At 43.2% G+C, this 135,942-nt stretch overlaps 20 protein-coding genes across 29 annotated transcripts in view; all 20 read left to right on the forward strand.

Annotated features, from left to right (window-relative positions):
- The first annotated feature begins 4,624 nt into the window (after window positions 1-4,624).
- Window positions 4,625-7,895, forward strand: LOC118230072 (apolipoprotein A-IV-like). Its single transcript, XM_035422811.1, has 4 exons — window positions 4,625-4,726; window positions 4,818-4,873; window positions 5,291-5,441; window positions 6,964-7,895. Exons 2-4 carry the CDS (start codon window positions 4,834-4,836, stop codon window positions 7,538-7,540), a joined length of 768 nt encoding a protein of 255 aa, XP_035278702.1. The 5' UTR covers window positions 4,625-4,726; window positions 4,818-4,833; the 3' UTR covers window positions 7,541-7,895.
- Window positions 7,896-9,170: 1,275 nt separating this feature from the next.
- Window positions 9,171-11,046, forward strand: LOC118230020 (apolipoprotein A-IV-like). Its single transcript, XM_035422698.1, has 4 exons — window positions 9,171-9,472; window positions 9,581-9,636; window positions 9,831-9,981; window positions 10,075-11,046. Exons 2-4 carry the CDS (start codon window positions 9,591-9,593, stop codon window positions 10,661-10,663), a joined length of 786 nt encoding a protein of 261 aa, XP_035278589.1. The 5' UTR covers window positions 9,171-9,472; window positions 9,581-9,590; the 3' UTR covers window positions 10,664-11,046.
- A 1,694-nt stretch (window positions 11,047-12,740) lies between these two features.
- LOC118230031 (apolipoprotein A-IV-like) lies at window positions 12,741-14,308 on the forward strand. The gene is made up of 3 exons (XM_035422727.1): window positions 12,741-12,796; window positions 12,991-13,141; window positions 13,235-14,308. Exons 1-3 carry the CDS (start codon window positions 12,751-12,753, stop codon window positions 13,821-13,823), a joined length of 786 nt encoding a protein of 261 aa, XP_035278618.1. The 5' UTR covers window positions 12,741-12,750; the 3' UTR covers window positions 13,824-14,308.
- A 2,021-nt stretch (window positions 14,309-16,329) lies between these two features.
- LOC118230045 (apolipoprotein A-IV-like) lies at window positions 16,330-17,983 on the forward strand. 2 transcript variants are annotated; one of them, XM_035422750.1, is made up of 4 exons: window positions 16,330-16,411; window positions 16,520-16,575; window positions 16,782-16,932; window positions 17,034-17,983. In XM_035422750.1, exons 2-4 carry the CDS (start codon window positions 16,536-16,538, stop codon window positions 17,620-17,622), a joined length of 780 nt encoding a protein of 259 aa, XP_035278641.1. In that variant the 5' UTR covers window positions 16,330-16,411; window positions 16,520-16,535; the 3' UTR covers window positions 17,623-17,983. The 2 variants fall into 2 exon arrangements, with proteins under 2 accessions (XP_035278641.1, XP_035278651.1); XM_035422760.1 differs by having other exon boundaries at window positions 16,402-16,411; window positions 16,528-16,575.
- A 9,568-nt stretch (window positions 17,984-27,551) lies between these two features.
- On the forward strand, window positions 27,552-55,304 carry LOC118229970 (apolipoprotein A-IV-like). 5 transcript variants are annotated; one of them, XM_035422603.1, is made up of 4 exons: window positions 27,552-27,655; window positions 27,764-27,819; window positions 28,026-28,176; window positions 28,278-29,229. In XM_035422603.1, exons 2-4 carry the CDS (start codon window positions 27,780-27,782, stop codon window positions 28,864-28,866), a joined length of 780 nt encoding a protein of 259 aa, XP_035278494.1. In that variant the 5' UTR covers window positions 27,552-27,655; window positions 27,764-27,779; the 3' UTR covers window positions 28,867-29,229. The 5 variants fall into 5 exon arrangements, with proteins under 5 accessions (XP_035278494.1, XP_035278485.1, XP_035278510.1 ...); XM_035422594.1 differs by having other exon boundaries at window positions 27,587-27,655; window positions 27,772-27,819; XM_035422619.1 differs by lacking the exons at window positions 27,764-27,819; window positions 28,026-28,176; window positions 28,278-29,229 and adding exons at window positions 31,480-31,535; window positions 31,745-31,895; window positions 31,997-32,945 and having other exon boundaries at window positions 27,618-27,655.
- LOC118230066 (apolipoprotein A-IV-like) lies at window positions 37,489-39,131 on the forward strand. The gene is made up of 4 exons (XM_035422799.1): window positions 37,489-37,587; window positions 37,704-37,751; window positions 37,946-38,096; window positions 38,190-39,131. The coding sequence occupies exons 2-4, from the start codon at window positions 37,712-37,714 to the stop codon at window positions 38,770-38,772; spliced, it is 774 nt and encodes a 257-aa protein (XP_035278690.1). The 5' UTR covers window positions 37,489-37,587; window positions 37,704-37,711; the 3' UTR covers window positions 38,773-39,131.
- LOC118230052 (apolipoprotein A-IV-like) lies at window positions 43,918-45,582 on the forward strand. Its single transcript, XM_035422773.1, has 4 exons — window positions 43,918-44,003; window positions 44,112-44,167; window positions 44,374-44,524; window positions 44,626-45,582. The coding sequence occupies exons 2-4, from the start codon at window positions 44,128-44,130 to the stop codon at window positions 45,212-45,214; spliced, it is 780 nt and encodes a 259-aa protein (XP_035278664.1). The 5' UTR covers window positions 43,918-44,003; window positions 44,112-44,127; the 3' UTR covers window positions 45,215-45,582.
- On the forward strand, window positions 49,933-51,748 carry LOC118230028 (apolipoprotein A-IV-like). The gene is made up of 4 exons (XM_035422712.1): window positions 49,933-50,202; window positions 50,311-50,366; window positions 50,561-50,711; window positions 50,805-51,748. Exons 2-4 carry the CDS (start codon window positions 50,327-50,329, stop codon window positions 51,397-51,399), a joined length of 786 nt encoding a protein of 261 aa, XP_035278603.1. The 5' UTR covers window positions 49,933-50,202; window positions 50,311-50,326; the 3' UTR covers window positions 51,400-51,748.
- Window positions 55,305-60,436: 5,132 nt separating the features above from the next.
- Window positions 60,437-72,349, forward strand: LOC118230082 (apolipoprotein A-IV-like). Of its 2 annotated transcripts, XM_035422823.1 has the most exons (4): window positions 70,702-70,799; window positions 70,908-70,963; window positions 71,170-71,320; window positions 71,422-72,349. In XM_035422823.1, the coding sequence occupies exons 2-4, from the start codon at window positions 70,924-70,926 to the stop codon at window positions 71,996-71,998; spliced, it is 768 nt and encodes a 255-aa protein (XP_035278714.1). In that variant the 5' UTR covers window positions 70,702-70,799; window positions 70,908-70,923; the 3' UTR covers window positions 71,999-72,349. The 2 variants fall into 2 exon arrangements, with proteins under 2 accessions (XP_035278724.1, XP_035278714.1); XM_035422833.1 differs by lacking the exons at window positions 70,702-70,799; window positions 70,908-70,963 and adding an exon at window positions 60,437-60,484.
- On the forward strand, window positions 60,554-61,893 carry LOC118230015 (apolipoprotein A-IV-like). Its single transcript, XM_035422685.1, has 2 exons — window positions 60,554-60,829; window positions 60,922-61,893. Exons 1-2 carry the CDS (start codon window positions 60,615-60,617, stop codon window positions 61,508-61,510), a joined length of 804 nt encoding a protein of 267 aa, XP_035278576.1. The 5' UTR covers window positions 60,554-60,614; the 3' UTR covers window positions 61,511-61,893.
- A 371-nt stretch (window positions 72,350-72,720) lies between the features above and the next one.
- Window positions 72,721-79,945, forward strand: LOC118230004 (apolipoprotein A-I-like). 3 transcript variants are annotated; one of them, XM_035422673.1, is made up of 5 exons: window positions 72,721-73,399; window positions 76,629-78,399; window positions 78,508-78,563; window positions 78,758-78,908; window positions 79,002-79,945. In XM_035422673.1, the coding sequence occupies exons 3-5, from the start codon at window positions 78,524-78,526 to the stop codon at window positions 79,594-79,596; spliced, it is 786 nt and encodes a 261-aa protein (XP_035278564.1). In that variant the 5' UTR covers window positions 72,721-73,399; window positions 76,629-78,399; window positions 78,508-78,523; the 3' UTR covers window positions 79,597-79,945. The 3 variants fall into 3 exon arrangements, with proteins under 3 accessions (XP_035278564.1, XP_035278554.1, XP_035278544.1); XM_035422663.1 differs by having other exon boundaries at window positions 76,629-78,563; XM_035422653.1 differs by having other exon boundaries at window positions 76,629-78,908.
- LOC118229956 (syncytin-1-like) lies at window positions 73,395-76,558 on the forward strand. Its single transcript, XM_035422569.1, has 2 exons — window positions 73,395-74,023; window positions 74,360-76,558. The coding sequence occupies exon 2, from the start codon at window positions 74,683-74,685 to the stop codon at window positions 75,811-75,813; it is 1,131 nt and encodes a 376-aa protein (XP_035278460.1). The 5' UTR covers window positions 73,395-74,023; window positions 74,360-74,682; the 3' UTR covers window positions 75,814-76,558.
- A 2,967-nt stretch (window positions 79,946-82,912) lies between the features above and the next one.
- On the forward strand, window positions 82,913-84,316 carry LOC118230117 (apolipoprotein A-I-like). The gene is made up of 4 exons (XM_035422912.1): window positions 82,913-83,011; window positions 83,122-83,177; window positions 83,388-83,538; window positions 83,640-84,316. Exons 2-4 carry the CDS (start codon window positions 83,138-83,140, stop codon window positions 84,022-84,024), a joined length of 576 nt encoding a protein of 191 aa, XP_035278803.1. The 5' UTR covers window positions 82,913-83,011; window positions 83,122-83,137; the 3' UTR covers window positions 84,025-84,316.
- Window positions 84,317-86,072: 1,756 nt separating this feature from the next.
- On the forward strand, window positions 86,073-87,867 carry LOC118230059 (apolipoprotein A-IV-like). The gene is made up of 4 exons (XM_035422786.1): window positions 86,073-86,089; window positions 86,201-86,256; window positions 86,724-86,874; window positions 87,024-87,867. Exons 2-4 carry the CDS (start codon window positions 86,217-86,219, stop codon window positions 87,607-87,609), a joined length of 777 nt encoding a protein of 258 aa, XP_035278677.1. The 5' UTR covers window positions 86,073-86,089; window positions 86,201-86,216; the 3' UTR covers window positions 87,610-87,867.
- A 3,660-nt stretch (window positions 87,868-91,527) lies between these two features.
- On the forward strand, window positions 91,528-94,243 carry LOC118230092 (apolipoprotein A-IV-like). Its single transcript, XM_035422844.1, has 4 exons — window positions 91,528-91,663; window positions 92,085-92,140; window positions 92,444-92,588; window positions 93,407-94,243. Exons 2-4 carry the CDS (start codon window positions 92,101-92,103, stop codon window positions 93,981-93,983), a joined length of 762 nt encoding a protein of 253 aa, XP_035278735.1. The 5' UTR covers window positions 91,528-91,663; window positions 92,085-92,100; the 3' UTR covers window positions 93,984-94,243.
- Window positions 94,244-103,285: 9,042 nt separating this feature from the next.
- Window positions 103,286-107,324, forward strand: apoeb (apolipoprotein Eb). Its single transcript, XM_035422639.1, has 5 exons — window positions 103,286-103,382; window positions 104,156-104,219; window positions 104,477-104,627; window positions 105,158-105,445; window positions 105,875-107,324. The coding sequence occupies exons 2-5, from the start codon at window positions 104,177-104,179 to the stop codon at window positions 106,206-106,208; spliced, it is 816 nt and encodes a 271-aa protein (XP_035278530.1). The 5' UTR covers window positions 103,286-103,382; window positions 104,156-104,176; the 3' UTR covers window positions 106,209-107,324.
- A 7,876-nt stretch (window positions 107,325-115,200) lies between these two features.
- Window positions 115,201-118,004, forward strand: apoc1 (apolipoprotein C-I). The gene is made up of 4 exons (XM_035422924.1): window positions 115,201-115,330; window positions 116,225-116,293; window positions 116,414-116,558; window positions 117,808-118,004. Exons 2-4 carry the CDS (start codon window positions 116,239-116,241, stop codon window positions 117,869-117,871), a joined length of 264 nt encoding a protein of 87 aa, XP_035278815.1. The 5' UTR covers window positions 115,201-115,330; window positions 116,225-116,238; the 3' UTR covers window positions 117,872-118,004.
- A 2,544-nt stretch (window positions 118,005-120,548) lies between these two features.
- apoc4 (apolipoprotein C-IV) lies at window positions 120,549-123,013 on the forward strand. Its single transcript, XM_035422990.1, has 4 exons — window positions 120,549-120,681; window positions 121,114-121,161; window positions 121,716-121,779; window positions 122,331-123,013. Exons 2-4 carry the CDS (start codon window positions 121,119-121,121, stop codon window positions 122,515-122,517), a joined length of 294 nt encoding a protein of 97 aa, XP_035278881.1. The 5' UTR covers window positions 120,549-120,681; window positions 121,114-121,118; the 3' UTR covers window positions 122,518-123,013.
- Window positions 123,014-126,321: 3,308 nt separating this feature from the next.
- On the forward strand, window positions 126,322-128,831 carry apoa2 (apolipoprotein A-II). The gene is made up of 4 exons (XM_035422982.1): window positions 126,322-126,468; window positions 126,847-126,891; window positions 127,510-127,732; window positions 128,261-128,831. The coding sequence occupies exons 2-4, from the start codon at window positions 126,849-126,851 to the stop codon at window positions 128,421-128,423; spliced, it is 429 nt and encodes a 142-aa protein (XP_035278873.1). The 5' UTR covers window positions 126,322-126,468; window positions 126,847-126,848; the 3' UTR covers window positions 128,424-128,831.
- A 3,410-nt stretch (window positions 128,832-132,241) lies between these two features.
- The window catches only part of apoc2 (apolipoprotein C-II), a 3,815-nt gene continuing 114 nt past the window's right edge, over window positions 132,242-135,942 (forward strand). The window contains exons 1-4 of one of the 2 annotated variants that reach the window (XM_035422957.1): window positions 132,242-132,368; window positions 134,417-134,480; window positions 134,980-135,295; window positions 135,935-135,942. The exon at window positions 135,935-135,942 is cut by the window's right edge and continues 114 nt beyond it. In XM_035422957.1, coding sequence (XP_035278848.1) covers window positions 134,432-134,480; window positions 134,980-135,295; window positions 135,935-135,942 — 373 coding nt within the window. In that variant the 5' untranslated portion in view covers window positions 132,242-132,368; window positions 134,417-134,431. Of the gene's footprint in view, window positions 132,369-133,520; window positions 133,579-134,416; window positions 134,481-134,979; window positions 135,296-135,934 lie in introns of those variants that run through there. The other variant, XM_035422949.1, reaches the window with a different exon arrangement.

Raw genomic sequence — 135,942 nt, forward strand, 5'->3', positions numbered from 1 at the left:
TTCATATCAGGGGTATCCCAGGTTAAGTTCTGAAGGTTTCAAGGGCTATTTGTTCAATCTGTATGATTCTGCTTGTGAATTAATACAATCAAACACTATTCTGCACTGATACTGAGTGTGTGTGTCTGTATGAGTCGTTGGTATTGTGTGTGTGTGTGTGTGTGTGTGTGTGTGATTGCATATGTGTTGGTGTCTAAGTGCTTGTCTATGTGGGTGCCTGTATGAGTGTTTATGTGTGTGCGCTGTTCGAGTGGTTGTATGTATGCGTGTGTGTGCGTATGTGTGTGTGCCTGTGTGAGTGGTTGTCTCTGTGTGATTGTGTGTCTGTGTGCACATGTGCATGCTTGTTTGTGTGTGTACGCATGCCTGCGTGAGTAGTTGTCTGTGTGTGTGCCTATTTGAGTGGTTGTTTGTTTGTGTATGTATGCTTCTGTGTCCCTGTTTGAATGGTTGTGTGTGTGTCTGTTTGAGTGGTTGTTTGTGTGTGTGCACGTGCTGGTTGTTTGTGTGTGTGTGTGTGTGTGTGTGTGTATTTGTGCCTGTTTGAGTGGTTGTGTGTGTCCCTGTTTGAGTAGTTTGTGTGTCTGTGTGAGTGGTTGTTTATGTGTGTGTGTGTATTTGTGCCTGTTTGAGTGGTTGGGTGTGTGCCTGTTTGAGTGGTTTATGTGTCTGTGTGAGTGGTTGTTTATGTATGTGTGTGTGTGTGTGCCCATGCTGTTGTGAGTGGTTGTCTGTATGTGTGTTTGTGTGTCCCTGTTTGAGTGGTTGTGTGAGTCCCTGTTTGAGTGGTTTGTGTGTCTGTGTGAGTGGTTGTTTATGTATGTGTGTGTGCGTGTGCACATGCTGGTGTGAGTGGTTGTTTATGTATGTGTGTGTGTGTGTGCACATGCTGGTGTGAGTGGTTGTGTGTAAGTGTGTTTGTGTGTCCCTGTTTGAGTGGTTGTGTGTGCCTGTGTGAGTGGTTGTTTGTGTATGTGTGTGTGTGTGTGTCCCTGTTTGAGTGGTTGTGTGTGCCTGTATGAGTGGTTGTTTGTGTATATGTGTGTGTGTATGTGCACATGCTGGTGTGAGTGCTTGTGTGTATGTGTGTTTGTGTGTCCCTGTTGGAGTGGTTGTGTGTGCCTGTGTGAGTGGTTGTTTGTGTATGTGTGTGTGTGTGTGTGCACATGCTGGTGTGAGTGGTTGTGTGTATGTGTGTTTGTGTGTCCCTGTTTGAGTGGTTTGTGTGTCTGTGTGAGTGGTTGTTTATGTATGTGTGTGTGCGTGTGCACATGCTGGTGTGAGTGGTTGTTTATGTATGTGTGTGTGTGTGTGCACATGCTGGTGTGAGTGGTTGTGTGTAAGTGTGTTTGTGTGTCCCTGTTTGAGTGGTTGTGTGTGCCTGTGTGAGTGGTTGTTTGTGTATGTGTGTGTGTGTGTGTCCCTGTTTGAGTGGTTGTGTGTGCCTGTATGAGTGGTTGTTTGTGTATATGTGTGTGTGTATGTGCACATGCTGGTGTGAGTGCTTGTGTGTATGTGTGTTTGTGTGTCCCTGTTGGAGTGGTTGTGTGTGCCTGTGTGAGTGGTTGTCTGTGTATGTGTGTGTGTGTGTGTGCACATGCTGGTGTGAGTGGTTGTGTGTATGTGTGTTTGTGTGCCCCTGTTGGAGTGGTTGTGTGTGCCTGTGTGAGTGGTTGTTTGTGTATGTGTGTGTGTGCACATGCTGGTGTGAGTGGTTGTGTGTATGTGTGTTTGTGTGCGCCTGTTGGAGTGGTTGTGTGTGTCTGTGTGAGTGGCTGTTTGTGTGTGCGTAAAACAGTAACAGGATTCGTTGCCAGTGATGTGTTGTCAGCGAACTCTGCCCCTCCACGCTGGCCAGGTGTGTATAGGAGGGTGGGGGGGGGGGGGGGGGGGGGCGGTGATGAAGCCGATGGTGACGTGTCACAGTGCAGCCGGCCTTGACTGAGTAATCGGGCGCTCGTAAACGCTGAGGGAGAGACGGTCAGGGCCCACGTGATCACCTGACCATAGGCAAGCCTGCTAGGCTACGGTCAGGGCCCGGGTGATCACCTGACCATAGGCAAGCCTGCTAGGCTACGGTCAGGGCCCGGGTGATCACCTGACCATAGCCAAGCCTGCTAGGCTCCACCGAGGGGGACAGGACAAGGCAGGACAGTCAGATACTACTGCACCACCGGTGTGACATAGACAGACGCACACCTGTCAAATGCGCTGCGAGGGAGGGGTCTGCCCCCCCAACTCGACCCAACGTGTTTGGCGCGGCCACTGCACCCGGCGCCAAAAACAAGACAGGCTGCTCTCCTGACCTGACACAGCATGGGTGGGAAAGGCTGGTCCGCGATGCTTTTTGCCCCATCTGACCTTGCTTGCTCTTTGAACGAGAGCCTGAACACAGATGAATTTGAGTCAGAACGGTGAAACTTTGAGCACCTCCGGGCGTAACACGCTGGAAAAAGATTCCCACCTCAGAAATACACTTAAACCATAGTAACTACACGAGGATCATCAGTGTGCCTAGACTTACGATCGGAAGGGAATTCTTCAGCTTTCAAAGGGGCACTAGTCCAACTGTGAAATGAACACGGATAAAGCAGAGTGTTCTTTAAATGTCATGAACGCAGGCTCTTCTTAGTTTCGCATGTTGCTCACGAGCAATTTACTGTGCAGTGAACCTAGACACAAAGACAATGTGACATCATAAAGGCCTGACAAATTCTCCAATCTGTACTGAACTCTGAACCCACAACCGAGAGACCAAACTAATGACTAATAATTAACCAGCTAATCATTTTCCGCAGATTGAATAGACTTATACAAGCTATCTAGATTCTCGAGTGAGATAATTTAATATTCAGATAAGACAACAAGGCAGCAAACAAACAGCATTCTTATCTTATCCATTCCGATCTTAATAATAAAAAAGGTGTCCATAGAATTGATCACCATTTTCTAAACCATTACAGTGATTTTCCTAAGGCAACACAGAAAATTAAATCTGTTTATTCTGCCATACCAGCTAGTAGGCATGTCACTCAGTTTTAAAAACTATTATCATTTTCAAAATGGCATCAAGTAGAATATTGATCACCATCAGCTGCTTATTGAAGCCTGTAGCAGGAAAAGAACTGGAATCTTTTCACCATTCCCACTCCAGAATAGAAGGGGAAGCAAAAATGAACAATCCTAAAACACACCCAAAGCAAATCTGCTGGGCTTTTAAAAAGAGGCTCAGATAAAACCAGAGACGAGTGTTTGGGCATGTACAACAAACTATACTACTTTGTTTGTTCAATCTAAATTCAAAAAGACATCTAGTACACTTTTACATTCCCTGTTTTGGGCATTTCAACTGCTGTTTGCTGAATTAAAAACTGTTTAAGTCTGAACTGAACTGTTTTCTTTACCCTGTATTGTTAAGGTGAGAGTTGGCAGTGTCATAAAATGAAAAAATAACTGGGCAAAGTACTTAATCAGAATTGCGCCAGTATTCATCTAGCTGTACAATTGATGTCTGTAACTTGTTTGTCTACTGTCTTGTGTAACACTTTAACTTTGTGTTTTATGTCAGGTCCCCCATGCAAAAGAGATTTCAATCTCAATGGGGTTTTCCTGGTTAAATCAAATTAAATAAAAATAAAAACAAATGTATTAATCTGCTAAATGTCAGTAATGTAATGTAATGTAATATAATGACTGCAAAACCATTGCTTGAAAATGATATTTTGTTCTCCCCATGCAGACACTAGAAGTGACTTCAGAGAGGGACTATCGACCTCTAAATCACTAGCCAGGGTTAGATGGGGGCGTCAGGTTGGTGTATAGAGGACTTTACGGCAATCGACTGGGTGTGGGCTTGGGAAAATGAAAAACATCCCCCTGGAGGTTTGTTTTTTGCACCTCATCCACTTAAAATATATCAATTATACACAGACTGACAGGCCCAGCTGGTCTCTCGGGCAGGACTGCATACGGACGTCGCATTTAGTGGAAAGAGCAAAAGCTCATGAATGAATGCGTGAAATTGTGAATGATCTGTGATGTCACATGACACGACCCGTGCTGTGTCCGACCAGGGACCTTGACCTTGGCAAAAGACGAATCCCAAGACACAGGATAGTGTCTGGCCAATACCCCGCCTCTGATGGGCCAGAACCGAGGAATTTGTGCTTGTCTGATAGGAGAGGAGGTCATGCCCTCATATAACCCTGTTACTGTGAAATTTCATCAGCAGATGAAACTCTTTTGGATGCGCTGTCTAAATGGCCTGGTTTGTGTTTGCTATCGTGGTCCCCTCTGGTCAGCTATGTGTATCGTCGAGATCTAACTGGCCCAGGAAGTAGCTATATTCAGGTCCAGTCCAGGCCAGAATTTGTGTGTTACCAGGATTTGACTGGTCTAGTATTTGTGTACATTCAGAACCCATTAGGCCCAGTACATGAATGTGCTTTAAAGTCCAGTTCACCCAGAATCTTGGTACCTCCCAGGGTCCAGTTGGCCCAGTATGTACACGTTGTCAGGGTCCAGTTGGCCCCATTACGTGCCTGTCGTCAGGGTACAGGCCATTTGAGGGTGTGAGGTGCCAAAGGAGTGACAGGAAGTGGTAAAGTGGAGGTGACAGCAGGGCAGGTGCAGTTGGACTTTGTGTTACCAGATTCCCTATAAATACAGCCCAGAGGGAGCAGCTGTCACAGTCAAAGGCAGACTCGCACATCACTCACACAAGCAGGTATGGAGAGAGGCTGCTGATTTCTGAATTTACCTAAGTAAAATAGAAAGGCTCCATCTGGTTACTAATCACTTGTTTTCTTTTTTTTTAGGATTTCAAGTCCAGCAATGAAGCTGTTTATTCTATTTTCACTTGTGGCATTTACCGGTGAGTGAATTCTGTTGTAACTGCTTCATCATCTGCCTGGTGAATCATTGCCGGCTGTTGTGTCTTGTGTAGAAGTACTCTAGTCATATCCTCATCCCAGTGTAAATTATGACTTATGATGTGAAGGGCAAAATAATTTGTAAATTCAAAATAGCTGAAAGAAGGAGTAACATTCCCAGAGCAATTGCAAAAAAAAATTACCTAGTAGTGTAAATAATGACATAATAAGAAAATAAGATGTTGCAAAGCTAGTTTTGAACCCAGTCTCAGAGGGTAAATACCCACAAGCAGCTGTTTTTAGCCCTTTCTACTCAATCACTGGTGCCTCACTGGCAACAACTGTTTTTAAATGCGCAATAAGTAGTGACCTTCATATCTGTGTGGCCATTGTAATTAACCAACGACACACCCCACCAGGTTGCCATGCCAACATTCTATGGGCAGACCAGCCCAAGCCACAGCTGGAGCAGTTAAAAGATGCATTCTGGGACTACGTTGCCAAGGCGACACAAACTGCTGAAGACACGTTGCAGACCATCAGACAGTCTCAGCTGGGCCAGGAGGTTAAGTAAGTTGTGAAGTTTAAAAAAATATGAACCCATAATAAATGTGTTCCCCAAAAATATTTATTTGACCATCAGCTGTTTTCTAGATAGATCAATACCAAATCTCTGAAAGCAATATTCTCCAGCCTTCTACAGTTACTTCAACACCCACAATGCACTGCTCTACAATTTGGTTTGTTGGGTGTTCCCTGGGGTGGCAGATTATCAAGTTTATAAAAAATGTCAAAATGTTGTTGTGTGGAGGGCTGTACCAAAAACAAGGACAAGAACCCAGATATGAAATTTTCTGTGATTCGTTAAAAAAGAACTAGCCAATGAGGAGAAAAAAGTGGATTCAGGCCACTTGACGTGGGGGGAAAGTAGAAAACCGTGGAATCCCGATTAAAGACACGTCTATATTTGTGGTAACATTAATCATTTTGTCACCAGTAAATTCTGATTACTTTCATTAGTTTCAAGAGGCTGTATCTGAAACGGGAATTTTCATGTTTGTTTAATTTGTTTGTTTAGGGTGCGATGTGACATATAACTGCATAGCTAGCCTTGTTAAATATCACAGCACATCCAGAAGAAACGATGATTACTTATTTTGATGACTTAGGCCTAGCTGCTTTTAACTAAGGTGATTATGATAGCTGATTTTAATCAGACCTGGGTCAAATATGTATTTGTTTTGGAATCAAATACTTTTCTGTGCTCTGTTGATCTTGCCTGGTGTAATTGAGCCTGCCAATATGACCAGAAGCCGGGGTTTACACTTTTTGAGAGTATTTCATTGGTTCCAATGCACCAGGCTCTTTACACCAGATCAGTAAAGGGTAGAAAAGTATTTGAATTCAAAACAAATACAAATTTGACTTAGGTCTGTTTTTAACTGACGCTAACTCTGCTGCTGTTAACTAACGTTATTATGCTTTTACTAATGTTTGTTAATAGCAGCTACCATAATAGCTTAGCTACCGTGTTAGTTAAAAACAGCTAAGCAGTTAAGTTACCATAAGTTGGCTAGCAAGCTAATGTTTCTTTTTGATGTGATGTGGTAATGTTGCTAGCTATGCAGTCACATGCCACATCGCATCCTAAAAAATAATGGATCAAACAAACATACAAATTACCGTTTCTGACACAGCCTCTTACAGCGAATGAAAGCTTATAAGTACTCACCCGTAACAAAATGGCTAATTTACTGCAAATATAGATATGGTTTGATTCAGGCTCCCAGAGTCGTCAACCTTTCCCCTTCTAATGGTATGAATACACCGTTTTCTCCTCATTTCCACAGGGGGACATAAAACTTAAACTATAGGATAGACTTTGAAGTTCTGAACCAGATTTTCTGAGCATATTATGGTCAAATAACAAGGGGAAAACATTTTAAGTATTTTGATGCGGTTCTCCTTTAAGCAGGACTTGTAATGTGAAAGGATTTTATCATGTAGTGTTAACATCTTGGCTGTACCACTGTGGTGTTCACCTCTTCCAGTTAATTATGTTTACACCTTTACTCTGTCTTCCTGTCTGCAGTGCCAAGATCACAGAGAGCACAGATCTGGCCAGCCAATACGCAGTCTCTCTGCACAGTCAAGTGACTCCTCTGGCCCAGGACCTTCTGAACAAAATCACCCAGGAGGCCGAGCTGCTGAAGGAGCGTCTGGGACAGGACGTGAGCACGGTGAGGGCCCAGCTGGAGCCCTACGCAGAGGAGCTGAGGGCCAACATCGAGCAGCAGGTGGAGAAGCTGCGGCAGGAGGTGGCCCCCTACACAGAGTCCCTGGACACTGAAGCCCTGAAGGCCACCCTGCTCCAGAAGAGCGAGGAGCTGAAGCAGACCCTGGAGCAGAGAGTGCAGGAGCTGCAGGCCCAGCTGGGCCCCTACACTGAGGAGCTGAAGGAGAAAGTGGAGCAGCGTCTGCAGGAGTTCCAGCAGAGTGTGGCTCCCCTGGCTGAGAGCCTCCAGACCCAGCTGGCCCAGAAAGCCAAGGTGCTTCAGCAGAGTCTGGCGCCCTACGCTGAAGACCTGAGAGAGAAGCTGGACCCCTACGCCCAGGACCTCAAGTCCCAGCTCACCGCTCTCTGGGAGTCCTTTGCCAAAAGTGCCTAAGTGTTGGAGGAACCACTGCCTGCTCCCCTGATCGTTTCTGACTGAGTCTCTCTGGGACTCCAATAACACACCCCATGATCATCTCTGCTTGACCCTCTCTTGCAATGCCTGTCAGTACATGAGTGGATTTTAAACTTTTGCTGCACTATTAACGACACTGAAGACCCACAGCAGTAATGATGTGTACAGCTGTCATTCTTTTGTTCAGCAAGAGAATACTCTGATACGGAAACAAAACTGCACTTTACTTGACCCCTGAGATATGTATATATTTCGTTTTGTCGTGTGCTGTAAAAAATTGATAGATGTTTTCAGTGTTCTAATTTATTAAAATAAAGACCAAAAAACAAATCCATTCCTGCAACTATTTTTATATATTTACATGGAAAACTTTCTTGTTCCAAAACAAAAATGATATGATTCCAAGACTAGTAGGGCATTAGTTGAAAATAAGCTTATTTTACTGTATTTCAAAAATTCTGAATTGATTATGAAGTTTGAAGTTACATGAGATTTACATGTCCAATATAACATGCAAGGGTGAAGTTAATAATACTAAATAAGTTGCTACAAACATATTCTCAGTAGCTTCATCCACCAATAAAAACAGTAAAAAATGAAATAACTGAAAAAAATAAAAACTATCTGGACAGCAGTGCAATTTAAAGAGGGTCACACAAAGTCATCGACAAATAAACATGGATTTTGAGTAAATGGTAAGGGTTGCCACTTGAACACAATATGAATCGCACTCCATTTTTCCAATATTTGCTAGTGGGGGTGGAGGTTGATTATCTTGGTGTGCAAGCACATGTCAGGATAGTGAAACACTCATATTTTGTCAGATTCTTGCCAGGAGGCTGCAGACAACTAGAAGCACTAAGCAAACGGGGTTTGGGTCACAGTTAGTGACATCACATCCTGTTAGTCAGTCGATAGAGCTGCCAGATCTCTGTGATTCATAGAATCTGAGGTATTTGTTGTCTGCAGATGAAGAATAGCTCAGTTTTATACCTCTTTGATGTATGTAACCTCTTCCATAAATTAATCTTATACCATCGGGGGTCAATTTGTTACATTTTGCAAGAAACGCATTCACTACAGTCTGAAGGTGTGGATGTGGCCAAAGAAGCTTTATGTTGTGAGGTGATTATATCAAACCTAAACTAGCCAAGTTACACAGGTAAGATTATAGCCACCAATTACATCAGGAGGAGATCAGGTCTGAAGCCTGTGAAAGAATTAGTAAGTAGATCCTAAAGAGGTACTTGTACCCCACATAAATGAATGTAAAATTGTGAATGTAAAAACTTATCTGTTTGTGATATTTCAAAGACAATGGCAAAGAACCTGGATTAATCAGGATTTCCCAATGATGTCCACAAATGCTTTTTACTCAGATAAAGGGAAAAATCCATTACCTTAGATAAACCTTACATTATGTCCTTGTGAGGGTTTTGAGGAATCCACTGCCCACTTCATTAGCCACTAACCTACGTGCATTTGCAATAAAACTTTATACAGTTTCAGTTTTTTAAAAATGCTAATAAATAATAATAATAAAAACACCAAAAGCCGATAATCCTATTTACCAAAACAACAACTAGTGGCTTTGAATCAGGAATGAATTGTTTGATTCATTTAGTATTCCACAGTAAGGATGACAGTGGCAAATTGAATGAAACTGAGTAACAGCACTGATTGGCTTTGCTTGCATTCTTGCTGACAAAGTCTGCAGAAGTGCGTGTGAGGTACAGTATGAGTCCATGTGCTGCAAAGGTCCAAGGATGTCTGCTGCATTAAATCCACAAAAGGTAACATCAAGGCAGTAGTTTTTGGACTTTGTGTTCCACATCCCTGCCCACGGTTCTCTATATAGTGGTCGGGCACAGCAGAACGGAATCAGACTCACTGCAGAAGGCTCACACACAGGTAAGATGGAAACTGCTCTTATTTGTCAAGTGTTTTAAACTAACTATGCTGTTGTAAATGAGATATAGCTTGTCATTAGGTAATAATTCATTTTCTGGTGTTCTGTAGGATCACAGATATGGTCATGAAGTTGTTTGTGGCGCTTGCTCTTGTGGCTTTTACTGGTGAGTGAATTTTACTATTTTGCTTATGGTAAGTAACTTTACTGAGAACACTTTTTGAAATGAACACTATCTTCTGTGAAAGTCCCAGAAGCTGATAAGAAATCAAAAACACTTCTATAGCAAAGTTGTAATGAAATTGACAATCAATGCTGTATTACAAAAGAAAACAAAATTGTTTTGTCACATGCCAACAGGCTGCCAAGCCAATGTTCTGAGGTCAGACGAACCCAAGCCACAACTGGATCTGGTGAAAGATGCATTCTGGGACTACTTTGTCAAGGCAACAAAAATAGTTCTAGATACTCTGAAAACCATTGGAAACTCTGCGTCTGGACAGCAAGTGAAGTAAGTAGCACATTTGTAGAGTGTTGTGACTGTAGAAGACTTATCTGTCACTGACAAACTCTCATGATCTGAATCTCTTTTTGTCTCCTACAGTGAAAAGATCACAGAAAGTGTGGAAGTGGCAAGCCAATACAGAGCCATAGTGCAGGATCAAGTTGTCGTCTTTAGCCAGGAGTTACATAAAAAGCTTTCTGAACATGTGGAACAGCTGTCAGAGAGCCTGCAGCCGGATATAAATGAAGTGAGGGTCCAGCTGGAGCCCTTAGCAGAGAAGCTGAGTGCCAACATTCAGCAGCAGATGCAGAAGGTGAGGCAGGTGCTGGACCCCTACACAGAGCCCCTGGACACTAGGAACCTGAAGCGTGCCCTGCAACGCATGCATGGGAAGCTGATACGCACCCTATTTATGAGTGTGGATCAGCTGCTGTCCCACCTGCACTCCCAGCTGGGCCCCTCCACTAAGGAGCTGAAGAAGAAAGTGGAGGAGCGCGTGCGGGAGATTGATCGCAGTGTGAGTCCCCTGATCAATCTTTTCCTAAGAGAGGTGATGGGCAATGCCCGGATTCTTGAGAAGGCCCTGGCACCCTACATAGTGGACCTGAAGGTGAGGCTGGACCTTTTTGCACAGGACCTCAAATCCCAGCTCACTGCTCTCTGGGAGTCTTCTGCCAAAAGTGCCTAAGTGCAGGAGGGACGAATCCCTGCTCCCCTTATCGATTCTAACTGCCTGAGTCTCTCTGGGACTCCAGTAACGCACCCCATGATCATCTCTGCTTTACACTCTCTTGCAATGAATGTCAGTTCATGAGTTGCTCCATTTTTTAAAAAATTACTTTTGCTGCATTATTAACCACATTGAAGACCCACAGCAGTTATGATGTGTACAGCTGTCATTCTTTTGTTCAGCAAGAGCTAAGAGAATACTCTGATACGGAAACAAAACTGCACTTTACTTGTCTCCTGAGATATGTATATATTTTGTTTTGTTATGTACTGTAAAAATTGATAGATGCTATGTTTTCAGTGTTCAAATTTATTGAAATAAAGACAAGAAAACAAATCCAATACTACAACTATTTGTTATTTATTTACAAGGAATACTTTCTTGTTCCAAAACAAAACTGATATGATTCAAAGACTAGTAGGTTATTAATTGAAAATAAGCTTATTTTACAGTATTTCAAAATTTTTGAATTGATTATGAATTGTGAAGTTAATTTTACATGTCCAATATAACATGTAAGGGATAATTTGAAAATATTAACTAATTCGCTACAAACACATTCTCGGTAGGTTCATCCACCAATAAAAACAGTAAAAAATGAAATAACTGAAAAAAAATAAAAACTATCTGGACAGCAGTGCAATGTAAAGGGAATCACACAAAGTCATCGACAAATAAATATGGATTTTGAGTAAATGGCAAGGGTTGGCACTTGAACACAATATGAATCGCACTCCATTTTTCCAATATTTGCCAGTGGGGCTGGAGGTTGATTATCTTGGTGTGCAAGCACATGTCAGGATAGTGAAACACTCATATTTTGTCAGATTCTTGCCAGGAGGCTGCAGACAACTAGAAGCACTAAGCAAATGGGGTTTGGGTCAGAGTTAGTGACATCACATCCTGTTAGTCAGTCGATAGAGCTGCCAGATCTCTGTGATTCATAGAATCTGAGGTATTTGTTGTCTGCAGATGAAGAATAGCTCAGTTTTATACCTCTCTGATGTATGTAACCTCTTCCATAAATTAATCTTATACCATCGGGGGTCAATTTGTTACATTTTGCAAGAAACGCATTCACTACAGTCTGAGGGTGTGGATGTGGCCAAAGTAGCTTTATGTTGTGAGGTGATTATATCAAACCTAAACTAGCCAAGTTACACAGGTAAGATTATAGCCACCAATTACATCAGGAGGCGATCAGGTCTGAAGCCTGTGAAATAATTAGTAAGTAGATCCTAAAGAGGTACTTGTACCCCACATAAATGAATGTAAAATTGTGAATGTGAATTGTGAATGTAAAAACTTATCTGTTTGTGATATTTCAAAGACAATGGCAAAGAACCTGGATTAATCAGGATTTCCCAATGACGTCCACAAATGCTTTTTACTCAGATAAAGGGAAAAATCCATTACCTTAGATAAACCTTAGATTGTGTCCTTGTGAGGGTTTTGAGGAATCCACTGCCCACTTCATTAGCCACTAACCTACGTGCATTTGCAATAAAACTTTATACAGTTTCAGTTTTCAAAAAATGCTAATAAATAATAATAATAAAAACACCAAAAGCAGATAATCCTATTTACCAAAACAACAACTAGTGGCTTTGAATCAGGAATGAATTGTTTGATTCATTTAGTATTCCACAGTAAGGATGACAGTGGCAGATTGAATGAAACTGAGTAACAGCACTGATTGGCCTTGCTTGCATTCTTGCTGACAAAGTCTACAGAAGTGCGTGTGAGGTACAGTATGAGTCCATGTGCTGCAAAGGTCCAAGGATGTCTGCTGCATTAAATCCACAAAAGTTAAGATCAAGGCAGTAGTTTTTGGACTTTGTGTTCCACATTGTTGCCCACGGTTCTCTATATAGAGGTCGGGCACAGCAGGACAGAGTCAGACTCAGTGCAGAAAGCTCACACACAGGTAAGATGGAAACTGCTCTTATTTGTCAAGTGTTTTAAACTAACTATGCTGTTGTAAATGAGATATAGTTTGTCATGAGGTATTAATTAATCTTCTGGTGTTCTTTAGGTTCACAGATATGGCCATGAAGTTGTTTGTGGCGCTTGCTCTTGTGGCTTTTACTGGTGAGTGAATTTTACTATTTTGCTTATGGTAAGTAACTTTACTGAGAACACTTTTTGAAATGAACACTATCTTCTGTGAAAGTCCCAGAAGCTGATAAGAAATCAAAAACACTTCTATAGCAAAGTTGTAATGAAATTGACAATCAATGCTGTATTACAAAAGAAAACAAAATTGTTTTGTCACATGCCAACAGGCTGCCAAGCCAATGTTCTGAGGTCAGACGAACCCAAGCCACAACTGGATCTGGTGAAAGATGCATTCTGGGACTACTTTGTCAAGGCAACAAAAATAGTTCTAGATACTCTGAAAACCATTGGAAACTCTGCGTCTGGACAGCAAGTGAAGTAAGTAGCACATTTGTAGAGTGTTGTGACTGTAGAAGACTTATCTGTCACTGACAAACTCTCATGATCTGAATCTCTTTTTGTCTCCTACAGTGAAAAGATCACAGAAAGTGTGGAAGTGGCAAGCCAATACAGAGCCATAGTGCAGGATCAAGTTGTCGTCTTTAGCCAGGAGTTACATAAAAAGCTTTCTGAACATGTGGAACAGCTGTCAGAGAGCCTGCAGCCGGATATAAATGAAGTGAGGGTCCAGCTGGAGCCCTTAGCAGAGAAGCTGAGTGCCAACATTCAGCAGCAGATGCAGAAGGTGAGGCAGGTGCTGGACCCCTACACAGAGCCCCTGGACACTAGGAACCTGAAGCGTGCCCTGCAACGCATGCATGGGAAGCTGATACGCACCCTATTTATGAGTGTGGATCAGCTGCTGTCCCACCTGCACTCCCAGCTGAGCCCCTCCACTAAGGAGCTGAAGGGGAAAGTGGAGGAGAGCGTGCAGGAGTACAAGAAATTTGTGTTGCCCCTGAAAGAAATCCTCAACGATGAAATCTTTAACAAAGTCCTGATGTATGACCGGACCCTGTACCCCTACGTTAAAGGCCTAAGGGCGAAGCTCGATCCCTACATCCAGGGCCTCGAATCCCAGCTCACCGCTCTCTGGGAGTCTTCTGCCAAAAGTGCCTAAGTGCAGGAGGAACCACTCCCTGCTCCCCTTATTGATTCTAACTGCCTGAATCTCTCTGAGACTCCAATAACACATGATCATCTTTTCTTGATGCTCTCTTCCAGTTCCTGTCAGCTATTGAGTGGCTCTTTCTTACTTTTCATGTACTATTAACAACATTGAAGAGCCACAGCAATTGTGATGTCATTCCTTTGTTCAGGAAGAGATAAGAGGATACTCTGATATTGAAGCAAAATGTTTTACTTTTTTCATGACTGATTAGATATGTATAAATTACTTTTTGACATGTTCTGTAAAAAATGATAGATTCTGTGTTCTCAGGTTTCTAACTTTCTGAAATAAAGGCACGAAAATGAATCATTACTGCAAATCTTTTAAAAATGTATTCATAAGGAGTACTTTATTGTTTCAAAACAAAACTGATATGATTCCACTGCTATTAAGGCATTGGTTGAAAATAAACTTATTTTACATTATTACAAAAATTGATTGGGATTATGAATGGCAAAGTTGATTTTATATGTCCAATATAATATGCAAGGGCTAAGTTAATCATACTAACTATTCAGCTGCAAAGGCATCCTCAGTAGCTTCATCAACCATTAACAACTTTAAAAAATGAAATAATTTAAAAATATTTATGTATAGCTGGCAAAGTGTGTAATAAAATGAGGATAACACAAACTCACAAAGAAACATAGATTATGGATAAACAGCTAGGGTTCCAACTTATACACAATAAGGGAAGCAGCGTGTTTTTCTCCATGTTTACAGGTAGGGCTGGAGGTGGAATATCTTGGTGTGCCACCAGGTGTAAGGATAGTGAAACACTCACATGTAGTCGGATCCTCTTTGAGAGAATGCAGAACTTACAAAGGGATGACACAGTTTTAAGGAGCAGGGCTTGTAATGAGAGTTACAGGTTCAATGCCGGAATAGGAGTAGACTTCAAGCATGTACTTAACCATTTGTTTCAGTAAATATAAAACTGTAAAAATGGATAAGCTGCAACATGCACGCCCCGTCCGACTATATGAATAAGGGCTTCTAGCAAACATACACCAAAAATCTAAACCTATCCTACGCTCAGCCCCTTGTACCTCTTCACCTCTTATATTCCAGGCTCCATGTCCATTTGAAGCAGAGAGATGAGATTCATACCTTTGCACCTTTTATTCTGAGCATTTGCATGTATTTGAAATTACTTTTAAATATATCTTAAAAAAACATTTTAAATACTGGATTTTGTATTTGAAAATCCAGTATTTAAAATGTTTTTTTAAGATATATTTAAAAGTAATTTCAAATACATGCAAATGCTCAGAATAAAAGGTGCAAAGGTATGAATCTCATCTCTCTGCTTCCAGTGGTCCAACATGCACAACTGCACCAAGCTGTTGAAAGATTTGAAAAGCTTTGTATATGCGAGAACCTATCAGTTCTGAAAGTTGAGCATTTTGAATAATTAGAGGACAGTATTTTGATAAGAACACGCCAGGTGACTGCTGACGGCCTCAGTTTAATTGCACCAATTTCCATTGTTAATTGGTAGTGAATATGCACAGCTGAATTCTATTTTATCAGTGTCCAAACATACAAAATGTAAAAGATGGAACTGTATGGCTGTCAAACGCTCTGACAATAGAAAAAAAGAGGAAATACTGTTAAAGGCCACTAAAGGTTTGCATGGGTACAATTAAACTGGCAAGTAGCTTATCAAAAGTCTGCGTTCACCATCCCCCCCCCCCCCCCCCCCATGTGAAGACATGTTAGGGCATTTAGGCTAATGTCTGAGAGGCAGCGCATGGGTTGTTTAAAATTGGCAACATAGGTTACCCTTGCCTATAATCCAAATTCAATCCCTTGCCCCTAGTAGTTCCCCTGGTGTGCCCTCTGTATTATAGCTCACTGACATCACATTGAGGGCCACTCACAAAGATTGCACAAATAACTCTGGGATACCCCCTTTCAGCATGAAGCCTGTATTTTTAATAGGCTCTAAATTCTATTTGAAAAAGTACTTGGTTTCCAAGGAAAATATTTATTTAAAAGAATGTATTTTTTAAATACTATTTGTGAAAGTATTGGTTTTACATTTAAAGAATTTAAATGAATCAAATACAAAGTATTTAATGAGAAAATGTATTCTAAAATACTTCAAATATGTATTTACGTACATGTTCAAACACAAATACATATTTGTATTTGACCCAAGGCTGTAATAAACAAAAGCAGTAAAGCACATCATCCAAAACAACAACAAGTGGCTTGAAACAAAAATCAATTGTTTGGATTTATTTAGTATTCCACAGTAATGATGACAGTAGCAGATTGAATGAAACTAAGTAACAGCACTGATTGGCTTTGCTTGCATTCTTGCTGACAAAGCCTACAGAAGTGCGTGGGAGGTACAGTATGAGTCCATGTGCTGCAAAGGTCCAAGGATGTCTGCTGCATTAAATCCACAAAAGGAAACTCAAGGCAGCAATTTTTGGACTTTGTGTTCCACATCGCTGCCCACGGTTCTCTATATAGAGGTCAGGCACAGCAGGATGGAATCAGACTCATTGCAGAAGGCTCACACACAGGTAAGATGGAAACTGCTCTTATTTGTCAAGTGTTTTAAACGAAATATGCTGTTGTAAATGAGATATAGTTTGTTATGAGGTATAAATTAATCTTCTGGTGTTCTTTAGGTTCACAGATATAGCCATGAAGTTGTTTGTGGTGCTTGCTCTTGTGTCTTTCACTGGTGAGTGAATTTTGTTCTTTTGCTCACAGTATGTAGCTTTACTGAAAACACCTGAACTTACCATTTTGAAATGAACACTACATAAAGTGACAGTGCCAGAAGTTGACCCGAAATAAAAAACACTTTTATAGCAAAGATTGTGGTGAAATGAACAATCGATGCTGTGTTAGGACGTAAAACAAAATTGCTTTGCTACATGCCGACAGGCTGTCAAGCCAATGTTCTGAGGCCAGACGAACCCACGCCACAACTGGGGCAGGTGAAAGATGCATTCTGGGACTACTTTGTCAAGGCATCACAAAAGGCCCAAGGTGCTCTTAAAACCATCGGAGAGTCTGAGTTGGCACAGCAAGTGAAGTAAGTAGCACATTTGTAGAGCATGGTGACTAGAGTAGACTTACCTGTCACTGACCAATACTGGCGATCTGAACACCACTCTCTCTGTCTGTCTCCTACAGTGCCAAGATCAAAGAGAGTGTGGAAGTGGTCCAACAATACAGAGCAACTGTGCAGGAACAGGTGATCGTCATTAGTGACGAGTTACATAAAAAGCTTTCTGAACATGTGGAACAGCTGTCAGAGAGCCTGCAGCCGGATATAAATGAAGTGAGGGTCCAGCTGGAGCCCCTAGCAGAGAAGCTGAGTGCCAACATTCAGCAGCAGATGCAGAAGGTGAGGCAGGTGCTGGACCCCTACACAGAGTCCCTGGACATAAGAGCCTCAGAGCGTGCCCTGCGACGGATGCATCGGAAGCTATTCATGAGTGTGGAGCAGCTGCTGTCCCAGCTGCTGGAGCACCTGCAGGACCAGCTGGGTCCCTCCACTGAGGAGCTGCAGGGGAAAGTGGAGGAGAGCGTGCGGGAGTACAGGGAATTTGTGTTGCCCCTGGAAGATATCCTTGGAAATGAGATCATTAACAAACTCTTTATATTCTTCCGGACCGTGTACCCCTATGTTAATGGCCTGAAGGCGAAGCTCGATCCCTACATCCAGGGCCTCGAATCCCAGCTCAACGCTCTCTGGGAGTCTTCTGCCAATAGTGCCTAAGTGCAGGAGGAACCACTCCCTGCTCCCCTTATCGATTCTAACTGCCTGAATCTCTCTGAGACTCCAATAATGCATGATGACCTTTTCTTGATGCTCTCTTCCAGTACCTGTCAGCTATTGAGTGGCTCTTTCTTACTTTTCATGTACTATTAACAGCATTGAAGAGCCACAGCAATTGTGATGTCATTCCTTTGTTCAGGAAGAGATAAGAGGATACTCTGATATTGAAGCAAAATGTTTTACTTTTTTCATGACTGATTAGATATGTATATATTACTTTTTGACATGTTCTGTAAAAAATGATAGATTCTGTGTTCTCAGATATCTAACTTTCTGAAATAAAGGCAAGAAATTGAATCATTCCTGCAACTATATTTTTAAAATGTATTCATAAGGAATACTTTCTCGTTTCAAAACAAAACTGATATGATTCCAATGCTATTAAGGCATTCGTTTAAAATAAGCTTATTTTACATTATTACAAAAATTGATTGGGATTATGAATGGCAAAGTTGATTTTATATGTCCAATATAATATGCAAGGGCTAAGTTAATCATACTAACTATTCAGCTGCAAAGGCATCCTCAGTAGCTTCATCAACCATTAACAACTTTAAAAAATGAAATAAATTAAAATTATTTATGAATAGCTGGCAGTGTGTAATGTAAAGAGGATAACATAAACTCACAAAGAAACATAGATCATGGATAAACGGCTAGGGTTCCCACTTATACACAATAAGGGAAGCAGCTTGTTTTTCTCCATGTTTACAGGTAGGGCTGGAGGTGGAATATCTTGGTGTGCCACCAGGTGTCAAGATAGTGAAACACTCACATGTAGTCAGATCCTCTTTGAGAGAATGCAGAACTTACAAAGGGATGACACAGTTTTAAGGAGCAGGGCTTGTAAAGAGGGTTGCAGGTTCAATGCCGGAGTAGGAGTAGACTTCAAGCATGTACTTAACCATTTGTTTCAGTAAATATAAAACTGTAAAAATGGATAAGCTGCAACATGCACGCCCCGTCCGACTATATGAATAAGGGCTTCTGGCAAACATACACCAAAAATCTAAACCTATCCTATGCTCAGCCCCTTGTACCTCTTCACCTCTTATATTCCAGGCTCCATGTCCATTTGAAGCAGAAAGATGGGATTCATACCTTTGCACCTGTTATTCTGAGCTTTTGCATGTATTTGAAATTACTTTCAAATATGTCTTAAATACTGGATTTTCAAATACAAAGTTTTGATTTAATGGAATTATTTGAAAATACTCTCACAACATAAGGCCAGTGGTCCAACATGCACAATTGCACCAAGCTGTTGAAAGATTTGAAAAGCATTGGATATGCGAGAACCTATCAGTTCTGAAAGTTGAGCATTTTGAATAATTAGAGGACAAAAAACACAGGGTCAAGCCCATCAGATCCAGCTGACTTGTTTGGATCTAACGTAATGAGTTCATCCAGGACTTCCGAAACCATAACAGGTTGAAGGGAGAAGCTGTTAACGCTGGATGATGAAATAGGAGTATGAGTTGAGGCAGTGTTAGGAGCAGCTGCATCAAAGACATGAGATGACTTCACAAAGTGGTGGTTGAAGAGCGTGGCCATGCGTGGTTTATCATTAAAAACAATTTCACCAAATTTCATAGAGGTGGGTAGATGAGGAGAAGCAAGTTTGTTTTCCATGGACTTGACTGTTTTCCAGAACTTCCTGGCGTCAGATCCGCAAGCTGAGAATTTCTCTTTGAAATGATTGATTTTAGCTTTCCTGATCGCCTGTGTGGTTTTGTTTCTGCATTGTCTGAAGGCCAGCCAGTCGGCAGGAGACTGAGAAGACCTAGCTCTCCGCCATAAGGCATTTTTTAGTTGGATCAGAGCAGCCAAGTCGTGAGTAAACCAGGGGCTGTAACGATTGTTGGTCCGGAATCTTTTCAGTGGGGCGTGTTTATCAATGATAAGGCTAAAGGTATTCTTGAAATAAGACCAGGCATTATCCACAGAGGGGATAAGTTTGATTCTATCCCAGTTCACAGCTGCAACATCATGTAGGAAGGCCTGATTGTCAAAGTTTTTCAGTGAGCGCTTGGTCGTAATCACTGGCGGGCGTTTGACAGAGAGGCCAGAGTGAACGCATGCAATGGCACAGTGATCACTCAAGTCTTGACTGAAGATTACAGTTTGATAGTTTGATGGAGTGTTAGTGAGAATAATATCGATCAGTGTGGCAGATGAGGGTGATTTCAAATTGTGTCTGGTTGGCTCACTTGAAAGAAGTTTAAAGTATCAAATTGCTGTATGACTAAATCTGGGGGGTTGATCATATCCCAGTTTAGATCACCCAGAAGGACAAACCCATAGGAAATAGGAGGGGTCAGAAGTTCACCAAGAGCTGTTAGTGTACATGCTGGAGCAGAGGGTGGTCTATAGCAAGCAGCAGGGTTAGGGTTAGGGTTAGGGTTAGGGTTAGGGTTAGGGTTAGGGTTAGGGTTAGGGTTAGGGTTAGGGTTAGGGTTAGGGTTAGGGTTAGGGTTAGGGTTAGGGTTAGGGTTAGGGTTAGGGTTAGGGTTAGGGTTAGGGTTAGGGTTAGGGTTAGGGTTAGGGTTAGGGTTAGGGTTAGGGTTAGGGTTAGGGTTAGGGTTAGGGTTAGGGTTAGGGTTAGGGTTAGGGTTAGGGTTAGGGTTAGGGTTAGGGTTAGGGTTAGGGTTAGGGTTAGGGTTAGGGTTAGGGTTAGGGTTAGGGTTAGGGTTAGGGTTAGGGTTAGGGTTAGGGTTAGGGTTAGGGTTAGGGTTAGGGTTAGGGTTAGGGTTAGGGTTAGGGTTAGGGTTAGGGTTAGGGTTAGGGTTAGGGTTAGGGTTAGGGTTAGGGTTAGGGTTAGGGTTAGGGTTAGGGTTAGGGTTAGGGTTAGGGTTAGGGTTAGGGTTAGGGTTAGGGTTAGGGTTAGGGTTAGGGTTAGGGTTAGGGTTAGGGTTAGGGTTAGGGTTAGGGTTAGGGTTAGGGTTAGGGTTAGGGTTAGGGTTAGGGTTAGGGTTAGGGTTAGGGTTAGGGTTAGGGTTAGGGTTAGGGTTAGGGTTAGGGTTAGGGTTAGGGTTAGGGTTAGGGTTAGGGTTAGGGTTAGGGTTAGGGTTAGGGTTAGGGTTAGGGTTAGGGTTAGGGTTAGGGTTAGGGTTAGGGTTAGGGTTAGGGTTAGGGTTAGGGTTAGGGTTAGGGTTAGGGTTAGGGTTAGGGTTAGGGTTAGGGTTAGGGTTAGGGTTAGGGTTAGGGTTAGGGTTAGGGTTAGGGTTAGGGTTAGGGTTAGGGTTAGGGTTAGGGTTAGGGTTAGGGTTAGGGTTAGGGTTAGGGTTAGGGTTAGGGTTAGGGTTAGGGTTAGGGTTAGGGTTAGGGTTAGGGTTAGGGTTAGGGTTAGGGTTAGGGTTAGGGTTAGGGTTAGGGTTAGGGTTAGGGTTAGGGTTAGGGTTAGGGTTAGGGTTAGGGTTAGGGTTAGGGTTAGGGTTAGGGTTAGGGTTAGGGTTAGGGTTAGGGTTAGGGTTAGGGTTAGGGTTAGGGTTAGGGTTAGGGTTAGGGTTAGGGTTAGGGTTAGGGTTAGGGTTAGGGTTAGGGTTAGGGTTAGGGTTAGGGTTAGGGTTAGGGTTAGGGTTAGGGTTAGGGTTAGGGTTAGGGTTAGGGTTAGGGTTAGGGTTAGGGTTAGGGTTAGGGTTAGGGTTAGGGTTAGGGTTAGGGTTAGGGTTAGGGTTAGGGTTAGGGTTAGGGTTAGGGTTAGGGTTAGGGTTAGGGTTAGGGTTAGGGTTAGGGTTAGGGTTAGGGTTAGGGTTAGGGTTAGGGTTAGGGTTAGGGTTAGGGTTAGGGTTAGGGTTAGGGTTAGGGTTAGGGTTAGGGTTAGGGTTAGGGTTAGGGTTAGGGTTAGGGTTAGGGTTAGGGTTAGGGTGTGCCCTGCGACGGATGCATCGGAAGCTATTCATGAGTGTGGAGCAGCTGCTGTCCCAGCTGCTGGAGCACCTGCAGGACCAGCTGGGCCCCTCCACTGAGGAGCTGCAGGGGAAAGTGGAGGAGAGCATGCAGAGGGTACAGGGAATTTGTGTTGCCCCTGGAAGAAATCCTCAAAAATGAAATCGTTAACAAACTCTTGATATTCTTCCGGACCGTGTACCCCTACGTTAATGGCCTGAAGGCGAAGCTCGATCCCTACATCCAGGGCCTCGAATCCCAGCTCACTGCTCTCTGGGAGTCTTCTGCCAATAGTGCCTAAGTGCAGGAGGAACCACTCCCTGCTCCCCTTATCAATCCTAACTGCCTGAATCTCTCTGAGACTCCAATAATGCATGATCATCTTTTCTTGATGCTCTCTTCCAGTACCTGTCAGCTATTGAGTGGCTCTTTCTTACTTTTCATGTACTATTAACAACATTGAAGAACCACAGCAATTGTGATGTCATTCCTTTGTTCAGGAAGAGATAAGAGGATACTCTGATATTGAAGCAAAATGTTTTACTTTTTTCATGACTGATTAGATATGTATATATTACTTTTTGACATGTTCTGTAAAAAATGATAGATTCTGTGTTCTCAGATATCTAACTTTCTGAAATAAAGGCAAGAAAATGAATCATTCCTGCAACTATATTTTTAAAATTTATTCATAAGGAATACTTTCTTGTTTCAAAACAAAACTGAGATGATTCCAATGCTATTAAGGCATTAGTTTAAAATAAGCTTATTTTACATTATTACAAAAATTGATTGGGATTATGAATGGCAAAGTTGATTTTATATGTCCAATATAATATGCAAGGGCTAAGTTAATCACACTAACTATTCTGCTACAAAAACATCCTCAGTAGCTTCATCAACCATTAACATCTTTTAAAAAATGAAATAATTTAAAAATATTTATGAATACCTGGCAAAGTGTTTAATGTAAAGAGGATAACACAAACTCAAAAAAAGAAACATAGATTATGGATAAACGGCTAGGGTTCCCACTTATACACAATAAGGGAAGCAGCTTGTTTTTCTCCATGTTTACAGGTAGGGCTGGAGGTGGAATATCTTGGTGTGCCACCAGGTGTCAAGATAGTGAAACACTCACATGTAGTCAGATCCTCTTTGAGAGAATGCAGAACTTACAAAGGGATGACACAGTTTTAAGGAGCAGGGCTTGTAAAGAGGGTTGCAGGTTCAATGCCGGAGTAGGAGTAGACTTCAAGCATGTACTCAACCATTTGTTTCAGTAAATATAAAACTGTAAAAATGGATAAGCTGCAACATGCACGCCCCGTCCGACTATATGAATAAGGGCTTCTGGCAAACATACACCAAAAATCTAAACCTATCCTATGCTCAGCCCCTTGTACCTCTTCACCTCTTATATTCCAGGCTCCATGTCCATTTGAAGCAGAAAGATGGGATTCATACCTTTGCACCTGTTATTCTGAGCTTTTGCATGTATTTGAAATTACTTTCAAATATGTCTTAAATACTGGATTTTCAAATACAAAGTTTTGATTTAATGGAATTATTTGAAAATACTCTCACAACATAAGGCCAGTGGTCCAACATGCACAATTGCACCAAGCTGTTGAAAGATTTGAAAAGCATTGGATATGCGAGAACCTATCAGTTCTGAAAGTTGAGCATTTTGAATAATTAGAGGACAATATTTTGATAAGAACGCGCCAGGTGACTGCTGACGACCTCAGTTTAATTGCACCGATTTCCATTGTTAATTGGTAGTGAATATACACGGCTGAATTCTATTTTATCAGTGTCCAAACATACAAAATGTAAAAGATGGAACTGTAGATATGACTGTCAAACGCTCTGACAATAAAAAAAAAGAGGAAATACTGTTAAAGGCCACTAAAAGATTGCGTGGATCGTTTGCAGCGGCAAAACAAAAGGAATTACGGCCAAAGACAGTACGCACTTTTAGAATAATGAGCATTATGAAATCACCGGATCTTAAGCGGTAATTGCTGTCGGAAATGTGCAGGAGGTTTGAGAGGTAGCAGGGTGTCTTTCCCAGGAGTGTTTTATAAACTAATTGCAGCCAATGTTATAGCCGCCTGGTATGAAGGGAGGGCCAATCCACCAGTTTGTAGAGATTACAGTGGTGAGTGGTGAAGGGTGCGCATGTGGCAAAACGGATTGCTGAGTGGTGGAGTGTGTCGAGCTTACTAAGGCTGCCCTTTGATGCCATTTTATAGATTATATCACCGTAGTCAAACAGAGGAAGGATGGTCATTTTCACGAGAGTGTATTTGGCGGAGTGCGTGAAAGAAGCCTTGTTTCGATACAGAAAACCAAGTCTAGCTTTGACTTTAGCCAGAAGGTTATTGATGTGAGTGTTAAATGAGAGAGATGAGTCCAACCAGAGGCCAAGGTATTTATAGGAGCTGACAAACTCCAGTTCCAAGCCATCAGCACTGAAAATCTTGGGGGGGCTGGAGATGTCGAGATTTTTCCGGTCAAACAGCATACATTTGGTCTTTTTGGAGTTGAGGAGCAGGTGGAGGTTGTGGAAAGACTGCTGGATAGAGGTGAGGCTTTGTTGAATAGTGGACACAGCAGCATGGAGTGAGGGGCCAGCTGAATATATGATAGTATCATCAGCATACAGATGTATCCGGAAGCTACCAATGGCCTTGGCTACCTCATTAATGTAGATGGAGAACAAGGGTGGGCCTAAGATGGAGCCTTGAGGCACACCTTTAGTGATGGAAAGTGGTTCCGACGTGATGTTTTCGGTCTTCACCATCTGGACACGATCAGCAAGGTAGCTGGCAACCAGTTGCAGCATCTGCTGGACAGGCCAATGCTACTAAGTCTTTGCAGGAGGATATTATGGTGGACTGAGTCAAAAGCCTTGGCTAGGTCAATAAAATCAGCTACACAGACTTGCTTGTTGTCCATGGCAGTAACGATGTCGTCAAGGACCTTCAGGGTAGCGGTGATACATCCGTGGCCTGTCCTAAACCCTGACTGCAGGTCAGACAGAATGTGATTAGAGTCAATGAAGTGAATTAGTAGTTTATGAACCAGTTTCTCTATGACTTTGGCCAGGCAGGGCAAGATGGAAATTGGCCTGTAGCAGTTCGGGTCAGAGCCAGAGCCTCCTTTGAAGAGGGGGAGAATCATGGCAGATTTCCAGTCGAGGGGGAATACAGACAGTTGAAATGACAGGTTAAACAGGCTTGTAATGGGGGCAGCAATAATATGAGCGGCCGCTTTTAAAAACACAGGGTCAAGCCCATCAGATCCAGCTGACTTGTTTGGATCTAACTTAATGAGTTCCTCCAGGACCTTCGAAACCATAACAGGTTGAAGGGAGAAGCTGTTAACCCTGGATGATGAAGTAGGAGTATGAGTTGAGGCAGTGTTAGGAGCAGCTGCATCAAAGACATGAGATGACTTCACAAAATGGTGGTTGAAGAGCGTGGCCATGCGTGGTTTATCATTAAAAACAATTTCACCAAATTTCATAGAGGTGGGTAGATGAGGAGAAGCAAGTTTGTTTTCCATGGACTTGACTGTTTTCCAGAACTTCCTGGCGTCAGATCCGCAAGCTGAGAATTTCTCTTTGAAATGATTGATTTTAGCTTTCCTGATCGCCTGTGTGGTTTTGTTTCTGCATTGTCTGAAGGCCAGCCAGTCGGCAGGAGACTGAGAAGACCTAGCTCTCCGCCATAAGGCATTTTTTAGTTGGATCAGAGCAGCCAAGTCGTGAGTAAACCAGGGGCTGTAACGATTGTTGGTCCGGAAGCTTTTCAGTGGGGCGTGTTTATCAATGATAAGGCTAAAGGTATTCTTGAAATAAGACCAGGCATTATCCACAGAGGGGATAAGTTTGATTCTATCCCAGTTCACAGCTGCAACATCATGTAGGAAGGCCTGATTGTCAAAGTTTTTCAGTGAGCGCTTGGTCGTAATCACTGGCGGGCGTTTGACAGAGAGGCCAGAGCGAACGCATGCAATGGCACAGTGGTCACTCAAGTCTTGACTGAAGACTCCAGTTTGATAGTTCGATGGAGTGTTCGTGAGAATAACATCGATCAGTGTGGCAGATGAGGGTGATTTCAAATTGTGTCTGGTTGGCTCACTTGAAAGAGGTTTAAAGTATCAAATTGCTGTATGACTAAATCTGGGGGGTTGATCATATCCCAGTTTAGATCACCCAGAAGGACAAACCCATAGGAAATAGGAGGGGCCAGAAGTTCACCAAGAGCTGTTAGTGTACATGCTGGAGCAGAGGGTGGTCTATAGCAAACAGCAACAGAGAGAGTGAAATTTGTTGACAGTTTAAATTTCAACAGTAACAGTTCAAATTGCTTGGGGACTGACTTACAGCGTTACAGAACATAGCAAATGGTCTTTTATAAAGATAGCCACACCACCTCCCTTAGTGGATCTATCCTGACGAAAGACATTGTAGCCCGGTATTTGAATTTCAAGATTAGAGACACTTTTCTTAAGCCACGATTCCGAGACAGCCAGAACATCAGGGTTAGCAGTATGCACCCAAGATTTTAAATAATCAAGTTTTGGCAACAAACTACGGATATTGACATGTAAAAAGCCCAAAGATTTGTGTTCACAAAAATCATTAAATGACAGAGTAGAGGCAGTGGGGCCTTGAATAGCAGGCCCTGGGTTTGGGTGAACATTGCCAGAGACAAACAACATGAGAATGATTAACCCACGTCTGAAAACAGTGCCAAAACATCGCATTTGTTTATCTTTCACTGAGGGTTTGGTCAAAATTAATGAGGAGTCATGGAACTGATGCAATAACATGTAAGAGTACAAATGAATAAGATTCAATACACACCGAGTAGGAAGTCCAAAAGTCTTTGTAATCCAGAAGGAAGAAACGTCCCGGGATGATAAACCGAAGTCCAAAGTACCACCACCATTGGAAATGATGGCAGACTCTTGCGTGTACCTGCTGAAAAAGCAGGTTGTTTGAGCCGATGTGTGCCAAAAAATAAAAAAGATTGTAAGCCGAAAAGGCAAAGAAGGTTTTAGTGGATAAAACATGTCCAATCCAATAACAGAGGCCCAGGCTGTGGCTAGCAGAGGAGGCCCAGGCTGAAGCTAGCAAAGGAGGTCAGGCTGTAGCTGATAGAAGAGGCTCAGGCTGGAGCTGGTAGAGGAGGCCCAGGCTGTAGCTGGTAGAAGAGGCCCAGGCTGTAGCTGGTAGGGGAGGCCAGGCTGTAGCTGGTAGAGGAGGCGCAAGCTGTAGCTGGTAGAAGAGGCCCAGGCTGTAGATGGTAGAAGAGGCCCAGGCTGTAGCTGGTAGAGGAGACCCAGGGTGTAGCTGGTAGGGGAGACCCAGTCTGTAGCTAGCAGAGGAGGCCCAGGCTGTAGCTGGTAGAAGAAGCCCAAGCTGCAGCTAGCAGAGAAGACCCAGGCTGTAGCTAGCAGAGGAGGCCAAACTGTAGCTGGTGGAAGGCCCAGGCTGTAGCTGGTAAAAGAGGGCCAGGCTATAGCTGGTAGAAGAGACCTAACAGCAGTAAAATTATCTCCCTTTTGGGCAGTTCTAAGAAGCCAAAATAGCCAAAAGAGAAGCCAAAAAAGAGTCAGGGATGTACCTCTTGATTAGATGTAATTATCAGTATAAAACACAGATAAAACGCAGATAAAACAAAAATAAAGTTAAGAGCTCACATGCAGGCACGCAAACAAAGGACTGGGCTGGCGGCCATCTTGGTTTAGTCAGGTAGTAAAGTGTGTAGTTAGTCAGATAGAGCCTTATGTTAGTAAAGTGTGTAGTGAAGTGAATGAAACTGAGTAAAAGCGCTGATTGGCTTTGCTTGCATTCTTGCTGACAAAGTCTACAGAAGTGTGTGTGAGGTACAGTATGAGTCCATGTGCTGCAAAGGTCCAAGGATGTCTGCTGCATTAAATCCACAAAAGTTAACGTCAAGGCAGCAGTTTTTGGACTTTGTGTTCCACATTGCTGCCCACGGTTCTCTATATAGAGGTCAGGCACAGCAGGATGGAATCAGACTCATTGCAGAAGGCTCACACACAGGTAAGATGGAAACTGCTCTTATTTGTCAAGTGTTTTAAACTAACTATGCTGTTGTAAATGAGATATAGTTTGTTATGAGGTATTCATTAATCTTCTGGTGTTCTTTAGGTTCACAGATATAGCCATGAAGTTGTTTGTGGTGCTTGCTCTTGTGTCTTTCACTGGTGAGTGAATTTTGTTCTTTTGCTCACAGTATGTAGCTTTACTGAAAACACCTTAACTTACCATTTTGAAATGAACACTATATAAAGTTAAAGTGCCAGAAGTTGACCGGAAATAAAAAACACTTTTATAGCAAAGATTGTGGTGAAATGAACAATCGATGCTGTGTTAGGACGTAAAACAAAATTGCTTTGCTACATGCCGACAGGCTGTCAAGCCAATGTTCTGAGGTCAGACGAACCCACGCCACAACTGGAGCAGGTGAAAGATGCATTCTGGGACTACTTTGTCAAGGCATCACAAAAGACCCAAGGTGCTTTGAAAACCATCGGAGAGTCTGAGTTGGCACAGCAAATGAAGTAAGTAGCACATTTGTAGAGCATGGTGACTAGAGTAGACTTACCTGTCACTGACCAATACTGGCGATCTGAACGCCACTCACTCTGTCTGTCTCCTACAGTGCCAAGATCAAAGAGAGTGTGGAAGTGGTCCAACAATACAGAGCAATTGTGCAGGAACAGGTGATCGTCATTAGTGACGAGTTACATAAAAAGCTTTCTGAACATGTGGAACAGCTGTCAGAGAGCCTGCAGCCGGATATAAATGAAGTGAGGGTCCAGCTGGAGCCCCTAGCAGAGAAGCTGAGTGCCAACATTCAGCAGCAGATGCAGAAGGTGAGGCAGGTGCTGGACCCCTACACAGAGTCCCTGGACATAAGAGCCCTACAGCGTGCCCTGCGACGGATGCATTGGAAGCTGATGGACACCCTATTTCTGAGTGTGGAGCAGCTGCTGTCCCACCTGCAGGACCAGCTGGGCCCCTCCACTGAGGAGCTGCAGGGGAAAGTGGAGGAGAGCGTGGGGGAGTACGAGAAATTTGTATTGCCCCTGGAAAAAATCCTCGAAAAAGAAATCTTTAACAAACTCTCGATGTTCTTCCGGACCGTGTACCCCTATGTTGAGGGCCTGAAGGAGAAGCTTGATCCCTACATCCAGGGCCTCGAATCCCAGCTCACCGCTCTCTGGGAGTCTTCTGCCAATAGTGCCTAAGTGCAGGAGGAACCACTCCCTGCTCCCCTTATCAATCCTAACTGCCTGAATCTCTCTGGGACTCCAATAACGCATGATCATCTTTTCTTGATGCTCTCTTCCAGTACCTGTCAGCTATTGAGTGGCTCTTTCTTACTTTTCATGTACTATTAACAACATTGAAGACCCACAGCAGTTATGATGTCATTCTTTTGTTCAGGAAGAGCTAAGAGGATACTCTGATACTGAAGCAAAATGTTTTACTTTTTTCATGACTGCTTAGATATGTATATATTACTTTTTGACATGTTCTGTAAAAATCGATAGATTCTGTGTTCTCAGGTTTCTAACTTTCTGAAATAAAGGCACGAATATGAATCATTACTGCAAATCTTTTTAAAATTTATTCATAAGGAGTATTTTATTGTTTCAAAACAAAACTGATATGATTCCAATGCTATTAAGGCATTGGTTGAAAATAAACTTATTTTACATTATTACAAAAATTGATTAGGATTATGAATGGCAAAGTTGATTTTATATGTCCAATATAATATGCAAGGGCTAAGTTAATCATACTAACTATTCAGCTGCAAAGGCATCCTCAGTAGCTTCATCAACCATTAACAACTTTAAAAAATGAAATCATTTAAAAATATTTATGTATAGCTGGCAAAGTGTGTAATAAAATGAGGATAACACAAACTCACAAAGAAACATAGATTATGGATAAACAGCTAGGGTTCCAACTTATACACAATAAGGGAAGCAGCTCGTTTTTTTCATGTTTGCAGTTGGGGCTGGAGGTGGAATATCTTGATGCGCCACGAGGTGTCAAGTTAGTGAAACACTCACATGTAGTCGGATCCTCTTTGAGAGAATGCAGAACTTACAAAGGGATAACACAGTTTTAAGGCGCAGGGCTTGTAATGAGGGTTGCAGGTTCAATGCCGGAGTAGGAGTAGACTTCAAGCATTTACTCAACCATTTGTTTCAGTAAATATAAAACTGTAAAAACGGATAAGCTGCAACATGCACGACCCGTCCGACTATATGAATAAGGGCTTCTGGCAAGCATACACCAAAAATCTAAACCTATCCTATGCTAAACTTCCAGTACCTCTTCACCTCTTTTGTTCCAGGCTCTATGTCCATTTGAAGCAGAGAGATGGGATTCATACCTTTGCACCTTTCAAATATGTCTTAAAAAACATTTTAAATACTGGATTTTCAAATACAAAGTGTTTGATTTAATGGAATTATTTGAAAATACTCTCACAACAAAAGGCCAGTTGTACAACATGCACAACTGCACCAAGCTGTTGAAAGACTTGAAAATCACTGGACATGCAAGAACCTATCAGTTCTGAAAGTTGAGCATTTTTAATAATTAGAGGACAGTATTTTGATAAGAACACGTCAGGTGACTGCTGACGGCCTCAGTTCAATTGCACCGATTTCCATTATTAACTGGTAGTGAATATGCACAGCTGAAATCTATTTTATCAGTGTCCAAACATACAAAATGTAAAAGATGGAACTGTAGATATGGCTGTTAAATGCTCTGACAACAGAACAAAAGAGGAAATACTCTTAAAGGCCACTAAAAGATTGCATGGGTAAAAATAAACTGCCAAGTAACTTATCAAGAAGTCTGCGTTCGTCATCCCCCCACCCCGCCCCCCTGCCCCCATGTGAAGACATGTTAGGGCATTTAGGCTAATGTCTCATAGAGGCAGCGCATGTGTTGTTTAAAATTGCCAACGTAGGTTACCCTTGCCCATAATCCAAATTCAATCCCTTGCCCCTAGTAGTTCCCCTGGCGTGCCCTCTGTATTATAGCTTACTGACATCACATTGAGGGTCACTCACAAAGATTGCACAAAGAACTCTGGGATACCCCCTTCAGCATGAAGCCTGTATTTTTAATAGGCTCTGAATACGATCTGAAAAAGAACTTGGTTTCCAAGGACAATATTTATTTAAAGGAATGGATTTTTTAAATACTATTTGTGAAAGTATTGGTTTTACATTTAAAGAATTTAAATGAATCAAATACAAAGTATTTAATGAGGAAATGTATTCGAAAATACTTCAAATATGTATTTACATACATTTTCAACTACAAATACATATTTGTATTTGACCCAGGGCTGTAATAAACAAAAGCAGTAAAGCACATCACCCAAAACAACACAAAGTGGCTTGAAACAGAAATCAATTGTTTGGATTTATTTAGTATTCCACAGTAAGAATGACAGTGGCAGATTGAATGAAACTGAGTAAAAGCGCTGATCGGTTTTGCTTGCATTCTTGCTGACAAAGTCTACAGAAGTGCGTGTGAGGTACAGTATGAGTCCATGTGCTGCAAAGGTCCAAGGATGTCTGCTGCATTAAATCCACAAAAGTTAACGTCAAGGCAGCAGTTTTTGGACTTTGTGTTCCACATTGCTGCCCACGGTTCTCTATATAGAGGTCAGGCACAGCAGGATGGAATCAGACTCAGTGCAGAAGGCTCACACACAGGTAAGATGGAAACTGCTCTTATTTGTCAAGTGTTTTAAACTAACTATGCTGTTGTAAATGAGATATAGTTTGTCATGAGGTATTCATTAATCTTCTGGTGTTCTTTAGGTTCACAGATATAGCCATGAAGTTGTTTGTGGTGCTTGCTCTTGTAGCTTTTACTGGTGAGTGAATTTTGTTCTTTTGCTCACAGTATGTAGCTTTACTGAAAACACCTGAACTTACGATTTTGAAATGAACACTATATAAAGTGAAAGTGCCAGAAGTTGACCCGAAAATAAAAAAACACTTTTATAGCAATGATTGTGGTGAAAATGAACAATCGATGCTGTGTTAGGACGTAAAACAAAAATGCTTTGCTACATGCCGACAGGCTGTCAAGCCAATGTTCTGAGGTCAGACAAACCCACGCCACAACTGGAGCTGGTGAAAGATGCATTCTGGGACTACTTTGTCAAGGCATCACAAAAGGCCCAAGGTGCTCTTAAAACCATCAGAGAGTCTGAGTTGGCACAGCAAGTGAAGTAAGTAGCACATTTGTAGAGCATGGTGACAAGAGTAGACTTACCTGTCACTGACCAATGCTGGCGATCTGAACGCCACTCACTCTGTCTGTCTCCTACAGTGCCAAGATCAAAGAGAGTGTGGAAGTGGCCCAACAATACAGAAAAATTGTGCAGGAACAGGTGATCGGCATTAATGACGAGTTACATAAAAAGCTTTCTGAACATGTGGAACAGCTGTCAGAGAGCATGCAGCCGGATATAAATGAAGTGAGGGTCCAGCTGGAGCCCCTAGCAGAGTTGCTGAGGGCCAACATTCAGCAGCAGATGCAGAAGGTGAGGCAGGTGCTGGACCCCTACACAGAGTCCCTGGACATAAGAGCCCTAGAGCGTGCCCTGCGACGGATGCATTGGACGCTATCTATGAGTGCGGAGCAGCTGCTGTCCCAGCTGCTGGAGCACCTGCACTCCCAGCTGGGCCCCTCCACTGAGGAGCTGAAGGGGAAAGTGGAGGAGAGCATGCAGGAGTACAGGGAATTTGTGTTGCCCCTGGAAGAAATCCTCAAAAATGAAATCTTTAACAAACTCTCGATGTTCTTCTGGACCGTGTACCCCTACGCTGATAGCCTGACGACGAAGCTCGATCCCTACATCCAGGGCCTCGAATCCCAGCTCACCGCTCTATGGGAGTCTTCTGCCAAAAGTGCCTAAGTGCAGGAGGAACCACTCCCTGCTCCCCTTATTGATTCTAACTGCCTGAATCTCTCTGGGACTCCAATAACGCATGATCATCTTTTCTTGATGCTCTCTTCCAGTACCTGTCAGCTATTGAGTGGCTCTTTCTTATTTTTCCTGTACTATTAACATTGAAGACCCACAGCAATTATGATGTCATTCTTTTGCTCAGGAAGCGCTAAGAGAATACTCTGATACTGAAGCAAAGCATTTCACTTTTTCATGACTGCTTAGATATGTTTTATTTTTCACATGTTCTGTAAAAATTGATGGATGCTGTGTTCACAGATTTCTAACTTTCTGAAATAAAGGCAAGAAAATGAATTATTCCTGCAACTATTTGTTTTAAATTTATTTATAAGGAATACTTGTTTCAAAACAAAACTGATATGATTCCAATGCTATTAAGGCATTAGTTGAAATTAAGCTTATTTTACATTATTACAAAAATTGATTGGGATTATGAATGGCAAAGTTGATTTTATATGTCCAATATAATATGCAAGGGCTAAGTTAATCACACTAACTATTCTGCTACAAAAACATCCTCAGTAGCTTCATCAACCATTAACATCTTTAAAAAAATGAAATAATTTAAAAATATTTATGAATACCTGGCAAAGTGTGTAATGTAAAGAGGATAACACAAACTCAAAAAAAGAAACATAGATTATGGATAAACGGCTAGGGTTCCCACTTATACACAATAAGGGAAGCAGCTTGTTTTTTTTTTATGTTTGCAGATGGGGCTGGTGGTTGAATATCTTGGTGCACCACCAGGTGTCAGGATAGTGAAACACTCATATGTAGTCTGATCCTGCTTGAGAGAATGCAGATCTTGCAACAGGATGACACAGTGTTAACTGTATTTCCACTTTTTGGCTGGACTGCAACACCGGGGCCAGCCCTACAAACGCGAATGTCTGTGATTTTTTCACTGAGTGATGAAGTTATGAAGTTATACCATTGGTCGGCCAAGTTATGAAGTTACACCATTGGTCGGCCGAGTTATGAAGTTACACCATTTGTCAGGATTCTGCTTTTTTCTGTTTTGGTTTTTCTTTATCTGGGCCGCCTGATGGTGGCACTTCAGCTTTTGTTTCAGTTTGCTCCCTCATTAGTTTTCCCTGTGTTAATTGTATTACTGTTTTCTATTATTCAATCATTGTTTCTGTTTGTGTCTCATTATCACTTCCCTGTCTATGATTGTGAATTGTGCTCAACTGTGTCTGATTAGTTTCCCTGTCTATTTAAGTTTTTTGCTTCCCTGATACGGGTGCTGGTTCCTTGTGATTCTGCCTGTGTGATTCTGCCTGTATTTTTTCCCGTTTATTCTGCCCGTGCGTACCTGCCTGTTTGTTTTCGGCCTTCCTGTGTTCTGCCCTGCCTGAGTTCTGTTCTGCGTTTTTGGGATTAATGGATTCTCTTCTGTTTTCTATTTTTGCTTTGCTTTTTGAGTTGCCCTGCGAGGCCTTTTTATTCCCTGCTTTTTGTTACCTTTTGTGATTAAAGTCTTTGCTTGGATTCATCTTTTGAAATTCTTTGAGTTTTTTCTCAATCTGCATTTGGGTCCTGGTCCCCGTTACCTGACAGAAGGAACCAGCCAGTACTGGACCCAACAGAGATTTTTTTTTCTTTCTTCCTTTGGTTTTTGGTTTTTTGTGTTCGACATGTCACCGGTCTGGCGCAAGCCGGTGATCGCTGGGAGGCCCTTCAGGTCCAGTCCTGCCGAAGGACGGGCCCCCCTGTCCGGTCAGGAGGCAGCGCTAAGACTGGTGGACATATGCCAGGGGTCGCGCAAATTGTTGGATTACACGACCGAGTTTAGCGCTGTGGCCGCACAGACTGACTTGCCCCAGTCCGTCGTGTGCCAGCTATTTCAGGACGGCATGAAGGACTCCCTCCACGGCGGGCTGATTAATTCAGGGCCTGCCGAGTCATCTGACTTTCATGCCCTCATTATTACGCCTCTCCACTGGGAGGAGTATCTCCGGGGGGCCGCAGATATGCCCCCACTGGCCGAAAAATACTCTCTGCCCAGTGCCCAGGAGCCGTCACTGCCCAGTGCCCCGCAGGATCCGCGTGCCCAGTCCCGAGTCCAGCAGGAGCCGCCTGCCCAGTCCCGAGTCCAGCAGGAGCCGCCTGCCCAGTCCCGACTCCAGCAGGAGCCGCCTGCCAAGTCCCGAGTCCAGCAGGAGCCTCCTGCCCAGTCCCGAGTCCAGCAGGAGCCTCCTGCCCAGTCCCGAGTCCAGCAGGAGCCTCCTGCCCAGTCCCGAGTCCAGCAGGAGCTACCTGCTCCGCCTAGCGTCCAGGAAGGGCCGTCTGCTCCGCCCACTGTCCCGCAGGGGCCGCCTGCCCTGCTCAGACTCCAGCAGGGGCCACCTGTCCTGTCCAGTGCCATCGATGCCCCGGCCCAGGGCCCAGAGACCTCACACATCCAGCAGCCCTGCAGCTTTTCTGCAGGCAAGCCTTGGAGGGCGTTCCCCCTTGGGGATGGGGCCAGTCTGTTCACCTGCCCCCTTGTCTGTTTGTCTGCCTGTCTGCCTGCGTGTTTGTCAGCCAGTGTGTTGGCCTGTCTGTCCACCCCCCCCAGGCCGTCGGCCCGTCCGCCAGTCTGTTTACCCGCCTGTCTACCTGTCTGTCTGCATGTCAGTCTACTTGTTTATAGTCCTGTCTGCCCGTCTGTCAGTTTGTATGTCAGTCGTTAAATTTGCCGCTCTCCTTCCCTGACTCTCTGTCCTTGGAAGTGTCAGTCAGACTTGCTGTGTGTCTCCCCGCCTGTTTGTCTCTCTGTCTGCCCTTTTGTTAGGGTTCCCTGTCTCAGTTCAGTTCAGTTCAGTTCAGTTTAGTTTTCTTAGTCATATGTTGGTTAACACAGGGTCAACGGTACAATGAAATGTGTTGGACAAGAAAACAGGTCGGCTCACCAATAAGAGCACTAGTTATAATATAGAATATAAGATAAAATTTAAAAAGATTTAAAAAGATGGAGTGAGGTATAGATAAAATATAACCCTATATACATAATATAACACTATAAACCTAAATGAAAATGAGGATTTATGTATAAAAGTAAAGAGACAAGTGTATACAATATTACAATATTATTGCACATTGGATATGTAGCAGTCCTGGTTTAATACCAGCAGTCATGATTGATAGTCCTGGCTCAATAACAGCAGAGCAGGTAAGCAAATATGCGATGTGGAATACTTAGATATGTGAGTTGCAAAGCCTGATGGCCTGGCAATAAAAACCAAGTCTGGTGGTACGTGCAGCCATGCTCCTGTATCGTCTGCCAGACGGTAACGAGGAGAACAGTCTGCATGCTGGGTGGCTGTGATCCTTGATGATGCTGTGTGCCTTCCGCAGGCAACGCTGGTGGAAGATATCCTGAATGGCCGGGAGTCTGTTGCCAATGATGTGCTGTGCCGCTTCCACCACTCTCTGTAGTGATTTGCGGCTGTGGGCAGAGCAGTTCCCGTACCAGACCGTGATGCAGCCCATCAGAAAGCTCTCGATGGTGCACCTGTAGACGTTTGTGAGGATGCTGGCGTTCATGCCAAACTTCCTCAGTCTCCTCAGGAAATAGAGCCGCTGACAAGCTTTCTTGACCGTGGTGTCTGTGTGTAGTGACCAGGAGAGGTTCTTGGTGATGTGCACACGAGGAACTTAAGGCTGCTGACCCTTTCAACCTCAGCATCACCAATGTGGATGAGGTGGTGTCCACCCCCCTGCTGTCTTCTGTGGTCTACAATCATCACTTTAGTTTTACTGACGTTGAGAAAGAGTTCGTTGTCCTGGCACCAGCTGGTTCGTGTCTTCACCTCCTCTCTGTAGGCTGTCTCATCGTTGTCCGTGATGAGGCCCAGGATGGTCGTGTCATCTGTGTCAGTCCATTTTAGTGTCATCTGAGTCCAGTCCCGTGTCATCTGAGTCCAGTCCAGTGTCGTCTGCAAGTCCAGTACCGTGTCATCTGTGAGTTCAGTCCCATGTCATCTGTGAGTTCAGTCCCGTGTCATCTGTGAGTTCAGTCCAGTGTCATCTGTGAGTCCAGTACCGTGTCATCTGAGTCCAGTCCCGTGTTGTCTGTGAGTCCAGTCCAGTGTCGTCTGTATGTCCAGTTCCGTGTCATCTGTGAGTCAGTTCCAGTGTCTGCCTGAGTTCTGGCAAGTAGCTTATGAGGAATTTTGCGTTTGCCACCCCCCCATGCAAAAACATGTACGGGCATTTAGGTTAATGTCTGTTAGAGGCAGCGCATGGGTTGATTGAAATTGCCAACTTAGGCTCCCCATGCGCATAATCCAAACTAAATCCCTTGCCCCTAGTAGTTCCCCTGGAGTGCTCTCTGTATTATAGCTCACTGACATCACATTGAGGGCCACTCGCAAAGATGAATGAAGAACTCAGGGATACCCCCTTCAGCATGAAGCCTGTATAAATAATAGTTATTTAAAGGAATGTATTTTTTAGAGAAAGTTTTTGGTTTTCCATTAAAATAATTTACACAAATGAAATACAATGTATTTCGTACGGAAATGTATTTGAAAATACTTCAAATATGTATTTACATACATTTTCAAATACAAATACATACTTGTATTTGACCAAGGGCTGTAATAAACAAAGGCAATAAAGCACATCATCCAAAACCACACCAAGTGGCCTTGCAACAGGAATGAATTCATTGATTAATTTAGCATTCCATAGTAATGATGACAGTAGCAGATTGAATGAAACTGAGTAACAGCACTGATTGGCTTTGGTTCCTGACAAGTCTGCAGAAGTGCGTGTGAGGTACAGTATGAGTCCATGTGCTGCAAAGGTCCAAGGATGTCTGCTGCATTAAATCCACAAAAGGTGACATCAAGGCAGTAGTTTTTGGACTTTGTGTTCCACATCCCTGCCCACGGTTCTATATATAGTGGTCGGGCACAGCAGAACGGAATCAGACACACTGAAGAAGGCTCACACACAGGTAAGATGGAAACTGCTCTTATTTGTCAAGTGTTTTAAACTAACTATGCTGTTGTAAATGAGATGTAGTTTGTCATGAGGTATTAATTAATATTCTGGTGTTCTTTGGGTTCACAGATATAGCCATGAAGTTGTTTGTGGTGCTTGCTCTTGTGGCTTTTACTGGTGAGTGAATTTTACTACTTTGCTTATGGTAAGTAACTTTAATGAGAACGCTTTTTGAAATGAACACTATCTTCTGTGAAAGTCCCAGAAGCTGATAAGAAATCAAAAACACTTCTATAGCAAAGTTGTAATGAAATTGACAATCAATGCTGTATTACAAAAGCAAACAAAATTGTTTTGTCACATGCCAATAGGCTGCCAAGCCAATGTTCTGAGGTCAGACGAACCCAAGCCACAACTGGATCTGGTGAAAGATGCATTCTGGGACTACTTTGTCAAGGCAACAAAAATAGTTCTAGATACTCTGAAAACCATTGGAAACTCTGCGTCTGGACAGCAAGTGAAGTAAGTAGCACATTTGTAGAGTGTTGTGACTGTAGAAGACTTATCTGTCACTGACAAACTCTCATGATCTGAATCTCTTTTTGTCTCCTACAGTGAAAAGATCAAAGAAAGTGTGGAAGTGGCAAGCCAATACAGAGCCATAGTGCAGGATCAAGTTGTCGTCTTTAGTCAGGAGTTACATAAAAAGCTTTCTGAACATGTGGAACAGCTGTCAGAGAGCCTGCAGCCGGATATAAATGAAGTGAGGGTCCAGCTGGAGCCCTTAGCAGAGAAGCTGAGTACCAACATTCAGCAGCAGATGCAGAAGGTGAGGCAGGTGCTGGACCCCTACACAGAGTCCCTGGACACTAGGGAACTGAAGCGTGCCCTGCAACGCATGCATGGGAAGCTGATAAGCTCCCTATTTATGGATCAGCTGCTGTCCCACCTGCACTCCCAGCTGGGCCCCTCCACTAAGGAGCTGAAGAAGAAAGTGGAGGAGCGCATGCGGGAGATTGATCGCAGTGTGAGTCCCCTGATCAGTCTTTTCCTAAGAGAGGTGATGGGCAATGCCGGGATGCTTGAGAAGGCCCTGGCACCCTACATAGTAGACCTGAAGGTGAGGCTGAACATTTTTGCCCAGGACCTCAAATCCCAGCTAACTGCTCTATGGGAGTCTTCTGCCAAAAGTGCCTAAGTGCAGGAGGAACCACTCCCTGCTCCCCTTATCGATTCTAACTGCCTGAGTCTCTCTGGGACTTCAATAAGGCACCACGATCATCTTTGCTTGATGCTCATTTCCAATACCAGTCAGTATATGAGCGCTCTTTCTTAGTTTTGCAGTACTGTTAACAACATTGAACATCCAGAGCAGTTGCGATGTGTACTTGTATCTGTAATTGGCTATCTTAGCTCAAACAAATTAAACAAGCAGTATTACAATGCAATGCGACCCAGTGTTTCCTAAATTATTCCAAGTAACTTGGCCCTGTGTTTTTTCATTTTACCATTTTAAGAGAATGTTCACTTCAAGAAAATAAATGTACCTGCCATCCCCTTTGTGACTTTTCCTAAACATATGTACTGAACATTATGATGTATTTTGAATATCAATATTTCATAAGTAAATTAAATTATAAACACTTACTTAGATGGCAATGCACATTGAAATTGACCATACTTTATCTTGCCTGTATGCTTTTGATGATTTGGATTGCTGTGTGTATAACATTGTTGCTGCAGCCCCGCAGAACAAGCCCCAGGCTGGGCCAAGCCTGCAATAGCAGTCCGAGGTTTCAGTGACTTGCTTGTAGTCATGTAGCCTGTCTGAGTCATTGAGTAGAGTTTGGTACCAAAAACTCAATAGCAGACACTGGTTCTCATACAACCAGTAGGCTAACGTTACCTACCGGACCGAATCGTAATGCACCTTTTGGTGCTTAATTTCAATGCCATCTGTGCTAACATTATACACTCACTCCAGTGACTCGTTTGCAAGCTAGCTAACATTAAACTCTGTCAAAATGCTGAAAGTGAAACGGTCTAAAGAGTGGTTGCATTTTACCCAGAAATATTCACCAAACAATGGGATGTGCCTGCAATAAAGACTGTCTTTAATATCATTTTCTCATTTTTTTGGCTGGACCGCAACAGCGGGGCCAGCCCTACAAACGCGAATGTCTGTGATTGATTCACTGAGTGATGAAGTTACACCATTGGTCGGCCGAGTTATGAAGTTACACCATTGGTCGGCCGAGTTATGAAGTTACACCGTTGGTCGGCCGAGTTATGAAGTTACGCCATTGGTCGGCCGAGTTATGAAGTTACGCCATTGGTCGGCCGAGTTATGAAGTTACGCCGTTGGTCGGCCGAGTTATGAAGTTACACCATTGGTCGGCCGAGTTATGAAGTTACACCATTTGTCAGGCTTCTGCTTTTTTCTGTTTTGGTTTTTCTTTATCTGGGCCGCTTGATGGTGGCACTTCAGCTTTTATTTCAGTTTGCTCCCTCATTAGTTTTCCCTGTGTTAATTGTATTACTGTTTTCTATTATTTAATCATTGTTTCTGTTTGCGTCTCATTATCCCTTCCCTGTCTATAATTGTGAATTGTGCTCAACTGTGTCTGTGATTAGTTTCCCTGTCTATTTAAGTTCTTTGCTTCCCTGATACGGGTGCTGGTTCCTTGTGATTCTGCCTGTATTTTTTCCCGTTTATTCTGCCCGTGCGTACCTGCCTGTTTGTCCGCCTGCCTGTTTTCGGCCTTCCTGTGTTCTGCCCTGCCCAAGTTCTGTTCTGCGTTTTTGGGATTAATGGATTCTCTTCTGTTTTCTATTTTTGCTTTGCTTTTTGAGTTGCCCTGCGAGGCCTTTTTATTCCCTGCTTTTTGTTACCTTTTGTGATTAAAGTCTTTGCTTGGATTCACCTTTTGAAATTCTTTGAGTTTTTTCTCAATCTGCATTTGGGTCCTGGTCCCCGTTACCTGACAGAAGGAACCAGCCAGTACTGGACCCAACAGAGATTTTTTTTTCTTTCTTCCTTTGGTTTTTGGTTTTTTGTGTTCGACATGCCACCGGTCTGGCGCAAGCCGGTGGTCGCTGGGAGGCCCTTCAGGTCCAGTCCTGCCGAAGGACGGGCCCCCCTGTCCGGTCAGGAGGCAGCGCTAAGACTGGTGGACATATGCCAGGGGTTGCGCAAATTGTTGGATTACACGACCGAGTTTAGCGCTGTGGCCGCACAGACTGACTTGCCCCAGTCCGTCGTGTGCCAGCTATTTCAGGACGGCATGAAGGACTCCCTCCACGGCGGGCTGATTAATTCAGGGCCTGCCGAGTCATCTGACTTTCATGCCCTCATTATTACGCCTCTTCACTGGGAGGAGTATCTCCGGGGGGCCGCAGATATGCCCCCACTGGCCAAAAAATACTCTTTGCCCAGTGCGCCGGAGCCCTCTCTGCCCAGTGCCCAGGAGCCGTCACTGCCCAGTGCCCCGCAGGAGCCGCCTGCCCAGTCCCGAGTCCAGCAGGAGCCTCCTGCCCAGTCCCGAGTCCAGCAGGAGCCTCCTGCCCAGTCCCGAGTCCAGCAGGAGCCGCCTGCCAAGTCCCGGGTCCAGCAGGAGCCGCCTGCCCAGTCCCGAGTCCAGCAGGAGCCGCCTGCCAAGTCCCGGGTCCAGCAGGAGCCGCCTGCCCAGTCCCGAGTCCAGAAAGACCCGCCTGCCAAGTACCGGGTCCAGCAGGAGCCGCCTGCTCCGCCCAGCGTCCAGGAGGGGCCGTCTGCCCTGCCCAGACTCCAGCAGGGGCCACCTGTCCTGCCCAGTGTTCTCGCGCCCCCTAGTGTGATCGCTCCCCCTAATGCTTCCGAGCCATCGCTGCCCCGGCCCAGGGCCCAGAGACCTCGCACGTCCAGCAGCCCTGGAGCTTTTCCGCAGGCAAGCCTTGGAGGGTGTTCCCCCTTGGGGATGGGGCCAGTCCGTTCTCCCAACTGTGCATCTGTCTGTTCACCTGCCCCCTTGTCTGTTTGTCTGCCTGTCTGCCTGCGTGTTTGTCAGCTAGTGTGTTGGCCTGTCTGTCCACCCCCCCAGGCCGTCGGCCCGTCGGCCAGTCTGTTTACGCGCCTGTCTACCTGTTTGTCTGCATGTCAGTCTACTTGTTTACTGTCCTGTCTGCCCGTCTGTCAGTTTGTATGTCAGTCGTTAAATTCGCCCCTCTCCTTCCCTGACTGTCTGTCCTTGGGAGTGTCAATCAAACTTGCTCTGTGTCTCCACACCTGTTTGTCTCTCTGTCTGCCCTTTTGTTAGGGTTCCCTGTCTCAGTTCAGTTCAGTTCAGTTAAGTTTTCTTAGTCATATGTTGGTTAACACAGGGTCAACGGTACAATGAAATGTGTTGGACAAGAAAACAGTTCTGCTCAGCAATAAGAGCACTAGTTATAATATAGAATATAAGATAAAATTGAAAAAGATTTAAAAAGATGGAGTGAGGTATAGATAAAATATAACACTATATACATAATATAATACTATAAACCTAAATGAAAATGAGGATTTATGTATAAAAGTAAAGTGACGAGTGTATACAATATTACAATATTACTGCACATTGGATATGTAGCAGTCCTGGTTTAATAGCAGCAGTCATGATTGACAGTCCTGGCTCAACAACAGCAGAGCAGGTAAGCAAATATGCGATGTGGAATACTTAGATATGTGAGTTGCAAAGCCTGATGGCCTGGTGATAAAAACTGTCCTTAAGTCTGGTGGTACGTGCAGCCATGCTCCTGTATCGTCTGCCAGACGGTAACGAGGAGAACGGTCTGTATGCTGGGTGGCTGTGATCCTTGATGATGCTGTGTGCTTTCTGCAGGCACCGCTGGTGGAAGATATCCTGAATGGCCGGGAGTCTGTTGCCAGTGATGTGCTGTGCCGTCTCCACCACTCTCTGTAGTGATTTGCGGCTGTGGGCAGAGCAGTTCCCGTACCAGACCGTGATGCAGCCCATCAGAAAGCTCTCGATGGTGCACCTGTAGAAGTTTGTGAGGATGCTGGCGTTCATGCCAAACCTCCTCAGCCTCCTCAGGAAATAGAGCCGCTGACAAGCTTTCTTGACCGTGGTGTCTGTGTGTAGTGACCAGGAGAGGTTCTTGGGGATGTGCACACCGAGGAACTTAAAGCTGCTGACCCTTTCAACCTCAGCATCACCAATGTGGATGAGGAGGTGTCCACCCCCCTGCTGTCTTCTGTAGTCTACAATCATCTCTTTAGTTTTACTGACGTTGAGAGAGAGTTTGTTGTCCTGGTACCAGCTGGTTCGTGTCTTCACCTCCTCTCTGTACGCTGTCCCATCGTTGTCCGTGATGAGGCCCAGGATGGTCGTGTCATCTGTGTCAGTCCATTTTAGTGTCGTCTGAGTCCAGTCCCGTGTCGTCTGTGAGTCCAGTTCTGTGTCGTCTGTGAGTCCAGTTCCGTGTCGTCTGTGAGTCCAGTTCCGTGTCATCTGTGAGTCCAGTACCGTGTCGTCTGTGAGTCCAGTTCCGTGTCATCTGTGAGTCCATTCCAGTGTCCGTCTGAGTTCTTGCAAGTAGCTTATCAAACATTTTGCGTTTGCCATCCCCCCATGCAAAGACATGTACGGGCATTTAGGTTAATGTCTGTTAGAGGCAGCGCATGGGTTGATTAAAATTGCCAACATAGGCTACCCATGCGCATAATCCAAACTAAATCCCTTGCCCCTAATAGTTCCCCTGGAGTGCCCTCTGTATTATAGCTCACTGAAATCACATTGAGGGCCACTCACAAAGATTGCATGAAGAACTCAGGGATACCCCTTCCAGCATGAAGCCTGTATAGGCTGTAAATACTATTTGAAAAGATATTTGGTTTCCCAAAAAAAAAAGTTATTTAAAGGAATGTATTTTTTAAATACTAATTCAGAAAGAATTTGGTTTTCCATTAAAATAATTTACACAAATGAAATATAATGTATTTTGTATGGAAATGTACTTGAAAATACTTCAAATATATATTTACATACATTTTCAAATACAAATACATACTTGTATTTGACCAAGGGCTGTAATAAACAAAGGCAGTAAAGCACATCATCCAAAACAACACCAAGTGGCTTTGAAACAGGAATGAATTGATTGATTAATTTAGCATTCCATAGTAATGATGACAGTGGCAGATTGAATGAAACTGAGTAACAGCACTGATTGGCTTTGGTTTCTGACAAGTCTGCAGAAGTGCGTGTGAGGTACAGTATGAGTCCATGTGCTGCAAAGGTCCAAGGATGTCTGCTGCATTAAATCCACAAAAGGTAACATCAAGGCAGTAGTGTTTGGACTTTGTGTTCCACATCGCTGCCCACGGTTCTCTATATAGTGGTCGGGCACAGCAGGACAGAGTCAGACTCAGTGCAGAAGGCTCACACACAGGTAAGATGGAAACTGGTCTCATTCGTCAAGTGTTTTAAACTAACTATGCTGTTGTAAATGAGATATAGTTTGTCATGAGGTATTAATTAATCTTCTGGTGTTCTTTAGGTTCACAGATATAGCCATGAAGTTGTTTGTGGTGCTTGCTCTTGTTGCTTTCACTGGTGAGTGAATTTTGTTCTTTTGCTCAAAGTATGTAGCTTTACTGAAAACCCCTTAACTTACCATTTTGAAATGAACACTATATAAAGTGAAAGTGCCAGAAGTTGACCCGAAATAAAAAACACTTTTATAGCAAAGATTGTAGTGAAATGAACAATCGATGCCGTATTAGGACGTAAAACAAAATTGCTTTGCTACATGCCGACAGGCTGTCAAGCCAATGTTCTGAGGTCAGACGAACCCACGCCACAACTGGAGCAGGTGAAAGATGCATTCTGGGACTACTTTGTCAAGGCATCACAAAAGGCCCAAGGTGCTCTGAAAACCATCAGAGAGTCTGAGTTGGCACAGCAAGTGAAGTAAGTAGCACATTTGTAGAGCATGGTGACTAGAGTAGACTTACCTGTCACTGACCAATGCTGGCGATCTGAACGCCACTCACTCTGTCTGTCTCCTACAGTGCCAAGATCAAAGAGAGTGTGGAAGTGGCCCTACAATACAGAGCAATTGTGCAGGAACAGGTGATCGTCATTAGTGACGAGTTACATAAAAAGCTTTCTGAACATGTGGAACAGCTGTCAGAGAGCATGCAGCCAGATATAAATGAAGTGAGGGTCCAGCTGGAGCCCTTAGCAGAGAAGCTGAGTGCCAACATTCAGCAGCAGATGCAGAAGGTGAGGCAGGTGCTGGACCCCTACACAGAGTCCCTGGACAGAAGAGCCCTAGAGCGTGCCCTGCGACGGATGCATCGGAAGCTATTTATGAGTGTGGAGCAGCTGTTGTCCCAGCTGCTGGAGCACCTGCAGGACCAGCTGGGCCCCTCCACTGAGGAGCTGCAGGGGAAAGTGGAGGAGAGCATGCGGGAGTACAGGGAATTTGTGTTGCCCCTGGAAAAAATCCTCAAAAATGAATTCTTTAACAAACTCTCAATGTTCTTCTGGACCCTGTACCCCTACGTTAATGGCCTGATGGTGAAGCTCAATCCCTACATCCAGGGCCTCGAATCCCAGCTCACTGCTCTCTGGGAGTCTTCTGCCAATAGTGCCTAAGTGCAGGAGGAACCACTCCCTGCTCCCCTTATCGATCCTAACTGCCTGAATCTCTCTGGGACTCCAATAACACATGATCATCTTTTCTTGATGCTCTCTTCCAGTACCTGTCAGCTATTGAGTGGCTCTTTCTTACTTTTCATGTACTATTAACAACATTGAAGAGCCACAGCAATTATGACGTCATTCTTTTGTTCAGGAAGCGCTAAGAGAATACTCTGATACTGAAGCAAAGCATTTCACTTTTTTCATCACTGCTTAGATATGTATATATTACTTTTTGACATGTTCTGTAAAAATCGATAGATTCTGTGTTCTCAGATTTCTAACTTTCTGAAATAAAGGCAAGAAAATGAATCATTACTGCACTTTTTTTTTAAATTTATTCATAAGGAGTACTTTCTTGTTTCAAAACAAAACTGATATGATTCCAATGCTATTAAGGCATTGGTTGAAAATGAACTTATTTTACATTATTACAAAAATTGATTAGGATTATGAATGGCAAAGTTGATTTTATATGTCCAATATAATATGCAAGGACTAAGTTAATCATACTAACTATTCTGCTGCAAAGACATCCTCAGTAGCTTCATCAACCATTAACAACTTTAAAAAATGAAATAAATTAAAATTATTTATGAATAGCTGGCAAAGTGTATAATGTAAAGCGGATTACACAAACTCACAAATAAACATAGATTATGGGTACAAGGCTAGGGTTCCCACTTATACAAATTAAGGGAAGCAGTGTGTTTTTTTTCATGTTTGCAGATGGGGCTGGAGGTTGAATATCTTGGTGCACCACCAGGTGTCAGGATAGTGAAACACTCATGTAGTCCAATCCTGTTTGAGAGAATGCAGAACTTGCAACAGGATGACACAGTTTTAACTATTTCCTCTTTTTGGCTGGACCGCAACACCGGCGCCAGCCCTACAAACGCGAATGTCTGTGATTGATTCACTGAGTGATGAAGTTACACCATTGGTCGGCCGAGTTATGAAGTTACACCATTGGTCTGCCGAGGTATGAAGGTACGCCATTGGTCGGCCGAGTTGTGAAGTTACGCCATTGGTCGGCCGAGTTGTGTTAATTGTATTACTGTGTTAATTGTATTACTGTTTTCTATTATTCAATCATTGTTTCTGTTTGCGTCTCATTATCCCTTCCCTGTCTATAATTGTGAATTGTGCTCAACTGTGTCTGATTAGTTTCCCTGTCTATTTAAGTTCTTTGCTTCCCTGATACGGGTGCTGGTTCCTTGTGATTCTGCCTGTGTGATTCTGCCTGTATTTTTTCCCGTTTATTCTGCCCGTGCGTACCTGCCTGTTTGTCCGCCTGCCTGTTTTCGGCCTTCCTGTGTTCTGCCCTGCCCAAGTTCTGTTCTGCGTTTTTGGGATTATTGGATTCTCTTCTGTTTTCTATTTTTGCTTTGCTTTCTGAGTTGCCCTGCGAGGCCTTTTTATTCCCTGCTTTTTGTTACCTTTTGTGATTAAAGTCTTTGCTTGGATTCACCTTTTGAAATTCTTTGAGTTTTTTCTCAATCTGCATTTGGGTCCTGTTCCCCGTTACCTGACAGAAGGAACCAGCCAGTACTGGACCCAACAGAGATTTTTTTTTCTTTCTTCCTTTGGTTTTTGGTTTTTTGTGTTCGACATGCCACCGGTCTGGCGCAAGCCGGTGATCGCTGGGAGGCCCTTCAGGTCCAGTCCTGCCGAAGGACGGGCCCCCCTGTCCGGTCAGGAGGCAGCGCTAAGACTGGTGGACATATGCCAGGGGTTGCGCAAATTGTTGGATTACACGACCGAGTTTAGCGCTGTGGCCGCACAGACTGACTTGCCCCAGTCCGTCGTGTGCCAGCTATTTCAGGACGGCATGAAGGACTCCCTCCACGGCGGGCTGATTAATTCAGGGCCTGCCGAGTCATCTGACTTCCATGCCCTCATTATTACGCCTCTCCACTGGGAGGAGTATCTCCGGGGGGCCGCAGATATGCCCCCACTGGCCAAAAAATACTCTTTGCCCAGTGCGCCGGAGCCCTCTCTGCCCAGTGCCCAGGAGCCGTCACTGCCCAGTGCCCCGCAGGAGCCGCCTGCCCAGTCCCGAGTCCAGCAGGAGCCTCCTGCCAAGTCCCGAGTCCAGCAGGAGCCTCCTGCCAAGTCCCGAGTCCAGCAGGAGCCTCCTGCCCAGTCCCGAGGCCAGCAGGAGCCTCCTGCCCAGTCCCGAGTCCAGCAGGAGCCTCCTGCCCAGTCCCGAGTCCAGCAGGAGCTACCTGCTCCGCCTAGCGTCCAGGAGAAGCCGCCTGCTCCGCCCAGCGTCCAGGAAGGGCCGTCTGCTCCGCCCGCTGTCCCGCAGGGGCCGCCTGCCCTGCCCAGACTCCAGCAGGGGCCACCTGTCCTGTCCAGTGCCATCGATGCCCCGGCCCAGGGCCCAGAGACCTCACACATCCAGCAGCCCTGCAGCTTTTCTGCAGGCAAGCCTTGGAGGGCGTTCCCCCTTGGGGATGGGGCCAGTCTGTTCACCTGCCCCCTTGTCTGTTTGTCTGCCTGTCTGCCTGCGTGTTTGTCAGCCAGTGTGTTGGCCTGTCTGTCCACCCCCCCCAGGCCGTCGGCCCGTCCGCCAGTCTGTTTACCCGCCTGTCTACCTGTCTGTCTGCATGTCAGTCTACTTGTTTATAGTCCTGTCTGCCCGTCTGTCAGTTTGTATGTCAGTCGTTAAATTTGCCGCTCTCCTTCCCTGACTCTCTGTCCTTGGAAGTGTCAGTCAGACTTGCTGTGTGTCTCCCCGCCTGTTTTTCTCTCTGTCTGCCCTTTTGTTAGGGTTCCCTGTCTCAGTTCAGTTCAGTTCAGTTCAGTTTAGTTTTCTTAGTCATATGTTGGTTAACACAGGGTCAACGGTACAATGAAATGTGTTGGACAAGAAAACAGGTCGGCTCAGCAATAAGAGCACTAGTTATAATATAGAATATAAGATAAAATTTAAAAAGATTTAAAAAGATGGAGTGAGGTATAGATAAAATATAACCCTATATACATAATATAACACTATAAACCTAAATGAAAATGAGGATTTATGTATAAAAGTAAAGAGACAAGTGTATACAATATTACAATATTATTGCACATTGGATATGTAGCAGTCCTGGTTTAATACCAGCAGTCATGATTGATAGTCCTGGCTGAATAACAGCAGAGCAGGTAAGCAAATATGCAATGTGGAATACTTAGATATGTGAGTTGCAAAGCCTGATGGCCTGGCAATAAAAACCAAGTCTGGTGGTACGTGCAGCCATGCTCCTGTATCGTCTGCCAGACGGTAACGAGGAGAACAGTCTGCATGCTGGGTGGCTGCGATCCTTGATGATGCTGTGTGCCTTCCGCAGGCAACGCTGGTGGAAGATATCCTGAATGGCCGGGAGTCTGTTGCCAATGATGTGCTGTGCCGCTTCCCCCACTCTCTGTAGTGATTTGCGGCTGTGGGCAGAGCAGTTCCCGTACCAGACCGTGATGCAGCCCATCAGAAAGCTCTCGATGGTGCACCTGTAGATGTTTGTGAGGATGCTGGCGTTCATGCCAAACTTCCTCAGTCTCCTCAGGAAATAGAGCCGCTGACAAGCTTTCTTGACCGTGGTGTCTGTGTGTAGTGACCAGGAGAGGTTCTTGGTGATGTGCACACGAGGAACTTAAGGCTGCTGACCCTTTCAACCTCAGCATCACCAATGTGGATGAGGTGGTGTCCACCCCTCTGCTGTCTTCTGTGGTCTACAATCATCTCTTTAGTTTTACTGACGTTGAGAAAGAGTTCGTTGTCCTGGCACCAGCTGGTTCGTGTCTTCACCTCCTCTCTGTAGGCTGTCTCATCGTTGTCCGTGATGAGGCCCAGGATGGTCGTGTCATCTGTGTCAGTCCATTTTAGTGTCATCTGAGTCCAGTCCCGTGTCATCTGAGTCCAGTCCAGTGTCGTCTGCAAGTCCAGTACCGTGTCATCTGTGAGTTCAGTCCCATGTCATCTGTGAGTTCAGTCCCGTGTCATCTGTGAGTTCAGTCCAGTGTCGTCTGTGAGTCCAGTACCGTGTCATCTGAGTCCAGTCCCGTGTTGTCTGTGAGTCCAGTCCAGTGTCATCTGTATGTCCAGTTCCGTGTCATCTGTGAGTCAGTTCCAGTGTCTGCCTGAGTTCTGGCAAGTAGCTTATGAGGAATTTTGCGTTTGCCATCCCCCCATGCAAAAACATGTACGGCATTTAGGTTAATGTCTGTTAGAGGCAGCGCATGGGTTGATTGAAATTGCCAACGTAGGCTACCCATGCGCATAATCCAAACTAAATCCCTTGCCCCTAGTAGTTCTCCTGGAGTGCTCTCTGTATTATAGCTCACTGACATCACATTGAGGGCCACTCGCAAAGATGAATGAAGAACTCAGGGATACCCCCTTCAGCATGAAGCCTGTATAAATAATAGTTATTTAAAGGAATGTATTTTTTAGAGAAAGTTTTTGGTTTTCCATTAAAATAATTTACACAAATGAAATACAATGTATTTCGTACGGAAATGTATTTGAAAATACTTCAAATATGTATTTACATACATTTTCAAATACAAATACATACTTGTATTTGACCAAGGGCTGTAATAAACAAAGGCAATAAAGCACATCATCCAAAACCACACCAAGTGGCTTTGAAACAGGAATGAATTCATTGATTAATTTAGCATTCCATAATAATCATGACAGTGGCAGATTGAATTAAACTGAGTAACAGCACTGATTGGCTTTGGTTTCGGACAAGTCTGCAGAAGTGCGTGTGAGGTACAGTATGAGTTCATGTGCTGCAAAGGTCCAAGGATGTCTGCTGCATTAAATCCACAAAAGGTAACATCAAGGCAGCAGTTTTTGGACTTTGTGTTCCACATCCCTGCCCACGGTTCTCTATATAGTGGTCGGGCACAGCAGGACGGAATCAGACTCAGTGCAGAAGGCTCACACACAGGTAAGATGGAAACAGGTCTCATTCGTCAAGTGTTTTAAACTAAATATGCTGTTGTAAATGAAATGTAGTTTGTCATGAGGTATTAATTAATATTCTGGTGTTCTTTAGGTTCACAGATATAGCCATGAAGTTGTTTGTGGTGCTTGCTCTTGTTGCTTTTACTGGTAAGTGAATTTTACTATTTTGCTTATGGTAAGTAACTTTACTGAGAACACTTTTTGGAATGAACACTATCTTCTGTGAAAGTCACAGAAGCTGATAAGAAATCAAAAACACTTCTATGGCAAAGTTGTAATGAAATTGACAATCAATGCTGTATTACAAAAGCAAACAAAATTGTTTTGTCACATGCCAACAGACTGCCAAGCCAATGTTCTGAGGTCAGACGAACCCAAGCCACAACTGGATCTGGTGAAAGATGCATTCTGGGACTACTTTGTCAAGGCAACAAAAATAGTTCTAGATACTCTGAAAACCATTGGAAACTCTGCGTTTGGACAGCAAGTGAAGTAAGTAGCACATTTGTAGAGTGTTGTGACTGTAGAAGACTTATCTGTCACTGACAAACTCTCATGATCTGAATCTCCTTTTGTCTCCTACAGTGAAAAGATCACAGAAAGTGTGGAAGTGGCCAGCCAATACAGAGCCATAGTGCAGGATCAAGTTGTCGTCTTTAGCCATGAGTTACATAAAAAGCTTTCTGAACATGTGGAACAGCTGTCAGAGAGCCTGCAGCCGGATATAAATGAAGTGACGGCCCAGCTGGAGCCCTTAACTGAGAAGCTGAGGGCCAACATTCAGCAGCAGATGCAGAAGGTGAGGCAGGTGCTGGACCCCTACACAGAGTCCCTGGACACAAGAGCCCTAGAGCGTGCCCTGCGACGGATGCATCAGAAGCTGATACGCACCCTATTTATGAGTGTGGATCAGCTGCTGTCCCACCTGCATGACCAGCTGCGCCCCTCCACTAAGGAGCAGAAGAGGAAAGTGGAGGAGAGTGTGGGAGAGTTCATGGAATTTGTGTGGCCCCTGGACCTGGAAAAAAGACTCATAAACGAGATCTTTGACAAACTCGGGATGGTTGACCGGACCCTGTACCCCTACGCTGATAGCCTGAAGACAAAGCTCAATCCCTACATCCAGGGCCTCAAATCCCAGCTCACCGCTCTCTGGGAGTCTTCTGCCAATAGTGCCTAAGTGCAGGAGGAACCACTCCCTGCTCCCCTTATCGATTCGAACTGCCTGAATCTCTCTGAGACTCCAATAACGCATGATCATCTTTTCTTGACACTCTCTTCCAGTACCTGTCAGCTATTGAGTGGCTCTTTCTTACTTTTGCTGTACAATTAACAAATTAAAGACCCACAGCAGTTATGATGTGTAGAGTTGTCATTCTTTTGTTCAGGAAGAGCTAGGAGAATACTCTAATACTGAAGCAAAACGTTTTACTTTTTTCATGACTGCTTAGATATGTTTTTTTTACATGTTCTGTAAAAATTGATGGATGCTTTCTAACTTTCTGAAATAAAGGCAAGAAAACGAATCATTCCTGCAACTATTTTTTAAAATTTATTTATAAGGAATACTTTCTTGTTTCAAAAAAAACTGACATGACTCCAATGCTATTAAGGTATTACTTGAAATTAAGCTTATTTTACATTATTACAAAATTGATTATGATTATGAATGGCAAAGTTGATTTTATATGTCCAATATAATATGCAAGGCCTAAGTTAATCATACTAACTATTCAGCTGCAAAGACATCCTCAGTAGCTTCATCAACCATTAACAACTTTAAAAAATGAAATAATTTAAAAATATTTATGAATAGCTGGCAAAGTGTGTAATGTAAAGAGGATAACACAAACTCACAAAGAAACATAGATTAGGGGTAAACGGCTAGGGTTCTCACTTATACACAATAAGGGAAGCAGCAAGTTTTTTCCGTGTTTGCAGTTGGGGCTGGAGGTGGAATATCTTGGTGCGCCACCAGGTGTCAGGAAAGTGAAACACTCACATGTAGTCGGATCCTCTTTGAGAGAATGCAGAACTTACAAAGGGATGACACAGTTTTAAGGCGCAGGGCTTGTAAAGAGGGTTGCAGGTTCAATGCCGGAGTAGGAGTAGACTTCAAGCATTCACTCAACCATTTGTTTCAGTAAATATAAAACTGTAAAAACGGATAAGCTGCAACATGCACGACCCGTCCGACTATAGGTATAAGGGCTTCTGGCAAGCATACACCAAAAATCTAAACCTATCCTATGCTAAACTTCCAGTACCTCTTCACCTCTTTTGTTCCAGGCTCTATGTCCATTTGAAGCAGAGAGATGGGATTCATACCTTTGCACCTTTCAAATATGTCTTAAAAAACATTTTAAATACTGGATTTTCAAATACAAAGTGTTTGATTTAATGGAATTATTTGAAAATACTCTCACAACAAAAGGCCAGTTGTACAACATGCACAACTGCACCAAGCTGTTGAAAGACTTGAAAATCACTGGACATGCAAGAACCTATCAGTTCTGATGGTTGAGCATTTTTAATAATTAGAGAACAATATTTTGATAAGAACACGCCAGGTGACTGCTGACGGCCTCAGTTCAATTGCACCGATTTCCATTATTAACTGGTAGTGAATATGCACAGCTGAATTCTATTTTATCAGTGTCCAAACATACAAAATGTAAAAGATGGAACTGTAGATATGGCTGTCAAACGCTCTGACAATAGAAAAAAAGAAGAAATACGGTTAAAGGCCACTAAAAGATTGCATGGGTACAATTAAACTGGCAAGTAGCTTATTGAAAAGCCTGCGTGCGCCATTCCCCCCCCCCCCCCCCCCCCCCCCCCATGCGAAGACATGTTAGGGCATTTAGGTTAATGTCTGATAGAGGCAGCGCATGGGTTGTTTAAAATTGCCAACATAGGTTACCCTTGCCCATAATCCAAATTCATTCCCTTGCCCCTAGCAGTTCCCCTGGTGTGCCCTCTGTATTATAGCTCACTGACATCACATTGAGGGCCACTCACAAAGATTGCACAAAGAACTCTGGGATACCCCCTTTCAGCATGAAGCCTGTATTTGTAATATTATTACAAAAATTGTAATAGGCTCTAAATACTATTTGAAAAAGTACTTGGTTTCCAAGGAAAATATTTATTTCAAGGAATGTATTTTTTAAATACTATTTGTGAAAGGTTTTGGTTTTACATTTAAAGAATTTAAATGAATCAAATACAAAGTATTTAATGAGAAAATGTATTTGAAAATACTTCAAATATGTATTTACATACATGTTCAAATACAAATACATATTTGTATTTGACCCAGGGCTGTAATAAACAAAAGCAGTAAAGCACATCATCCAAAACAACACAAAGTGGCTTGAAACAGAAATCAATTGTTTGGAATTATTTAGTATTCCACAGTAATGATGACAGTGGCAGATTGAATGAAACTAAGTAACAGCACTGATTGGCTTTGCTTGCATTCTTGCTGACAAAGTCTACAGAAGTGCGTGTGAGGTACAGTATAAGTCCATGTGCTGCAAAGGTCCAAGGATGTCTGCTGCATTAAATCCACAAAAGGTAACATCAAGGCAGTAGTTTTAGGACTTTGTGTTCCACATTGTTGCCCACGGTTCTCTATATAGTGGTCAGGCACAGCAGGACGGAATCAGACTCACTGCAGAAGGCTCACACACAGGTAAGATGGAAACTGCTCTTATTTGTCAAGTGTTTTAAACTAACTATGCTGTTGTAAATGAGATGTAGTTTGTCATGAGGTATTAATTAATATTCTGGTGTTCTTTAGGTTCACAGATATAGCCATGAGGTTGTTTGTGGTGCTTGCTCTTGTTGCTTTTACTGGTGAGTGAATTTTACTATTTTGCTTATGGTAAGTAACTTTACTGAGAACACTTTTTGAAATGAACACTATCTTCTGTGAAAGTCCCAGAAGCTGATAAGAAATCAAAAACACTTCTATAGCAAAGTTGTAATGAAATTGACAATCAATGCTGTATTACAAAAGCAAACAAAATTGTTTTGTCACATGCCAACAGGCTGCCAAGCCAATGTTCTGAGGTCAGACGAACCCAAGCCACAACTGGATCTGGTGAAAGATGCATTCTGGGACTACTTTGTCAAGGCAACAAAAATAGTTCTAGATACTCTGAAAACCATTGGAAACTCTGCGTCTGGACAGCAAGTGAAGTAAGTAGCACATTTGTAGAGTGTTGTGACTGTAGAAGACTTATCTGTCACTGACAAACTCTCATGATCTGAATCTCTTTTTGTCTCCTACAGTGAAAAGATCAAAGAAAGTGTGGAAGTGGCAAGCCAATACAGAGCCATAGTGCAGGATCAAGTTGTCGTCTTTAGTCAGGAGTTACATAAAAAGCTTTCTGAACATGTGGAACAGCTGTCAGAGAGCCTGCAGCCGGATATAAATGAAGTGAGGGTCCAGCTGGAGCCCTTAGCAAAGAAGCTGAGTGCCAACATTCAGCAGCAGATGCAGAAGGTGAGGCAGGTGCTGGACCCCTACACAGAGTCCCTGGACACTAGGGAACTGAAGCGTGCCCTGCAACGCATGCATGGGAAGCTGATAAGCTCCCTATTTATGGATCAGCTGCTGTCCCACCTGCACTCCCAGCTGGGCCCCTCCACTAAGGAGCTGAAGAAGAAAGTGGAGGAGCGCATGCGGGAGATTGATCGCAGTGTGAGTCCCCTGATCAGTCTTTTCCTAAGAGAGGTGATGGGCAATGCCGGGATGCTTGAGAAGGCCCTGGCACCCTACATAGTAGACCTGAAGGTGAGGCTGAACATTTTTGCCCAGGACCTCAAATCCCAGCTAACTGCTCTATGGGAGTCTTCTGCCAAAAGTGCCTAAGTGCAGGAGGAACCACTCCCTGCTCCCCTTATCGATTCTAACTGCCTGAGTCTCTCTGGGACTTCAATAAGGCACCACGATCATCTTTGCTTGATGCTCATTTCCAATACCAGTCAGTATATGAGCGCTCTTTCTTAGTTTTGCAGTACTGTTAACAACATTGAACATCCAGAGCAGTTGCGATGTGTACTTGTATCTGTAATTGGCTATCTTAGCTCAAACAAATTAAACAAGCAGTATTACAATGGAATGCGACCCAGTGTTTCCTAAATTATTTCAAGTAACTTGGCCCTGTGTTTTTTCATTTTACCATTTTAAGAGAATGTTCACTTCAAGAAAATAAATGTACCTGCCATCCCCTTTGTGACTTTTCCTAAACATATGTACTGAACATTATGATGTATTTTGAATATCAATATTTCATAAGTAAATTAAATTATAAACACTTACTTAGATGGCAATGCACATTGAAATTGACCATACTTTATCTTGCCTGTATGCTTTTGATGATTTGGATTGCTGTGTGTATAACATTGTTGCTGCAGCCCCGCAGAACAAGCCCCAGGCTGGGCCAAGCCTGCAATAGCAGTCCGAGGTTTTAGTGACTTGCTTGTAGTCATGTAGCCTGTCTGAGTCATTGAGTAGAGTTTGGTACCAAAAACCCAATAGCAGACACTGGTTCTCATACAACCAGTAGGCTAACGTTACCTCCCGGACCGAATCGTAATGCATCTTTTGGTGCTTAATTTCAATGCCATCTGTGCTAACATTATACACTCACTCCAGTGACTCGTTTGCAAGCTAGCTAACATTAAACTCTGTCAAAATGCTGAAAGTGAAACGGTCTAAAGAGTGGTTGCATTTTACCCAGAAATATTCACCAAACAATGGGATGTGCCTGCAATAAAGATTGTCTTTAATATCATTTTCTCATTTTTTTGGCTGGACCGCAACAGCGGGGCCAGCCCTACAAACGCGAATGTCTGTGATTGATTCACTGAGTGATGAAGTTACACCATTGGTCGGCCGAGTTATGAAGTTACACCATTGGTCGGCCGAGTTATGAAGTTACGCCGTTGGTCGGCCGAGTTATGAAGTTACGCCATTGGTCGGCCGAGTTATGAAGTTACACCATTGGTCGGCCGAGTTATGAAGTTACGCCATTGGTCGGCCGAGTTATGAAGTTACATCATTGGTCGGCCGAGTTATGAAGTTACGCCGTTGGTCAGCCGAGTTATGAAGTTACACCATTTGTCAGGCTTCTGCTTTTTTCTGTTTTGGTTTTTCTTTATCTGGGCCGCTTGATGGTGGCACTTCAGCTTTTATTTCAGTTTGCTCCCTCATTAGTTTTCCCTGTGTTAATTGTATTACTGTTTTCTATTATTCAATCATTGTTTCTGTTTGCGTCTCATTATCCCTTCCCTGTCTATAATTGTGAATTGTGCTCAACTGTGTCTGATTAGTTTCCCTGTCTATTTAAGTTCTTTGGTTCCCTGATACGGGTGCTGGTTCCTTGTGATTCTGCCTGTGTGATTCTGCCTGTATTTTTTCCCGTTTATTCTGCCCGTGCGTACCTGCCTGTTTGTCCGCCTGCCTGTTTTCGGCCTTCCTGTGTTCTGCCCTGCCCAAGTTCTGTTCTGCGTTTTTGGGATTATTGGATTCTCTTCTGTTTTCTATTTTTGCTTTGCTTTCTGAGTTGCCCTGCGAGGCCTTTTTGTTCCCTGCTTTTTGTTACCTTTTGTGATTAAAGTCTTTGCTTGGATTCACCTTTTGAAATTCTTTGAGTTTTTTCTCAATCTGCATTTGGGTCCTGGTCCCCGTTACCTGACAGAAGGAACCAGCCAGTACTGGACCCAACAGAGATTTTTTTTTCTTTCTTCCTTTGGTTTTTGGTTTTTTGTGTTCGACATGCCACCGGTCTGGCGCAAGCCGGTGATCGCTGGGAGGCCCTTCAGGTCCAGTCCTGCCGAAGGACGGGCCCCCCTGTCCGGTCAGGAGGCAGCGCTAAGACTGGTGGACATATGCCAGGGGTTGCGCAAATTGTTGGATTACACGACCGAGTTTAGCGCTGTGGCCGCACAGACTGACTTGCCCCAGTCCGTCGTGTGCCAGCTATTTCAGGACGGCATGAAGGACTCCCTCCACGGCGGGCTGATTAATTCAGGGCCTGCCGAGTCATCTGACTTCCATGCCCTCATTATTACGCCTCTCCACTGGGAGGAGTATCTCCGGGGGGCCGCAGATATGCCCCCACTGGCCAAAAAATACTCTTTGTCCAGTGCGCCGGAGCCCTCTCTGCCCAGTGCCCAGGAGCCGTCACTGCCCAGTGCCCCGCAGGAGCCGCCTGCCCAGTCCCGAGTCCAGCAGGAGCCTCCTGCCCAGTCCCGAGTCCAGCAGGAGCCTCCTGCCAAGTCCCGAGTCCAGCAGGAGCCTCCTGCCCAGTCCCGAGTCCAGCAGGAGCCTCCTGCCCAGTCCCGAGTCCAGCAGGAGCCTCCTGCCCAGTCCCGAGTCCAGCAGGAGCTACCTGCTCCGCCTAGCGTCCAGGAGAAGCCGCCTGCTCCGCCCAGCGTCCAGGAAGGGCCGTCTGCTCCGCCCGCTGTCCCGCAGGGGCCGCCTGCCCTGCCCAGACTCCAGCAGGGGCCACCTGTCCTGTCCAGTGCCATCGATGCCCCGGCCCAGGGCCCAGAGACCTAACACATCCAGCAGCCCTGCAGCTTTTCTGCAGGCAAGCCTTGGAGGGCGTTCCCCCTTGGGGATGGGGCCAGTCTGTTCACCTGCCCCCTTGTCTGTTTGTCTGCCTGTCTGCCTGCGTGTTTGTCAGCCAGTGTGTTGGCCTGTCTGTCCACCCCCCCCAGGCCGTCGGCCCGTCCGCCAGTCTGTTTACCCGCCTGTCTACCTGTCTGTCTGCATGTCAGTCTACTTGTTTATAGTCCTGTCTGCCCGTCTGTCAGTTTGTATGTCAGTCGTTAAATTTGCCGCTCTCCTTCCCTGACTCTCTGTCCTTGGAAGTGTCAGTCAGACTTGCTGTGTGTCTCCCCGCCTGTTTGTCTCTCTGTCTGCCCTTTTGTTAGGGTTCCCTGTCTCAGTTCAGTTCAGTTCAGTTCAGTTTAGTTTTCTTAGTCATATGTTGGTTAACACAGGGTCAACGGTACAATGAAATGTGTTGGACAAGAAAACAGGTCGGCTCAGCAATAAGAGCACTAGTTATAATATAGAATATAAGATAAAATTTAAAAAGATTTAAAAAGATGGAGTGAGGTATAGATAAAATATAACCCTATATACATAATATAACACTATAAACCTAAATGAAAATGAGGATTTATGTATAAAAGTAAAGAGACAAGTGTATACAATATTACAATATTATTGCACATTGGATATGTAGCAGTCCTGGTTTAATACCAGCAGTCATGATTGATAGTCCTGGCTGAATAACAGCAGAGCAGGTAAGCAAATATGCAATGTGGAATACTTAGATATGTGAGTTGCAAAGCCTGATGGCCTGGCAATAAAAACCAAGTCTGGTGGTACGTGCAGCCATGCTCCTGTATCGTCTGCCAGACGGTAACGAGGAGAACAGTCTGCATGCTGGGTGGCTGCGATCCTTGATGATGCTGTGTGCCTTCCGCAGGCAACGCTGGTGGAAGATATCCTGAATGGCCGGGAGTCTGTTGCCAATGATGTGCTGTGCCGCTTCCACCACTCTCTGTAGTGATTTGCGGCTGTGGGCAGAGCAGTTCCCGTACCAGACCGTGATGCAGCCCATCAGAAAGCTCTCGATGGTGCACCTGTAGACGTTTGTGAGGATGCTGGCGTTCATGCCAAACTTCCTCAGTCTCCTCAGGAAATAGAGCCGCTGACAAGCTTTCTTGACCGTGGTGTCTGTGTGTAGTGACCAGGAGAGGTTCTTGGTGATGTGCACACGAGGAACTTAAGGCTGCTGACCCTTTCAACCTCAGCATCACCAATGTGGATGAGGTGGTGTCCACCCCCCTGCTGTCTTCTGTGGTCTACAATCATCACTTTAGTTTTACTGACGTTGAGAAAGAGTTCGTTGTCCTGGCACCAGCTGGTTCGTGTCTTCACCTCCTCTCTGTAGGCTGTCTCATCGTTGTCCGTGATGAGGCCCAGGATGGTCGTGTCATCTGTGTCAGTCCATTTTAGTGTCATCTGAGTCCAGTCCCGTGTCGTCTGCAAGTCCAGTACCGTGTCATCTGTGAGTTCAGTCCCATGTCATCTGTGAGTTCAGTCCCGTGTCATCTGTGAGTTCAGTCCAGTGTCGTCTGTGAGTCCAGTACCGTGTCATCTGAGTCCAGTCCCGTGTTGTCTGTGAGTCCAGTCCAGTGTCGTCTGTATGTCCAGTTCCGTGTCATCTGTGAGTCAGTTCCAGTGTCTGCCTGAGTTCTGGCAAGTAGCTTATGAGGATTTTTGCGTTTGCCATCCCCCCATGCAAAAACATGTACGGGCATTTAGGTTAATGTCTGTTAGAGGCAGCGCATGGGTTGATTGAAATTGCCAACGTAGGCTACCCATGCGCATAATCCAAACTAAATCCCTTGCCCCTAGTAGTTCCCCTGGAGTGCTCTCTGTATTATAGCTCACTGACATCACATTGAGGGCCACTCGCAAAGATGAATGAAGAACTCAGGGATACCCCCTTCAGCATGAAGCCTGTATAAATAATAGTTATTTAAAGGAATGTATTTTTTAGAGAAAGTTTTTGGTTTTCCATTAAAATAATTTACATAAATGAAATACAATGTATTTCGTACGGAAATGTATTTGAAAATACTTCAAATATGTATTTATATACATTTTCAAATACAAATACATACTTGTATTTGACCAAGGGCTGTAATAAACAAAGGCAATAAAGCACATCATCCAAAACCACACCAAGTGGCTTTGAAACAGGAATGAATTCATTGATTAATTTAGCATTCCATAGTAATGATGACAGTGGCAGATTGAATGAAACTGAGTAACAGCACTGATTGGCTTTGGTTTCTGACAAGTCTGCAGAAGTGCGTGTGAGGTACAGTATGAGTCCATGTGCTGCAAAGGTCCAAGGATGTCTGCTGCATTAAATCCACAAAAGGTAACATCAAGGCAGTAGTGTTTGGACTTTGTGTTCCACATCCCTGCCCACGGTTCTCTATATAGTGGTCGGGCACAGCAGAACGGAATCAGACACACTGAAGAAGGCTCACACACAGGTAAGATGGAAACTGCTCTTATTTGTCAAGTGTTTTAAACTAACTATGCTGTTGTAAATGAGATGTAGTTTGTCATGAGGTATTAATTAATATTCTGGTGTTCTTTGGGTTCACAGATATAGCCATGAAGTTGTTTGTGGTGCTTGCTCTTGTGGCTTTTACTGGTGAGTGAATTTTACTACTTTGCTTATGGTAAGTAACTTTAATGAGAACGCTTTTTGAAATGGACACTATCTTCTGTGAAAGTCACAGAAGCTGATAAGAAATCAAAAACACTTCTATGGCAAAGTTGTAATGAAATTGACAATCAATGCTGTATTACAAAAGCAAACAAAATTGTTTTGTCACATGCCAACAGACTGCCAAGCCAATGTTCTGAGGTCAGACGAACCCAAGCCACAACTGGATCTGGTGAAAGATGCATTCTGGGACTACTTTGTCAAGGCAACAAAAATAGTTCTAGATACTCTGAAAACCATTGGAAACTCTGCGTTTGGACAGCAAGTGAAGTAAGTAGCACATTTGTAGAGTGTTGTGACTGTAGAAAACAGTCTGTCACTGACAAACTCTCATGATCTGAATCTCTTTTTGTCTCCTACAGTGAAAAGATCACAGAAGGTGCGGAAGTAGCCAGCCAATACAGTGCCATAGTGCAGGATCAAGTTGTCGTCTTTAGCCATGAGTTACATAAAAAGCTTTCTGAACATGTGGAACAGCTGTCAGAGAGCCTGCAGCCGGATATAAATGAAGTGAGGGTCCAGCTGGAGCCCTTAGCAGAGAAGCTGAGTGCCAACATTCAGCAGCAGATGCAGAAGGTGAGGCATGTGCTGGACCCCTACACAGAGCCCCTGGACACTAGGGACCTGGAGCGTGCCCTGAAACGGATGCATGTGAAGCTGATACGCACCCTATTTATGAGTGTGGATCAGCTGCTGTCCCACCTGCACTCCCAGCTGGGCCCCTCCACTAAGGAGCTGAAGAAGAAAGTGGAGGAGCGCGTGCGGGAGATTGAACGCAGTGTGAGTCCCCTGATCAATCTTTTCCTAAGAGAGGTGATGGGCAATGCCCGGATGCTTGAGAAGGCCCTGGCACCCTACATAGTAGACCTGAAAGTGAGGCTGGACCTTTTTGCCCAGGACCTCAAATCCCAGCTCACTGCTCTCTGGGAGTCTTCTGCCAAAAGTGCCTAAGTGCAGGAGGAACCACTCCCTGCTCCCCTTATCGATTCTAACTGCCTGAGTCTCTCTGGGAATTCAATAAGGCACCATGATCATCTTTGCTTGATGCTCATTTCCAATACCAGTCAGTATATGAGCACTCTTTCTTAGTTTTGCAGTACTATTAACAACACTGAACATCCAGAGCAGTTGCGATGTGTACTTGTATGTGTAATTGGCTATCTTAGCTCAAACAAATTAAACAAGCAATATTACAATGCAATGCTCCCCAGTGTTTCCTAAATTATTTCAAGTAACTTGGCCCTGTGTTTTTTCATTTTACCATTTTAAGAGAATGTTCACTTCAAGAAAATCAATGTACCTGCCATCCCCTTAGTGACTTTTCCTAAACATATGTACTGAACATTATGATGTATTTTGAATATCAATATTTCATAAGTAAATTAAATTATAACATTACATTACATTACAGGCATTTGGCAGACGCTCTTATCCAGAGCGACGTACAACAAAGTGTATAACCATAACCAGGAACAAGTATGACGAAACCCCTAGAGAGAAGTACCGGTCCAAGTACAGGGAACAACCGCATAGTTCAACCTGGACCCTGGTGGTTAAACTGATTAACACTAACAACGAGAACGGCAACAACGCAATCTATGGAAAAATAAATACACATAAAAATTACAAGTAGTCGTTAAGACTGGCGCATCAACTAAGTCACCTATTAAACAGCTGCCTAGTTACAACCCTAAGTTTAGTCATTTACAGGGGGGAAGGGATGGGGAGAGGTGCAGCCTGAAGAGGTGGGTCTTCAGTCGTCGTTTGAAATGGGTCACAGTCTCAGCTGTTCTGACCTCCACAGGGAGGTCATTCCACCATCGTGGGGCCAGAACAGAGAGGAGACGTGTTCTGGAAGTGCAGGTGCGAAGAGGGGGAGGTGCTAGGCGTCCTGAGGTAGCAGAACGGAGGGATCTGGCTGGCATGTAGGGTTTGAATATCTTGTGAAGGTATGCTGGGGCTGATCCCTTGACTGCCTGGTATGCTAGAACCAATGTTTTGATGCGAGCTATAACAGGCAGCCAGTGGAGGGTAGTGAGCAGGGGAGTTACGTGGGAGTGTCTGGGGAGGTTGAAGACCAGACGAGCCGCAGCATTCTGAATGAGCTGCAGGGGTCTGGTGGCAGATGCCGGTAGTCCAGCCAGAAGAGAGTTGCAGTAGTCCAGGCGGGATAGAACCATTGCTTGGACCAGGAGCTGGGTTGAGTAGGTGGTGAGAAAGGGGCGGATTCTGCGGATATTGTATAGTGTATAAACACTTACTTAGATGCCAATGCACATTGAAATTGACCATACTTTATCTTGCCTGTATGCTTTTGATGATTTGGATTGCTGTGTGTATAACATTGTTTCTGCAGCCCTGCAGAACAAGCCCCAGGCTGGGCCAAGCCTGCAATAGCAGTCCGAGGTTGTAGTGACTTGCTTGTAGTCATGTAGCCTGTCATTGAGTCATTGAGTAGAGTTTGGTACCAAAATCCCAATAGCAGACACTAGTTCTCATACAACCAGTAGGCTAACGTTACCTCCCGGACCGAATCGTAATGCACCTTTTGGTGCTTAATTTCAATGCCATCTGTGCTAACATTATACACTCACTCCAGTGACTCATTTGCAAGCTAGCTAACATTAAACTCTGTCAAAATGCTGAAAGTGAAACGGTCTAAAGAGTGGTTGCATTTTACCCAGAAATATTCACCAAACAATGGGATGTGCCTGCAATAAAGACTGTATTTAATATCATTTTCTCATTTTTTTGGCTGGACCGCAACAGCGGGGCCAGCCCTACAAACGCGAATGTCTGTGATTGACTGACTGACTGACTGAGTGATAAAGTTACACCGCGCATGTCTGTGACGTTGGCCGGTTTGGTCCAGCCGTATACTTTAACCTGGTCTTGTTAAAAAGGTAGACTACTGTTTCAGGTTTGTAAAGTGTTGTTTTGCAGGAGTGTCATCAGAATGTGAACAATATCCATCCTTAGACATGAAATGATAGTATGTGGAGTTTGCGTGTGAAATGACAGAGAATGAGTTTCAGAAATATTAATTAGTTTCCCTCAAAGATGATACAGCTGTAAAAGCAATAGTTTAGTTATTCGTCAGCAAGCAAGCTAGCTTCCACTCAAACAAAAGATGGTTTAAAGACCTGTGCACTTCCTTAGAAGTCCATTTTGCTTGTGTATCCGATGGTTGTATAAGCTGATGTAGCTAAATGTCCAAAGGGGAGCCGTATTGTTTGCGGTGCTGGAGCATTTACAAAGATGTAATCGGCAGCAAAAATAATAACAAAATATATATTAAAAAAAAGAATAACAAAAAATCCCCTAAATTCGGGGCTTGATTGTGTGGATGCGTGAAGTTGTTTGTGAATTTTGTCTGCTTAAACGGGATCAGAAAGTATAGACGCTAATGTTCTTAAGGGCTGAGAGTCTTTGGTCATTGTAGTTATTTTTGTAGGAAATTCGGAAAAGTGCCAAACTCACTGCTGTATAGGTATGGGGAATGCCACACCAAGCACTAATGTGGCAGGGTGGCATACCTGCCAAGTTTTCTATTTAGCAAATGAAATGCATGATCAATTGGATTCAGATCAAGTGAATGACTTGGCCAGTTATCCGGGTTTTTTTTTTTTTGCTTTTGAAGAACTCATTTGCTGCTTCAGCAGATGTTTGCAATCATTGTCTTGCTGTAAGATGAAGTGCCGTCCGATGAATTTAGAGGCATTTGCTTGAACCTGAGCAGATAAGGTGCTTCTGTATACTTCAGAGTTTATTGTGCTGCAGCTATGAGCAGTTATATCATCAAGGAAGACACGTGAGTCAGTACATATGACAGCCGTACATGCCAAAACCATAACACCCTCACCACTATGTTTCACAGACCTTGGGCAGTTAATTGTGGCATCCACATTTTGCTGTTTCCATCACTCAAGTGAATCTTGGTCTCATCCGTCCATGAGACCTTTTTCCAGAATTCTGCAGGCTTTTTAGGTACTTCTTAGCAAACTGTAACTTGACCATTCTGTTTGTGCAACAAACTAGTGTTTGCATCTTGCAGTGCTCCTCCCTGGTTCTGTTAGTGAAGTCTCCGGCAGGCAGTAGTCACTGAAACATCCACACCTGCCTCCTGAAGAGCACTTCTGATCTGCTGAAAAAGTGTTTGTAGGTTTTTCTTAAATATGGTGGGAATATTTCTGTCATCAACTGTAGAGGTCTTCCTTAGCCTACCAGGCCCTTTGCAATTATGGAGCTCACCAGTGCACTCTTTCTTCTTAATAATGTTCCCAACGTTTGATTTTGATAAGCCTAATTGTCATGGTTCCTTATTCCGTTTGCTGTGCGGCGTCGTGGGTTGTGCTAATCGACGCCGTTTCACGCTAATCGGCTACTCAGTATCCCTGTTGAGGAAACTGAGTGCTGTTTCAGGTAACTGAGTGTGGTAATCTTCAGGACCGCCTGAGGGTGCTCCGTGATGGCTTTTGATTACGACCGATTGTTTGCACCTGACTGAGAGAGCTTATATATGCTCACGTGAGATCTGTTCTTTGCTTTAGTGTCTACTTACGTACACAAAAACCGGTACAGAGAAAAGCTCTCTTAGAGAAACTGTGGTAAGAAAAAGGTATAGGATTTTAAAATTTAGCTTTTGTTTTGACTAGTAGTAAGACCCCTGTCCCACTAGTCACCTAGCTTTAATTCTTTATTTTCCTTAAATGCCTTTTGCCTTCCCCATTGGAGCACCGACTACAAGCCAAGCCATATGTTCCAACATCAGTGCCCAACCACAATAATGCTCTGGTGGCTGCATGTAAACAAATCCATTTTGCAGCCATGTTCCAAAGTATTGTGGAAAGCCTTCCCAGTGGGGTAAAAAACATCTCATAAAAAACACGTTTTCAACGTACAAAAATGCCAAGTTACTAAAAAGTCTTGATATCAAAATGACGCCAAGTTACGATACTACAAACCATATAGGCTATCTTGCCTCACCGAAATGACATAAGATGTATCTCAAAGCAATGCTACCCAATATTTCCTCAGTTCTTTCAAGTCACTTGGCCCTGTGTGTATAAGCATGCACTACATGGACAGGCCAAACATGTGTGGATGGCTCTCTCACAGTCAAGATTGATTGAATAGGTGTGTGTATGTCCAATTTGTATTGGTATGTAGGCCTATGTATTTCGCTGCCCAGGCTTTCTGTTGCGTGAATGGTAGTATGTTTCTTGGTACAAGTGTGTTCGTGAATGTGAATATAAGATGCTGCCAGGGAAATGTCCCCATGCGGATAAAGAAGTTCTCTATGTATGTATGTACAATATGTGTTTTACATGCAGTATTTATTGTACGTAGCAAATATACAATTAACTTGCACATGTACTCAAATTCAGTTCAGAAGCAAGTATAAACATGTTTTCTGGAGAAATGTGCTTCCTGTCGTTGCTCAGCAGCAGTTTTGTACATTAATTAATTTATACATTAATTTCAATGTTCAATGTGTTCCATGAGGCAATTCGAAATATTTGTCTCTTTGATCTGACAGAAAGTTTGCATGACATAGTGAAATGGTAAGATTACAAAACACAGGGCCAAGTGACTTGAAAGAACTGAGGAAATATTGGGTAGCATTGCTTTGAGATACATCTTATGTCATTTCGGTGAGGCAAGATAGCCTATATGGTTTGTAGTATCGTAACTTGGCGTCATTTTGATATCAAGACTTTTTAGTAACTTGGCATTTTTGTACGTTGAAAACGTGTTTTTTATGAGATATCAGTTCTTTTTGCAAAGCGTTTTATTATGAGAGTGAGAAATGCGACCCTGTAAAAACGGGTGTGGATTATGGCTATCGTTGTGTGAATTTGTACAGTCTGATGAGCGTGTACCGTTCAGCAGTTTCGGTTTGCTATATATGTAAAACAGTGGCTGTGAGAAAGGATGCAGTGGCGTAAGCGTAAACGCATCAGGAACGCAGATGGAATATGGTATGTACTCACGGATTTGACGTCCATCCAACGAGCCTTGACTGACAAAATAATCAACACGCCCGTAGAATTATAACTCCCTAGGTCGCAACTTGTGTAGCCTTCTGTCCTGCTCCGTTGTCTGTTATTTCGTGGAGATGCAGTTTTAGTGTTTGTAAGGTTTATCCTTCTGTCCTGCTCCATTGTCTGTTATTTCGTGGAGATGCACTTTTAGTGTTTGTAAGGTTTATAAGGCATTTTGATAGGCTTATCTGCAGGTAGGAATCCTCTTCGCTGTTTTGCTAAACTAGAACCGGAAAACATGATAGTGCAGAATAGGAGCAGACGCATATGTCCCAGCAGGTTTTGCATATGAGAAAATGACAACAGTGTGAGAGAAATTAGGATGAAATTACGAAATTCCGTAGTTGAAACAATATGTTTTTAGCAGAGTGGGCATGTAGGTGAAGGTTGACATGATCACGGAGTATAGTGCGAAGTAAATGGAGTGACCATGAGCGAGCTTATATTCCTTATCGAATGGTATATATAACAGTCGCTGTGTAGCATTAACCGTTAAAGTAGAGGTTTAAGTAACATGTGAAATCCGTTGCACTGCTGTGTTTTTTTCATGTTCAGTGCTAGTAGTTATAACTATGAGTGAATCATGATTTTAAATGTAAATGTTTTAATGGGGAGTAGCAGAACATACACGTAATTGTTTGTATGTGGCTAGATAGAGAACAGGGCAAGGTAACATGAATGTAGAAACGTGACGTTTGCTGATAAGAAGGTTTTGTACGGTAGCCAAGTGAAGAAATGTAGTTAGTAGAAATGGCACAGCGGTGAACTGGTGTAACTTTGTAATAAAAGGAATACATTTGCCGTCATGAAATGCATATGGGTGGCCATGAGTGAGTTTTGGTAAAGCAAATATAATATAAGCGTAAGAGAACGTTAGTGTAAAAGAGGAAAGTATCTGCCTGAGGACGAGGCGGGATTCAATCGTTCAACCGGAGGTTTACCAGTCTGCCACCTTGTTAGGGGCAGCACCATGACATATGCAATGCGTGAAATATAATTAGCAAACCTGTCCGTGGTTTTAAAGAAGAACACAGGCGAGTAAGAGCAGAAGAGCTCCGGTTGAATCCATATGGCTTTGCAATATTGTAGCCGGTGAACAATTGAACGTGCAGACGGTACGTCATAATACTGTGGTGCAAAAGCAATAATTGAGAAGTAGTAGACAATTTTTAGTGAAGGTAAAAGCAGGTTAAAGGAGTAACATGGTGGTTGAACGTGACACTTCTCAGTTGTCTTTAGGCAAGAACAAAACAAATGTGCATAATTATTTTTTATTATTCAGTCATTTCAATGTACTTTAAAACGTGTTTTTCTAAGCCTAAATTTCCCACTATAAAAGTTCACCCGAACCGTCTGGGCGTGGTAATGAGAACTGTCAGTTATGTTAACTGTCAGTCAGCTATGATTGACAGACCGTGGCCCGTTACCATAGCTACCCCCATGATACGTGCTGTTTTTGGGAGACTTTTCACAAGCTAGCTAGCTTAGTAGTATATGAAGTACCGATATATAGCTATGGTAAAGACGTTGACTTATATCCAATTAAAATTTTTGCTATCTAGCTAGCCAAGTTAAGATGAAAGCACAACTATGACGTCCTCATAAAAGCAAACTAGCTAGCTAACGCTATCGATAACATTGCGTTATGAAAGCAAACTACGTAGCTAGCTAACGTTAGCTAGCTAGCTAAATGAATATAACCAGAAATAATCCAATAGTCCTTAAAAGTCACTCTAATTTAAGTGAACCTAACGTTAGTCAAATATGTGCATTGTCTTGCCTGTAAGCCAGCCGCGCAAACTATGGGTCCGGAGTTATCCATGGGTTTACGGGGCGTGGAAAAGGGGAGTGGTGTGGGAGTACTGTGTTCGTGACGGACCAAGTTGACAACTTTGTCAACCGTTTGAAAATAGGATGGAAAATTTGAAATGCATATTTTTCCAAAAATGCAGAGCGGACATATTTAATACTGTACTCATAGTGTTTCTTCAATGCCTCGTGTGCAAGTAGCACATAAAAACGAGAAAGTGTGAAAATCACCATCGTACTCCTTTAATGAAAGGCACTCTTAGGTGGGTTTGAACCTTTGACCTTGTGTTCTCAAGACTGTAACCTTACCCACTACGCCACAGGCGGACTAGCTGTTTGTACTGTCAATGTTTCAGAGTAAGAAGGTATGGATATTTTGCGTGTGTATGCGAGTTTTCCATTGGGTCGTGTAGGTGAAGATTTGGCGGGTGTCGGTAAAATGTCCAATGGGGAGACATGTTATTAGTGGGATAGGCGGCAGGAAAAATAAGAATGAGAAGAAGAAGTAGAAGAAGAAGTAGAAGAAGAAGAAGGAGAAAACGCGAAATCCCCTTAGTTTGGGGCTTTATTGTGTGGACATGTGAAGTTGTTTATGAAATCTGTCTGTTGAAATGGGGTCAGAATGTACAGAATTTAATGTTTTTAAGGGCTGAGTGTCTGTGGCTGTTGTGGTTATTTCTGTGGGGAACCCTGAAAAGTGCCAAACTCTCGGTGCTGTATAGGTATGGGGGCATGCCCCCGCCAAGGCGTAACTTGGCGGGATGGCATACCTGCCATCCCAATATAGGTCTTTAATCCTGTATTCCACTACGGGTTTCAGGACACTATTCCATGGCTTACCAGTCAGAAATTGATTGCAAATGAGTCAAACAGTTCTCTTTTTTTGGACCAAACAATTTGATGACATGGGCAAAAAAATGTATACAATTAATTTATGAAATTCAGCTTAATGCTGTGGTCTACTCTACACCAGTGCTTGGCATATACTAAAAACCTACACACAGTCTGGTCCTCCCCCCATTATTGGTGTAACAGGCCTGCTATACCAATGAAGCTTACAGGTACAGACTGATTTTAAAATATATATATGTATTATAATTCATGTTTGATGATTAGTCATTCTCCCATAAATTGATTTTTTGTCTTTCCTTACCAAATGCATTCTAAAAAAAAACATATGCAGGGGGTCATTAAAAGTAGTTCAGTTTAGCAAGAAATGTATTTGTTTCACTATAGTCAGAAGGTGAGGATGTGATTAAAGTAGTTTTTTGTTTTAAGGTGTTGTATTACATTAAACCTCAATTAGCCATGTGACACATATTACAGTACAGCCCTTAATCAAATCAAGGAGTTGGGGTCTGATGTCTGTACCATATTAAATAAGTTGTCTTGTGCCCCACATGAAATAATATAAAACTGCTGTATCTTATGAGTAAGTGCTATTTCCGCAGAGTTAGCAGAAATGTTTGGCCCAGGAGATGGATTCATCAGGATTTCCCAATAGATTTCACAAATGTTTTTCACGCAGATAAAGGGCAAAATCCATTACCTTAGATAAACCTTAGATTATGTCCTTGTCCTGGTCGTGAGGAATCCACTGCACTTTCATTAATCACTGATCAACTTCGATTTGCAACAAAACTGAATAGGGTATCAGTTTAAAAACAATAATAATAAAAAATAAAATAATAATAAACCAGACCTGGTTCAAAAACATAGTTAAAGTATTTTAATTTTTAAATACTTTTTTAGAAATGATTTGAAATATAGCGTTTGCAAATACTGAGTATTTAAATTACAAAATGTATTTGAAAACACATTTGGATATATTTGAAATTACTTTCAAATATGACTTTAAAAAAACATTTTAAATACTGGATTTTCAAATACAAATTGTTTGATTTAATGGAATTATTTGAAAATACTTTCACAACATAAGGCCAGTGGTCCAACATGCACAATTGCACCAAGCTGTTGAAAGATTTGAAAAGCATTGGATATGCGAGAAGCTATCAGTTCTGAAAGTTGAGCATTTTGAATAATTAGAGGACAGTATTTTGATAAGAACACGCCAGGTGACTGCTGACGGCCTCAGTTTAATTTTATCAGTGTCCAAACATACTAAATGTAAAAGATGGAACTGTAGATATGGCTGTCAAACGCTCTGAAAGAAGAAATACTGTTAAAGGCCACTAAAAGATTGCATGGGTACAATTAAACTGGCAAGTAGCTTATCAAAAAGTCTGAGTTCGCCATCCCCCACCCCCCTCTCCCATGCAAAGAGCAGTTTTTGGACTTTGTGTTCCACATTGCTGCCCACGGTTCTCTATATAGAGGTCAGGCACAGCAGGATGGAATCAGACTCAGAGCAGAAGGCTCACACACAGGTAAGATGGAAACTGCTCTTATTTGTCAAGTGTTTTAAACTAACTATGCTGTTGTAAATGAGATGTAGTTTGTCATGAGGTATTCATTAATATTCTGGTGTTCTTTAGGTTCACAGATATAGCCATGAGGTTGTTTGTGGTGCTTGCTCTTGTTGCTTTTACTGGTGAGTGAATTTTACTATTTTGCTCACAGTATGTAGCTTTACTGAAAACACCTTAACTTACCATTTTGAAATGAACACTATATAATGTGACAGTGCCAGAAGTTGACCCGAAATAAAAAACACTTTTATAGCAAAGATTGTAGTGAAATGAACAATCGATGCTGCGTTAGGACGTAAAACAAAATTGCTTTGCTACATGCCGACAGGCTGTCAAGCCAATGTTCTGAGGTCAGACGAACCCACGCCACAACTGGAGCAGGTGAAAGATGCATTCTGGGAGTACTTTGTCAAGGCATCACAAACGGCCCAAGGTGCTCTTAAAACCATCAGAGAGTCTGAGTTGGCACAGCAAGTGAAGTAAGTAGCACAATTGTAGAGCATGGTGACTAGAGTAGACTTACCTGTCACTGACCAATGCTGGCGATCTGAACACCACTCTCTCTGTCTGTCTCCTACAGTGCCAAGATCAAAGAGAGTGTGGAAGTGGTCCAACAATACAGAGAAATTGTGCAGGAACAGGTGATCGTCATTAGTGACAAGTTACATAAAAAAGTTTCTGAACATGTGGAACAGCTGTCAGAGAGCCTGCAGCCGGCTATAAACGAAGTGAGGGTCCAGCTGGAGCCCCTAGCAGAGTTGCTGAGGGCCAACATTCAGCAGCAGATGCAGAAGGTGAGGCAGGTGCTGGACCCCTACACAGAGTCCCTGGACACTGACGCCCTGAGGAACACGTTGGGTAACATAATTTGGAAACTGTTGCGAACCGTAGAATCGAGTCTGACTGAGCTGCAATCCCAGCTGGGACCCTCCACGGAGGAGCTGAAGGGGAAAGTGGAGGAGAGCATGCAGGAGTTCTGGGAAGTTGTGCGGCTCCTGGATAGAAGCCTCCAAAAAGAGATCTTCAACAAAATCTGGATGCTTGACCGGACCCTGTACCCCTACGCTGATGGTCTGAAGGCAAAGCTCGATCCCTACATCCAGGGCCTCGAATCCCAGCTCACCGCTCTATGGGAGTCTTCTGCCAATAGTGCCTAAGTGCAGGAGGAACCACTCCCTGCTCCCCTTATTGATTCTAACTGCCTGAATCTCTCTGAGACTCCAATAACACATGATCATCTTTTCTTGATGCTCTCTTCCAGTTCCTGTCAGCTATTGAGTGGCTCTTTCTTGCTTTTCCTGTAATATTAACATTGAAGACCCACAGCAGTTATGACGTCATTCTTTTGTTCAGGAAGCGGTAAGAGAATACTCTGATACTGAAGCGAAGCATTTCACTTTTTTCATGACTGCTTAGATATGTTTTTTTTTCACATGTTCTGTAAAAATTGATGGATGCTGTGTTCACAGATTTCTAACTTTCTGAAATAAAGGCAAGAAAATGAATTATTCCTGCAACTATTTGTTTTAAATTTATTTATAAGGAATACTTGTTTCAAAACAAAACTGATATGATTCCAATGCTATTAAGGCATTAGTTGAAATTAAGCTTATTTTACATTATTACAAAAACCGATTATGATTATGAATGGCAAAGTTGATTTCATATGTCCAATATAATATGCAAGGGCTAAGTTAATCATACTAACTATTCAGCTACAACGACATCCTCAGTAGCTTCATCAACCATTAACAACTTTAAAAAATGAAATAATTAAAAAATATTTATGAATAGCTGGCAAAGTGTGTAATGTAAAGAGGATAACACAAACTCACAAATAAACATAGATTATGGATAAACGGCTAGGGTTCCCACTTATACAAATTAAGGGAAGCGGCTTGTTTTTTTTTCATGTTTGCAGATGGGGCTGGAGGTTGAATATCTTGGTGCGCCACCAGGTGTCAGGATAGTGAAACACTCATATGTAGTCTGATCCTGTTTGAGAGAATGCAGAACTTGCAACAGGATGACACAGTTTTAACTGTATTTCCTCTTTTTGGCTGGACCGCAACACCGGGGCCAGCCCTACAAACGCGAATGTCTGTGATTGATTCACTGAGTGATGAAGTTACACCATTGGTCTGCCGAGTTATGAAGTTACGCCATTGGTCGGCCGAGTAATGAAGTTACACCATTTGTCAGGATTCTGCTTTTTTTCTGTTTCAGTCATTCTTTTTCTGGGCTGCCTGATGGTGGCACTTCGGCTTGTATTTCAGTTTGCTCCCTCATTAGTTTTCCCTGTGTTAATTGTATTACTGTTTTCTATTATTCAATCATTGTTTCTGTTTGCGTCTCATTATCCCTTAGGGTTCCCTGTCTCAGTCCATTTCAGTTCAGTTCAGTTCAGTTTAGTTTTCTTAGTCATATGTAGGTTAACACAGGGTCAACGGTACAATGAAATGTGTTGGACAAGAAAACAGGTCAGCTCACCAATAAAGCACTAGTCATAATATAGAATATAAGATAAAATTAAAAAAGATTTTAAAAGATGGAGTGAGGTGTTAGGATACAGAAAGTTTGTGCTGTAGGAGACAGACAGATTTGTGTATTCCAAAACCTCACGTGCATGTGAGAGTCCACCATTGTTTTACAAAGACAACCAATAAGACACAGTGGTAGAAATTGCAGCCTATAGGGCAACTCTGTATAACAAACAACCAATCAGAGTTCATGCTGTATTCTGCGCACAAATTTGAATATATGTAAATGTAACTGCCTCTAAACTACCAAACAAACTAGCAGTTGTAAAAGTGAAAGCGCACACTAAAGGACAAGATGCAATCAGCTTGGGTAACCACTGGGCAGATGAAGCTGCCAAAGCAGCAGCTTTAAATGACTCCCTGCCTACTTACAAAATTGCAGCTATTGACATGTCGGGTCCAACTAACATTGACATAGCTAAACTACAGGATGCCTGTACAAGAGCTGAAAAATGGACGTGGATTGAAAATGCATGCACTCTTAATGATGACAACATTTGGCACACACAGGACGGGAAAGTTGTTGCCCCTCAGAGCATCCTTTCATTGCTTTGTGAAGTATACCATGGCATTGCACACAATGGAGAAAGAACAATGCGGCACAACATGTCACTTCATTGGTGGTCTCCCAAAATGACCAAGGTAATGAAAGATTTCGTTAGGCGTTGCATCATTTGTGCAAAAAGCAATCAAGGTCCAAAAATAAAAGTAATGATGAAACACCAGCCACGGCCTACTGGACCCTTTCAGCAAATCCAGATGGATTTCATTGGCCCTCTTCCAAAGAGCCATGGAAAAGAACACTGTCTCGTTCTCATAGACCACTTCACACGCTGGGTAGAAGTTTACCCTGTAGCCTGTGCAAATGCCGCAACCACGGCAAAAATAATCGCATCTGAATTCTGCCCACGCTGGGGCCTTCCCTGCTACATAGACTCAGACCAAGGGACCCACTTCACCGGTAAAGTAATGAAACAGACTCTGAAAGATAAACAAAAGGAGGGGGGGCAAGAATCGCAGACATATGAACCTGGACAATGGGTTATGATAAGAGCCCCTCATCCTAGATCTTTCCAACCTCGATGGCAAGGACCACACCAGGTCTTACTAACCTCTGAGACTGCTCTTCGAGTTACAGGCATCCCGGTCTGGATCCACCAATCCCGGACCAAACCATGCCCATCACCCGAAGACCTCAAAAAGCCTGAAGAACTCCCTGCCACGGACGACTGCAGCCTTCACGAATCAGGTGCAAACGTTCCAATTTTTTCACATACTCAACCAAATTGAGCATTCAAGTTATGCTCCCATCCAACATGCTGAATTCATTTGTAATTATAATCACAGTTTTGAGCCATGGTGGAGTAAGTGCTGTGGACAATAACATTTACATGCAATTAGTTCACATGACAGCCAAACATGCAAATAAGACTGGCTGCTATGTCTGTGGATTAATACCACATTCTGTCGCACTTGGTGTTCCAATGATGTCCGTACCTATCGCCTCCAAGTATAACACTGCAGATAGCGATAGCAAAAGTGAACTTGTTACCAGACCTAAACATATATGTGATCCTGAACCCATTAACATTGCTCTGTCTCTTGGCCCATATCTGTGGTGCCTCAAACAAAATGGCTCTATTTATGTTGGAGAGACCCTGGACTGCAATACGGTTATTAACTACCATGATAAACCTGTACAAAACCACACAGCTATGGGAGTCTATTGGGTTTGTGGGAACAATGCCTATTCTGAGTTGCCTAATTCATGGTCTGGTATCTGCGCCTTAGGACATTTGGTCCCGGCCATGAGAATTACATCTATTCTACCGGACCGAGTCAGATATGAAAGATCAACTGACGTCTTTGGAACTCACCATCAGTCTGTTTGGAACAGAGCACTTGGTGCTCTCATTCCTACTTATGGGGTTATGTCCACTCTAGATCAAATTGGCGACCTCTCCAAAGAGGTAGAGCTTTTGGCCAATAGCACGGCATTAGGTCTAGGCAAAATTTCAGAGGAATTGACAGCTGTCAGAGTGATGGCTCTACAGAACAGAGCTGCATTAGATTATATCCTCTCAGCTCAGGGTGGGACATGTAAAATAATTGGCATCGAATGCTGTTCCTATATTCCCGATAATCAGGATGACCTGAAACGTGTGATCTCAAAAATCAATAATGTTTCCCGGTCCGCACATGAAATATCACCTACAACACCTGGTTTTCTTGAATGGTTATCGAGCTATTTGGGTGACCTTGGCAAAATTGTAGTTGAATACATTTTTCTGATTATACTGGGATTAACTGTACTGGCATTGATAATTAAAGGTGTGAAATTAATTTTCGTACAGTTAATCTGTGGTAAAACTAATGAGCAAACCACACAAGTTGTTCACTATACAAAGACTCCGACAGCATACATAATATAGAACCAAGTTGTAATAACTTGGGAGTACTTGATAATGCCCTCACATGGTATTCTGTTTTCTTCCTCATATGCCGGAGAGGACACTCCCATGACACCACACCGGCGCCGAGGACACCACCCCTCCAAGACCATGTTGCTGCAAACCAGGAGTAAATTGCAAGAAATCCCACCAAGCCTTGAATCGAGCCTTCCCTACCAAACCAATGTCACTATCCATCCAGCCAGCAACAGAAGGACTTTTTTCTTTACAAGTTATGTTCTTGGAGTACATCTCGTTCGCCCGTAAGGGGGACGTGAGGGAATTTTGCCTGAAGTTTTCCTAACACAGGTTTTTGACAGGTTTTCGCCCTCACCCTGAACAATGACTAAATAAATGTAACTGTAAAATTGACTTAACCATGAGATTCATGTTGTGTCAAAAGGAGGGACTGTTAGGATACAGAAAGTTTGTGCTGTAGGAGACAGACAGATTTGTGTATTCCAAAACCTCACGTGCATGTGAGAGTCCGCCATTGTTTTACAAAGACAACCAATAAGACACAGTGGTAGAAATTGCAGCCTATAGGGCAACTCTGTATAACAAACAACCAATCAGAGTTCATGCTGTATTCTGCGCACAAATTTGAATATATGTAAATGTAACTGTATAAACTCCACAAACTCTAACAGTTGAATTGAACATTTTTGTGTGAATCCCTGTTGCTGGCTTTCTGTATAATAAATGCTTCCTGATTTTTAAACACTAACTTCGGATCTGCTTCTACCTGGAACGACGGTCACTATTGTTCTTGGCAACATTTCTGGTTACCAACAGAGGTATAGATAAAATATAACACTATATACATAATATAACACTATGAACTTAGATGAAAATGAGGATTTATGTATAAAAGTAAACTGACGAGTGTATACAATATTACAATATTATTGCACATTGGATATGTAGCAGTCCTGGTTATGTAGCAGTCCAGTCCAAATATGCGATGTGGAATACTTAGATATGTGAGTTGCAAAGCCTGATGGCCTGGCAATAAAAACCAAGTCTGGGTGTATGTGTGGCCATGCTCCTGTATCGTCTGCCAGACGGTAACGAGGAGAACGGTCTTCATGCTTAGTGGCTGTGATCCTTGATGATACTGTGTGCTTTCCACAGGCACCGCTGGTGGAAGATATCCTGAATGGCCGGGAGTCTGTTGCCAATGATGTGCTGTGCCGCCTCCACCACTCTCTGTAGTGATTTGCGGCTGTGGGCAGAGCAGTTCCCGTACCAGACCGTAATGTAGCCCATCAGAAAGCTCTCGATGGTGCACCTGTAGAAGTTTGTGAGGATGCTGGCGTTCATGCCAAACTTCCTCAGTCTCCTCAGGAAATAGAGCCGCTGACGAGCTTTCTTGACCGTGGTGTCTGTGTGTAGTGACCAGGAGAGGTTCTTGGTGATGTGCACACCGAGGAACTTAAAGCTGCTGACCCTTTCAACCTCAGCATCACCAATGTGGATGAGGAGGTGTCCACCCCCCTGCTGTCTTCTGTGGTCTACAATCATCTCTTTAGTTTTACTGACGTTGAGAAAGAGTTTGTTGTCCTGGCACCAGCTGGTTCGTGTCTTCACCTCCTCTCTGTAGGCTGTCTCATCGTTGTCCGTGATGAGGCCCAGGATGGTCGTGTCAACTGTGTCAGTCCATTTTAGTGTCATCTGAGTCCAGTCCCGTGTTGTCTGTGAGTCCAGTTCCGTGTCGTCTGTATGTCCAGTTCCGTGTCATCTGTGAGGCAGTTCCAGTGTCTGTCTGAGTTCTGGCAAGTAGCTTATGAGGAATTTTGCGTTTGCCATCCCCCCATGCAAAGACATGTACGGGCATTTAGGTTAATGTCTGTTAGAGGCAGCGCATGGGTTGATTGAAATTGCCAACGTAGGCTACCCATGCGCATAATCCAAACTAAATCCCTTGCCCCTAGTAGTTCCCCTGGAGTGCCCTCTGATTATAGCTCACTGACATCACATTGAGGGCCACTCGCAAAGATGAATGAAGAACTCAGGGATACCCCCTTCAGCATGAAGCCTGTATAGGCTCTAAATACTATTTGAGAAAGTATTTGGTTTTCCATTAAAATAATTTACACAAATGAAATACAATGTATTTCATATGGAAATGTATTTGAAAATACTTCAAATATGTATTTACATACATTTTCAAATACAAATACATACTTGCATTTGACCAAGGGCTGTAATAAACAAAGGCAGTAAAGCACATCATCCAAAACCACACCAAGTGGCTTTGAAACAGGAATGAATTCATTGATTAATTTAGCATTCCATAATAATCATGACAGTGGCAGATTGAATGAAACTGAGTAACAGCACTGATTGGCTTTGGTTTCGGACAAGTCTGCAGAAGTGCGTGTGAGGTACAGTATGAGTCCATGTGCTGCAAAGGTCCAAGGATGTCTGCTGCATTAAATCCACAAAAGGTAACATCAAGGCAGTAGTGTTTGGACTTTGTGTTCCACATCCCTGCCCACGGTTCTCTATATAGTGGTCGGGCACAGCAGGACAGAATCAGACTCACTGCAGAAGGCTCACACACAGGTAAGATGGAAACTGCTCTTATTTATCAAGTGTTTTAAACTAACTATGCTGTTGTAAATGAGATGTAGTTTGTCATGAGGTATTAATTAATATTCTGGTGTTCTTTAGGTTCACAGATATAGCCATGAAGTTGTTTGTGGTGCTTGCTCTTGTTGCTTTTACTGGTGAGTGAATTTTACTATTTTGCTTATGGTAAGTAACTTTACTGAGAACACTTTTTGGAATGAACACTATCTTCTGTGAAAGTCCCAAAAGCTGATAAGAAATCAAAAACACTTCTATAGCAAAGATGTAATGAAATTGACTATCAATGCTGTATTACAAAAGCAAACAAAATTGTTTTGTCACATGCCAACAGACTGCCAAGCCAATGTTCTGAGGTCAGAGGAACCCAAGCCACAACTGGATCTGGTGAAAGATGCATTCTGGGACTACTTTGTCAAAGCAACAAAAATAGTTCTAGATACTCTGAAAACCATTGGAAACTCTGCGTTTGGACAGCAAATGAAGTAAGTAGCACATTTGTAGAGTGTTGTGACTGTAGAAGACTTACCTGTCACTGACAAACTCTCATGATCTGAATCTCCTTTTGTCTCCTACAGTGAAAAGATCACAGAAAGTGTGGAAGTGGCCAGCCAATACAGAGCCATAGTGCAGGATCAAGTTGTCGTCTTTAGCCATGAGTTACATAAAAAGCTTTCTGAACATGTGGAACAGCTGTCAGAGAGCCTGCAGCCGGATATAAATGAAGTGAGGGTCCAGCTGGAACCCTTAACTGAGAAGCTGAGGGCCAACATTCAGCAGCAGATGCAGAAGGTGAGGCAGGTGCTGGACCCCTACACAGAGTCCCTGGACACAAGAGCCCTAGAGCGTGCCCTGCGACGGATGCATCAGAAGCTGATACGCACCCTATTTATGAGTGTGGATCAGCTGCTGTCCCACCTGCATGACCAGCTGCGCCCCTCCACTAAGGAGCAGAAGAGGAAAGTGGAGGAGAGTGTGGGGGAGTTCATGGAATTTGTGTGGCCCCTGGACCTGCAAAAAAGACTCATAAACGAGATCTTTGACAAACTCGGGATGGTTGATCGGACCCTGTACCGCTACGCTGATAGCCTGAAGACAAAGCTCAATCCCTACATCCAGGGCCTCGAATCCCAGCTCACCGCTCTCTGGGAGTCTTCTGCCAAAAGTGCCTAAGTGCAGGAGGAACCACTCCCTGCTCCCCTTATCGATTCTAACTGCCTGAATCTCTCTGAGACTCCAATAACGCATGATCATCTTTTCTTGACACTCTCTTCCAGTACCTGTCAGCTATTGAGTGGCTCTTTCTTACTTTTGCTGTACAATTAACAAATTAAAGACCCACAGCAGTTATGATGTGTAGAGTTGTCATTCTTTTGTTCAGGAAGAGCTAGGAGAATACTCTAATACTGAAGCAAAACGTTTTACTTTTTTCATGACTGCTTAGATATGTTTTTTTTACATGTTCTGTAAAAATTGATGGATGCTTTCTAACTTTCTGAAATAAAGGCAAGAAAACGAATCATTCCTGCAACTATTTTTTAAAATTTATTTATAAGGAATACTTTCTTGTTTCAAAAAAAACTGACATGATTCCAATGCTATTAAGGTATTACTTGAAATTAAGCTTATTTTACATTATTACAAAATTGATTATGATTATGAATGGCAAAGTTGATTTTATATGTCCAATATAATATGCAAGGCCTAAGTAAATCATACTAACTATTCAGCTGCAAAGACATCCTCAGTAGCTTCATCAACCATTAACAACTTTAAAAAATGAAATAATTTAAAAATATTTATGAATAGCTGGCAAAGTGTGTAATGTAAAGAGGATAACACAAACTCACAAAGAAACATAGATTATGGGTAAACAGCTAGGGTTCTCACTTATACACAATAAGGGAAGCAGCATGTTTTTTCCGTGTTTGCAGTTGGGGCTGGAGGTGGAATATCTTGGTGCGCCACCAGGTGTCAGGAAAGTGAAACACTCACATGTAGTCGGATCCTCTTTGAGAGAATGCAGAACGTACAAAGGGATGACACAGTTTTAAGGCGCAGGGCTTGTAAAGAGGGTTGCAGGTTCAATGCCGGAGTAGGAGTAGACTTAAAGCATTCACTCAACCATTTGTTTCAGTAAATATAAAACTGTAAAAACGGATAAGCTGCAACATGCACGCCCCGTCCGACTATATGAATAAGGGCTTCTGGCAAACATACACCAAAAATCTAAACCTATCCCATGCTCAGTCCCTTGTACATCTTCACCTCTTATGTTCCAGGCTCCATGTCCATTTGAAGCAAAGAGATGGGATTCATGCCTTTGCGCCTGTTATTCTGTGCTGTGAGATGCACGCACTGCAGTGTGTCTCATGTGGTAGCATCACTGGTGTGATCTAGAACAGTCAGATATTCCATGGCATGTGCAGCAGTTCCCTGTGGAAATTCTTCTTTCAGAGTACAGTGGTTAATCTGCTAACTGTTATGTTTAATCTGCTACACTGTCATTGCACTGTCCTCGTAAGACCCAGAAATGAATTTTGATCCCATGTAGAGGACATCTTGGGTTTTAATCTCATTGTTTCTGAAAAAATATATGGTCTTAAATCCATGTATTCTACGACAGGTCTCAGGACTCTATTTCACTTACCAATCGAGTTTCATTGCAGTTGTTCTTTTTCTTTTTTTTTTTAGCACTGCCAAATTTATTGATATTGTCAAATAAATTACTACAATTCATTTTAAAAATTCAGTTAAGGCTGTGGTCTACTTAACACCAGTGCTTGGCATATACTAAAAACCTGCAAACACTCTGACCCACCAGCTCCCCATCACTGGTGTAATAGGCCTGATATCAATGGAGGGAACAGGTACAGACTGCTTATATAAAAACGTTCCACCCCCTGCCCTTTGCTATCTTTCCCAAGCCCCGCCTGCCCTCCAAACACATGCGTGCACTCTGCCTGTCTTCTGAGTACTGCAGAGAAGACAAGGGCATGAAAAAGTATAGGGAGTATGAAGCACATCACGCCTTGGTTGAAAATAAAACATGACGTCATTATAATGAATGTAAACAATGAACGTAGCAATGTTTTTTTTTATTTTTTATCCACAGCTATGGGCTAACGATAGTCAATAAATTCAGACACCGGCGTTTTTTGTTGTCTGAGACCAAGATGAAATTGCGAGCGAAACGTCGGTAAATATTAGGCCATTTAAACGCATCTGGATCTTGAGTGTGCGGTGTCTTTGTTTTCGCTTGAACAGCATAGACAGTTACGAACATTTCTAGCTAGCTACCACAAGACAACACCTGAAGTAGGCTATAGCTAGCCCTAACAGTGGCCTAATGTCAGCTAACTAGCAAACATTTTCTCGCTAGGTCGGTTTGTCGAGATAACAAATTCCAACAGAAATAGAACTAGCAAGATAATTACCTGCCCATCAGAAATACTGCAAGCTCAGTGTCACTTTTGAAGCCCTTCAATCCTCTGAGCTGTTGTTGAAAAATCTAACTGATGCTCAATCCAGTCTTGTCTCTCGCATGGTTCAATTCTTTTTAGGTGCTGTCTTTTTTTTTTTTTTTTTTGTCGCTGCCATTCTTGTTTTGTTTTCTCGGCAACGGGCGAGCTAGCCTACATGTTTTTTCTTAGAACTTATCGTGAAGGAAATTTTACCAAATATCAACAACTTACATGCTGCACTTTTAAATGCATTTCAACAAAGCATGCAGGAGTCATTAAAAGTAATTCAATTTTGCAAGAATTGCCTCTGTTTCTCTACAGTATTAAGGTGTGGATGTTGGCAGTAGCTGTTTGTTGTAAAGCGATTAGCCTACATTAAACCTAAATTAGCCACGTCACACAGGTAACAATATAGCCACGCATCAAATCAGTTAAGCTGAGGTCTGAAGTCTGTGTAAGAATAAATAAGTAGACGTGTACCCCACATAGTTTAATATAAACTGCTGTATCTTATCTTAGCGAGTGATATTTCCGCAGAGTTAGCAGAGCTGTTGGCCCAGGAGATGGATTCGTTTGGATTTCCCAATAGATTTCACAAATGCTTTTTACTCAGATATAGGGCAAAATCCATTACCTTAGATAAACCTTAGAGTCCTTGTCATGGTTTTGAGTAAACCACTATCCCTTCATTAACCACTAACCTACTTGAGTTTGCAACACAATTTCATATAGTTTCACTAAAATAATAATAATAATAATCATAATAAACCCGAAAGCAGTAAAGCAAATCATCCATAATAACACCCAGTGGCTTTGAAACAGGACTTAACTGTTTGATTAATTTAGTATTCCACAGTAATGATGACAGTGGCAGATTGAATTAAACTGAGTAACAGCGCTGATTGGCATTTCTTGCTGGCACGTCTGCAGAAGTGTATGTGAGGCACTGCATAAATCCATGCACTGCAAAGGTCCAAGGATGTCTGCTGGATTAAATCCATGAAAGGTAACATCAAGGCGGTAATTTTTGGACTTTGTGCTCCACATTGCTGCCCACGGGTCTCTATATAGAGGTCTGGCACCACAGGGCCAGATCAGTCTCGCTGAAGAAGGCTCACACACAGGTAAGATGAAAACTGCTCTTATTTGTCAAGTGTTTTAATTTAAGTAACTATATTGATTCAAATAAGATAGCTTATCACAAGATACTCATTAATCTTGCGGTGTTCTTCAGGATCACAGATATAGCCATGAAGTTGTTTGTGGTGCTTGCTCTTTTGGCTTTTACTGGTGAGTAAATTTCATTCTTTTGCTTATGATATGTAACATAACTGAGAATACCTTAACTTACCATTTTGAAATGAACACTATATTCAGTGTAAGTGTCAGAATGTCACAAGAAATCAAAAACACTTTTTTTTCGCAAAAGTTGAAGTGAAATTAACTACAAATACAATGCTTGATGTATTAGAACATAAAGCAAAATTGTTTTGTGGACAGGCTGCCAAGCCAATGTTCTAAGGTCAGACGAACCCAAGTCACAGCTGGAGCTGGTGAATGATGCATTCCGGGACTACGTTGCCAAGGCAAGACAAACAGCCCAAGATACTCTGCAAAGCATCAGAGAGTCTGCGTTTGGACAGCAAGTGAAGTAAGTAACACATTTCCAGAGTGTGGTGACCTCAGAAGACTTAGCTACCTTTCACTGACCAACTCTTATGATCTGAACGCCACTCTGTCTGTCTCCTACAGCGACAAGATCACAGAGAGTGTGGAAGTGGCCCGCCAATACGCTGCCGTGGTGCAAGATCAGGTGACCGTCATTGGCCAGGAGTCGTATAAAAAGGTTTCGGAGCAAGTGGAACGGCTGTCAGGGCGCCTGCAGCAGGACATAAGTGAAGTGAGGGCCCAGCTGGAGCCCTACGCAGAGGAGCTGAAGGAGAAAGTGGAGCAGCGTCTGCAGGAGTTGGCTCCCCTGGCCGAGAGCCTCCACACGGAGGTGGCCCAGAGAGCCAAGGCAGTGCAGCAGACCGTGGCGCCCTACGTGGAAGCCCTGAGGGAGAAGCTCGACCCCTACACCGGGGACATCAAATCCCAGCTCACCGATCTGTGGGAGTCCCTCACCAAAAGTGATTAGAGCGGACGGAATGTCAACCAACCCAACTGGCCAATCCCTCTGGCATCTCAGCTGATCCAAGCCACCAAAATATGCTATATGATTGTTTCTACAGCTACAAGCTCACCTTTGTCGCATATGAGAAAGATCTCTGATTGTCATGTAAGACAGCTGCAGTTTTTTCTTGTCAGCCAACCAAAATATGTATTTATGTTTTCTTGTAAGCAGAACCCTGGAAATATGTAATAATGTGCCTGAACCATTATTGATTTTCTGTTTCGTTTTTTATTGTCATAAATAAAAAAAGATGTAACAGAAATTTACTGTTGTTTTCTTGGTTTAATAAAAAATGTTGATGTAGCAGAAGTAACTATTAGCTCTCAAGTGAACCTAGAAATTATAATATCCATCTGTCTGAGTCCAAAAAAGTGTGTATCATAGTCATCTGTGAGAGTAAACAAACTTAATAAACAGAGGTCTATTATACTGACAACATCTAAAGTTTTAAGGTGAAAACCTGCTTTCTAAAAGTGCAACAGTTTACCATTATTAATGACAGGACAAGGAGGGAAATAAGAACTAGTTCATTCATTTAGGGTTAGGGTTAGAAATTACAAACTTCAAACGCAAAATTGTTTCGATAAGTTCAGTCTTAACCATCAAGCACATCTGTCACAAAGAAAATTTGATTTAGAAAATATTTAGCATCTATGAAAGAGTGAATGGCACACTGGACAGGGACTTCAACCCCATTCAATATAAAATCCCATAAATCTTATCAATAACTGATGGCTCTGCAAAATTACCCGGAAAGTGTGAGCAAATGATCAATCTGCGTGTAGTCAACAATTAGTTTCACAAGGGCTTTTACAAATACTTTCATTCTCACCAGCGCGCACTCACCAAACTCCATTACCTTAGATGAACCATCAGTCACAGCCTTGATGAAAAAAAATATTCCTTTACGTACAACATGCTAAGACATTTGAACACATGAACTGTTTCTCTGTCCATTTTCTATCCATACCCTGTTTAAGTTTTGCAATAATAGTTCCCATTATAGTTTCATATGAATATACAGTATGCAACTTCATGTCAGTTCCCAACATTCTGTGCCTTGTCTACCATTATCAGCATTGTCAAAATAGTACATTGGATTTCTAAAAGCACATGCATATGGAGAAGCATAGGGGGATTGTAGTGAAATGACAAAATGTGAATTATTTTGTGTTCCCTCACAAAACTTTTGCATTCCCTCATAAATGTTTTGTGTTCCCTGATATTAAGTTTTGTGTCAACCTGAAGTATGGGGACTTCACTAAGAAACACTTAATATGCAACAAGAAGTACTTCTCTAAGCAAGCAAAATTATTTTGCATTCACTTGCCATTCTTGAGGGAGGGAGTACAAAATACACCCCAGTGAACGTAACTGTTCGTGAACAGTTCGCTCACTGAACGTAACTGTAACTTTTTAACTGTTCTACCTTCACATTGCACTTGGCCCCATTAAATCCAAGTACACTCAGGTGTTGTTGACCTTCACATCACATGAATCACGTTAATCTGATTTTCCACAAAAAAAAAAACTTCTTCTTCAATTTTTTAAAAATGCATTATGGAATTGTAATGCAAATGTATTCATGGTGAAGATTATTGTCACATAAACAGTTCAGCCCAGAGAAGCCTACGTATGATGCATTTATGTGAAAATATGCGAGTAGGTTATGGCAAATTTTGGACGTTGGTAAACAGTCTGTATTTGCAGTAATATTCAATGCTTCAACGGCTGTTTCAAAGGGCAGTTACAACTCAGTTTCTCCATTGCTGGAAGTGGACTGAGGTCAAGCCAGGTATTTGTGCTGTCATGGGTTCAGATAGCCCTGTATCTGGGTGCTATCATGATCCAAGCAGCCAAAGTGTAGGGTGTGATGTGGAGTGGGAGTGACAGGGAGAGGTCCATTTGACAGCAGGGCAGTCATACCTGGACTTTGTGTTCTGCCGATCCCTATATAGACAGCGCAAGCATAATACGACTGGCACACTCGCACGCAGACGAACATACACACACACGCTTGTTCACGCAGGTAAGAAAAAAAGGCGTTTTTTTCACTGTCGTCTCCGATTTTTCAAAGAATAAGCTGAAGTGTTAAGGTTTCACGGGGCATTTTATCAATTGTTTGTTTGCTTAATTTTAGGACATCAAGGTCAATCATGAAGGTGTTTGTGGTACTTGCAGTTGTGGCATTTACTGGTAAGTGAATTTTGTTATTCGTTTGTTTGCTACTGATTATAGATATGTGTGAATGTTTCTCAACAAGTCTCATTTTTCTGAGCTTATATCCTTAAATTATGGGCATTTGTCATGTAGCGCACTAACTCCTAAGACACAATAACAGACTAATTTCTGTGGACGTAAAAATAGCAGAATTAAAAGCGTTTGTATTGGCCAAAATAAAATAAAATGTGAATATGAATTAAAATAGAAGAATAACACAAAAAACAAGAACTTGTAATAATAAGTATTACACTGAAGGATATTACATAACATGAATTAACAGAAAAATAATTTGGGGGGCAAATGGATTTCAGCAAGAGCTGCTATTCAAAATGACTGTTACAGGAGGTAATATAATTGGTGGAAGCTATTGTAAACTAAAACCTGTCATACATGTGGCACCTCTGTATAGTCATAATATCTTTATTACCATTCCCTCCTAGGTTGCCATGCCAACATCCTGTGGCCAGAGCAGCCAAAATCGCAGCTGGAGCAGGTGAAAGATGCATTCTGGGACTATGTTGCTAAGGCAACGCAAACAGCTGAAGACACCCTGCAGACTATCAGACAGTCAGAGCTGGGCCAGGAAGTCAAGTAAGTCAAGCCCTAGAAAGAACTGTCAATGCGGACATCATGGCAGCTGTACACACTCTAAAAATGTCTGTTTTGTATTGAAGGCGAACTGACCACACTCCTCAGACTTTACTGTACTTACCCCTTCCTCTCTGTCCCTCTGACTGCAGTGCTAAGATCACAGAGAGCGCAGATCTGGCCAGCCAATACGCAGTCTCTCTGCGCAGTCAGGTGACTCCTCTGGCCCAGGACCTTCTGAACAAAATCACCCAGGAGGCCGAGCTGCTGAAGGAGCGTCTGGGGCAGGACGTGAGCACGGTGAGGGCCCAGCTGGAGCCCTACGCAGAGGAGCTGAGGGCCAACATCGAGCAGCAGGTGGAGAAGCTGCGGCAGGAGGTGGCCCCCTACACAGAGTCCCTGGACACTGAAGCCCTGAAGGCCACCCTGCTCCAGAAGAGCGAGGAGCTGAAGCAGACCCTGGAGCAGAGAGTGCAGGAGCTGCAGGCCCAGCTGGGCCCCTACACTGAGGAGCTGAAGGAGAAAGTGGAGCAGCGTCTGCAGGAGTTCCAGCAGAGTGTGGCTCCCCTGGCTGAGAGCCTCCAGACCCAGCTGGCCCAGAGAGCCAAGGTGCTTCAGCAGAGTCTGGCGCCCTACGCTGAAGACCTGAGAGAGAAGCTGGACCCCTACGCCCAGGACCTCAAGTCCCAGCTCACTGCTCTCTGGGAGTCCTTTGCCAAGAGCAGAGAAACTCTCTGAACTTGCCAATTCCGTAGAACTCTCCTCTTTAGGACTATATGACTATATGACTAATGAGGTTGACCCCTGATTGTAAAGTGAAATGTACCCTGCACTTTGTTCCATTCTTCCAATATGTATTTGAATGTATCTTTGCAACCCGAAGCCTATAAGGCTATTTGCACTAAATATGGATCGGAAACTGTGCTATAATGTGTTTGATGGACACTTGTGTCTCTTGTTTCACTAATTTATGACAATACAACTATAAAGAGGAAATTGTGACTTATGTGTTTTTTTTACCACTGGTTCCAAGAGGATGACCTTTAATCACTCCTTCAGATTTGTGTAGTCAACATTACATTACATTACATTACAGGCAGACGCTCTTATCCAGAGCGACGTACAACAAGTGCATCAGTTCAAGGTGCAGAGGTGCAGAAAAACACACTAGAGTGAAGTAAAGTTCGGAGTGCCAGAAGTGACCACATAGATCAGGACTCCAACCCTGTAGGGTAACCTGTTCAGCAAACAGACAAACAATCCTACCAAGTACAAAACTAGCACTGAAGTCACATTTGCCTAATCAGAATCAGACAAAACAATCCTGCCAAATACAAAACTAACGTGATCGCATTAGCCTAACTAGGTACATTGAGCTAAACTAGAGGCTAGGGAGGGGTGAGGAGAGGTGCAGCCTGAAGAGATGAGTCTTTAGTCTGCACTTGAAGGTAGTCAGATTCTCTGCTGTTCTGACCGCCACGGGAAGGTAATTCTACCAGCGAGGGGCCAGGACAGACAGCAGACGTGAACGGGAAGTACAGACACGAAGAGGGGGAGGTGCCAAGTGTCCAGAGGTGGCAGAACGGAGAGGTCTGGCTGGTGTGTAGGGTCTGATGATCCTCTGGATGTATCCTGGTGCTGCCTGGTATGCAAGCACCAAAGTCTTAAATTTGATGCAAGCCATAACAAGCAGCCAGTGGAGGTCAGTGAGCATGGGGGTGACATGGGAATGTCTGGGGAGGTTGTAGACCAGACGAGCTGCAGCATTCTGGATGAGCTGCAGGGATCTGATGGCGGATGCTGGCAGACCAGCCAGCAGCGAGTTGCATTTTATAGTATTTCACCTCATAAGGGACTTCCACCCTTTCACTGACATGGAACCTCCCTTTCACACACACACACACACACGCACACACACACACACACACACACACACACACAAACACTCACATAGTCACACACACACAAACACTCATATAGACACACACACACAAACACACAGTACATGCACTTTGTACTTTGGCTGAGGTATATACGTCATACTGTAGACTTCACTGGGAGAATGTCCTGCTTTCCTTGAAAAGCAACCAGATCTCAACTTCACCCATCAATACTGGTGATGTATTGGAACTTTGTGCCTCTATTGCACATTAAGTCAGAAGAAACTGTGACAGCCATGTTCATTATTTCAGAACCTCCTGAAGCAGACATATTCAGATACAGCATTGCTTTTTCATCATAAGGCATACTAAGCACAATGATAGGCCAGGTGGCACAGGTGTAATTGAACACATTTGCTCTAGAAGTAGATTTAAATGTTTATTTCCCCCTTTCATTGTAAAGAAGGTGAGTGCTGTGTATTCAATTACCCGGGCAGTGGCAGTGTTCAGTAGCTGAGACAGATTTTTAAAAATGCCCATCAGCCCATAATATTCTGGTCAGGCCACAATTCTGCACAACAGAAAAGCAAATACCTACCTGTAAATGTATTTTCCACTTATGCCCAGTTTAGTAGTTTGGTAATTTAAGTTTGGGGGGACAGGACCTCCATCTGCTTCTCCGTGCTGCCAATCAAAGCCTGTAATGTGACCTTTCCTCATTTTTTGTCCCAATGTCTGCATCCCTCTATTTAAGGCCAGGCTGTTGAAGTTGTTCAACGGTACAAGTATTTGGGAACAATAAACGACGATAAGTTAACCTTTAAGCCAAATACTGATGTTGTCTGTGCAAAGGCCCATCAGCGTATGTACTATTATCGGAAGCTCCGAAGTTTTAATGTTGACTCCACTTTTATGAGAATGTTTCATTCTTGTTTTATTGAGTCTGTTCTCACCTTCTCTTTTATTTGCTGGTTTGGGTCACTTACCTTGAAAAACAGGAACAGGTTAGAAGGAATTGTCAGAATGTGCAGTAAAATTGCAGGCACAAACCTAAATGGCATCTCCCAACTGCACAAAATCAGAGCCACAAAGAAGGCCCAGTCAATCCTTGCGGACCCTAGTCACCCCTTGTTCAGTGAGTTCACGTTTCTTCCATCTGGTCGCAGATAAAATCTGCCAAGATGCTGGACCAATAGATTTAAAAACTCATTTGTCCCTGCTGCTATTGGCCTTTTAAATAATATTAGGTAATTCTATGTTTTTTGTGTGAATTGTTTGTGTGTTGATTGGTGTGTGTTGCTTGTTGTTGATGTTTGTATTTACTGCTGGCTGTGCAACAAATTGCCCCTCGGGGATAATAAAAATTACCTGACCTTACCTTACCTCCTCAGTGTGGTTATGTTTCTCTGGTTAGGGGATCGACTACCGGCAGGCAGCAGAGTGTCATCCCAAGCCTGCCAATGCTCTACCATCTTCAGATCCACACTCTGGTGTTATTTCACCATCAGCTCTGTCGCACCGTTTATCATAATAAATGTTATTAAAGTCATTGTGTTTTACTATGATCCATTCCTCATGAATCAGCTATTCAACAACTGAAAAATGCAGAAATTACATATATTCTTAAGATATATTGCCATAAAATACATTATCAAGATACTGCAACACTTCACAAAATATTGGAAAATTCACATGTTATTGCTACTTTCTGATATATTGCAATATATACTATATATTTTTGTCTAGTCAAATCAGTCTTATTTGACACAAAGACGCTTTACAGGGTAATACTGTATCAGCGGTGGTTATGCTGAGAACCTGTCGTAATGCGTACACACTGATGAAGATGAAGATAAGATTGTGCTTCCACTTCTGTAAACAGTGAGAAGACAATCTGAGCCACATTGAGTGTGTAGCCATGCATATATCCAGGCTTCAAATTGCCACAGAGTAAGTGCAATCTCACAACTTGTGGGAGTCTTGCTGCTCAGTATTCCATATAGTCTGTACAGTCTATTCCATTGTGAGTCTCATATTGGGGTCTTATGAGGACCACCATCCAAATTAAATTCAGACACCAAAATAAAATAGCACAATCCAGCACCCTGTAGTGCTTCAGGAGGATAAAGTGGCTGTACTCATCATCGATCTGGTTTATGTCTTTTTCCCACAGGAGCTTCCAAAACAAAAAGACTGTTCATCTTTACACAACAACAATATATTTTTCAGTGCCTGGATAGCCAATATCGTTCCACTTGATTGGGAATTTTTTTGACGATGGAAGACTTATGGAAAAATATATTAACTATTTAACTACATTTATCAATGATATCAAGACAAAATACTGACTTAATTGTGAAACAGGAAACTGTAACCTGAAATATGCAACACATATCAATAGAAATATACTGCTAAATATACTTTTTATTTCTACTTTGATCTCAGTGGGATACATCAGAATATAACCAATGGAATATATTATTAGCCAACAATGACAATATATCCACATATATTAGCAACTATAGCAGGAGTGAGTCCATGCATTGAACTTTTTCCAACATATTACAGTATATATTTCAACATATGGCGTTATATCTCTGTTGCCTCAGGGGCAAACCGTGATTAGCGCGGGAAACCCCCGGGGCGATCAGGAGCCCTGGGGCGGACTTCTCTGCGCTACGGCGGCACGTAGCGCCGCGTGGCCGCGAGTGCCTTCGGGGCTGGGCTTAGACCGAGCGAGCCGAGCGCAGATAGCGATGTGGAGCGGCGCTGACACGCAGAACAACAACAGAGCTGGTGACAGCGGGGCACTCTCCCCTGGACTTTGTGTCCTCCTCAGCCACCCGAGCTCCTTCGGTATATATAAGGCCCCGACGCCGCCTGACAAACGCACGCTCGACACAGACGCTCAGGTAAGACACACGCTGTTCTTTTTTTTACCGCTTTCTTCTTCTTCTTCAGCTTCTCTGAGTTCTGAGTTTCGGTCCAATGCAGAAAAAAACACGGTTCATGTTTTCTGACTAATTGCTTTTAACTGTTCTGAAGCAGTAGCAGTGGTTATGCCAGCACTTGCTTTCCATGTTACACTTTCAGCTTTGAGACTTGTAAGGAGTAGTTGCAAGATTATAACCTTCCATTGCTGTATGTTTTTAGTGTATTGTTGACCTTCAATATCAGTTATACGGATTTGCCACAAGTTGTTTGTGTAACAAAACATGACTGACTGACAAAACGTTGTCCCGGGAAACTGAACCATGTGTATCTGTATCCTATTGTACCCTTACTCTGGCTGGCTACAGTTAAAAATATAAATGACTGCCTTTCCCTCGACAGAGACTGAACTACAGAAATGAAGGTTTACGTGGTGCTCGTATTGGCAGCATTAGCTGGTAAGTACTGAAATCATTATTATAATCTATGTTGTGACCTTACTTCTTGTCACAGAAATGTCAGAGTTGCCAAAAAGAGTTGCAGCTGTAATAGCAACCTAATTCTTAGACAGCAGTAATCTCCAATTTCTGTGATTGAAAAATCTTGGATAATTGTTCAATGGCTAGATTACAGCATATCATGAATACTGATTATCTGTTCAAGTAGTGGAGCTCAAAATTTGATTGTTACAATATGCAGGAAGTGAGGTGTTGTAGTTACATGGGTTCTGATTGGTGTAACATCACGGTTTTTCACCACAGGTTGTCATGCTGACCTTGCCCAGCCACAAGTAACACAACTTGACTTGGTGAAGGATGCATTCTGGGATTATGTCGCCAAGGCGACACTCACTGCTCAGGACACCCTGCAGATGATCAGGGAGTCTGAACTGGGACAGGAAGTCAAGTAAGTTATACTACTATATAGCAATAATTGTCTGAAAAACTATATCAAAATATATTTCAAAAATATACATGAGGATAAAATTATATAGAAATGTTAAATATATATAAATATACATATGTGCAGAACAGACACAAGTGCCTCAGGAATGAGGTGGTTCTGAAATGTCACTGAAAATGAAGCCGGCTAGAAGAGTGCATAGGGTCAACGGCGAGTAAGTGACGGTTTGAGCCATGATGTCATAAAAGAAACGACATGAGGGAGGGAACAGTAAAAGGGCCGCGGCGGCCTATGGATGAGCAAGCAGCTTCTGAACGCCCGGCCCAGCTTAAAGCGTCCCTGTTAATGAGGCAATCCATCGGTCATTGGGTCAAGAAAAATGTCAAAACGCATATTTTGTGGCACATGAGAAAGCATGTTGTTTTAGTTATACTCACTGTAAAAAATTGTTGGCATCTAGATAATTCTAGACAGACCAAACAGGCAGTTTTTCTAGTGTTATTCATTTCCATACAATGCTCAGTTTTTTTACATCAGTGATTATAGCTAAGGTGATCTATGTATTCTAGAATAAGGAGCTTGAAAAGGAGGAATTGCTCATAATCTGTCCTGTTGACTAGTCAGCCCCTAATGGTAAGGGTCCACATCTGGCGTCCTCCTCTAAGCACCTTAGCCATCCTCCAGTTTAACAAAAAAAATTATACTTGCTTTTCCAATTCCCTTCACATGGGCTACAGAGAGCTTGCTACTGTGCGCACAAGACCACTGCTCTTTCACCTGTCTGCTTATCCAGCTCTAATACTCTCACCTCTCCCACACAGTGCTAAGATCACAGAGAGCGCAGATCTGGCCAGCCAATACGCAGTCTCTCTGCGCAGTCAGGTGACTCCTCTGGCCCAGGACCTTCTGAACAAAATCACCCATGAGGCCGAGCTGCTGAAGGAGCGTCTGGGACAGGACGTGAGCACGGTGAGGGCCCAGCTGGAGCCCTACGCAGAGGAGCTGAGGGCCAACATCGAGCAGCAGGTGGAGAAGCTGCGGCAGGAGGTGGCCCCCTACACAGAGTCCCTGGACACTGAAGCCCTGAAGGCCACCCTGCTCCAGAAGAGCGAGGAGCTGAAGCAGACCCTGGAGCAGAGAGTGCAGGAGCTGCAGGCCCAGCTGGGCCCCTACACTGAGGAGCTGAAGGAGAAAGTGGAGCAGCGTCTGCAGGAGTTCCAGCAGAGTGTGGCTCCCCTGGCTGAGAGCCTGCAGACCCAGCTGGCCCAGAAAGCCAAGGTGCTTCAGCAGAGTCTGGCGCCCTACGCTGAAGACCTGAGAGAGAAGCTGGACCCCTACGCCCAGGACCTCAAATCCCAGCTCACCGCTCTCTGGGAGTCCTTTGCCAAGAGCAGTTAAACGTCCCACCATCATTCTAAACTTTGCCAAAGAAAACATGTATTTATCTCATTTGATATTTATACATACATGATTTTGGAGAAGTACCAGTGGTTGGCTACATTCTCTTAGTCTGTGTATGGGTGCTACATACTTATTTATGTGTAATGCTTATAAGGGAAATGGTTGTTCCTTGGTCACTGGGCATTGTTATAAGTGTCAGATGGATGTTCGGTTTTCCTGCACTAATTTATGAAAATAAATGGTAAATCTACCAATTATCTGCTTTTTCTTCTTTTTTTTTTTTACTTGAAAGAATAACACTTTTATGCATATGACCACTGCAGGAGACAGACAAAGTGGGACCTCATAATCTTAAAATTCATTTTGCAAGCTGTGCTTACGCTTGAGTTACAAAAATAACCAAGACCAAAAAAAAAAAGCTGCTTAAGTTGGTTTATGGGGACATATCTGCATCTTACACACCTGTGATATGCAAATCTAAAATTTGACATCAATTTGAACTCACATGAACATGCTTCACAATTACCCTGTTCTGAGAACGAGGCCAAGAGCAAGCAGTTTCCTCTAAAGAAGGCTGCATTTCAACATTTATCACACTCTTTATGCCTAAAATTGATTATCAATTACAATTAATGTTATTCTTAAAGAGTGAACACACCCACAAACTAGCAGTTCCTCCACATAACCAGCATGAAATTAACTTATGTAAAGTATAAACTTCATGTAAAGATACAACTATACCCGCATCAGAGTGGTATTTTACAAGTAGCTACTTAGTCATGGTTTTCTGCGTGAGCCTCCATTTAAGATTTTGATCGTTTCATAAATGAGGCCTCCGTATATTCGCATCAAGCCGTTCTTCAGAGGACATCTATTGACTTTACAAAGTGTGCCATCTAGTGGTACGTAGTAGTAGGTCTTTTTTGTCTGGGGAAATGTAAGCGAACAGTGTCAAAAAAGATTTAACATTTCAGAGTTTTGGCTTCCTCTGGCACTGATGGAAAAAACACAGAAGTGTTAAATGCAGGTACACATAATTAATTCAATGTACACATAAGGGCACTATTGTACAAAAAAATAGGACTATATAGGTTTATGTTACTACTGCAATATACTAGGGGGCTTCTTTCCAAAAGCTATAATTGTATAACAGCCAATTTAATACTGCATGTCTAAGTTTAAAAAATGGATTTACAAACAGGAATATCTGCATTAAAACTATGAAACTAAATTATAAACATTTAAGTCATTTAAGTGAGAAGATAATGGCTATGTCTTAATTTTTATATTGCTTTTAAAAACATTGGAATAAGTTCTGCCTGACACAGGATAATTTAGCTTGGTTATTTTCAGTACTCAAGAGAGCAGAACTGTCTAATAGCCCTGGGTACTGAGGTAAATCTGACTGTCCATAAGCATTGTGCCTTGAGATCTGGCAATGATTGTTGCATATATGCATAACCAGACATGCGCTTTAAGGCCTTTCAATTTGATTGTGGCACAATGCTTCTTGGTGTCCAAAAATAACAAACGGCAAGTGCCAAGAACATTCAAGAGCAAACAAAACGGATACATATGTTTGCCTTATCTCAGCTCTTTAAATATGGACACACCCCTAACTGACACCAGACAGATTTAGCTGACACACCAGTCTGGAATAGGAAAAAAATGGCATTCCTCATAGCATGACAGGAGCATTGCATCATCTTTATGGAAATAAAATGTACTGCACTATGTCGTAAGCATGTGGGCTTTTCTGTTAAAAATAATAAATACACTTCACAGTCGTGTAGTATATTGCAATTGCTGAAATAATATTTGCCACTATATTGTGAAGACAATAATATTTGCCACTATATGGTGAAGAGTTGCAATATGTTCACAACATATTGCCTAATATTTTCTGTGCAGTCCTCGTAAACAACTCAGAGACAACCTCAAAAAGGCTGCCGGACAGTCACGTAGGCCTCCATTCGAATGTGCTATTCTTTGCTTATGGGTATCGTTTCAGTCGCATTGCTCTTAGTTTGGCTTCGTGAAGCCATCCTCCGCATCACCATCCGCATCACCGCACGGTTCTGACCGCCCTGTTTGACCATTACATTATTACATTACAGGCATTTAGCAGACGCTCTTATCCAGAGCGACTTACACAACTTTTACATAGCATTTTTACATTGTATCCATTTATACAGCTGGATATATACTGAATGCAATTTTGGTTAAGTACCTTGCTCAAGGGTACAACGGCAGTGCCCTACCCGGGAATCGAACCTGCAACCTTTCGGTTACAAGCCCAGTTCCTTACCCACTGTGCTACACTCCGTCCTCCAGGCCCCCCCCCCCCCCCCCCCCCCACCACCGAAAAGGTGCTTCGGCTGTGAAGGCTGTACACTTTGGAAGGTCGTTTGCTAGTCCTTCTAACCAACCCCCCCCCCCCAACCGCCACCCCCACTCCCACCCCAAAACAAGCAGAACCCACCGTAGCAATGGAAGGGGCGTACAGTTCTCACTGGCCAAGCTAAATTTGACCTAGTGATGATAAATAAAATCATCAGACCTGCATACCTGCATCGCATGATTTGCCCTCCCCCTTAAGACTAATTATACAGCCATTTGCCATTGAGAGAATACACGGAGATCAACGATAACAGCTTGTCTGTGAGGTTTTTGACCTCGTTGAGCAACTACTTTCGATCACCTGATGTCTTGCCCATGGCTAGAATTGCATCCCCCATTCAACAAACACCCACAAACTTGACACTTAACCTGCTGAAAGTTCATTTAATTCCCTGTGGATGCTTGCTTGAACATAAACGGTTTCTTATTCTCACACATTCTTCCCAATCGCGTTTGATAGCCCATGAATCATATCCAATAACCTGCATGCAGATGTGTACACAAATTTTGTAAAAACCCAATCAGGATTGTTGGCATGCTTGTCCAACTGAATGGGGAAATTTGTTTGTCAGCATACAGTCTGCTCATGTGGACAGACAAGTAACCTTTTAAATGCCATGGTCTTAAATCATCTTACGCTCTAAAAGTCCATGCACACACGCAAGCACACACACACACACACACACAGAAATTAAAACAGTCAAACATTGTTCTGAAAAAACACACACACAACAGGGGCAAGTTGGGAACTGTCTCTGCACATGTCTGCGAGTCTGTTTGTTCCACCCGGCCGAGCTTGTCCCAAACTTGTTTACCGAAACCGACATTCCTCCGCCACCAACTGCCATTGGCACCAGCGGCTCCTTAACCCTTCCTTCACCTCAATTGTCCCAGAGCAGGCTAGGAGAACAGAATCCAGCGCCTCCTCTCCGATTTATCTGTAAACAGCTCAGTACTGCCTGTACTGCGAGTCTCACATTCCCACTGGGGTCTTCCCTGGCCTGTGTGGACATGAACCGTGCACAATAGCTGGGGACTGTGATGGACATTGTGGCTCCTTCAGGACACAAGGGGCATCACAAGCATGCCCACGGGGGGGGGGGGGGGGGATGTTAGGATGATTCACAATGACTGACAGGGCCCCCATAAAAAAATATTAGAACACAGGCTTAATAACTTTTTATTTGTCAGTTACTGGAATTGACATTAATATATTTTTGGGGGGTGCAAAATCTCTGGCTGCACCCCTGAGCATGCCTGTGACAGAGGTCAGAGACTGATACCCCTTTCACACCAAAGCAATGACCAGGGTAAAATCATTGGGCTATTGATTCTGGAGGTAGGGTTAACATAGGGTAATGGCAAACTGCATTGAATTCGCAGGCAGGCTCGCTACCAAGCTAGCCGTATTAGCAAAAACAACAGCCTTCAAGTAAGCTGACAGGGGTACGATAGCGTCACTGCACCATATCCAATTACAAGATATAATCCAGTGACCATATATCCACAGAAATCTCTGGTGTTGCCTTAAATTAATCCTATTGAGAAGAGCTATGCTGATATCCATATGCTTATGTGCAGATAAAAGTGTAATGTCAGGTGAGGTTGTACTGTTGCACCCTTGGCCAAGATCCTTAACTTGAAATTCTTCAGTAGACATGCAGACAGTCAGTATGGCTTTGTTTTTTAAACTGTCAGTGCTTCCCAGGATACAGGTGCCTGCTACTCAAATGAAGTAGAATAGAGGACTGACTACCATCACAAGACTGTGGGCCTGGGTATAGAGGTCAACCCATACATACCAGCAGCTAAGAATATTGCTTAGGGGACTGGGTTTATCGCAAGTCAAACTCCCAAAGGTAGGGCACTGCCATTGCACCCTTAAACAAGGTCACTGAAAATGCTACCTGTGCAGGCTTCTGTGGATATGAGTCTGCTGAATTCCTACATGGAACACCCTCAGTGCTGACTGTCAAAGCACTAACATTATCTGGAATAGTAAGCTTAACATTGTTCACTGCTAACATAGCCTACTGCACGAAGAGCCATGCTTGGGCTGGCCAGTCCTCGGCATCCACACAGCACACCTATACAGACCCACGGTCATACATCCAGGGGTCAGCTCCCCTGGCTTCACTAGGATGCACTGGAAGACGTGTGACTTCATATTACAGAGTGCAGTGGGTTAAAGTTCTAAATGGGACAGAGTTCACGGCACTTCAAGACAAAAGGGAAACAAAACAAGACGAAGCAATGAACGAGAGTAACCCACAGGGGAGGGCTGGATTTTTGGGAAAAGAAGTGAGTCAGATGGGGATGACCGGAGGACACAGTCTCACACACTCAGGAAAACACACACACACACACGCACAGATGCACACATGCACACACACACACAGATCATTCGTGTTCATGTTTGTTATTTGCATATATCGGAATGCTTAGCAGGACATGCGTAACAGCAACCAACAATTCATTTGATCTGCATGACAATTTGGCCACCGCCTTTCATTTCACTGTAAGGCCCACACGAAGTTGCGAAGACATCAAGAATCTCAAAGCCCAGCCGTGTGCCTTTTCCCCTAGAACACAAAGACTGGGTGACATCACACCTAAAAGAGCTGCCCTTTCGCACAATGAACGGGCCTGACCAGGCTGCTGATTCCGCCAGACGAGCGGGGGTGATGTCAGTTCAGAACTCAAGTCTGCCTTTACAGACACATCAATCAAAACTGGATCTTACCGGTTTTTAGAAGAGAAAAAAAAAACGCCTATATTCAGAACTAAAAACGTAAATAAAAGACACATTCTGTATTCACCTTGCATTTCGTTCTCCCCCCTTGTTGGTGGTGCTTCCCCACCAATTCATCCATGAAAAACCATCTTACAGGACATCTTAATCTCCACGTCACTCTCCACACAAACCCTTGTACCCTTCCTGGGAGGCCAGCTCTAATTGCCCCGGAAGATTCCACACACTCTCGCTCTGTTTCCCGAAGGTTGGTGTGCAGAGTTCCTGGCCAGGACGAAGGCCACAGTACAGTGGTCAATTATTACAGTACACAGTACATCCTTTATCTGCAATAAACAGGTCATTCCCCTGGCTATATTTTTTTTTTTTTAATTGAAGATATGATGGGAATCCAATTCCCCAGGTAGTGCGCAACAGTACTGCAGCTTTTCACAATGTGGAACCTATGTTGTGCGAGGTTGTCATTTGGTTGGGGGTAAACGGCACTGCCGTAGCAAATGATTTTACCATTTTTTTTTTAACCAGCGTTGAACAACAACTCTCGAGTCACGTTGGAAGTAGGTCAAGATCTACACTGTTTAACAACGTGGCTGTGACCCAAGACAATCTCCAAAAAACACAAGGTTTATCAAAAAGTTTCACTTATCAGAACCTTTCCATAAGAATGGTAGCAGGGCAACATAATGGCTAAGGAACTAGTCTTAACACTCTGAGGTTGTAAGACTCCGGTGTGAGCAGGCCATTGTACCTTAATCCTTAACCTGAATTGCTTCCGTAAACATCAGATATCTAAACGGACTGTATGTAAAAGGCATTATTATCTGGCTGTCTGTAGCCCCCCCTCACCCGTTAAGGGTGAAGACAAAGGGGGGAATAGGGGCGAGACAGGACCATCAACTGACTGTGAAAAGGCAGTGAATAGTATGTCCTGATTGCCCCATAGTGTCACCAGGCAGAATAAAGTTTTATTTCACCGCCTCACACAACTAAATGTTACCACTCACGCGTCGTCACAGCGATATCGTAAGATTGACGGTCGGCATATGCGCATCGCTGTGGGCAGCAATGCAGCTTAATGTTTAGGAAGGGCCAGCAACTCTGAGATTTGAGGTTCAGCTCCCAAGTGGGGGGGGGGGGGGGGAGCAGTGCTGTTGCACCCTTCAGCAAGGTACTTAAACTGAATTGATTCAGTAAACATCCACCCATATAAATGGATGGTGTGTTAAAATATATAAGCCATATGAGTCACAGTGGATAAGATCTAAACATCTTAACATCTGAATGCAATGCAACTGTGCTTACTGACACGCTCGCCCATGAATCAACGCACGACTGAGTACTGAACTGGCTTCTTTCCAAATCGCACAAGGTAATATTTAAATTTCTTTGTGCGTGCGTGTGTGTTAATGGGCACCGAACAGTTCCAGCCTTATCGTGACACCGACGGACCCGGTTCCTGTTTGGTTGGAATCGGGTGAATTTAAGGATGGTGCATATTTAGAAAGCGAGAATGAAGAGCTGAAAATCAAAACCACTGACATCCATCAGGCTGCAGAGCGTAAAAAAAGAAGACCTTTTGTGAGTTCTGACAATGCTGGACAAGCGAATCGACTCCCACTTTCTTTGGCAAGCTTAATCTCGCTAAGTGGGTGTACTTTGAGGTAATTTGATAGCAGAAAACCATGGTGTAGAGCAAGCACAAACTAAGGGGCTCAGCATTTAGATGAATTTGTTGAGAACAGCGAGCAAGGAACTACATTACATAAGGGTTTTAGGAGGGGTCAGTAACCTTCAGTATCCGGCAAAATCAGGAGGCAAAGATACAACCTAACTGCACAATGTGTGTATGTGTGTGTGTGTGTGGTCTATATTCCTGTCAGTCAATGGGTGTGAGTGTTTTTAGCAGCAAATTTAAGGAAGTGCTTTTTTATACTGCCTGGACATCATAAGATCAGTGGTTGCTGAAATGAAAATATTGCATAATGGAAAGTAACAAAAAACCTATAAGATTGCACAGACTGAGTGAAGGTTAAAGTTGTAATGGAAGTGAATCACTGCTCCAGACTTTTTGCATCGAAGTCCGTGCCATGTGGATTAAAGTTCATCGTTTTGGTTGAACTTCATAACTTTCTGCTGATGTTTAAATTTATCACTGAAAATGTCTTTTCAGTTTGCATTTCCCCAAGTTGAACACACAAAACATACATATTTTCTTAAAAAAAATTTTTTTTTAAAGGGGTCTGTGCTAAACAAGATAACTTCAAATAACTACCAATAATATCTATTGTATTTACCCATATGACAGACGGTGTATAACATATGTGGATGTTTGTATCAGGAACAGCTATTATACTTCTGTTGTCTATTTTATTTATGTATGCTCTGCAACCATATCAAAGAACACAAAGGAGTAGTGTGTTCTGATGTGTTATCACTACTTTGAGAGTCAAAGAAAGAAAGTCTACTGGTCATTTGCTTGGTGTTGTATAGGCCTATCTTGATTGTCTGTCGTAAAGCACCAGATTTGAAGTGTACCCAAGATATAACTACTGGTATTGCATTGCAGCATAATAATGACCATAAGCAGAGCATGTCCTCCCCGGAGTTATCAGATCCCATGTAATTTGTAAGGCAGTGACGTGGCTAAGGACCTTATCAGCCTTCCGAGACCATGGAGAAGTGTTCTATACATGTGTACCACTGACCTTTACCTCGACTCTCAGACCCTCTGCTCTCTGTTGAGTAACACGACGCACATTCCATTGTTTTACGACCATTGACAAATCTCTGTTCTAAACGGTGGCAATGTTTGACAACAGCTCAGTGTTTAAATTTTTATAGTTTATAGATATTTGTATTCAGTTATTGCGTGGTTATGAAGACGTAGGGCAGAGAGTCTCAGTTGCGACCTACCGTTACCCGGCCAGTTCTTCCTTGTCTTTATCACACCATTTTCGCGGTAGACCGAGCATCTTTTTTTTTTTTTGCAGAATTCAATTTCAAAAGCGCCTTTTCGCACTTTATAAAGATTGTAATGAAAATTACAATCGCGCTTAATATAAATCTAGCATTGCCGTGCGGAGGTTTACACCACTATAGTCCTACAACCGAAGTGCAGGTTTTTACGAAGAAATAATTCAGTCAGGCAGTGGTCAATTATTCCAGATTACCATCTACGTATTCAGGCTGTGCTTTGAAATTATCCTGGCGCCAAAGGTGTAGAAGGTGTTGCATTGAGCTGTCCCAGCTTTTCCAATATCTATGACGCCTTAAGGCTATGTATTGATTTGCCCTTGCCCTGTTTTTCAGGCGTTCGACACTTTTCAAATGCCTGCTCACCATATCGTAAACATGTGTAAACACGCATGATTGCATTGTTCTATATTTTTGGAGGCAACAAAGTTAAGAGTTAATTTTTTTTAGGTGTCCTCGGCACTTTAAGAAAACCAACCTATGTTTTCAGACAGACATATGCGGTGCATCATAAACAGTATGAATATGAGAGAATGTGGTGCTTTGTATTGATTGTACATCTCTGTAATTAATAAATGAGAAATATGCACGCTTATCTACTGTATGCAACAATGATATACGTCTACACATTGGACACTAGGCTACTCATATTACTTTAAAGTGATTGTACTTATGTTCCCGTACACTGTAAAGAGCATCTGTTGAGTGAATGCAATATAAAACAAGACGTGTCTTTTTTTCTCACAAGAACAGAAAAATGACAACCGCTATGAAATTAGTTCTTTTCCGTTGGTAGCCTATCAGATAGAATGTTTCTTTACATATTCATATTTACGACTTTTGCGCATTAAACAATTACACTTTGTTAGTTTATTAAGTAGGCTATTTTAAAATTACGTTGTATTGTCAAAAGTTCTTTTGTTCCAATGCATTGTCGCGAACAACAATGCACATGCGTTGGCTACCTTAAAAACTATTTATGTCTCTTCGAAAACGTGGAATATAGAGCTGCATTAGTGTGACACATAACACATTCCCTTAAGAAGAAAAAGTGCATTTGAAAGGTTTGCGAAAACACAGGGAAAAAAATTGTCGAGGGGGCAGAACTTCGAACCGAAAGGGCGCCACTTCAGCGAGTTACAAAGAAACCGGCACTATGTACACAAATACTCACGTGCTCATGCATAAAGACGCGATCACAGGTCCCTGGAGCGTATAAAAACACCTCCCGGCATTGTTGTGCGGAACACGGAGGAAGCAGGACTTCTTAGGTGAGTGACTCGGTTCCAACGAGAAACTTTCTCTCGGGTCAAAACTTTTAAAACTTTAGTCCGTAGTCATTAGATATCTATGACTAAATGGTTATGAAACGTATTAATTTTTTATTACTGTCAGATCCCGACTGCATGACTGCACAATATCTGAATTAGTTATTGCGTATTCTATTTTATGCAATATTTACCTTTTCCACCCGGTATGTTGCTTATTTTATGCGTTTCAAGACTCATTGTTTATAGCTCCACATTGTTTGACAATTTTGTTTTAGTCATTAGCAGTAACACTTATACTTTAATTTTAATTCTTGATGGTTTTAAAAAATTATATTTTTTATTGTAGTAAATATAAGGAAAGGCAAGATTGATATAGAATCAATAGGCTTGATTTTAAAAAATTTTTTTTAGAAATGTATCTTAAAGTACTTTTTTTGCACTCCACTCACTTTCCTTTCCTAGATCTGAGCTTATAGTGGAACTATAAAGATCAGATACTTTGATACTTTGTTTAAGGTCATATGATTGCATTATTATATTTATAAACTCAAGAGAAGGGTCTTCAAATGACTGAGAAATAAGGACCAAATCGGAAACCTCTGTTTCATCGCTCACTTCTCACCAAACATCCCTCCTTTCACTCACATTCTGAGTGGGACTGCCTCTCGCACATCGAAGCCCTGATGTTTTTATAGTGGCCTACAGTGAGGTCGAGTCCCGTGGATTTAACCACGGAGCTGAGCGGTAACTGTGTGTTTGTCTGTTTTGTGTAGGTTTACTGAGCACTCATCACCATGAAGGTTGCCGTAGTGATTCTTGTCCTGGCGGCCATTTCGGGTGAGGTCTTTTATGACACACGCGCAAATACACATTACATTAGGTTCACATGCACATACACATACACGCAAGTGTGCATGCGCGTGCATGCACGCGCTCATTCAAACGCATGTACACGTACACACGCATGCAAGCATGCACACACACACACACACACACACACACACATATACACACACGCACAAACTTAGCCTGGTGACTTAACGGTCGTTCGTTTGATCAGCTAAGAACCGGTGTTGTTGTGCGCTCGTTTGCAGCCTGCCACGCTCGTGCGCTCCAGCACGACGAGCCCAAGACCGGGTGGGAAGAGACCGTGCACCGCTTCTGGCAGTACGTGGCCGACCTCAACACCAAGGCCGACGGCGTGATGCAGGACATCAAGGACTCCCAACTGAGGAGGGAGATGGAGTGAGTGCCCCGTGCTTGCGTGTGCGCGCGCGTGTGTGCGTGTGCGTGTGTGTGTGCGTGTGTGTGTGTGTGCTTTGCTCTCTGCTGACTACAAACTCGCCCCGTTCTCCTTCCGTCTGAATCTGACTCAATGCCCCCTCCTGACCTCATGCAGCAAATCACACCCCAGTCTGTTATCTTATAACATTTAGATGTTGTGATATGTACTTGGGCACCTTGTAATGTGCCTTATTATTATTATTATTATTATTATTATTATTATTATTTGCCACACCACAAACAGAAACCATATTTATCATAGGTGTATTTATCAATGATCTTTTCACAGTGTGTGATTCTCACTGATGTCTACCTAATATCGCATGCAATTACTGTGCTTATGATACCATGTCAGAAATTTGACAGCCAAATTTGACAGGCAAATGTGACTCTGTAGCCTATCCTGCCCCTGTTTCAAACCTGAAACCTAGCCTTTTCAGATAAAAGCTCATCAGTGTATCTTGTGTCTTTCCTTCACCCTTCCTGTCCAGCACCTTGATCACTGACACCATGGATGAGCTGGTCATCTACAGGGATGATATTCAGTCCAAACTGATGCCCTTCGCTCGGGACACCTCCGAAAAGCTGCGCGATGACATGCAGCTGCTGATCAACAAGCTGTACACCGACATGTCCGACGCCAGGGATCGCTCCACCCAGTACGCCAACGAGATGAAGACCATGATGGAGCAGAACGCCGATGACATCATGAACCGCGTCAGCGCCTACACCCGCAAGCTGAAGAAGCGCCTGAACAAGGACTCCGAGGAGATCCGCAAGTGAGTGTTACACACGCACGCAAACGCTCACACGCGCGCTCACACACACACACAGACGCACAAACACATGCACACACACACACAAATACACAGACACGCGCGCGCACACACACACGCAAACGCTCACATGCGCGCTCACACACACACACAGACACATGCACACACACACACACACGCACAAATACACAAACACATGCGCGCGTGCACACACACGCACGCACGCACACACAACGCGCAAACACACAAAGTACCTTCCTCAAGAGAACAAGGGCAGTTCCCCCAGCTGGGGTTTGAACCTGCAGTCCCTGAATTCAATGCCCCAGTTCCCCATTCTTTTTAATACCACCCTCAAGAATACTGTGCGATCATGGTCAAAAAAAAAAAAATCACCTGAACATTACCATGGTAACACGGCCTTCCATCCTTCAGCACCGCCACCATCTACCTGGAGGAGTTACAGGCCCGCGCCTCCCAGAACATGGAGTCCGTGAAGGAGCGCCTGGAGCCGTACGTCAACCAGGCGCACGAGAAGGCCACGGAGCGGCTGGGCAGCCTCTCCGAGCTCTTCAAGACCCAGACCCAGGACCTGACCGAGAAGTTCGAGTCCCAGGCCAGCGCCATCCGCGAGCGCCTGGAGCAGACGGCCCAGGACCTGCGCCTCACCCTGGAGGGCCAGCTGGAGGAGCTCACCAACTGGTTCACCCCCTACGCCGCCAAGATCCGCGAGCAGCTCAAGACCGTCAGCGACAAGATCCAGGCTTAGCCTCCTAAGAGCGAGGAAGGGGGCGAACGAGGAGGTGGGGAGGTTGGGTGGGGAGGGGGGGGGGGGGGGGTTGCTGCTTCCTTCCACTCTGTTAGCTGTTAGCAGTGCCTCATTCACTCCCCGGTTGCCAGGGTAGAGCAGGAGAAGTAAGAGTTACTGACGTATTGCTGTCGTTTCCTCACTGTGTTAAGCGCTTGTCTGAAAAGGGAAGTTGGTGTGTAAGGAGAGAGCCTCTACAGATTCATATTGGGTTTTTTTCCCCCTCTGAAGACAGGTGAACAGGACCTTTGAGCTTTCTATATATTTTTACACTGAACGCTTTTGTCCATATTTTCTCATATCCTCTCTTCCTGAGCATAAACCAACTCAATGTGTGTTACGACGCACGATTTCCTGCTGTCAACCAGAAACGGGTTATTGGACGCTGATATAGTCTTGCTTGCCTGCCTAACCAAATGTGTTCCATTTTTGATATGATTTGATACGATTTTCATGATTCCTTGCTCTCATCACATAACTGCAGCTGGTTTTGTGAAACCGTAGTCAGTATCAGAACTAATTAAACATTTCACTTTCCCTAGATCAGATCAGCATGAACACAGTAAAATGTCCAGTGGTAATTCAACTCAAACGGAGTATATATGTATGAGACTTGTACTCTGTTAGAGTTGATTTAACACTGAGCATTTTGCTGTGTATGAGTGTATGTGTCGGTAGACTGGGTCTTGTGTGTTTGAATGCAACAATGCGGTAAAAAAAAAACCTCATACAAGTGGGAGCAATGTATTGCTTTGGCACCAATCTGTCCATTGAGATGTTCAATTACTGTGTCTGTTGTCATTTTACTGTTTGCACACTGCAGTAGTTTTAACAGTTTACATTGCTGGTGGTTGGGGTCAAGGTCATGTGACTTCTTAGCACTGCCAGTGTTATGCAAGTGCCTGGTTTCTATAATGTGACACACTCCACAGTCTGCCTGTCTGTGTTTTTTGCCTGTGAAGCCACCACACCACCCAGCCCTCCATGCTGCCTTGCATAACAAACTGAAGACACTGCAGTCACGCATGTTAACGTGTGCACCACCGCTCAACTAATAAAAGAGTTTGAAACTGTTAACTGCTGTACGGGTGTATCTGTGCTCTGAGGTGTGAATAACTTGTACAACTTGTTTCAGTCTTTTGTGCTGGGTTTTCAGTTAAACAGACTCAAAGTGACAGAGTGCGATGTTGTTTTTATTGGTCATCGTGTGATGAAATCATCCTGTTGGTGATGAACCAAGCAGGTGTAGTATACCTGCAAGGTGGGAACGCACCTGTCTGTGCATGTCTGTCAATGGTAGGAAAAATTCAAACACACACATGAACATGTTAATTTTGAAAGAAACTAGGCCATCCAGAGGAGTCACACAGAACCAAGGAGAACATTAAAACTAATGTGCAACCACGCCTACATTTTCTTCCAAAACCTGCTGTTAGGCTTCTTACTAGAACAAACAAAAGACCAAATTTTAACCCAGTCCTACCCACCTTATACTGACTGCATGAGGTTTTTTAGAATAGATTTTATTGATAACTTGTAAAGCGCTAAATGAGGCCATTTGAAACTTTTCATAAACATCAAACTCAAAAATGTTTTTTATTCACAGGTTCGAAAATCTATGTGCCCTTCTGTGGATATCTAGAAATGAGAACTAAATATAATGACATATTCCCCATGAAGCGATGAACCACATGGTTTCAGATCGCATCCTGACCATGCCAGTAAAAAGAGTGGGCATCAGCCTAACAGTGTGGTACAAATTGGACTCAAGAGTTGCTAGGTGCTGATCATTTGCAGATTTACAACCACTCCAGGTTCAGCCATGTCACTCCGTGGGTTGCCAGATGTCCGGCTTTGAAATAACTTCACAGTACAGATTGTGGTCCCAGCCAGACGATGTAATGTCCGGTCAGAGCAATTAGAGTGACGCTAGAAATTTTGCGGTAGTTTCTAATGACTACGCGTGTCAATGACACCCCAATCTGATGGAACGGCTCTCTGGTCCAACGTCAGGTCTAAGGGGGACCTCGATTACGATGACAACGATTATGCGTCCAGCTGTGCATGTTGTCTGGTTTTAACATATTCTAAATCTGGCAACCCTAGTCACTCCTCTTCTCATCTCCGCTGGCTGCCTACATTATCTCCCATCAAACGCGAAATCACTGTGTCTGACAGGGAAACCAGAACAGGAAGTCTACCCATTTCCTGACGCAGACTGAAAACCGATCACCTCAGACTGTGCCATAGTTTTTCTCTAGATTCTTCTTTCTTCTGGGCTTTCTTTTTTGATAGCAACGTTACAGGTACAGCTGTATTAAGATAGGTTAGCTGTGCAGTGGTGTTTACATTTGTATTCAATACGAACTTGGTTTGCCCAGCAAACTGCGCTCACTGATTATAAACGAGCCTTCTGTGCCTTGATGACGTCACACTTTTTTATTCCTGACACTAACACTGCTGTTCACTTTCTTAGGTTTCTCTGGAGAGAGGCGTCTGCTTATGTAATGTAATACAAAGTGAGGGAGGGTGTTGGTGAGCAGGGTTTCCCTAGCCTCACCAAGCAACAGTGGCTCCTCTGGTCAACTGGGCATATGCAGCCAAGCTGTACGAAGTGCGTGAGACCTGCCGTCCTCCAGTACCACTGTACAGGTTTCTTAAATAAAGTGCTGACGCACTCCTTTACACTCTCAGAAAAAAAGGTACCATTCAGTACCTAGAAAGGTACAATCGCTTGTCACTGTGGCAGTACCCCTCGAAGGTGCAGAACTGTACCTTTACCAGAAAAAAAGGTACCATTCAGTACCTAGAAAGGTACTATCGCTTGTCACTAGTACCTTTAGAGGTACAGCTATTGATGGTGTACAGTTTTGTACTTCTAAGTACAGAATTTGTACCCCTGTGTACCTTTATTTCTGAGAGTGCAGATTGACATAGCAAAACCAGCAGGCGTCTCAGAAAAACGTCTCAGGAAATGTCCCTCCCCTTTGCGTGCCATCCCCCTGCCTCTCTGTCTGAACCCGGTTCTGCACCAGCTCCCGCTGCTCCCCTGTCCCCGGCCTCCTCCTGCCTCTCGCTGCGTCCCTGAGATGCTCTGCTAATCCCACACAATAAACCGCTTGTCTCCCCCCGAACTCCGCTCTTCCGTGACCGGTGGCTTCGGTGCCCCCCCCCCCCCCCCGCCCCCGCCACACCCCCCCCCCCCCCCCCATACTCTGTGCTGTGTTTACGATCTGATTTTATCATATCACAGAACCCCTTCATCTTCTCCAAAAGCTCCCCCCCCCCTCCCCCTCCCTCCCCCACAAGAGCACCGGCTCCCTTTTGTGTCCTAGTCCTCCCACGTGCTCTCTCCCTCCCCTATGACTCCTGTTCTAGCACGTCGAAGGCTGCTCCCACATTCCTGCGTCTTGCTTCCTGTGGGACACAAAAACACGTTGTGCGTTCTGTCCCTTGTTATGAAGATATTCATATCCCCCTCGTGACACCTGCTTGCACGCACACGCACACACACAGACGCACGCATAATCGTGACAAAGGGAATTCTCAAAGTGAAAAATCGTATACTTTGCTGTATTCACGTTAATGTATTAAACGTTACAATACAGGCATTTAGCAGACGCTCTTATCCAGAGCGACTTACATTGTATCCAATTATACAGCTGGATATATACTGGAGCAATGCAGGTCCTACCGGGGAATCAAACCTGCGACCTATAGGTTACAAGACCATCTCCTTAGCCATTATACTACACTGCCGCCCACACACGTGCTTATAAAGAATGCTGTTTTTTGTTTCTTTTCGCTTGTCATGATTTCAAAGCACAACGTTGCAATCAATATCCAACCTGGTACCATAAATTACGTTTCATGTCCAGTCTAATTCAATTTTTATCCATTAAATTAGCTTAACAAAAAGGAGGGAGGGACGGAGGGAGAGAGAGAGAGAGTGAGTGAGTGAGTGAGTGAGTGAGTGAGTGAGTGAGAGAGCACTAATTAATTGGCCCTGATGCACAGGAGGGCACACACAGGTAAGTCAGTGAGTGAAATGCAGTCAGTGAGCCAGCAGATGACACTCTTTCCTTTCTCCCTCTCCTCCACACCGTGCCCCATTTCTCCCATCATGCACCAAGAACCCCCCGAAACCCAGTCTTGGAATGGAACCTTGCTCCATTTTTCCCTGATCCTGCACAATCAGCTATTTGTTGACGTGTCAGAGATATGGCACGCACTTGCGTACCGAGCCTTTCAGTAAACGAGTGGCACTGCTGAAATGATATTGGGCACAGCTGGGGTACTGTTGTGTTTCTACTGGATGAAAAAGGTTGTTTTTCCATAAACCGTTTCGCACAGCTGTGCCGCCAGCTCGTATTCCTCAGAATATAATTGAGGCTTAAATGCGAAATGTGTTTTTTCTTTGCCAGTGCTGTTGTTCCAGTGGTAAATTCTGTAACATGTTTGTGGGTAATTGATTGATTGGTTGGCTGTACCAGTGACCCTCAGAAACTGTTTACCACCCCCCCCCCCCCCCCCCCCCCCCCCCCGGTCAAAAGTGGGGCCAGGAGTCCAAAGGCCTGCCATTGTCAAACACACCATGTCAAAGTCTGCTCCTATGGGGGACTGCATGCACTTTTCACTCTCTGTGTATGTGTGTGCGCGTGTGCCCATGCAAGTGTGCGCGTGTGTTTGTGTATTTTATGTAGTAAATGAGTTTATCCAGCAATGTTTATTCCTTAATAGGACATTTTACTGTAACTGTAACAATCTCTCTGCAGTAGAGAATATTCTCTCTCTCTCTTTCTGTGTGTGTGTGCGTGTGTGGGCGGAAGACCACATGACTTATCGAATCTCATCTCCAAACAGCATTCCCCTCTCCTGTTAGTCAGCTCCAGCTCGGTAACGAAAATACCCCAAACAGCTGCAGGGTTTGAGAAATGGTAAAAACAGGGACAAACCGCAGATATTCAGCCCGTCAGCTGTTCTCCCCAGCGTGTCTCTGCTCTGGCTGTGAAGGCTCTCCAGCAGACAGGTGCTGAAGCAGGGCAACCTACAGTAACCTGGAACCTGCCATCGCTCCTCTCCTTTCACAGTTCCCCCTCGAGGAACATGTGAACTCACAAATCAGTCATTACAGGCGCAGTTTCACAACTTGTTTTTTTATTTTTATTTTTTTTTTAAAAGCCGTGCCGTTATATGTTATGCGTTACATGTCACCTGGTTTGCGGCAGGGGCTGGCATGCCGGCGCACGGCCTTTGCTGGGCAGCGGCACGGAAGGTCCTGGCGCTCGCCGAGCCACAAACGGTCTCTCCGGGCAGACGCATCGGCGCGGAAGCGCAGAGCGACCGGCCCCAATGCAAACGCCTGACTGGGCCTCACAATGGACACAAAGGGCCCCTCAAGAGGCTTCACACAGGGCAGCTAATGACCCCCTCAGGGTTGGGGAGGATGTGAACCTCGGAGCCCCCCCCACCCCCAGCAGCCAGCCCAGTCCAGCCCGGGGGTTACTGCAGTTCGCAGGCTCACTTCCTCCCTGACGGCTGGCCACCAGACTGGAAGACTATTCCAGCCATTAGAGAATGTAGGGTAAATGCACAGTCCCAACAAGCTAGGCCCTGACATGCAGACAATGCATGCTGTGTTGAGCAAATGACTCATGTCCCTATGCTTTTTATGTCAAGAGGGACAACTAAAAACAGGAAGAACTGAGTGCCCCTGGAGCTTGTCAGACGGTGTTTCTGCTTTGTGTTGATTCTATTTTGGCACGTAAATAGTGATGGTACAGTAGTTTTGGGAAGGTCACTGATCTCTCTGGTAGTTCCAGACAGCAGGGTTCAGTTTGGTGGCAAAAGACTTATGTAACTGTACAGATTTGCACACAATGAATGCACTTTATTGCAATCACACAAAAAGTTTGCCTGAAACACCACTGTGCTTGAGTCTGTTGATTAATATGGACTATCGTGGGCAAAGGTAAACAAGTCTGGCAAATATGGACTAGTTTTGTTGATTGTAGACCAGTGTAATTGAATATCAACTGGTGTGAGTGAATGTGGTCCTGTTTCTGTGAATATAGACCTGTGGGGGGTGAATATACGATATTGTGGATGAATGGAGTGAAGTCATGGTTAGGACTAGAGAGGTGATCTAACCGTTGTCACCAGGCAACAGCAACTCACCAAAGGTGAAGGTACAATAACTGCTTCAGCTGGTGCCCAGCGGCGTAGAAAAGCAGGGGCCGGTTGCAAATGTTTGGAGAATGTATTGGCAAGTCTGAGCCCTCCTGAATATATAGAGCTGGACTGTTAAACCTCAATCCTGGAGGGCCGCAGTGCCTGCAGGCAATTCTGGATTCCTTTCAAATGGCAGCCAATTAAGGCCTTGAGAAGAAGGTGTTTGGACTCGTTGGTCAATCAATGACTTAAATTGACCATTCATTCTGAAACACTCTGATAACCAGCAGGCAATGTGGCCCTCTAGGGCTGGAGTTTGATGCCCCCGACATAGAGGATGTTGAAGCGATAGGACAGGCCAACAATTATGAATTAAGATTGGGCAGTTGATTGGATTGGAGGAGAAAAGATTAAGAGCAAATGTAATTTTTCAAAATGAAATGGGTTTTAACGGGAGGAGCGGGTTTGTCCTGGTAACACAAGTGTAGTTACACATTCCATGGTCCAGTATATTTGGCCCGCAACCCCACAATGCAGTACATGATTAACTTTAGTGATACGCGGGTACAAACAAACTGCTTCTCCTCGGGAGGGGGGTGTTTGTCGGGAAAAAAAAAAAATCCAGGTAACATGTTGTTCCCACTTAAGTGAGAACAGCAGCTTCCAAGAATAGATACGATGTTTCGGTCCATTCTCGGGGAGTTGCTGTCCTCACTACGTGGGAGAAAAATGTATAATAAACCGAAGCATCACCCATGGAGAGGCTTTCGGTCCTCAGGGCTGCCCCCATCCCGCTGGACAACAATGACTCCTCTGGTCAGTCCGTGACCAGCCTTCAGTAGCTGCTCATGAAGTGTACTTTTTCGATGCAATGAGTCCACGGGGTTTCAGTGCCCAGACACGTCTGTCAATGCAAGAATTCCAAATTGTGGGAAATGAAAAACAGTAGAACAAAAATTGGTTGAACAAAATAGACATCTGTATTTTTAAAAAGTGTCAAGAGAGTTTATCTTCTTTTTGAACTAGCTGACCTTTATCTATCATATCTAAATATCAAAATGAAATTACCAAAATTATCAAACGTTCAGTTAGCCATCTGGGAAAGCAACGGTGATGAAGCTCTTGAAGGATTGGGACCAAGAGCAGGAATTATTCACTGATCTCTGAGGGGAAATTACATCAATATGGCAAAGTTTGACATTCACAACAGTTACACATAGGCTACCTTTCCGTGCAACTCTGGTAATTCATCTGGCCCTGGCTCTACATTTTGGACGGTGTAGTGGCATGCGCCCTTTTGTAATGTGTAATGTTGATGAAAAAAGGAATGTCATCACTTGCAGTGACTTGTTAACATTATTTTGTTAAGGGTGTTATGTAAGGAATAAACCACGATGGGCTGTCCACTGACTTTTGTAAATAGTTTACAGTGTGGGACTGTAAATTGTAAATACGTGTAAATAGTGAATTTATCGTGTGTAAATATGTGTTCTTGTGCTAGCTGAATTGTGTTCGTTGCTTTTAGTTTAGTTTTATAAGTGTTACCCTGAGTGAACCAGCGGTGCTGTACGGGGGGGCTTCTCTGCCGTTCTCTATGGCGAAGTGAGAATCTGAGGATTGTTTTACATCCTGGGCTGTTCCTCAATAAAGTTACATTGAGTTTTGAACTACCTCAGAGTTTGTTACCTGATAGAGCCCTGTCTTGGTACAATAGGTACACCATCGCTTGTCACCTAGCCACCATTAAAATTCTTGGTTTTATGTCAGAATGATCTCACAGCATGCTTGTTATCACAGCTAGCTTGCTTTTAACTTGAAACTGTGAGTTACGATAATGCAGAAATGCGTGTTTATTCGACTGGTAAGGAAAGTTTTCTTGCACTGATAATGTAAAATAATTCTTTGTTTCAACTCAGTATTAAGTGGAAACAACAAGTGATTAAAAGTTCAATCAACTTTGACAACGTAAAAAACAATGTTGAGACAACTAGAACATTGTAGTTAAATCAACTTTATGAACTTTAATTTCTGGGTTGAAACAAAGGTAATCTTCAAGTTGAGTTAACTTGCATTTTCAAGGCAGCAGGTGAACTTGCATTTCCAAGTTAAACCAACTGGAAATGTCTTACAGTGAGGGTAGGAATGGTCTGTCCTGCTTTCAGTTCCTAGAAATGATGCCCTTAACTTTCAGTGCTACGCCAAGGGATTGACATTCACGTTTAGTTGTACTGAGGCTATATGTGGTCAGCTCTGTCAGCTCATGTCACAGTACATCTGTATCAAAGTCTATCAAAACCCGATAAAAACTGTACTTTAGTCTGTTATCATCACTACAGGTTCACTTGTATAATGATCAGCTACCTTTAACATCAGAATGCAATATTGCATCACCGCAGATTGCACCAGAAACCTGACCTATATGCATATCAATTGGTCAAATTCTACTATTTTATCAAATCTGATAAGAAACCAGAGAATAATACTCTTAATTATGCATATGTAGTGTAACTTGTATGTTTAATTCAACAGTTTCCATCCAAAAGTAGCAATTCAGCTGTGAAAGCAAGGGCATTTCAGCGGTTTTTCTCAAACTGTGTTGTTTTTGTTATCAGGACATTGAGTGAGGATTTTTCACTAGCACATTATATATTGAAATTAATATATTGAAATTTTTTATTAGGATTAACCCGTTGAGATGTATCATCTCGTTTTCAAGGGGGGTAAACGGGAAAAAGAGGAGTTGGAGGCAGTTAAGTGGCTGCTGCCAAGGGTGAAAGGGCAGGAGGTCACTATAGGCCAGTGGCGGCAATTAACGGTTGCGTCAGCGTTTGGAAGGGGATATAAAGGAGGATGCCACCGAGAACCGATACACAGGAAGAGAACCACTTTTACCTCTGAACAGCAGGAAAAGGGTACGTTTATCCCTATGTGAAATTAAATGTTTTGTTTATTTACATGTCTATTATTATTATTATTATTATTATTATTATTATTATTATTACTGTTGTTGCTGTGGTTGTTCTTGTTGTTATTGTTAAAGCGTTTAGTTAAACGGATAAAAGGTTCTTCGCATGGGTATTTCAAATAGAATTATACGCAGCCTCGAGGTAATTTCCTTGGACGGTATTTGAGCGACATCTAGACGTGGCATGTCGCGCAGTGCAGAACAACGGTTCTGTTAGAAAACAAAACGACCATAGCTACATAGAAAGTGAACACTTCAAAGTAAAATGTACATTACATAAAACAATTAAATTCGGTATTCTATCGATACATTCGGAAAGAGGGAGGTACAATGTTTGATTTCGCTTGCCCTTAAAAGCAAATACCTTGTCCCTACATATCTGACAAACATTTAAAGAGTTCCATTAAGGTAACACCCATCGAAACCCAAAGTGCCATACGTCTACCTGTTCAACGTTCCTACAAAGGGTTCAGATTACTTTCCGTAATCCCAGGAACAAAAAGTTTTTGAACGTATTTGTGTGTGGTCTAACTGCTGTGGAAGTTTAGAGCGGAAAAGTCGCTGTCGTGGAACTGTCCAGGGCTTTTGGTACTGATGCAGGGGAAGGAACTTCTTTAGGTCAGTGGATTAGCAGAAAGGATTAACAGACGCTAATACTGAGATTTTTTTATGAAATAAGTCAAGCGAAATGATAAAGCTATATAAATTACTGACTCCAGCAAAAGTTGCTTATATTATGGCTAAGCGGAGTTGTTTATTTTGCGTTCATGGAAAACACGATAAACACGTGGTCCAAGAGATTATGTCACGTTAAAAGAAAATGTGTTTCCTTTCTTGGCAGATCACACAGCGAAAATGAAACTCCCCGTTGCCATCGCAGTGCTGTTTTTGGTACTGGCTGCAAACACAGGTCAGTTCCTCTACCTTTCTACACTGTCCTTGTTCCTGCGTTCACTTGTTTATCTTAGTTTCTGAGTTCGGCCGTAAACAACACGAAATTAACCGCCGCCTTCGTTTCATTGGTTCGCAGAGGCCCAGGACGCCCAGGAGCCAACGATTGAAGAGCGCTTCCAAACATTCGGGAACCAGATGAAAGCATTTGCCGAAGACCTCTCTCAGAAGACTAAGGGCGTCTTTGAAGATATCCACAAGAGTGACGCTGCTGTCAATACCAGGTGACACAGGCCCCATAAACAGAGTTAAATACATATACAATAATATGTAGTAGATGTTGCCAGTTCAATAACCTACCATATTCATTCAGATTACTCACCTGCATTCACAACCTAAGATTCATGCTCTTCGGGGTTTTACAAAATTCTTCAAACTCGCTCAAATATAACTGAAATCTCCGTTAAAAATCATCTGGTCTCCAAATCCTTAAATATCAGAAGGATGTCACAATCACCACATGCCAAAAAGCCAATCACCAGACAGACCAGGCAGTAAGTCACAATTTCAGCCATACTTGAAGAGTGATGAAAGTTCAAAATGTATTTATTATAAAACACTGTAAAATGCTATTTCAAAGCATTTTATAATAAATACATTTTTTACTTTCATTTCTTTACATGTGTGGCTGAAATTCTTACATTCAGTTTTTGCTTTTCTTTTCTATGCACCTAGAGCTGCTAAGTTGTGCCAGAACATCAGTTAATCCTGTTAACACTAATGGTGACTGTGATAATTTTACTATTGTTGTCAATCTACTGATTGCAAACAATACAATTCTGCTGAGCTGTAGTTTTCTTTTAAATGCATCAGCACTGCTTTCTGAGAGTTGCACTGTTATCACTTGGCTGTGACAACATTTCATTCGTCAAAACATTTATGGTTATAGCTGCCCCAAGCCTCACCTGAACAAAATTTGAGCCAGGCTCCTTTCCAATAGTTACACACCGTCAGAGGAACACACTGGAACCATGAACCTGCAAACAGTCACTGACAAAAATGTTAAATGAGGAACAAACTTACAACATGTATGACATATGTTGTGGATTTTTGAAAAGGTGTCTAGCACTGAAAAAGCATACATTTGTGCCAGAGATCATTTGCGATGTAAGTTCGACCCAAAACCATTATACATAATTGAAACATAATAATCCTTTGGAGACCAGAACAATTCCTAATGCTAACATACAATTTTAAAAGAAATATCTCTTTTCATCAATTGCCAGAAAGAAAAAGAAAAAAAAACCTTATGTAATTTTCATGCTTTTGGTTAGTTGCATGTCTCATTGAAAATGATCAGGGACCTGCTGCAATGTTCGAAAATGTTTACCAGCCTCTACAGATTCCAGTGTCTAAAATATGAGTTTGGCCCACACGTACTACAACTACCATTCTGCATACTGAAAATGCAGTGACTGATACTTACAATTTATGCCTCCCCAACTATCTCTGTCTCTGCCTTTCTGTCCACAGGAACTGGTTCACTGAGGCCTTCGGGAAGGTGAAGGATAAGCTGGCGGAGACCTTTCAGCAGTAATCGGCCGCTGTCCTCCGTGCGCTACGCTTGCTCTCAATTTGGCATCTCCCTTCTTCTGTTACACCCTCTCTCTGATAATCCTGCTGTTGCTGAAAGTTCCTGATAAAAATTTTTTTTTTTTTTTTTTTTTTTTTTTTAAAAAGCCAGTGCAAAAATGCTGTTGTTAACTTTTAAATAATAAAAGGGAATCTGTGATTTTAAAAAAATCCCACTTGTCCACTGTGTTGCATTCTGGGAAGACCGTTGCCCGAACGAACTTTTAGCTGCTGCTGGCGCATACAGAGCAGGGACGTACTGAAACATTCTGGAACGATCTCATCTGGGGATTTGTTCTTTGGGACCAGACCAAAGATTATATTAGCTGAGCAAGGTAACAGGAATCCTTTGTTAGGTGTCAGTGCATAATGGAAAGATGCAGTGTGCTCCCATGCGCTTGAATGCTACCGGATCCCCCAGCAGTGGTAATGAACTCACCGCCTGAGGAACTGCCATTGCAGATAATGACTCAGTGGAAATTATGGCTTTGACTCCATGAAAAAAGAAAGTATACCTACAGCCCTAAAGTCACAGCAGTATATGTAGCTATAAATTGGCATACAGAGGCAGACATACGCACATGGTCATATGTGTGTATGTCTGCCTCTGTATACACTCACATACACACACACATGCACACACACACACACACACTCTCACATACACACATGCACATGCACACACACACGCACTCACACACTCACATACACACAAACACACACTTACATACACACATGTGCGCGTGCACACACGCGTAAAATGATGCCACGTAGACCTACTTCAAGCAGAAAGACAAAAAATATGAATTCTATTCAGTTCTTGAACTGTAGTGAAAATAAGCTCTGTATGGAAAAAACCTCACATTTGTTTGCCAAAAATAGACCTTGACAAATGTTTCCTTATGTGAGAAATGGCTATATAAAATTAGCCCCCATCTGCCTTTTCGCAGTACATCTGGTAATAAGAACACACAGAAAGAGCACCCCAACTTGTACAAATGGGGCTGTAACATTGGGTGTCCACTGTACAGAGGTGACAGAGGTACGCAGGCACAGGGACTTACAGACACAGATGCAAACCAAGCAAATTTATGGAGACAGATGCAAACCAGGAGAATAATTTCCTTTATACATTGCTTTTTATGATGATGATGATGATGATTATTATTATTATTATTATCATTATCTATCCATCCATCCATTATCTATACCTGCTTATACTGGGCAGTGTCGTGGGGGGTGCTGGAGCCTATCCCAGCATGCATTGGGCAAGAGGCTGCATTACACCCTGGACAGGCTGGCAATGTATTGCAGGGTATGCATAATAATAATAATTATTATTATTATTATTATTGTTGTTGTTGTAGTTGTTGTTGTTGTTTAACATTTGTACCATTATTGCTGGAACTTTTGCAAAAGATGGCTGATCATGCATGCGAAAATGGCACACACGTAGGTTTGGGAGGGAAGAGAGAGGGAGACGTGTCACCCCCAATATTTTCACAGCTAGACTAGCTGGTATGCTTGTGAGACTTGGGCTTCTGACTGCGTGAGCCTAGGTGGTCCAGCAGTGTGTCTCCCCCTGAGACAAAATGAAAAATCTTTCTACACTGGCACACGTTCAGATTTTTTGCACAGTCAAATAAAACTGATGCTTCAGCATTTTTGTGTGATGTATAGGAGACGTATGTGGTTCATTCACAGACCCAACATTCACCACCTTGTATAACTTTATTCTTTTAGATGTTAGGGTGCTCTCGTTCCATGTTGGGAGAAAGAAAAGCAACCTAGTTGGCCACACTTCCTAAATTTCACAAGCTACCTGGTTAAAGTCACTGTTTATCTTCTGTTAATGAAACACTGGGCTCTCTATCCATTCCAACAATAATCTGCAGTTGTCAATGGCGATGGCTTGCCGTTTTATCACAGAATTTTGCTGCACTGTTGAGTTTCTCTAATCTAAAATCACAAATGTAAATAGTTGTCTTTCTGCAGCATAGTGCCCATTGAAATTTAACCAAATGGAGACTTAATCAATTGGGGTCCAAAAGGTGATGACCCCTAAAGATTCATCGGTATACACCTGTAATGTGTCCCAGGCCACTCCATATAATGCTCATTGCCAATACAACACAGACATGTGCAGCAGGTAGGCTACTAATGCAGTGCTGATGCAGACTAGGAAAAAGGGGTCTTTCTGAAAATCTTTAGGGTCACCCCTTATCACTGAATTTTCCAGGCCATATGCCACACATCACCCATTACACACACATTACATTCCACTGATGTCACTGTATGACTGACAGCTGTAACCTGATTTTTTTTTTTAATGACAGGTAAAATATGAACTTCTGAACGGTGTGGAAAACCATCTTGATTGCTGGGCTGACATTTGAATAAATAACTGTTATATAGAAAGAAATGAGTCAAAGGAAGGAATTTGGGGGGGGGGGGGGTTCTGTTGACATGCTTATTTGGTATGAAGGTGTAATAGCGTGTGCTACATCAGAGCTATCTAAAGGTGTAGTAGCAAACATTTCTTATCAAACGAAAGATCTCGGTGAAATTGTCAGCTTTCCAGATAGCAAGAACCTCTCCCGAGGTCATTATCGAAAATTACACCCACTCACTACCCCCGAGTTCATTCACAATGTGCACCATGTACACGTGTACCTCACAGAGGTAAGAGGTTGATCTGTTCCGAATTTCATAATTAAATTACTGACGGCCAAACCTCCGAGACAGGACTAACACTGCTCTACTACTAAGTGAAAGGTATTGTTTCTCCTTTCTCCACTGCATTGTGGGTTGCACTTCACAATAAGGTCACATGAATTGGCATGAGTAGTTGTTAACATGAATTAATGATGCACAAATAGATTAAGCATGAAGTTCCATTAGCAGTTACCAATTACATTAACTAATCTATTAGTTACATGATTGTTTATACATTAGCAAAACATAGGATAAACTCATAATTAGTATCATACAAATGTATGAATTGTTTTTAATCCCAATATGAATTGGCATTAACTAGTGTCGTTGTTAACATGAATGTTTTCAGTAGTTAGTAGTAAACAACGACATTAGTTAATGCCAATTCATGTGACCTAATTGTAAAATGTTACCACGTTGTCTATGTATCAGAGTGCATTTGTAAATATGTTATTAAATTATTTCCTCAAATTTTCCCTGTATCTCTGCTAGGAAGAATGGGAAAACTGGTTCTCTTTGCTCTGGTCTTAGGGCTTCAAGGTAAGGTGTAGGCTCTGAATCGTGTCACACAGATTTTAAGTTAATGTCTGAGATTCCGCTAACATTTGTTCTGGACGTTGCTAGTTACACTTTTTTTTTAATTACAATGAAGGGGTTTTTTTTTTTTTTTGAATATAGGTCAGTCTATTTGTAGCATTTTGGCTTGGTATAATGTAGAAGAAGAAAATTAGTGCATGAGAATATAACTTTTCTGGATCAGAATTTCTCTCCCTGCAGTTCAATTGATATTGTTTTATTGGTATGAATGATAAATATAACTTGTAATATACAAATGGAAATATGAGATGTAATTATGTAATATAGATGTAATTGTGTGATATAAGGTCATCATTCTCTCTCTCTCTCTCTCTCTCTCTCTCTCTATCTATCGATCTATTTATCTGTCTATCGCTATGTCTATCTATCTATCTATCTATCTATCGCTATGTCTATCTATCTATCTATCTATCTATCTATCTATCTATCGCTATGTCTATCTATCTATCTATCTATCTATCTATCTATCTCTGTCTATCCCCTCATCTCTATCATAGCATGTATGGCTATGTCGGCCCCCCTGGATGAAGATGACTCGTCAGAGGAGTCCGGTTTTTTGTGGTGGGTGCAGGAGCAGATGGGTGACACATACTCTACACCGGGGAGCTCAAACTCAACCTCAGTCTGCTGGTTTTTGTGATTTCCTTTCGATCAGCAGCCAATTTACAGCCTTGGAAAAAAAAAGTGCACAGCCCATTTAGTCAATCAAAGACTTAACTTAAGCGCAGGAACCCGTCAAAACTCAGCAGACACAGGATTTCCAGGATTTGAGTTTGAGATCCCTGCACTATACCATGTAAAACAAATGCTAATACAATTGGTCGCATTGTGCACTAAGTAAAACAGAAACAGTTGTAATTTGCAAGTGACCCAGCTAACTTTTTTTTTTTTGTATTGAGGTGACTGTCCTAATCTCTCAGAAGTCAGCTTTACTTATGCAAAGGCAACTGGGAAATACTTGTCTTCTCAGGGTGTTTTGGCACAAGTGATTGTTTGTAACCCTCCAGGGTAAATTGTGTGTGAGATGTTGAAGTTAATGTGCAAGCTGGCTGTTGGGAATGTTGTGCAGTTGTGACACTGGTGGACAGCAGTTCCTGTTCTTGTGCTTACAGGTCCACAGTGAGCAAAGCACAGGCAGCTGGAGAAATGCTGAAGGGCTATGCGGAGATGTACTACGAGGACCACATTAAACCCAGTGCTGATCCTTACATCCAGTGGGCCAACGAACAGGTCTCCAGCGCAGCGTCCGGCATCTGGGACAACCTCAGTCAACGCTGGAGCCAGTACTGGTCCTCATAGTGGCGTTCAACCCAAGACAGCAGACCTTTCAGACCATTCGTAATGATGAAGAATCAGAGGCACAACAGCGCCACCTCACTTCAGCGTGGCTGATTTGTGTACTGCGTCGCAATCAGTACCGGGCCATTCTCGGTACAGAAGAACTACACAGAAGTTCATATACGAAGTTTAAGCTGAGATTCCACAGACCACAAGACAGCAAGGAAACCACTAGAGTTTGACCTTCCACTCCATCACTATATTTTGTCAGAAAGAATATCCCTCATCATCCATTTTGGTGCAAAACAGCCGATCACTGTGTTCTTAGATACACACCCATACGCTATTATATTTCCTCCAGTAGTAAGTCTATATAAAGGGCATATAGATTTACAAAAAATCGCTTGACAAAAGATGAATATATGGGTCAGATGAAAAAGGTCAAATAGGTCAATATCAATAGGTCACTGCTGATGTTGTAATCCACTGCATGAATTAAACTGGGCACCCTACTCCACCCCCTTTGAGTTTTTCCACTTTATTTTAATTTGGTGATTTGATGCCACATTGCCACCGATACATGGACATCACTCATGGGGCTACATTAATCGCTGCAATACTGCATCAAAAATACTGTGGCAAAAAAAGGGAAAGTGCTCTCTCAAAAGTAAAAATGTTAATATGCAACACACTTTTTGTGTTGCTACTTTTGTGTTACTTTTAACAGATGTTGTGTTAAAGTTACTACTTTGGTGTTACAAATATATAGTTTTATGTGTTGCAAAAATGTGTTGTCTTTAACTAGACATGGAGGTGTGTCAAAAAATTAGACAAAATCTGTAGTTTTTTTTCTATTTCTGTTTTGAGAGTGTAGAACTTAAATCCAAGTTTATTTGTCATACGTCCAGCAAGAGTACAGCTTGTTAGCAGACATCAGCTTCCTTTCCAGGAAGCCTAGCTGTGCTTTAGGGCACAGCTAATGGAGATCCTATCAAATAAACAAATAAACAAATCAGCTGGCAATGAACGGCTTAGTCTATGAGTTACCTCACAGGTAAAGTAAAGCTTAACATCCGGCTGCTGCTGTTGCCAGGAGTGACGCGAACGACACACGGCTCGAGAATGTGTCCTCCAGACAGAGTGGCTTTCATTTGGAACCTCAGGATGTGGAACCTTCTCATGCAGTTTTGGCGCCCCCTCTGGCTGCCTGGGTATCTGCAGGCTGTGTGCACCAGCAGCAGGCAGGTGCCCTGCTCTCACACAGCCAGACAGCAGATGGAACCACCGCTCAAACCACTGCAGAGATGGGACAGCCTTACACACAGGAGTGGGCATTGAAAATCAGGGAAGAAGGTAAATAAGGGTAAGGAGACGCTGTGGCGAACACCTGTCAGATTGTGTACGAATCCCCTGTACGATTCCACACAAGAGCACTTTCTGCAATGTGATGCCATCTGTAACCTTTCCTGCTTTCCCCCACCTGATGAAAGAAAAGAAGCTAAACTATGTCACATTAAAAAATGTCAACAATGATGTTCAATATCTCTACATGTTTTTTTGTTTTTTTAGTCTGACAAAAAAAATGCATGACATCAACATTTAAATTTGCAATCAGAACCACTAGGGTAATAATCCAAATGATTAATAAAGAATTTCTGGATATTGCTTAATTATAATGTGTCTTACAAAATATGCACTCAGAAAAATATGACATGGGAAATATATTTCATATACCATTCCATTGTAATCTTGTTCATTAACATTTAATTGCTCATAGGTAGTTGATTTAAGCAGTCTAACACGGAATTAAATTATTTTGATACTGAAGTGTCAAAATGGATGAAGAAGTACAGTTGCAGGCTTGAACCCTTTGCCCCCACCCCCCAAAGAAGTAAGAACAAAAGGTTTAGAGGGATACTATAACCTTTATATAAACTAAGCAATTCTAATAGCCTTTAAATATTCAAATATATTTCCCCAGCACAGTTAGAACTAAAATTGGACTACAATTTTGAACACCCCTTCGATGGGTGAGATTGCCTGACCAAGCTTGACTAGCTCAAAATTAGCATTGGCACATTAATTGTTTAGAGAAAATGGGTTTGCATAGCATGATTCGGTCACAATTAAGGGGGAGGGTGGGGTGGATCTCAGAGACCTGAGCACCCTCAAAAATACCTGAGGCCCCCCAGTCTGCAGTCAAAATACCCCCCCCCCCCCCCCCCCCGAATCCAGAGCATAGTTTGAACCCTGGGGCACAGCGTAATGGTTGCATAACTGGGCTTGTATCGCACAGGTTATAGGTTTCATTTCTAGTCGAAGCACTGCTGTTGTACCCTTGAGCAAAGTACTGAGGCTAAATTGCTTCAATAAAAATTAATCTGTATAAATGAACGGTGTATAAAAAAAAATATGCTGTGTAAGCCGTTTTGCATAACAGCATCTGCTTAGTGTCTGAATTCAGAGTAATAAATTCAGCTCAAGTTCCATATGAAATGGCTGTAACATCACTTTTTCTCTTACATACCACTTAATAGCACTGGCAAAAGATGAAATACTATTACAATGAGAAAGACAGAAACATTTGATCAGTTCATTTTCTAGATAAAACAAACTCAGGACAGGGGGAGAACATTTATTTGGGGATCAAATCCATCTGACCGGGGAAAAAAGCATCGCAGTTCAAGACACACAGTTCCCTCAGAATGTTCACAGAAACGTGTCTGCAATACGACTTTAAAGCTATTAATCTGAGAAGAATTGAACGAAAATCATAAAATCAAGCTCCAACCGTACTGTCAGTGTTAAAGAGCCAGAGTCATTCTGGTCTATAAGAAGGTGGCTTTTCTGTCAAGAAGTAATAAAGTAAACTGGGTGTCTGCCCGTCCACAGCTCATTTTAATGGAGTGAGGGAAAAGCTTCAAAGAGTATAAAGAATATGTGTGGCAGAAAAAACTTAATCAGTCCAAGGGTCAGGAGGAGATGGAGGAGGTCAAAAGTCTAACACTTTGTCCAGACATCAGGGACGTGGAGGTCTTTAGACGACCTGTTGGACATTTCACCACGCGTCTCGCACACGAGCCAAGAGCACATATTAAGTAAACAAAACCACAGACGTTCGTGTGTGATACAGCACTGATTTACACAAAACGCTTCTTGGAAATGTATACAGTTGAATGCAGACGTATAAGCACACATAAAACAATCTCTAACGATCTCAAATAAAAGCACATTGTCTGCCCCACTTGCAGATGCTAGTTTTATGCCTCTCTTTCTCTCTCTCTTTCATGCACACACACACACACACACACATACAGACGCATGCACACACAGATGCACGCACACACACACACACAGATGCACGCACACACACACACAGACGCACACACACACACATAGACGCAGGCACACACACAGACGCATGCACACACACACACACACACACGCAAAGCTCACTGAAAACTACATTGCATGCATTTGGGGTGTGTGTGTATAGAGGCAAAAACACAAGAGAAAATTGTCGATGAGGTGGATGTACTTTTTCTTTGCCAAGTCTTGGTACTTTGTCTTAGAACAATATGGGCATGCAAAGGAGGTCAAAGAGTTTGCCAGACATGCAATGGACTTTGCACATACTATGTATGCAGGTATGCGCAAGCGCAACACATGTGTGCGCGTGTGCATGTATGTGTGTGTGTGCGTGTGCGTGAGTGTGCATGTATGTGTGTGTGCGTGTGCGTGTGTGCGCGCGCGCGTAGGTGGCAGCGGCGGTGTCTGTTTGTAAGACAGGAACAGAGGGTGCTTGTGGGTGTCGATTCAAAGGTGACGTTTGTTTACGCTCGCCCCATATCACGGTGCATTTAACCGGAGCACACAAACTGTGGCATTGACAAACCTCCCGCTCGTCCGATTTGTACATCCGCCTCATCGTCCGCTGCTGTTCACCCTTGGGATCTATATACAGTCTTAAAGGTATTTTGGCAAATGCATCCGTATTTAAAACTACTTTGTTCATTTTATGTGTTGTCCTTAATGTATGTATGTAAAATGTAAATGTATTAATACCATATTGAATTTTATTTATTTGTTTTGCATTTCCATTCTATTTTTGTTGACCTGTTTTGTTTTTTGCATGGTAGGGCAAAAACATATTTCAATTAGTACAGTTTAGGCTCCAAGAGAATATTTTCCAAGCGCAAATTGAATATTTTTCCATTTATGCTCTGAGAATATTTATGTGAGTATTGATTTCTGACTGGAAAAGCCAAATTGCCTTTGCCTATAACATAAGTTGGCTTTAAGCTCGATTTCTTTCAAATCACATTCTTTTATTGATTTGTAATTTTTCAGAGATGTCTGGGAAACTGGTGGTAGCGGTCATCCTCGCTCTCCAAGGTAAGGAAACTGGGATTGCACAAAGATAGCCTACAAAGCAGCTCTCTGTCCATTCAGCCTTCTAAAAAGGGCAACCAGGCTATTCAGAGCGAAAAGGACTAATATTCAGCGAACTCTTATCTACTCAATATTTCCCAGCAGATCAAAGGTCTAATTTTATCTAGGCCTGCTAATTACCAGAGGCTGTTAAAGCCTGGATTTGCTAAATCGCTGAGTATCTTGTGCACCGCTTTGTGGTTAATACAATTCAACTGACCAGGTTGAACAACAGCTAACCATCACTTTTAAAGCAAGTGGTCAGTTAATTATTATATTTAGAGAAGTGATTTGAGAAACCGTGGCAAAAGTCCAGACTATTAGTCATCCAGTATTCAGTTAATAAAATACATAAATATTGGTCTGGAAAAAAACGAATCGCTCCAAGTAAGATCAGTCGACATCTGTTCAAGTACATTCAGCTCCTTGAAGTGGTGACTCTCTGTACACGGACAGCCATGTGGTGACAGTCCTGAATAATGAACGAGGGCCTGTGTCTGTCTCACCCCCCCCCCCCCCCCCCCCCCACCCCCCCACCCCCACCCCCACCCCCCCCCCCCCCCCCACCCCCCCCACTCACAGTGACTGCATCTGTCTGCGAATTGCCCCAGCCGTCAACGGAGCTGGTGGACAAGTACACTGATTTAAAGGATTCCGTCTACAAGCTGCTAGCATACGCCGGCATCAGGGCCAAGGAGGCCTTGGAGCCCCTGGCCCAGCACCTTCCCCAAAGCCAGGCTGCCAAGGAGTACGTGGAGGAACTGCAGGGCAAGCCCCATGTCCAGAGCGTTGTAAAGGTTGCCACGTAAGTCCTGCTAACACCCCCCCCCCCCCCCCCCCCCCAACCCCTCCAACAATACATCTGCATTAATCAAAGGCTCAGTAATGGTAAAAAGGATTCTTTCTGTCAGGCATTTACATTTGTCACACTTCACCCCCGATCTTTAAAGATTTATAGCGCACAATATGAAACCTGGGACAAATGACACAGGTGAAACATGCATGCATTGCTTACGAATTGCCCCTTACAAAGTAACGCTGGGTCAATTGCAGTGCGATTTTAAGCTGGAGATTGAACCTCTGGAGCACAGGGCTCTATTACCGCTGGAACAAATATCCAAATTCGTGAAACTAGGATTAGCTCTTCCAGTTGCATTGCAGTTCCGTGCTCAAGAGGTTTAAACATGGGGTTTAAACTCACAGCCAAGTGCACTGCAATCGATCCTCTACTACAACTACTATTGACTACTACTAATACTACTACTACTAATTATAATTATTATTATTATTATGATAATATTATTATTGACATGTGTTGGGTTCTGCTGCACAGGGGTGCGGCCGGTGAGCTTGCTCCCTTGGTGGACAAAGTTCGCATGGCCGGCCTGGGTCTGTACGAAACGTACGCCAGGCCCTATGTCGGAACCTACCTGGACCAGGGCGTCACCGCCATCAAGGACTTCGTGAAGAACGTACTGCCCCCGGAGGGGCAGTGAGGGGCGGGGCAGCGAGGCAGGCCCGGCGCTTTGGACAGCAAAGTTCGCCCAACCCCGTTAACGCAATGGCTTTCAAATTCTGTCGACAGCGATGATTACCCATAAACGCCTGAGCTCCAGCTATGTAGCCTCCCCTGACTTAATAGAGAAAAACGACAGATGTGCACTGCACTTGCACTGCTCAAAACACAGTTATGCACGCCAGTAGCAGCATTAGCATTCTAAATGTATGCAGGGTTGTGAATGACCGCTATTACATCAAATGGAGAGCGAGGCGAAAGAATGCAAATGCAATACTGCGCATGTATAGAAAAAGTTGTACTTGATATTCCTGTATGTAATGCAGTAAGGCACATCAAAAGGATATAATTTGTGTTTATACAATTTCAATAAAGTTTCTGGAAAACACCTCCTTGGCAACGGGGTAATTGCATTCTTTGATCTCAGGGTGTAATTAGCGCACAGGAGGTACACCCTCCTAAGAGGACTAGCAGGATGTGCGCGAGGGGGGTGGGGGGCGGGGTATTGGGGGTGGGGGCGGGGGGGGTGGAGGTAGGGGTGAGGGCTGAGGGAGTGGGAGGGACAGAGCCAACCATTTGAGTCACCGGGTGCAGGCTGGCACCAAAAATTTTATTTACCCATCACTTGAGGAACCATGCCAATAAATAATTTGGGGGCTCAGCAGTATCGAACAGTAAAGTTAACTGCCTGGAAGTTAGTTAATATTTAATGGGTTGGGCCGAACAACACATCGGCAGCAGTGATATGATTCTGTTTACATAGTGCAACATGTAGCACGGTATTGCACAAACGATACAGGAACAATAAATAATGTTGTCCCAGATAATGGTCACCACAGTGTGTGGTGTCATACAGTTCTGTCATACAGAGAAAGGATGATGAAAGCGGAGGGGGGGGGGGGGGGGGGGGCAGGGAGGTGAAGCTGAGCTGAGGTGATAAAATAAAGGTGATAAAAACTAAGGCCACAGATTTGGGTCAGAATTAGCAGTAAATATTGTAAATATGGATGTGAATATTAGTAAATGTAATGTAAAGTTTTGATGCACATTTTCTATGCACAGTCTGACCCTTCAGTACTGCCTCTGTGTTTCATCCTTGCAACAAACACATCTGGGCAAAGTTTAGAGATAAACAATGAATGTTTTCCATTCAATAAATTCAGTTTCTCAAAGACTGCAACACCTATTATATGAAGTCTTTTTCCTCTCTCTCTCTCTCTCTCTATATATATATATATATAAATATATATATACATAATACGCACATACATACATACATACATAAATGCACAGATGCAAACGTATATAGATGCTTAAGCCTAGAATTATTTTTTTTCACAAATGAATATGATAATGATAATTCACATGACAGTTCTGCACATATTATGGCAATATTGTATGCATACTATGACTATGCACGTATTGTGGAAAATATCACTCTTTAGGGGTAACACGGCAACAGAAGGGAGTTTACTATAGGGGCGACATAGCTCAGGAGGTAAGACCGATTGTCTGGCAGTCGGAGGGTTGCTGGTTCAAACCCCGCCCTGGGCATGTCGAAGTGTCCTTGAGCAAGACACCTAACCCCTCGCTCTGGCGAATGAGAGGCATCAATTGTAAAGCGCTTTGGATAAAAGCGCTATATAAATGCAGTCCATTTACCATTTACCATTTACTGCAGCTGTGCGAATCTCAGTCCAGACGTTTTTTCTCAGGCAGGCAGTTCTCTCGCAGCCTTTTTTGCAATCCGCTTTGCCGATTGCAGACCGGCCGACAAGAGGGGTCAAAACCGCACCGCCCCCCCCCCCCCCCCCCACCCCCCCCCCCCCAACGCCAGCTCGTCTCACACCATGACCCGTGTACATTCCAAGACGTCCCTTTTTTATCCTTTTTTTCCCCCCCCGCTGACAGAGATTATTCCTGGTACATGCTGTACCCTCCACACACACACACACACACACACACACAGGGGTATCTCTTTTTCGTGCAGATTGCTGTGAAAGCGCCATGAAAGCACTCGTCCTTTCGCCCGGCTCACGTCATGATTCCAGCGGGGGGGGGGGGTCATGACCTGGGCATAAACCACCAATCAGGGAGCAGGATTTGTAGCGCCACACGGGCAAGGGGGCGCGAGAGGAGGGGGGAGGGTTTCTAGGGTAAGGGAGTTGGGTGAAATCACATATATGCACATATATGCACATACATGCATTTCCCTTTAATGAACTTAAAGATCCCCCCCCACCCCACGCCACACCACACACTGCTCTTTTGACCTGAGTGTCATTTATAAATCCACAATCGATACACAACTCTGAATATTTGCAAAGCAAGCTGACATATGATTGTGCAGTTTACACAGTCCTGAGCAAACAGGCTATTGGAGTAAGACCAGGGTGGAAACAAGATGTCTGCAAACCCTCAGGATTTTTTACCTAATCACCAAATCACCTATGAAACATTAAGGTGTCCTTGACCAGCTGAACACCACATACATAAAGTCCACATATTTTATGAAGACAAACTATTATAGAACTGATCCAGAACTTAGTGGTGGGGCTCTAAGCTCAGCTCTCGGGCTCTGCCCCAAATTTTGTCCATACATAGCATCACTTTACACAACTACAGTGTAATGCCATTGTGCGATGTCTTAGCACATGATACTGTTACTCACAATGTCAGTGTAATGCTATGTGTAATGTCACACCACACAATACTGCTACTCACAATGTCAGTGTAATGCTATGTGTAATGTCACACCACACAATACTGCTACTCACAATGTCAGTATAATGCTATGTGTAATGTCACACCACACAATACTGCTACTCACAATGTCAGTGTAATGCTATGTGTAATGTCACACCACACAATACTGCTACTCACAATGTCAGTGTAATGCTATGTGTAATGTCACACCACACAATACTGCTACTCACAATGTCAGTATAATGCTATGTGTAATGTCACACCACACAATACTGCTACTCACAATGTCAGTATAATGCTATGTGTAATGTCACACCACACAATACTGCTACTCACAATGTCAGTATAATGCTATGTGTAATGTCACACCACACAATACTGCTACTCACAATGTCAGTGTAATGCTATGTGTAATGTCACACCACACAATACTGTTACTCACAATGTCAGTGTAATGCTTTGTGCAATATCTATCCATGCATTACCAGTACTCATGACTTCAGTATAACACTGGAGTAATGACCACTGCTTTTCCAAAAGTCTCATTATACTTATGTATGTGCGTGAGCGTGTTTGTGCATGTGTACTTGCACAATTGTGTTTGTACATACGCATGTTCTTGTATGTGTGTGTGTGTGTGTAAGTGTGCAAGTGTGCATGTGTGCGTGCGTGTTTGTGTGTGTGTGTGTGTGTGTGTGCGTCCGTGAGTGCTTGTGTGTGTGTGTGTGTGTGTGCGTGTGCTTGTGCTTGTGTGTGTGTGTGTGTGCGTGCGTGCTTGTGTGTGTGTGTGTGCGTGCGTGCTTGTGTGTGTGTGTGTGCGTGCGTGCTTGTGTGTGTGTGTGTGTGTGTGTGTACATGCGTGCTTGTGTGTGTGTGTGCGCGTGCACGCGTGCTTGTGTGTGTGTGTGTGTGTGTGTGTGTGTGTGTGTAAGTGTGCATGTGTGCGTGTGTGCTTATGTGTGTGTGTGTGTGTGTGTGCGTGTGTGTGTGCTAACCGGTACACTGGGTGACGTGTCTGAAGAAGTTTAGACTTAGGACTGAATGAATCAACATTGATCTTCATGGTGTCAGTTAAGTAATGCAACGTTTCTCAATCCAGGGCCTGGTGGTGTGCTATCTTTGCTCATTTGTCTAAATTAGCCTTGATTGAGCTGTTAACAGTAAACCCTTCTGGATTAGCCATCGCTAGTGAGGTGTCTATGCAAACACATGGATAAAGGTAAAGATAATTTAACAGATAAAAGTGCTTCCGTTACCTTGCAGCCAAACTGTTTATTACATTTCAATGAATTTAATTGATTGTTTGTACAATTAAGGACAGAACCATTAAGGAATGAAGTTAATTGAGAAAACAGCCCTGAACATGTTTAATGGGAATTTAGTAAACCTACATTAACTGCTTTATTATCACTTTAATATGGAATAACATCCTTCCATCAACACATTTACATCATGCAACATTTAGTTGCTAGCAGATTAATTGTGAAGAGATGGTAAATTCAGCATTTTCAGTTGAGATCTAGCTGAAAATCAGGTGTTAAAAAATGAATAGCGTGCCTATCGGGACTAAGACTGAGGAACACTGAAATAATCTGATTGAGGCTGTAAGTGACTGTGAGATGTGAAGTGAAGGAAATGTACTGTTAAAAAAAAAAAAAAAGCTGTTCTACTTGCCTGTGGGACTGTGGACTTCTCCCCCCCATAAAATAACTGACATCCAGATAATTACCGAGGATGAAATTAAGGAAAATACAGAGCATTATTATTTTTTTTTTTCAACCGTTTATGAAATTTTCTTTGTAAAATATGGTAACCAGCCCATAAAGAAAAGTAACACATTCAAATATATGGCACAAAATTCAAAATCCATTTACATGTATCATTTTATATGGATGAAATTCATAAATCAACATCATGTACTTAAATATAGTTTAAAATATATGTATTATATGTAAGCACATATTTTTTTAATAGATGTAAATACATCTCATAAATATGCAAAAAAATTATTTTTGAATATTTAAATATATTTCCACAGTATATTATCAATATACGTAAATATATGACGGAAAAACATGCAATAAATACATTAAAAAACATTAGTATGTATATTAAAATTCATGTTTGTATTCATGTATATATATAGTATATTACACTTTTTCTTTTCATATGGGAAGCTTCTGGGAAATTAAAATATCAACAGCCTCCCCAACCGCCCAGCGCCCCCCCACCCCACCCCCTCCACCCAGATTTTAAAACTCAAAAAAAAAAAAAAAAAAAAAAAAAAAAAACCTATGGTAATTGTTATCTGAAGAGAGGTGCACTTTGGCATGGAGAGTGACAGGTCGACATGACAGTCATATATATACAGGCCACGTTACAGGTGCTCTTCACCAACTACTGCTCACGTTTTCTGGAAAGACGAGACGGTAAGCAGACGAGCCTTCCGGCTCTTTCATGCCTGATTTGAAAAATGCTAACAGCCGGGAACAGGAGTGCATGCACATCTTGCAGCGCTGCGCTGCTGGTATTGATATTTATAATGATGTGAGCGGGGACTTCTCAATGGATGGCGCACATTTCTCTGCGCAAAGCTTGCTAACTTAACACGTTTTTTTTCCCCATTGAGTCCTACAAAATAGGATTCCGCAATGTAGCAAGTAATTATTGCGTGCATTGGTCTTCCTTGTTTATGCGTGGTCTATAAAAAAGACAGCCTTTGAACTTTAGTGTAATTAAAACGCTCAATGAGAATTATCTTTCTATTACAGTCTCATCAGCAGGTATACTTGCAAAGTATATTGCGTTGCCAGGGAGAATAATTATGTGGTATTTCTGCCCGTCTAAAGTTATATACTTGCTAGTGCTCTTATCCTTAGCAGGTAGAGATACAAGATGCTATAGTTGTGTAAGTCGCTCTGGATGAGAGTGTCTGCTAAATGCCTGTCATGTAATGTAGCTTGGGTTTTTTTTCTGTTTGTCTCCTGTTTCACCACTCTGTTTGGTTTCCATTTTGTGCAAAATTTTTATCTTGAATTCGAGGAGATTTTCAGTAAAAAAAAAAAAAACACTTCACAGATGATTGCATTATGCAAACCAGGCTTGACCAGGCAGACATGTCAAACAGGACCCTGGAAGCTAACAAGACTGCTCATGCAAGCAGACATGACTATTAAAAGAGGAAGCCTGACACCCAGTGGATACCATGGGGATTGCAGGCATTTTCTCTCCACCGGTCTAATTGCTTTGGTGCTTTTTTGTTCACAGATCCCACTGGTCAACATGAACAAGCTTCTGGTCATCACTCTGCTCGTCGGTCTCCTGTCCTTCGGTAAGTCACCCTGCCTCTTAGCCGAACTGGTGTTTCAAATGTACACTAAGACGGGATTTACACTTAGCCTAAGACCCCGGTCAGACAATGAAACGCCAGCCGTGAGTTGAAATGCAGTAGTTATGGGAGGGAGACGGTTTCAATAGTTTTCAGTTATATTTACTTTCACTGTATGCTCGTGAAGAGCAACTTGCATGGTTTTCAGGCTAATGCAGTAACACATCGGCCTATTCAATACGGAACTTCGAGTTGAATATCTTGCTCAACCATCTTGTTGAAATGTAGAGAGACAGAGAAAGAGAGGGAGGGAGGATAGAGAGCAAGAGAGAGAGAGAGAGAGAGAATGAGAGAGAGACAGAGGTGAACAGAGCAGGTTCACAGAGCAGCATGACAGTGTTGTCTTACATGATGCGGGGGGGGGGGGGGGACAGAGATAAGAGATAAACACTGACTGTGAGCTCCCGCCATGCCCCCCCCCCCCCCCCCAACCCCCTCGCAGGGACCCAGGGATTCCGCATGCCAAGGCAGGCTGAGGAGGCTCCGGAGGAGGCCCCTGAGGCGCCAGTCGCCGAGGAGGTGGCCCCCGACGTCCCCGAGGAGGCCCCGGAGGCCCCGGCCCCCGAGGAGGTGGCCCCGGAGGAAGCCGCCGAAACCGCGCCTGAGCACCACGGACCCGACGCCCCCGAGGCGAGCGAGGAGGCCGGCCCCCTGACCTACGTCACCGACACCATCCGCAACGTCTGGGACAAGACCGTGGACACCGCCGGCACCTGGATCGAGACCGTCAAGGGCCTGAAGCTGGAGGAGAAGGCCAAGTAAGGCCTACCGAGCCCCGCACTAACCCTAACAGGCGACCACAAGCGCAACACACCACAATACATTATAAATATTTTGGAAATATAATGATAAATCCTGTATATTTCATAGCAGTGCACAGGTACCTTATATATGTGTATGGATACACATCCACAGAAAGCACATTTCTACCGAATCGATCGATGCGCAGAGAAAAGAAAAAAAAGTACATTTCAAATGCAGACATAGGCTGGCATGTTATCCAAGAAGTCTTTCTCAAAGAGAGCCCTGGTCATGCTGGACATATCCATAGATTCTCAGGAGCAGCCATAAGCCAATCAACCTGGGCTGACACATTACCTAGCACACTCTCTATATCTGTGTATAACTCAAATGCATTGCAGAATATCAGATCATTTTAAGTGCTTACACAACCCATTATGCACTCACACTGACATGCTGATCTTGTGACAAGCTGGCACATGTGTGCTGTATCCACTGTAACCAGTGTAATGTAGACACTGCTAGGAAATACCATGTACCATGTACCAAACCTAACATTGACAGACTACCGCTTACATGATGGTTTAAGGATGACATTGCTCAACCTCTCTTACTGAATCAGCCATTTTCTGTGTGTGTGTGTGTTTGGTTCTTAGGGCCCTGT

This window comes from Anguilla anguilla, chromosome 1 (genome assembly GCF_013347855.1).
Source record: "Anguilla anguilla isolate fAngAng1 chromosome 1, fAngAng1.pri, whole genome shotgun sequence".
Classification (NCBI taxonomy): domain Eukaryota; kingdom Metazoa; phylum Chordata; class Actinopteri; order Anguilliformes; family Anguillidae; genus Anguilla; species Anguilla anguilla.

Coding starts and splice junctions, on each gene's coding strand:
- LOC118230072 (XM_035422811.1), top strand. CDS start 4,834: ATGAAGCTGTTTATTCTATTTTCACTTGTGGCATTTACCG. Junction 4,874..5,290: donor TTCACTTGTGGCATTTACCG/GTGAGTGAATTC, acceptor ACACCCCACCAG/GTTGCCATGCCAACATTCTA. Junction 5,442..6,963: donor CAGCTGGGCCAGGAGGTTAA/GTAAGTTGTGAA, acceptor TCCTGTCTGCAG/TGCCAAGATCACAGAGAGCA.
- LOC118230020 (XM_035422698.1), top strand. CDS start 9,591: ATGGTCATGAAGTTGTTTGTGGCGCTTGCTCTTGTGGCTTTTACTG. Junction 9,637..9,830: donor TGCTCTTGTGGCTTTTACTG/GTGAGTGAATTT, acceptor ACATGCCAACAG/GCTGCCAAGCCAATGTTCTG. Junction 9,982..10,074: donor GCGTCTGGACAGCAAGTGAA/GTAAGTAGCACA, acceptor TGTCTCCTACAG/TGAAAAGATCACAGAAAGTG.
- LOC118230031 (XM_035422727.1), top strand. CDS start 12,751: ATGGCCATGAAGTTGTTTGTGGCGCTTGCTCTTGTGGCTTTTACTG. Junction 12,797..12,990: donor TGCTCTTGTGGCTTTTACTG/GTGAGTGAATTT, acceptor ACATGCCAACAG/GCTGCCAAGCCAATGTTCTG. Junction 13,142..13,234: donor GCGTCTGGACAGCAAGTGAA/GTAAGTAGCACA, acceptor TGTCTCCTACAG/TGAAAAGATCACAGAAAGTG.
- LOC118230045 (XM_035422750.1), top strand. CDS start 16,536: ATGAAGTTGTTTGTGGTGCTTGCTCTTGTGTCTTTCACTG. Junction 16,576..16,781: donor TGCTCTTGTGTCTTTCACTG/GTGAGTGAATTT, acceptor ACATGCCGACAG/GCTGTCAAGCCAATGTTCTG. Junction 16,933..17,033: donor GAGTTGGCACAGCAAGTGAA/GTAAGTAGCACA, acceptor TGTCTCCTACAG/TGCCAAGATCAAAGAGAGTG.
- LOC118229970 (XM_035422603.1), top strand. CDS start 27,780: ATGAAGTTGTTTGTGGTGCTTGCTCTTGTGTCTTTCACTG. Junction 27,820..28,025: donor TGCTCTTGTGTCTTTCACTG/GTGAGTGAATTT, acceptor ACATGCCGACAG/GCTGTCAAGCCAATGTTCTG. Junction 28,177..28,277: donor GAGTTGGCACAGCAAATGAA/GTAAGTAGCACA, acceptor TGTCTCCTACAG/TGCCAAGATCAAAGAGAGTG.
- LOC118230066 (XM_035422799.1), top strand. CDS start 37,712: ATGAAGTTGTTTGTGGTGCTTGCTCTTGTGGCTTTTACTG. Junction 37,752..37,945: donor TGCTCTTGTGGCTTTTACTG/GTGAGTGAATTT, acceptor ACATGCCAATAG/GCTGCCAAGCCAATGTTCTG. Junction 38,097..38,189: donor GCGTCTGGACAGCAAGTGAA/GTAAGTAGCACA, acceptor TGTCTCCTACAG/TGAAAAGATCAAAGAAAGTG.
- LOC118230052 (XM_035422773.1), top strand. CDS start 44,128: ATGAAGTTGTTTGTGGTGCTTGCTCTTGTTGCTTTCACTG. Junction 44,168..44,373: donor TGCTCTTGTTGCTTTCACTG/GTGAGTGAATTT, acceptor ACATGCCGACAG/GCTGTCAAGCCAATGTTCTG. Junction 44,525..44,625: donor GAGTTGGCACAGCAAGTGAA/GTAAGTAGCACA, acceptor TGTCTCCTACAG/TGCCAAGATCAAAGAGAGTG.
- LOC118230028 (XM_035422712.1), top strand. CDS start 50,327: ATGAAGTTGTTTGTGGTGCTTGCTCTTGTTGCTTTTACTG. Junction 50,367..50,560: donor TGCTCTTGTTGCTTTTACTG/GTAAGTGAATTT, acceptor ACATGCCAACAG/ACTGCCAAGCCAATGTTCTG. Junction 50,712..50,804: donor GCGTTTGGACAGCAAGTGAA/GTAAGTAGCACA, acceptor TGTCTCCTACAG/TGAAAAGATCACAGAAAGTG.
- LOC118230082 (XM_035422833.1), top strand. CDS start 60,445: ATGAAGTTGTTTGTGGTGCTTGCTCTTGTGGCTTTTACTG. Junction 60,485..71,169: donor TGCTCTTGTGGCTTTTACTG/GTGAGTGAATTT, acceptor ACATGCCGACAG/GCTGTCAAGCCAATGTTCTG. Junction 71,321..71,421: donor GAGTTGGCACAGCAAGTGAA/GTAAGTAGCACA, acceptor TGTCTCCTACAG/TGCCAAGATCAAAGAGAGTG.
- LOC118230015 (XM_035422685.1), top strand. CDS start 60,615: ATGAAATTGACAATCAATGCTGTATTACAAAAGCAAACAAAATTGTTT. Junction 60,830..60,921: donor GCGTTTGGACAGCAAGTGAA/GTAAGTAGCACA, acceptor TGTCTCCTACAG/TGAAAAGATCACAGAAGGTG.
- LOC118229956 (XM_035422569.1), top strand. CDS start 74,683: ATGCTCCCATCCAACATGCTGAATTCATTTGTAATTATAATCACAGTT.
- LOC118230004 (XM_035422653.1), top strand. CDS start 78,694: ATGAAATTGACTATCAATGCTGTATTACAAAAGCAAACAAAATTGTTT. Junction 78,909..79,001: donor GCGTTTGGACAGCAAATGAA/GTAAGTAGCACA, acceptor TGTCTCCTACAG/TGAAAAGATCACAGAAAGTG.
- LOC118230117 (XM_035422912.1), top strand. CDS start 83,138: ATGAAGTTGTTTGTGGTGCTTGCTCTTTTGGCTTTTACTG. Junction 83,178..83,387: donor TGCTCTTTTGGCTTTTACTG/GTGAGTAAATTT, acceptor TTTTGTGGACAG/GCTGCCAAGCCAATGTTCTA. Junction 83,539..83,639: donor GCGTTTGGACAGCAAGTGAA/GTAAGTAACACA, acceptor TGTCTCCTACAG/CGACAAGATCACAGAGAGTG.
- LOC118230059 (XM_035422786.1), top strand. CDS start 86,217: ATGAAGGTGTTTGTGGTACTTGCAGTTGTGGCATTTACTG. Junction 86,257..86,723: donor TGCAGTTGTGGCATTTACTG/GTAAGTGAATTT, acceptor ATTCCCTCCTAG/GTTGCCATGCCAACATCCTG. Junction 86,875..87,023: donor GAGCTGGGCCAGGAAGTCAA/GTAAGTCAAGCC, acceptor CTCTGACTGCAG/TGCTAAGATCACAGAGAGCG.
- LOC118230092 (XM_035422844.1), top strand. CDS start 92,101: ATGAAGGTTTACGTGGTGCTCGTATTGGCAGCATTAGCTG. Junction 92,141..92,443: donor CGTATTGGCAGCATTAGCTG/GTAAGTACTGAA, acceptor TTTTCACCACAG/GTTGTCATGCTGACCTTGCC. Junction 92,589..93,406: donor GAACTGGGACAGGAAGTCAA/GTAAGTTATACT, acceptor TCTCCCACACAG/TGCTAAGATCACAGAGAGCG.
- apoeb (XM_035422639.1), top strand. CDS start 104,177: ATGAAGGTTGCCGTAGTGATTCTTGTCCTGGCGGCCATTTCGG. Junction 104,220..104,476: donor TGTCCTGGCGGCCATTTCGG/GTGAGGTCTTTT, acceptor GCTCGTTTGCAG/CCTGCCACGCTCGTGCGCTC. Junction 104,628..105,157: donor CAACTGAGGAGGGAGATGGA/GTGAGTGCCCCG, acceptor CTTCCTGTCCAG/CACCTTGATCACTGACACCA.
- apoc1 (XM_035422924.1), top strand. CDS start 116,239: ATGAAACTCCCCGTTGCCATCGCAGTGCTGTTTTTGGTACTGGCTGCA. Junction 116,294..116,413: donor GGTACTGGCTGCAAACACAG/GTCAGTTCCTCT, acceptor ATTGGTTCGCAG/AGGCCCAGGACGCCCAGGAG. Junction 116,559..117,807: donor GACGCTGCTGTCAATACCAG/GTGACACAGGCC, acceptor TTCTGTCCACAG/GAACTGGTTCACTGAGGCCT.
- apoc4 (XM_035422990.1), top strand. CDS start 121,119: ATGGGAAAACTGGTTCTCTTTGCTCTGGTCTTAGGGCTTCAAG. Junction 121,162..121,715: donor TCTGGTCTTAGGGCTTCAAG/GTAAGGTGTAGG, acceptor TCTCTATCATAG/CATGTATGGCTATGTCGGCC. Junction 121,780..122,330: donor GAGGAGTCCGGTTTTTTGTG/GTGGGTGCAGGA, acceptor TTGTGCTTACAG/GTCCACAGTGAGCAAAGCAC.
- apoa2 (XM_035422982.1), top strand. CDS start 126,849: ATGTCTGGGAAACTGGTGGTAGCGGTCATCCTCGCTCTCCAAG. Junction 126,892..127,509: donor GGTCATCCTCGCTCTCCAAG/GTAAGGAAACTG, acceptor CCCCACTCACAG/TGACTGCATCTGTCTGCGAA. Junction 127,733..128,260: donor AGCGTTGTAAAGGTTGCCAC/GTAAGTCCTGCT, acceptor TCTGCTGCACAG/GGGTGCGGCCGGTGAGCTTG.